The sequence below is a fragment of the Eretmochelys imbricata genome, chromosome 21 (assembly GCF_965152235.1).
Source record: "Eretmochelys imbricata isolate rEreImb1 chromosome 21, rEreImb1.hap1, whole genome shotgun sequence".
NCBI classification, from domain to species: domain Eukaryota; kingdom Metazoa; phylum Chordata; order Testudines; family Cheloniidae; genus Eretmochelys; species Eretmochelys imbricata.
Genome location: NC_135592.1, coordinates 14,027,356 through 14,169,611, shown reverse-complemented (window position 1 = coordinate 14,169,611; position 142,256 = coordinate 14,027,356). Strand labels below are relative to the sequence as shown.

The window sequence follows — 142,256 nt, the reverse complement described above, 5'->3', positions numbered from 1 at the left end:
AGCCCTCACCCTTCAGATCCCCTGGCTTATCAGACACAAGAGGGTCCCAATGGCCAAGCGTGAAAGCTAGCTAAGGCTACACGGCCCCCACCCAGATGTGCTCTCCTAGGCGACGTCTCCATTTATGGCAGCGTGTAGAGAACAAGCACTCCCTGGGGAGCTAGACGCCGCGGCAAAAGGCTCGAGCAACAGGGAGGCAGCAAGACACGACGCTGCAAAGAATAGCAGAGTAGACATGGGGGGCACTGCTTGGGCGTGTCGAGAGCTGGGTAGGGCCCATGCCTGGGGGTTCACTCTGCTCCCCTAAACTGTGCCTCACCGTCTACACGGCTATTTATCCCCATGCTAGCTGGGCGTGCAGTGTTTGTACTCTACATACCGCCGCAGGTGAAGACGTACCCCTGATGTGTTACCGCGACAGCTGAGCGAATAATAGACATTTCAGGTCAGGAGCCAAACAACATGAAAGGCTGAAAAGTTTTGGGTCACACAAAATATTTTGTTCAAGCCAAAATGAATAGTTCTGGTGGTGGTGTTTTTTGTTTTGTTTCTGGTTGTTTTCCACCCGTGTGTGTGTCTGTGTGCGTGTGCGTAGCTAGATTTCTAATGGAAACACGGTTTCAAAACAACAACAAAAAATCAAAACTTTGTTTCAAAATTTCTGAAACAAGCCATTTTGATTTGAAAAAAAGTTTCCCCACGATCACACAGCTCTTTTCCCTACACGTTGTAGACAGGGGTTTAAGGAACGAAAAGTTGTCCTGTTCTCTAGCATGGCTGGTGGTCTGCAGCAGACGCCAACTAGTTCCCGATCTTGTGCTTTATTTGTTTGAACATTGATCTATAAAGTATAAAAATAATTTGCTTCAGGACTTAGAAACAGGTAATGCCCTTTTGCACAAAGTGTCCTTCACATTTGCCAACTTGACCTGTCCTAAAGGGGTTCTACCTTGATTTTAACATTCCAGTCACGTGAATCCCATCGAGTTTCAGTAATAGCAGCTAGGATGAACTGATGTTCATAAATCAGCAATTCCAATTGCTCTTGTTTATTACCTAGGCTCCTAGCATTGGTGTATAGGCAACTAAAGGATTTCTTCTCTCCGTGTCCTTTTGTTCTTCTATTAATTTTGTTCCCAACATCTCAACTTTGTGCTGAGTTCCCATATCTTCCCTTTTCACCCTCCCCTTTTGTAATTAGTTAAAGCTCCCCCTGACTACTCTAGCCAGCCTGTCCCCTTGGAGATTGGTTCCCCTTCTCCTGGGATGGAGGTCATCCAAACTATACAGCTCCCTCTCCCCATTGAAAGTGGACCTGTGTTGCACAAAACCAAACCCCTCTACCTTACACTACTAGCCAGTGGTTCATTTCCAGAATCTTCTGCCCTCTATTTTCCTTTGCTCCTGGAACTGGAATGATCTCCAAGAAGATCACTTCTCCCTCAGCTTCTTTCCAAGTTCCCCAAAGTAAACTATCATCTGAGCGATAGCCCATGACACAATGTCATTAGTGCTGATATACATAATCACCAGTGGATCTTTGTTGACTTCAGAAGCCTATCCAAGCATAGAGTGACATCTTCTGTCTCGGCCCTGGGAAGGCAGCACACTGTCCAATTGTCCACCTATCACTTGCAGAATGTTCTTTCTATTCTTCATAGTATTGAATCTCCAACGAGGATCATCTGTCTTCCTTGGATGGTTGAAAATCTCTTTAAGGGTAAGCTTGATTTTCTGATAGGTCAGGCAGAAAGGCTGCCCACAGGTGTGTCCCCATGCACCTCTCCATTTCATTCGACCAACTGGATCTTCAGAGAGATCTTCTGCAGTTTCCATACTGAGAACCTGGTACCAACTGGAAACCTCTAGCTGTGTGGAATGCACACTGGTCCTCTTCTCTCTAGTGGTCACAGCCTGCCCATCTTCACCTGCCTCCAGCTGTGTAGAACGCCTCCTTATCCTCTTGCCTCTGGTCATTATGAACCACCAGGCTGTGACAGGGTTCACGACCCGCCCCTCTTCCTGGAGCCCGCTTGCTGCCCCCAGTAAGGCTCAGAGAGGCTTCAGTGTTGTGCAACACCCATGTCTTTATTTACTTAAGGTTATCCCACCACTAGTGTCTAACTATATATAAACTTTACAGGATTAGTCACCTCTTTCATGGGCAGAGTCAGCCTTCAGCTAGGAGTCCCCTCCCTGACTTCTCCCAGGCTGCCCCCCACCCCTGCCTTCTGGCTCCCTCCCAGCCTTTATAGCCCTTGGCTTGTCAGGCCAGCAGGTGTTGCCAATCCTCAGGCCAGCATCAGGCCCTTTCCCTCAGCCCCAATCTGTTTCCCCTGATTGGAGCTGACTGGGCAGGGGCTAATTAGGTGCTTTTGCACCAGTACCCTGCTACACAGGCCTCCTCTCTGATCTCATCAACAGTCAGATGAAAAAGTGTCCCTTTCAATTACATCATGTAATGGCAGACAGCTAAGAAGTGACAAGTTTTTAAAGTGCTTATATACAAATGCTAAAAGTCTAAATAATAAGATGGGTGAACTAGAGTGCCTCGTATTACATGAGGATATTGATATAAGAGGCAACACAGAAACTTGGTGGAATGAGGATAATCAATGGGACACAGTAATACCAGGGTATAAAATATATCGGAAGGACAGAACAGGTCATGCTGGTGGGGGAGTGGGACTCTATGTGAAAGAAAGCCTAGAGTCAAATGAAGTAAAAATCTTAAATGAAGCAAACTGTAGCACAGAATCTCTACGGATAGTAATTCCATGCTCTAATAATAAGAATATAGCGGTAGGGATATATTACTGACCGCCTGGCCAGGATGGTGATAGTGATTGTGAAATGCTCAGGGAGATTAGAGGCTATAAAAATTAAAAAACTCAATAATAATGGGGAGATTTCAACTATCCCCATATTGACTGGGTACATGTCACCTCAGGACAGGATGCAGAAATAAAGCTTCTTGACACCTTAAATGACTGCTTCTTGGAGCAGTTAGTCCTGCAACCCATGAGACGAGAGGCAATTCTTAATTTAGTCCTAAGTGCAGTAAAGGATCTGGTCCAAGAGGTGAATATAGCGGGACCACTTGGTAATAGTGACAATCATATAATTAAATTTAACATCCCTGTGATGGGGAAAACACCACAGCAACCCAACACTGTACCATTTAATTTCAGAAAGGGGAACTACACAAAAATGAGGACGTTAGCTAAACAGAAATTAAAAGGTACAGTGCCAAAAGTGAAATCCCTGCAAGCTGCATGGAAACTTTTTAAAGACACCATAATAGAGGCTCAATGTATAGCCCACTTAAAAAACATAGTAAGAGAACCAAAAAAGTGCCACTGTGGCTAAACAACAAAGTAAAAGAAGCAGTGAGAGACAAAAAGGCATCCTTTAAAAAGTGGAAGTTAAATCCTAGTGAGGAAAATAGAAAGGAGCAAAAACACTGGCAAATGAAGTGTAAAAATATAATTAGGAAGGCCAAAAAAGAATTTGAAGAACAATTAGCCAAAAAGACTCAAAAAGTAATAGCGATTTTTTTTTAAGTACATCAGAAGCAGGAAGCCGGCTAAACAACCTGTGGGGCCACTGGATGATCGAGATGCTAAAGGAGCACTCAAGGATGATAAGGTCATTGCGGAGAAACTAAATGAATTGTTTGCATTGGTCTTCACAGCTGAGAATGTGAGAGAAATTCCCAAACCATTCTTTTTAGATGACAAATCTGGGAACTGTCCCAGACTGAGATGTCTTTAGAGGAGGTTTTGGAACAAATTGATAAACTAAACAGTAATAAATCACCAGGACCAGATGATATTCACCCAAGAGTTCTGAAAGAACTCAAATGTGAAATTGCAAAACTACTAACTGTAGTTTGTAACCTATCATTTAAATAAGCTTCTGTGCCAAATGACTGGAGGACAGCTAATGTGACACCAATTTTTTAAAAGGGCTCCAGAGATGATCCCAGCAATTACAGGCCAGTAAGTCTGACTTCAGTATCAGGCAAACTGATTGAAACTATAGTAAAGAACAAAATTGTCAGACACATAGATGAATATAATTTGTTGGGGAAGAGTCAACATGGTTTTTGTAAAGGGAAATCATGCCTCACCAATGCCAACTACCTGAAAGGGGGTTCCAAAGAGGATGGCTCTAGACTGTTCTCTGTGGTAGCAGATAACAGAACAAGGAGTAATGGTCTCAAGTTGCAGTGGGGGAGGTTTAGGTTGGATATTAGGAAACACTTTTTCACTAGGAGGGTGGTGAAACACTGGAATGGGTTCCCTAGGGAGGTGGTAGAATCTCCATCCTTAGAGGTTTTTAAGGCCTGGCTTGACAAAGCCCTGCGTGGGATGATTTAGTTGGGGATTGGTCCTGCTTTGAGCAGGGGGTTGGACTAGATGACCTCCTGAGGTCCCTTCCAACCCTGATATTCTATGATTCTATGATTCAATCTACTAGAATTCTTTGAGGGGGTCAACAAGCATGTGGACAAGGGGAATCCAGTGGATACAGTGTACTTAGATTTTCAGAAAGCCTTTGACAAGGTCTCTCAACAAAGGCTCTTAAGCAAAGTAAGCTGTCATGGGATAAGGGGAAAGTTCCTCTTATGGATTGGTAACTGGTTAAAATATAGGAAACAAAGGGTATGAATAAATGGATAGTTTTCAGAATGGTAAATAGTGGTGTCCCCCAGGGGTCTGTAATGGGATCAGTCCTGTTCAACATATTCATAAACGATCTGAAAAAAGGGATAAACAGTGAGGTGGCCAAATTTTCAGATGATACAAAACTACTCAAGCTAGTTAAGTCCCAAACTGGGTGACTGGACAACAAAATGGTAGATGAAATTCAATGTTGATAAATGCAAAGTAATGAACTTTGGAAAACATAATCCCAACTATACATATAAAATGATGGGGTCTAAATTAGCTGTTACCACTCAAGAAAGAGATCTTGGAGTCATTGTGGGTAGTTCTCTGAAAACATCCACTCAATGTGCGACGGCAATCAAAAAAGCAAACAGAATGTTGGGAATCATTAAGAAAGGAATAGATAGTAAGACAGAAAATATCATGTTGCCTCTATATAAATCCATGGTACGCCCACATCTTTAATATTGCATGCAGATGTGGTCACCCCATCTCAAAAAAGATATATTGGATTTGGAAAAGGTTCAGAAAAGGGCAACAAAAATGATTTGGGGTATGGAATGGCTGCCGTATGAGGAGCAATTAATAAGACTGGGACTTTTCAGCTTGGAAAATAGATGACTATGAGGGGATATGATAGAGGTCTATAAAATCATGACTGGTATGGAGAAAGTAAATAAGGAAGTGTTATTTACTCCTCATAACACAAGAACTAGGGAGTGACCAAATGAAATTAATAGGCAGCAGGTTTAAAACAAACAAAAGGAAGCATTTTCTCACACAACACACAGTCAACCTCTGGAATGCCTTGCCAAAGGATGTTGTGAAGGCCAAGACTATAACAAAGTTCAAAAAAAAAAAAAACTAGATAAGTTCATGGAGGATAGGTCCATCAATGGCTATTAGGATGGTGTCCCTAGCCTCTGTTTGTCAGAAGCTGGGAATGAGCGACAGGGAATGGATCACTTGATGATTACCTATTCTGTTCATTACCTCTGGGGCACCTGGCATTGGCCACTGTCGGAAGACAGGATACTGGGCTAGATGGACCATTGTTCTGACCCAGTATGGCCGTTCTTATGTCTCTCAGATTCCTTGGTGGCCAGTTCATGTCTTACTTGAATCCGGGATAGTATGCTTCCCAAATCTGGTTGTCCAAGAAGTCTTCAGCTTCTCTATTTTGTTATTGTCTGCTCAATTAAAGAGACCTCTGGAAATCTTCTCCCCATGTAGGATCTTATAGAGCACGATCATATCACCTCTTAACCTTCCCTTTGAGTAAGTAAATAAATTGAGCTTCTTTAGTCTCTTGCTACAAGACCTTGAATCATTCTTGTAAATCTTTTCTGAAGCCTCTCCAATTTTTCAATACCCTTTTAAAAAATGTGGACACCAGAACTGAACACAGTAGACTAGTAATGGTCTCTTCAATACTATATATAGTTAATACCATTTCCTTAATCCTCTTTGATATTCATCTGCTTATATATCCAAGGGTCATATTAGCTCTAGTAACCACAGCATTGCACCGCGAGCTCATGTTCAATTGGTTTCCACCATGCCCTCTTAAGTTCTTCTCAGTTCCCCATTCTGTAAGTGTGATCTACAGAGACAAGGCTATTCCTAGATGCATGACTTTGCATTTGGCAATATTAGGATTCATACTGTTCAGATGAGCCCAGTTTACCAAATAATCCAAATTTGGTCTGTATTACTGAAAGGTCCTTGTCATTATTTACGATGCCATCAGTTTACCAATGTTTTTATATTTTCTTCCAGACCATTGGTAGTGAACAGCACTGGACCATGAACAACTCCTTATGAGATCTATCAGTTAGCCAGGTTTTAGTCAATTTAATATGTGCTACACTGATTTTGTATCGTGCTCATTTTTTAAAATCAGGATATTGGTAGAATGCTATGTGGAACAGTCACATTCTTTATAGAAGTTCAAGTATATTGTGTCAAAGCAAATATTCTTTATCAACCAAACTTTTAATCGCATCTAAAACAATATCAAGCTAGTCTGACAAGACCTATTTTCCATAAAACCCCATTGACTGACATTAATTATGCTGCCATCCATTAATTCTTTTAATGATTGCATCTCATATTAGCCATTCCATGATTTTGGCTGGGATCAATGTCAGACTAACTTGGATCCAAATCCCCTGCAATTTTCCCAGTATTCCAAGATTCGTTAGAAATACACATCAATGGTCCAAAGAGCTCTTTTCAGCAACAATATCAATGGCTTGGAGAACTCCAAGACTAATTCTTCTATTGCATTCTTCTTAGAACATAAGAACGTAAGAACGGCCATACTGGGTCAGACCAAAGGTCCATCCAGCCCAGTATCCTGTCTACTGACAGTGGCCAATGCCAGGTGCCCCAGAGGGAGTGAACCTAACAGGTAATGACCAAGTGATCTCTCTCCTGCCATCCATCTCCACCTTCTGACAGAGTATAGGGACACCATTCCTTACCCATCCTGGCTAATAGCCATTAATGGACTTAACCTCCATGAATTTATCCAGTTCTCTTTTAAACCATGTTATAGTCCTAGCCTTCACAACCTCCTCAGGCAAGGACTTCCACAGGTTGACTGTGCGCTGAGTGAAGAAGAACTTCCTTTTATTTGTTTTAAACCTGCTGCCCATTAATTTCATTTGGCGGCCCCTAGTTCTTATATTCTGGGAACAAGTAAATCACTTTTCTTTTTTCACTTTCTCCACACCACTCATGATTTTATAGACCTCTATCATATCCCCCCTTAGTCTCCTCTTTTCCAAGCTGAGAAGTCCCAGCCTCTTTAGTCTCTCCTCATATGGGACCCGTTCCAAACCCCTAATTATTTTAGTTGCCCTTTTCTGAACCATTTCTAATGCCAGTATGTGTTTGAGATGAGGGGACCACATCTGTATGCAGTATTCAAGATGTGGGCATACCATGGATTTATATAAGGGCAATAAGATATTCTCCATCTTATTCTCTATCCCTTTTTTAATGATTCCTAATATCCCGTTTGCTTTTTTGACTGCCGCTGCACACTGCATGGACATCTTCAGAGAACTATCCACGATGACTCCAAGATCTTTCTCCTGATTAGTTGTAGCTAAATTAGCCCCCATCATATTGTGTGTATAATTGGGGTTATTTTTTCTAATGTGCATTACTTTACATTTATCCACATTACATTTCATTTGCCATTTTTGTTGCCCAATCACTTAGTTTCGAAAGATCTTTTTGAAGTTCTTCACACTCTGCTTTGGTCTTAACTATCTTGAGCAGTTTAGTATCGTCTGCAAACTTTGCCACCTCACTGTTTACCCCTTTCTCCAGATCATTTATGAATAAGTTGAAGAGGATGGGTCCTAGGACTGACCCTTGGGGAACACCACTAGTTACCCCACTCCATTCTGAAAATTTACCATTTATTCCTACCCTTTGTTCCCTGTTTTTTAACCAGTTCTCAATCCATGAAAGGATCTTCCTCTTATCCCATGACAACTTAATTTACGTAACAGCCTTTGGTGAGGGACCTTGTCAATGGCTTTCTGGAAATCTAAGTACACTATGTCCACTGGATCCCCCTTGTCCACATGTTTGTTGACCCCCTCAAAGAACTCTAATAGATTAGTAAGACGCGATCTCCCTTTACAGAAACCATGTTGACTTTTGCACAACAATTTATGTTCTTCTATATGTCTGACAATTTTATTCTTCACTATTGCTTCAACTAATTTGCCCGGTACTGATGTTAGACTTACTGGTCTGTAATTGCCAGGATCACCTCTAGAGCCCTTCTTAAATATTGGCGTTACATTAGCTATCTTCCAGTCATTGGGTACAGTAGCTAATTTAAAGGACAGGTTACAAACCATAGTTAATAGTTCCGCAATTTCACATTTGAATTCTTTCAGAACTCTTGGGTGAATGCCATCTGGTCCCAGTGACTTGTTACTGTTGTTTCTCAATTAATTCCAAATCCTCCTCTAGAGACACTTTAATCTGTGACAATTCCTCAGATCTGTCACCTACAAAAGATGGCTCAGGTTTAGGAATCTCCATAACATCCTCAGCCATGAAGACTGAAGCAAACAATTCATTTAGTTTCTCTGCGATGACTTTATCATCTTTAAGTGCTCCTTTGTATCTAGATTGTCCAGGGGCCCCACTGGTTTTTTAGCAGGCTTCCTGCTTCTGATGTACTTTAAAAACATTTTGTTATTACCATTTGAGTTTTGGGCTAGCTGTTCTTCAAACTCCTTTTTGGCTTTTCTTATTATATTTTTACATTTAATTTGGCAGTGTTTATGCTCCTTTCTATTTACTTCACTAGGATTTGACTTCCCCTTTTTAAAAGATGCCTTTTTATCTCTCACTGCTTCTTTTACAAGGTTGTTAAGCCACGGTGGCTCTTTTATAGTTCTTTTACTGTGTTTTTTAATTTGGGGTGTACATTTAAGTTGAGCCTCTATTATGGTGTCTTTGAAAAGTGTCCATGCAGCTTGCAGGGATTTCACTCTAGTTACTGGACCTTTTAATTTCTGTTTAACTAACCTCCTCATTTTTGCGTAGTTCCCCTTTCTGAAATTAAATGCCACATCGTTGGGCTGTTGAGGTGTTCTTCCCACCACAGAAATGTTAAATGTTATTATATTATGCCCTGGTAGGTCTATCCATGCTACAAAGGTGTCGGACTATCCAGTCCAGGGAGGGGGATTGCTCTCCTAGGGGAAAGAGCACTCATCCTTCTCCTTAGAGGTTGAAGGCTAGCTAAGCTTGAGGAGGTACGCAAGCCTGCCCGCCTAGCCAGTGGGGTGGCTTGAAGTTAACTGCTAAAACAACACGAGTAAATGGGTCTTAGTTCTCTGCGTGTCATCAAACTGTCCTACGGTGGCAGAGCGGAAGTTGAGTGACAAGAGGTTGCTAAAAATATCAGGTGCTAGGCCAACCCTCGCTGCGTGGTACTTACAAGTGTAGGTCGCTGGCGAGGGAGGAAACGTTAAACCATCTGATGGAGGAGAAGAAAAGGGTAAGATGCGATATCCTCAGTGCCTGCGAAACCCGATCAAAGAAGGAGTTGGAAGTCAGCTGAAAAGATGGAAGCTCTGTGAGGCTCAGAAAGGCAGATGGCTCTAGAAATGTTGGAGGAGTCGGATTTATCTTCAGTAAGGATTGGTCTTCGAAAGTCATATCATGCCAACTAATATCATCACGTATTGGTGTGCTGCATCTTCAGATGGAGTCAAAATCTACCCTCAAGGTCATCCAGGCCTACACTCCCACAAGTTTATGGAGGAGATGGTATGATGGGATAAGATGGTTTTGGTAATTAAATATTCATGATAAATAGACCTAATGGCCTGTGATGGGGTGTTAGATGGGGTGGGATCTGAGTTACCCAGGAAAGAATTTTCTGTAATTTCTGGCTGGTGAATCTTGCCCATATGCTCAGGGTTTAGCTGATCGCCATATTTGGGATCGGGAAGGAATTTTCCTCCAGGGCAGATTGGAAGAGGCCCTGCAGGTTTTTCGCCTTCCTCTGTAGCATGGGGCATGGGTCACTTGCCGGAGGATTTTCTGCTCCTTGAAGTCTTTAAATCATGATTTGAGGACTTCAATAGCTCAGACATAGGTGAGAGGTTTTTTGCAGGAGTGGGTGGGTGAAATTCTGTGGCCTGCGTTGTGCAGGAGGTCAGACTAGATGATCGTAATGGTTCCTTCTGACCTTAGTATCTATGAATCTAAGTGCAAGTGAGGATGAAGAAGTGAAAGAATTCTACTGAGAGCTCGAAAGAGCCCTCGCACAAAAGTCCTCTTACACTGTCACGATGGGAGATTTCAACGCCAAGGTTGGGTGAGGGAAAGCTGGTGAAAAGTTCATAGGGAGATATGGCAGTGGCGAAAGGAACGAAAGAGGAGAAAGGTTGGTAGCAATGGCAGAAACAAAAGAACTGTACGTGGCAAACACCTGGTACAAAAAGAAGACTGCAAGAAGGTGGACGTGGATTGTGCCAAATGCGAAGAGCAAGAATGAAATAGACTATATTTTAGTCAATAAAAGGCGCATTGTTCAAGACGTCTCTGTGGTGCAGCCTTTCTAACACCGGCAGTGACCATCGCCTGCTTAGAGTGAAGTTGATTTTCTACTAAGTGGTGGAAAAGAAGGCGTTACAGATGGCAAACAGGAAACAGCGGCCAAAGACATTTAATGAAGCAAAGCTGAAGAAAGTGATTTCTGGGTTTGACTGGAGCCAGATGGAAAAGTGTGATGAGGACTATACTATCTTTGTTGACAAGCTGAGACATTGCATAAAAGCAGCTAAATTTGAAAAGCTGAAGAAGGCGAAGGGAAGAATCTCGAATGAAACAAAAAGCTTGTTGGAGAAGCGGAGAAACATGAAAAGGAGTTCGGATAACAACCTTGAGTACTCTATTCTGTGCAAGCTTATACAGTGAAAACTGAAGTACGACTTGGAGAACTTCCAGAAAGAAAAGCTCCTCAAAACAGCTGAATCACACAAGAGCCTCAGGACATGCAAGCAGGAATTGACACAGTATAGACTGAGCGTAACAGCACTGAAGAACAAGGACGGAGAGACAGTAATCAATGGAGCAGGGATGGAGGACGTCTGCAAGGGCTTCTATACAGAACTGTTCAAATCAAGAATCAACGTCCCTCTCCCAACGCTCCAAGAGTCAGAAGAACGCATCCCACCAATAATCGTCAGTGAAGTCCAAAGCACACTACACCAGATGAAGAAGGGAAAAGCTCCAGGCAAAGATGGAATAATGTCAGAAATTATTTCTGCAGGAGGCGAAAAACTTTGGAAGGCCCTAGCTTTAAGATTTAGTCGACATCTTGAAGAAGGAAAAATACCATCAAGCTGGAAGGAGTCGAATACCATCTTACTGCACAAGAAGGGCAATTGAGAAAATCTTAAGAACTACTTCCCTATACACCTGCTCTCTCACATCTACAATCTCTTTACAAAGATGATAATGAACCGACTCTCGCAGAGTCTGGATGAACAACAGCTGAGAGAGCAGGCAGGGTTTTGAAGAAATTTCAACGCGATTGACCATATATTTACCTTTAGCCAGCTCCTAGAAAGAACAAGGGAATACAAACTCCCGCTGTGCATTGCTTTCGTCGACTATTAAAAGGACTTTGATAGCGTCGAGTTTAACACAATATTAAAGGCGCTCGCAGAGCAGGGCATTAACATGCAGTACATCAGTTTGTTGAAGGATGCGAATACTGGATGTACAACAGACATTACTCTCCTCAAAACTCCCCTCCACATCCAAATCTAGAAAGGCGTAAATCAAAGAGACACGATTTCACCGAAACTATTCACCGCCTGCCTGGAAATGGTTATGAACAAGATCAATTGGAGGAGTGGTGTCAACATAAATGGAGTACGATTATCCCATCTCAGATTCACGGACAACATCGTACTAATTGCCAAAAGCACCAACCAACTGCAGAGCATGCTACGAAGACTTGACAAGAAAAGCAGTCAGGTCAGCCTGAAAATGAACAGCTGCAAAACGAAATACATGTGATCAGATGTCTTACGAAAAGCCTGAATAATGGTAACAGGAGAAGAAATCAAAAAAGTGGAACAGTACATATATTTGGGCCAAGAAGTTAATATGCACCAAGACCTGAATGGAGAACTCTCGCAAAGGATTCGGGCAGAATGGTGTGCATTTAATTCCATCAAGGACGTCCTCAAAGGAAAAATTGACAAGACCACATATGCAAATATCTTCAATTCAACAGTGCTGCCAGCCATGCTGTATGGCAGTGAAATGTGGACACTGACAAAGAGAGAAGAACAGCGGCTGTCAGTAGCTAAAAGGGCAATGGAATGAGCCATGTTGGGAATTTCCCTTCTGGATCGCATCCCAAATGAAATGATCAGAGAATGCAGTGGTGTGAAAGATATTGTCATGGAAAGCAGACATAACAAGATGCGATGGGCAGGCCACACAGCATGGCTCATGGACAATAGGTTATATTCTTATTAGAGCCTGGAATTACTATCCACAGGGATTCTATGAAACATGTGGATTCATTTAAGATTTTTATTTCATTTGATTCTACATTTTCTTTCACATATAGTGCCACTCCCCCCACCGCACGACTGTTCTGTCCTTCCGATACATTTTGTACCCCGGAATGATTGTGTCCCGTTGATTGTCCTCACTCCACCAGGTTTCTGTGATGCCTATTACATCAATATCCTCCTTTAACACGAGGCACTCTAGTTCACCCATCTTATTATTTAGACTTCTAGCATTTGTGTATAAGCACTTTAAAAACTTGTCACTGTTTATTTGTTTGCCCTTTTCTGATGTGTCAGATTCTTTATGTGAATGTTTCTCGTCTGATCTGGCCCATACTTTATCCTCTTCCATCCCCTCCTCCTGACTAAAACCTAGAGAATCTCTGTCGATAGACTCTCCCCTAAGAGACGTCTCTGTCCGATCCACGTGCACCTCTGCAGCCATTGGCTTTCCCCATCTCTTGGTTTAAAACCTGCTCTTCAAATTTTTTTAATGTTTAGTGCCAGCCGTCTGGATCCACTTTGGTTTAGGTGGAGCCCATCCTTCCTGTATAGGCTCCCCGATCCCAAAAGTTTCCCCAGTTCCTAACAAATCTAATACCCTCCTCTCTACACCATCGTCTCGTCCACGCATTGCGACTCTGACGCTCTGCCTGCCCACCTGGCCCTGCGCCTGGAACTGGAAGCATTTCTGAGAATGCCACCCTAGGGATCCTGCATTTCAGTCTCTTTCCTAGCAGCCTAAATTCTTGCTAATTCTTCTTGCATTTGAGTGCAAATTATCTGGCCCTGCAGATTAAAAATGTTTAATGTCAGTAGAGATTGCTTAGCATCTCCCCCAGTTAGTGTTGGACTGGAGAGTATTTCATTATCACTGGAAGCTGCGAATACACCATCAGCTTCTTTCCAAACACAGCACAGAAGCATTTGCAGAACACGTCTGCCTTTTCGTAGTCATTCCTGTCCATTTTAATCGCTTCTATCTCGTAATGGACCTACACCGCGGCTGGGATTGCTTTTGTTCCTGATATATTTAAAGAATTCTCATCCTTAACCTGACCAGGCCAGAAATGACGCCAGAGCTACGAGGAGTGTGATGCCCATGCTTTGTGTCACTATTGTTCTGCCAACAGTTTTATAGTTTGTATAACTATTTGCTATGAAACCTCAGATGCTCTGACACTTCCACGCTTCCTTGGCAGATGGAGGTTTAGCCCTCAGAGCAAGGGGGATTAGATTACGAATCGTCCAGACAGTTTTCAGCACCTTATCTAAAGGCCTTTGTGTTTCTGTCAGTTCCCCATACTGCTGTGAGCAAAGTTTTAAAGGCTCCCACCCACAGCGATCACCATCGGGGGTCATGCTGGCAGAGGGCTTGTTCTGGGTCAGACTCAGACAAGACTCAAATGGACTGCAGCCGCCGGGGCAGTGAGCCTGGAAGGGATCAGACCAAATTGTCCTAAATCCCATAGGGTTCTCCAATCCTACGAAGGGGATGGCCCAGTGGAGAACACACTTGGGGTCGGGTTGGGTAGTGGGTAAGTACACTTCAGGGCTCAAAAGAACACACTCATGGAGTTGGGGAGGGGCGGACCTTACAGCCTATGGGTGCCTTCTGTGGCCTTTGTGACTATCTGGTAATGGAAAATCTCACATGCTGATGGGGAGTATCTGAACTGGGAAAGGCCACAATCCCATCCCCCAGCTCATGACACTCTGCCTCCTTTTAGAAGTTGAATGGGTGCCACTTTTCCAGTGGTCGCAGATCAGTGGGGGACACCAGAAAGAAGCCAGTCCTTAGAGACAAACTGCTGGCAGCTTTGATTTCTGCCTGTACCAGCAGCAGATTCTAAATATGCTTGAGGTCAGCCTGAAGTCACTGAGAGTTTAAGCATGGGGGTTAAGAAGTGAATGTTAAACTGCAAGTTCCTCCCACCGCGGGTGGGGATTTGGGGAAGGAAAATATTATCACATTTTGCCCTTCCCTTCGCTGACATTCTTTCCACTGACCAATCCCGCTGCTGGTATTTGGCCTGGAGCAGGAGAAAGGCTCTCCCCGAATGGGAGGAGGTGGTTGGAAGTTTCTTACGTTCCTAATGCAAAAATAATCAACACTAAACTAAACTAAAGACAAAGATGGAGGGATGTGGCTTTGTGGCCAGAGCAGGTGGCTAGGAGCTAGGATGCGGGTTAAAATCCTGGCACTGCCATTTGCACAGTGACTCCGTTTCCCAGTTTGCAAATTGGGGACACACAGGGGAGCGGAGAAGCTCCCTTAGTTAATGGCTGCCCAGTTGTTTGAGATGGTAGAGGAGGGGGAAGTGTTAGTATCAATAAGATGCTCATCTCTGTTGGAGGGGACGGGTTACCACCGTAAACATCCAGTGCAAAATCTCTACCCTCCTTGGAACAACTGTCTGCTTTGCCTTTCATCCTTCCCAGGGGATACACTGATCATTGTGCCCTGATGTGGGGCCAGATTCCCAAAAGAGCTCTGTACCCAGCCAGCTGAGCTCTTTGGAAAATCTAGCCTTAAAGCTGGACTCCTGGCTGCTCTGCATGGACGCTGACTGGGGCATGGTCCATTGTTTATTATATGTTTGTACAGCGCCTAGCACAGAGAGGCCCAACTTGGTTGTGGACTTTAGGTGCTACCAAAATACAAATTGTTTAATAATAAAGCATAGGACACTGGCTAATCTCCAGCACCTTGGGGACTGGCCTGTTTCCTAAGGTTTCTGCTGGGAGCAATATAATGGGGAGGATGGAGAATTTGGGGACCACTGGAGGAAGGGCTGGGCAATTATGGGGATGGACGAGTGTGAAGGGGATGAATGGATGTGTAGGGGGCTGGCTGGATAAGCATATGGAGGGATGGATGAATATTGGCAGGGATGGATGGATAGATGTGTATGGAGGTGGATAGATGGATGAGTATGGGGAGGGATGGATGGGTGTGTAGTGGGATGGATGGACTGATGGATGGATGAGTGTGAGGAGGGATGGGTGTGTAGGGGGGTCAATGGATGCATGAGTGTGGAAGGGGATGGATGGATGGATGGATGAGGATTGGCAAGGATGGATGGATAGATGGATGGATGGGTGAGTGTGAGGAGGGAGGGATGGATAGATGGGTGAGTGTGAGGAGGGATGGATGGATGGATGGGTGTGTAGGGGGATGGATGGATGGATGGATGGATGGATGGATGGATGAATGTGAGGAGGGAGGGATGGGTGTGTAGGGGGGTCGATGGATGGATGAGTGTGGAAGGGGATGGATGGATGAGGATTGGCAAGGATGGATGGATAGATGGGTGAGTGTGAGGAGGGAGGGAGGGAGGGATGGATGGGTGTGTAGGGGGATGGATGGATGGATGGATGGATGACTGTGAGGAGGGAGGGATGGGCGTGTAGGGGGCTGGCTGGATAGGTGTGTAGGGATAGATGGATGGATGGACTGATGATGGGTGAGTATGAGGAGGGAGGGGTGGATGGATGGGTGTGTAGGGGGCTGCCTGGATGAGTGTGAGGAGGGAGGGATGGGTGTGTAGGGGGCTGGCTGGATAAGTGTGTATGGGGATGGAGGGATAGATGGGTGAGTGTGAGGAGGGAGGGATGGATGGATGGGTGTGTAGGGGGATGGATGGATGGATGGATGACTGTGAGGAGGGAGGGATGGGTGTGTAGGGGGCTGGCTGGATAGGTGTGTAGGGATAGATGGATGGATGGACTGATGATGGGTGAGTATGAGGAGGGAGGGGTGGATGGATGGGTGTGTAGGGGGCTGCCTGGATGAGTGTGAGGAGGGAGGGATGGGTGTGTAGGGGGCTGGCTGGATAAGTGTGTATGGGGATGGAGGGATAGATGGGTGAGTGTGAGGAGGGAGGGATGGATGGATGGGTGTGTAGGGGGATGGATGGATGGATGGATGACTGTGAGGAGGGAGGGATGGGTGTGTTGGGGGCTGGCTGGATAGGTGTGTAGGGATAGATGGATGGATGGACTGATGATGGGTGAGTATGAGGAGGGAGGGGTGGATGGATGGGTGTGCAGGGGGCTGCCTGGATGAGTGTGAGGAGGGAGGGATGGGTGTGTAGGGGGCTGGCTGGATAAGTGTGTATGGGGATGGAGGGATAGATGGGTGAGTGTGAGGAGGGAGGGATGGATGGATGGGTGTGTAGGGGGATGGATGGATGGATGGATGACTGTGAGGAGGGAGGGATGGGTGTGTAGGGGGCTGGCTGGACAGGTGTGTGGGGATGGAGGGATGGATGAAGATTGGCAGGGATGGATGGATAGATGGGTATGTAGCAGGGTGGATGGGTAGCAGTGACACAGAGGGAAGGAGAAGAGTACGAGCACCAGAGAGGGTACCAGCCTGGCACCATGAGAGGTGATACTCCGAGAAGGAGCGGGGACGCGGAGAGATCAGAGCACGTGCAGTGTTTGGTACAAACCAAAGGCTCGATCCCCCACGTACGTTCCTGCCACACCTTCTGGCTGCATTGGGAGTTCTGGGTGTGGGCGGAACTGCAGGACGAGGCCCAAAGTCAAGAGACCAGCCAGGCTGGTGAGATGGTGGGCTGGAGTGAATAGCTGGAGTGTCAGACCCAGCAGTGAGTCAGAGAAAGTGCAGGTGGAAAGGTGGGGGACCAGGGGGCAGAGACAGAGAGGTGGGCCAGGCTGAGGGGCACGTGACAGGCAGAGACTGGTGGGACGAGGGGCACAGTGACCAATGTGTCAGAGTGGGCAATCCAATAGGCAAGTGGGCGAGGGGATGGGCAGAGTGCATGAGGGGAGAAGAGGAGGAGCAGAGCAGTGGGGAGGTGGTGAGTAGAGCAGGATGGGAGAGGTATGGTGGGGAGGGGCTGAGCAAGGTGGGGTGTGAGGGGCAGGGCAGAGTGTGAGGCTCAAGGCAGAGTGAGGTTTGAAATGAGGGGCAGGCTGGGGCATATCCAGAGGGGCAGAGTGGGGTGTGAGGGGAGGAGGAGAGTGGGGTATGACCAGAGGGGTGGAGTGGGGCAGGGTGTGAAGGGAGGGGCAGAGCTTGTGAGGCTCCAGGCAGAGCAGGCCTGCAGTTCGGGGCAGAGCAGGGTGTGAGGGGAAGGGAAGAGTGGGGCAGGGCATGAGGGGAGGGGCGGCGTGGGGCAGGCAGTGAGGGGAGGGGCAGAGCATGGGCAGCTCCAGGCAGAGTGGGGCAGGGTGTGAAGGGAGGGGCAGAGCTTGTGAGGCTCCAGGCAGAGCAGGCCTGCAGTTCGGGGCAGAGCAGGGTGTGAGGGGAGGGGTAGCGCAAGCCTGTGGTGTGGGGCAGTGCGGGCAGGGCTTGGTGTGTGGGGGGCACCCCAAGGGCCTGCCCCTGTCGGAGCCGGGAACTGAGCTGGCCTTTCTCCTCAGTGCAGGCCGTGCTGTGAGGCCCTGGCCCTGGCCCTGGCCCTGGCCGGGAGCAGTAACTGAAGGCAGCAGATGATGCAGGAATGCAGCGTGGAGCTGCCAGCCCCGGGAGCAGCCTGATCATCAACAGCGCTGGAAAGAGAAGAAATGAGAAGGACTCAAACAAGGCCGTTGTTTGCGAGGTGGCCGAGCCGCTGTCCAACACATGCCAGCTCCCCCGTCCCCCCGCCCCCCAGATGCAGCGCAGCCCCGGGCAGCCTAATCCCCACAGGGAGAGCACATGAAATCAGATGGACAAGTTTTGATGTGAGGCAGCAGCTTAGGGCAGGCTCAGGTTTCCTTTAGGTTTTTCTATATTTATCTCTGTGATTTAATGCCAGCGCCAGGGTTTAAATGCCACCAAACAGTTGGTGTTAGGAGACAGAGCAGCCGCACACTCTGAGCAGGCTGCTCCCCGCCAGCCGCTTGCCCATGGAGCTCTTTGAGACCAACCCTTACTTCTTTCCAGACCAGAGATTTTACGATGGCGAAAACTATTTGAGCTCCCGTTTGCAGGGCTACGAGCAGGGGGCGTACCAGGAGCGGCCGGGCCTGGGGCTGTGTCCTGAGGGCAGGACGGGGCTGGAGGAGAAGGGCTCGCCCCTGCCTGAGCACTGCCCCGGCCAGTGTCTGCCCTGGGCGTGCAAGATCTGCAAGAGGAAAACGGTCTCCATCGACCGGCGCCGTGCCGCCACCCTGCGGGAGAAGCGGAGGTTAAAAAAGGTGAACGAGGCCTTTGAGGCCCTGAAGCGGAGCACGCTACTGAACCCCAACCAGCGGCTGCCCAAGGTGGAGATCCTGCGAAGCGCCATCCAGTACATCGAGCGCCTGCAGACCCTGCTCGGCACCCTCAACCAGCAGGAGCGGGAGCAGAGGGACCTGCGTTACCGCAGCAACGCCTCCCAGCCAGGGGTAAGTGCCCAGCGCCCCGCCCAGGGAGACCGCAGCTTCCACAGCCGGCCCCCGCCCAGAGAGAGACCGCAGCTTCCACAGCCGGCCCCCGTCCAGAGAGAGACCCCAGCTTCCATAGCCGGCCCCCGTCCATAGAGAGACCCCAGCTTCCATAGCCGGCCCCCGCCCAGGGAGAGACCCCAGCTTCCACAGCCGGCCCCCGCCCAGAGAGAGACCGCAGCTTCCATAGCCGGCCCCCATCCATAGAGAGAGACCGCAGCTTCCACAGCCGGCCCCCGCCCAGGGAGACCCCAGCTTCCACAGCCGGCCTCACCCAGGGAGACCCCAGCTTCCACAGCCGGCCCCCGTCCAGAGAGAGACCCCAGCTTCCATAGCCGGCCCCCGTCCATAGAGAGACCCCAGCTTCCATAGCCGGCCCCCGCCCAGGGAGAGACCGCAGCTTCCATAGCCGGCCCCCGCCCAGGGAGAGACCGCAGCTTCCATAGCCGGCCCTCGCCCAGAGAGAGACCCCAGCTTCCATAGCCGGCCCCCATCCATAGAGAGACCCCAGCTTCCATAGCCGGCCCCCGTCCATAGAGAGACCGCAGCTTCCATAGCCGGCCCCCGCCCAGGGAGAGACCGCAGCTTCCATAGCCGGCCCCCGCCCAGGGAGAGACCGCAGCTTCCATAGCCGGCCCTCGCCCAGAGAGAGACCCCAGCTTCCATAGCCGGCCCCCGTCCATAGAGAGACCGCAGCTTCCATAGCCGGCCCCGCCCAGGGAGACCACAGCTTCCACAGCCGGCCCCCGTCCATAGAGAGACCCCAGCTTCCACAGCCGGCCCCGCCCAGGGAGAGACCCCAGCTTCCACAGCCGGCCCCCGTCCATAGAGAGACCCCAGCTTCCATAGCCGGCCCCCGTCCATAGAGAGACCGCAGCTTCCATAGCCGGCCTCACCCAGGGAGACCGCAGCTTCCATAGCCGGCCCCCGCCCAGGGAGACCGCAGCTTCCATAGCCGGCCCCCGCCCAGGGAGACCCCAGCTTCCATAGCCGGCCCCCGTCCATAGAGAGACCGCAGCTTCCATAGCCGGCCTCACCCAGGGAGAGACCGCAGCTTCCATAGCCGGCCCCCGCCCAGAGAGAGACCCCAGCTTCCATAGCCGGCCCCCGTCCAGAGAGAGACCGCAGCTTCCACAGCCGGCCTCACCCAGAGAGAGACCCCAGCTTCCATAGCCGGCCCCCGTCCAGAGAGAGACCCCAGCTTCCATAGCCGGCCCCGCCCAGGGAGACCGCAGCTTCCACAGCCGGCCTCACCCAGGGAGAGACCGCAGCTTCCATGGCCGGCCCCCGTCCAGAGAGAGACCCCAGTTTTCATAGCCGGCCCCCGCCCAGGGAGACCGCAGCTTCCATAGCCGGCCCCCGCCCAGGGAGACCGCAGCTTCCATAGCCGGCCCCCGTCCATAGAGAGACCGCAGCTTCCATAGCCGGCCCCCGTCCAGAGAGACCCCAGCTTCCATAGCCGGCCCCCGCCCAGAGAGAGACCACAGCTTCCATAGCCGGCCTCACCCAGGGAGACCGCAGCTTCCACAGCCGGCCCCCGCCCAGGGAGAGACCCCAGCTTCCATAGCCGGCCCCCGTCCATAGAGAGACCGCAGCTTCCATAGCCGGCCTCACCCAGGGAGACCGCAGCTTCCATAGCCGGCCCCCGCCCAGGGAGAGACCCCAGCTTCCATAGCCGGCCCCCGTCCATAGAGAGACCGCAGCTTCCATAGCCGGCCTCACCCAGGGAGACCGCAGCTTCCATAGCCGGCCCCCGCCCAGGGAGACCGCAGCTTCCATAGCCGGTCCCCGTCCATAGAGAGACCCCAGCTTCCATAGCCGGCCCCCGTCCATAGAGAGACCCCAGCTTCCATAGCCGGCCCTCGTCCATAGAGAGACCCCAGCTTCCATAGCCGGCCCCCGTCCAGAGAGACCACAGCTTCCATAGCCGGCCCCCGCCCAGAGAGACCGCAGCTTCCATAGCCGGCCCCCGCCCAGGGAGACCGCAGCTTCCATAGCCGGCCCCCGTCCATAGAGAGACCGCAGCTTCCATAGCCGGCCCCCGTCCAGAGAGACCACAGCTTCCATAGCCGGCCCCCGCCCAGAGAGACCGCAGCTTCCATAGCCGGCCTCACCCAGGGAGACCGCAGCTTCCACAGCCGGCCCCCGCCCAGGGAGAGACCCCAGCTTCCATAGCCGGCCCCCGTCCATAGAGAGACCCCAGCTTCCATAGCCGGCCCCCGCCCAGGGAGACCGCAGCTTCCATAGCCGGCCCCCGCCCAGGGAGAGACCCCAGCTTCCATAGCCGGCCCCCGTCCATAGAGAGACCGCAGCTTCCATAGCCGGCCTCACCCAGGGAGACCGCAGCTTCCATAGCCGGCCCCCGCCCAGGGAGACCACAGCTTCCATAGCCGGTCCCCGTCCATAGAGAGACCCCAGCTTCCATAGCCGGCCCCCGTCCATAGAGAGACCCCAGCTTCCATAGCCGGCCCTCGTCCATAGAGAGACCCCAGCTTCCATAGCCGGCCCCCGTCCAGAGAGACCACAGCTTCCATAGCCGGCCCCCGCCCAGAGAGACCGCAGCTTCCATAGCCGGCCTCACCCAGGGAGACCGCAGCTTCCACAGCCGGCCCCCGCCCAGGGAGAGACCCCAGCTTCCATAGCCGGCCCCCGTCCATAGAGAGACCGCAGCTTCCATAGCCGGCCTCACCCAGGGAGACCGCAGCTTCCATAGCCGGCCCCCGCCCAGGGAGACCCCAGCTTCCATAGCCGGCCCCCGCCCAGGGAGACCCCAGCTTCCATAGCCGGCCCTCGTCCATAGAGAGACCGCAGCTTCCATAGCCGGCCTCACCCAGGGAGAGACCCCAGCTTCCATAGCCGGCCCCCGCCCAGGGAGACCGCAGCTTCCATAGCCGGCCCCCGCCCAGAGAGAGACCGCAGCTTCCATAGCCGGCCCCCGTCCATAGAGAGACCGCAGCTTCCACAGCCGGCCCCCGTCCAGAGAGACCGCAGCTTCCATAGCCGGCCTCACCCAGGGAGACCGCAGCTTCCATAGCCGGCCCCCGCCCAGGGAGACCGCAGCTTCCACAGCCGGTCCCCGTCCAGGGAGAGACCGCAGCTTCCATAGCCGGCCCCCGCCCAGGGAGACCGCAGCTTCTATAGCCGGCCCCCGCCCAGGGAGACCGCAGCTTCCATAGCCGGCCTCACCCAGGGAGACCGCAGCTTCCACAGCCGGCCTCACCCAGGGAGACCGCAGCTTCCATAGCCGGCCCCTGTCCAGAGAGAGACCGCAGCTTCCATAGCCGGCCCCCGTCCAGAGAGAGACCGCAGCTTCCATAGCCAGTCCCCGCCCAGAGAGAGACCCCAGCTTCCATAGCCGGCCCCCGTCCAGAGAGAGACCGCAGCTTCCATAGCCGGCCCTCGTCCAGAGAGAGACCGCAGCTTCCATAGCCGGCCCTCGTCCAGAGAGAGACCGCAGCTTCCATAGCCGGCCCCCATCCATAGAGAGACCCCAGCTTCCATAGCCGGCCCCCATCCATAGAGAGACCCCAGTTTTCATAGCCGGCCCCCGCCCAGGGAGACCACAGCTTCCATAGCCGGTCCCCGTCCAGGGAGACCGCAGCTTCCATAGCCGGCCCCCGCCCAGGGAGACCACAGCTTCCATAGCCGGTCCCCGTCCAGGGAGACCGCAGCTTCCATAGCCGGCCCCCGCCCAGGGAGACCGCAGCTTCCATAGCCGGCCCCCGTCCATAGAGAGACCACAGCTTCCATAGCCGGCCCCCGCCCAGGGAGACCGCAGCTTCCATAGCCGGCCCCCGTCCATAGAGAGACCGCAGCTTCCATAGCCGGCCTCACCCAGGGAGACCGCAGCTTCCATAGCCGGCCCCCGTCCATAGAGAGACCCCAGCTTCCATAGCCGGCCTCACCCAGGGAGACCGCAGCTTCCATAGCCGGCCCCCGCCCAGAGAGAGACCGCAGCTTCCACAGCCGGCCCCCGCCCAGAGAGACCGCAGCTTCCATAGCCGGCCCCCGCCCAGGGAGAGACCGCAGCTTCCATAGCCGGCCCCCGCCCAGAGAGAGACCCCAGCTTCCATAGCCGGCCCCCGTCCATAGAGAGACCGCAGCTTCCACAGCCGGCCCCCGTCCAGAGAGACCGCAGCTTCCATAGCCGGCCCCCGCCCAGAGAGAGACCCCAGCTTCCATAGCCGGCCCCCATCTATAGAGAGACCCCAGCTTCCATAGCCGGCCCCCATCCATAGAGAGACCCCAGTTTTCATAGCCGGCCCCCGCCCAGGGAGACCACAGCTTCCATAGCCGGTCCCCGTCCAGGGAGACCGCAGCTTCCATAGCCGGCCCCCGCCCAGGGAGACCACAGCTTCCATAGCCGGTCCCCGTCCAGGGAGACCGCAGCTTCCATAGCCGGCCCCCGCCCAGGGAGACCGCAGCTTCCATAGCCGGCCCCCGTCCATAGAGAGACCACAGCTTCCATAGCCGGCCCCCGCCCAGGGAGACCGCAGCTTCCATAGCCGGCCCCCGTCCATAGAGAGACCGCAGCTTCCATAGCCGGCCTCACCCAGGGAGACCGCAGCTTCCATAGCCGGCCCCCGCCCAGAGAGAGACCGCAGCTTCCATAGCCGGCCCCCGTCCATAGAGAGACCGCAGCTTCCACAGCCGGCCCCCGTCCAGAGAGACCGCAGCTTCCATAGCCGGCCTCACCCAGGGAGACCGCAGCTTCCATAGCCGGCCCCCGTCCATAGAGAGACCCCAGCTTCCATAGCCGGCCCCCGGCCAGGGAGACCGCAGCTTCCACAGCCGGCCCCCATCCATAGAGAGAGACCGCAGCTTCCATAGCCGGCCCCCACCCAGGGAGACCGCAGCTTCCATAGCCGGCCCCCGTCCATAGAGAGACCCCAGCTTCCATAGCCGGCCTCACCCAGGGAGACCGCAGCTTCCATAGCCGGCCCCCGCCCAGGGAGAGACCGCAGCTTCCATAGCCGGCCTCACCCAGGGAGACCGCAGCTTCCATAGCCGGCCCCCGCCCAGGGAGACCGCAGCTTCCATAGCCGGCCTCACCCAGGGAGACCGCAGCTTCCATAGCCGGCCCCCGCCCAGGGAGAGACCGCAGCTTCCATAGCCGGCCTCACCCAGGGAGACCGCAGCTTCCATAGCCGGCCCCCGCCCAGGGAGACCGCAGCTTCCATAGCCGGCCCCCATCCATAGAGAGACCACAGCTTCCATAGCTGGCCCCCGCCCATAGAGAGACCGCAGCTTCCATAGCCGGCCCCCGCCCAGGGAGACTGCAGCTTCCATAGCCGGCCTCACCCAGGGAGACCGCAGCTTCCATAGCCGTCCCCCACCCAGGGAGACCGCAGCTTCCACAGCCGGCCCCCGCCCAGGGAGACCGCAGCTTCCATAGCCGGCCTCACCCAGGGAGACCGCAGCTTCCATAGCCGTCCCCCACCCAGGGAGACCGCAGCTTCCATAGCCGTCCCCCACCCAGGGAGACCGCAGCTTCCATAGCCGTCCCCCACCCAGGGAGACCGCAGCTTCCATAGCCGGCCCCCGCCCAGGGAGACCGCAGCTTCCATAGCCGGCCTCACCCAGGGAGACCGTAGCTTCCATAGCCGGCCCCCGCCCAGGGAGACTGCAGCTTCCATAGCCGGCCTCACCCAGGGAGACCGCAGCTTCCATAGCCGTCCCCCACCCAGGGAGAGACCCCAGCTTCCATAGCCGGCCTCACCCAGGGAGACCGCAGCTTCCACAGCCGGCCCCCGCCCAGGGAGACCGCAGCTTCCATAGCCGGCCTCACCCAGGGAGACCGCAGCTTCCATAGCCGTCCCCCACCCAGGGAGACCGCAGCTTCCATAGCCGTCCCCCACCCAGGGAGACCGCAGCTTCCATAGCCGGCCCCCGCCCAGGGAGACCGCAGCTTCCATAGCCGGCCTCACCCAGGGAGACCGCAGCTTCCATAGCCGTCCCCCACCCAGAGAGAGACCGCAGCTTCCATAGCCAGTCCCCGTCCAGGGAGACCGCAGCTTCCACAGCTGGCCCCCGCCCAGGGAGACCGCAGCTTCCATAGCCGGCCTCACCCAGGGAGACCGCAGCTTCCATAGCCGGCCCCCGTCCATAGAGAGACCGCAGCTTTCATAGCCGGCCCCCGCCCAGGGAGAGACCGCAGCTTCCATAGCCGGCCCCCATCCATAGAGAGACCCCAGCTTCCATAGCCGGCCCTCGTCCATAGAGAGACCCCAGTTTCCATAGCCGGCCCCCGCCCAGGGAGACCGCAGCTTCCACAGCCGGCCCCCGCCCAGAGAGAGACCGCAGCTTCCATAGCCGGCCTCACCCAGGGAGACCGCAGCTTCCATAGCCGGCCCCTGCCCAGGGAGACCGCAGCTTCCACAGCTGGCCCCCGCCCAGGGAGACCACAGCTTCCATAGCTGGCCCCCGCCCAGGGAGACCGCAGCTTCCACAGCTGGCCTCACCCAGGGAGACCGTAGCTTTCATAGCCGGCCCCCGCCCAGGGAGACCGCAGCTTCCACAGCTGGCCTCACCCAGGGAGACCGTAGCTTTCATAGCCGGCCCCCGCCCAGGGAGACCGCAGCTTCCATAGCCGGCCCCCGCCCAGGGAGAGACCGCAGCTTCCACAGCCGGCCTCACCCAGGGAGACCGTAGCTTCCACAGCTGGCCCCCGCCCAGGGAGACCGCAGCTTCCACAGCTGGCCCCCGCCCAGGGAGACCACAGCTTCCACAGCCGGCCTCACCCAGGGAGACCGTAGCTTCCATAGCCGGCCCCCGCCCAGGGAGACCGCAGCTTCCATAACCGGCCTCACCCAGGGAGACCGCAGCTTCCACAGCTGGCCCCCGCCCAGGGAGACCGCAGCTTCCACAGCTGGCCCCCGCCCAGGGAGACCACAGCTTCCACAGCCGGCCTCACCCAGGGAGACCGTAGCTTTCATAGCCGGCCTCACCCAGGGAGACTGCAGCTTCCATAGCCGGCCCCCGCCCAGGGAGACCGCAGCTTCCATAGCTGGCCCCCGCCCAGGGAGAGACCGCAGCTTCCACAGCCGGCCTCACCCAGGGAGACCGTAGCTTTCATAGCCGGCCCCTGCCCAGAGAGAGACCGCAGCTTCCATAGCCGGCCTCACCCAGGGAGACCGTAGCTTCCATAGCCGGCCCCCGCCCAGGGAGACCGCAGCTTCCATAGCCGGCCCCCGCCCAGGGAGAGACCCCAGCTTCCACAGCCGGCCTCACCCAGGGAGACCGTAGCTTTCATAGCCGGCCCCCGCCCAGGGAGACCGCAGCTTCCATAACCGGCCTCACCCAGGGGGACCGTAGCTTCCATAGCCGGCCCCCGTCCAGGGAGACCGCAGCTTCCACAGCCGGCCCCCGCCCAGGGAGACCGCAGCTTCCACAGCCGGCCCCCCCCAGGGAGAGAGGGAGCACAGCGACCACCACTTCCCAGCCATGGAGAGAGCATGTGCACCCCCTGCCTCCCAGCCCAGGGGAAGGTGGCCTAGAAGGGCTGAGAGTCGAGGCTGGTGACATCTGAAAATGGGCTGACAAAAGTGACCCAGAAAGGGGCACATGGAGCCCAGTCAAGAAAGCAGGTGATGATCCCCTGGTCAGTGTGAGCAGCCACAGGGGCACAGGTTGCAAAGCGGTTTTGATCGTCAGCATTAAATGCCTGATATGCCCTATAACCCCTTCCACAATAACCCCCCAGTCTCCTCCTTAGGCCAAGCTCAGGTACAACTCGTGGCTGCTGATAACGCCAACAAGCAAACCAAGAGGGTTCTTGAAATTCTCCTCTCTGCGTGGGCAAGCGCTGTCCTTTCTCCTTTCACAAAGGCTTAGAATGTAACAAGACACAGTCCCTGCAAGGTGGCATTGCCCAGGAAAGAGTCAATATTTTGTGCCTAGGATGCGTTCCTGCAGGGGGATGCGTCAGGGCAGATTTGCCAATATGTTCTCACTGCTCTGCTCTGCTCTGGCAAAACAGCCTTGTGCCTGGATTCAGTGTTGCTAGAACAACTGCCGTGTAGTGGAGAATCTGGTACATGCTGTATATACTGGATCATAATATTTGGGCAGTAAATGCTCTAGGCAATAAAAAAAAAGTTAACTTCCTGAGCTAGTCTCATAGAAAGGCCCCTGAGCCAGGCACGCTAAGAGCAAATGTCTGCACATCCTTACAGCAAATGCGACTGGCACCTGGAACGGTCTTTGCAGCAGATGGCACTTGAGTGGCAAGCCCCCGCGCATGTGCAGAGGAGAGGGCAAGAGGGTGTGGGTGTGGCTGGGAACAAGGCCACCTGTTTAGCACATTTGTTTTATTCAGTGTGCCCATCCAAGTGCCACACAAGGGCATCGGGGCCCCACCCAGAGTCTCAGAACCAGAACTGCCAACCATACGCATTCAAAACTCGTGAGTCAGGGCTAGAGCTGGGTCCATTTTTTGGTTTCACGTTGAATTTTTTTTTGTACTTTTCAATTCTCCTAAAAAAAAAAAAATTAAAAATTTGTTTTCAGTTTGACCGAAGACAGTTTTATATTTTAAATGTTTTGGAATTGCCAGTGAGCTGAAAAATCCATTCTTTGCCCAGTTCTGGTCAGTACTCACCACCACCACCACAAGACTGTCTTAAAAATTATGAGATTTTTAAAAGATAATACACATTGGGTTCTTTTTATTTGCCCCCTGGTTTCTCAACCACTAGAGTTACACTCCGGTCAAGCTTTTCTCTAAAACCCCTGGGGCTAGAAACTTACTTTAAAACAACAACAAAAAAAGACAGCTGATATAGCCAGTAGTCACTTGACTTCAGGAGCTGGAGATTTAAGAAAAATCTCTGACTATTATAAGACTCCTGAGAAAAATATAAGAGTTGTCAATACCACAAAACTTCCATAACATTTTTGCACATTTTAAGAAACGTGAAAGACTGCAATGCATTCTGGGCTCAATCCTGTGGGGTGCTCAGCACACTGCACATTCCTATTGTGGTCAACAGGAGTTGAAAGTGTTCAGGACCTCACCGGAGGAGCTCTTTGTTTGCAATATCTCGCTGCCCATCCTCTATGGATCACAGTTCCCGAGGCGCAGATCTGGCTGTGAAATGTTTTTTTCTTTCTTGTTTCATTACTTTTCATTCATTTTCTTTCATGATAATGATCAGAATTAAGAAAAATCTCCACAAGCTAACAACCAGATGAGGCAAATCTATAGGAACAAAGGTGTGAAAACTAGAAAGTATGCTCAATTGGAATTGATTTATATGGATTTCTCCTGCAGTATGGAAATAAATCAATGCAAACTGCTTACCAAAACAACCCAAACCAGGCAAGTGCTATGTTAAACTGTCAGGGCTAACAACTTTTCTTCAACCCATTTTAGCCTCCTTACCTCTTCTCCTCCTCCCAACTCCTAGGTAGGACTGATCAAAGGTGTTTACTTTAAGTGTATAATGTAAAATCTAACCTTTTTGTGAAACAAATTCATTTCCATTACATTTTTCTATTTTTGGACAAAAGTCAAAATGAAAAATGCACATTGTTTTGTTATGAACTGACATTTTAAATTGTGTTCTGGGTTTTTTAGTTTTTTCTCCATATTTTTCATTTCTCTCCCTTTTCCATGGGGATAAAACAAACAAAAACCAAGGAAATGAAAAGCCAAACAAAATGGACATATTCAATAAAACATGAAGAACTGAAGAAGAGCTGTGTGTGGCTCGAAAGCTTGCCTCTTTCACCAGCTGAAGTTGGGCCAATAAAATCTGTTATGTCACCCACCTTTTCTCTCTGAAACAAAACAAACATTGTACATTTCAATTCACTTAGCTGGAAAGTGATTTTAAAAATCCATGGAAAAATTGGAATTTTTTTCCTGGAAAATACTTACCGTTTTTCAACCAGATCACGCTTGTGGGTTAACTTACTGGATAATTGGAACAATGTAAATCACCACAAAAAAACAAAATACAAGAGAAGATGAATTCTGATTCACTAATGCCTTTGATTCTGTTAAACAATAACTTTTTTCCAAATGCAGTCATACCCTGCAAAGATACCTTCACTGCAAAGAATTGGTGCATTTTTATTTCAAGATGGTTACACTGATGTGAAAACATTATGGAGACAAGGCAAAAGTAGCTCCATAGAGCTAGATGAGATCAATCCTATAGCCTTTCTCCCCTTCCTGGGGTTTACCACGACTTGCTTCATCAAAGTGAAAACTACAATGTCCTACGTACACCAGGATTTTACATCAAGATCACTCTCTCAAGTTAGTTATCTTGACAGAAAAACATACCTCTTTTTGCAGTGAAGACAGCATCTCACAACGCAAGGGAGCAGATCAGTCTGTATAAATCCCAGTGATTTTGCGCACTGGTTCCCTGTTTAATGTGTGAGAAGAGACAAGGCGTATATGTCTTCACTAGACTTTTTACCTGGAGTTAAAGAATTGCCAGGTAACTCAAGATACATAACATAACACCGTCCCCACCGCCACATTTGGGCCAGGCTACATTTGATCTTCACCCTAGGCCAGCGTTTCTCAACCTGGTCAGGTTGGTGATCCGTTCTTTGAAGTGAAATATTTCCGACCCCCTTACGTTTGCAACGCGAGAGTAAATAATGTGGTCAATGCTATGCCTATAGAATGTATTTGTGTGGGACCCTTGAGAGGATGGCAGACAGTACTCGACCTTGAAACATCAGCAGTGAGGGAGCAAGATTTTCTTTGCTTAGAGATTGTAATAACATTTTTAGTACCCCCCTGGGCCCCTGACTGCCTTTTCTGACTTGCCCCCCACCATCCCAGGGGTCATGATCTACCGGGTGGAGAAACAAACCTAGGCTAATCCCTGTAGTGTTTGTAGGTTTGATCAAACATGTATTTGGTCCATACCAGCCTTTACAACTGTGTTAAGTACTACAAGTCAATTAGCACCCAGTTAATTCCAGGTAAAAAACTCTAGTGAAGACCGGCCCAACAGGGGCTAAGGAGTGGGGATTGCTGTTGCATGACCTCCGACTGCAGTGTAGCCCTACCCAATGGCATCTTCTGTTAAACCCCCGTTCCCCCTCCGATAGCATCTAGGCATGTAGGTGACAGGACTGTTTATATGCAAGGACTGTTTACCAGGAGCAGGTATAACGACTCCAAACTAGAACTCTCATTGGAGCAGTTGTCCCCAGTATAGCCCCATTTTGATCTCAGCACCGTTGCTGTGCACTGTGGTTTCAGAGAGGAGCTGAGAAGCCACCTGGCGGGGTGCGGGTGTGACCAGGGAAAGGTTGGAGAACAGACACCGCTGTGTGCTTCCCAGCTCCAGTGAGGGTGGCCAGTCCCTCCCCTCTCCCTTCATTTGCTCTTGCTTCCATTCCAGTTTCTGCTATGTTCAATATCTCACTGAACGTGATTTTTAAAAGAGGTTTGCTTTTCTCACTGGGATTGAGGGAGAGGAGAGCTAGGGCCATCTGGGCCAACTGAGTGGAGCATTTCAGAGCACACCTGGGAGATGACCCAGTGTGAGGGTAGAGCTCTTGGCATGAGTAACCCTAACAGTGATTATCTCCTCCTAATTACAGGTGGCCAGTGAGTGTGGGTCCAACAGCGCCTCCTGCAGCCCAGAGTGGAGCTCCCAGCTGGAATTCAGCAGTAACCCTGGGGGTAAGCAGAGCACATACCCCAGACTGGTCTCTTTGTCCCAGTGCTTCTGGGATGAAGGACAAAAAACTGGACAGTTCAGCTCAGAGAACTGGGTGTTTATCCAAATTCTCTGAGCTTTGGGGACATTGCTCCCTCCAAAAGGCCTCCCTAATTCCCTTCTCACATAACGTCCCCTCCTCCCTACAGGCCCAGTCTCCCCTTTGCCTTGTCTTTTTGGTAGGCCCAGAGACCATCATCCCCAATCCACTGTTTTCAAGGGGTGTCCAGATGGTCCTTCCAGATATCCAGGAGACAGGTGGCTGTTCAGCTAGTCCTCAGATCCCCATGGCAGCATCTTCTGAGCCAAGGGCAGTTACTGACCATCCACCCATGGCGGGACCCAGACTGTCCCTTTAGCCACCGATAGGTTGTGTACCCAACAGCTCATCTCCCCAGAGCCTCCTCAAATTTCGGCAAGCCCTGCCCACCTGGCCAGAGCGTGAGAATGGCCCAGGTGGCAGCATTTCAAGTCCTGGCTGCCACCTCCCAGAACTTGTTGCTACGGCGATTGAGGGAGGGAGTGGGCCTGGTGCTGGACCACCTCCTCCAGAAGCCAAAGCAGATAGGGTGGGAGGAACTGAGGAGTGGGGGGGGATGTTCCCAGGTGGAAGGAGGGCACCCAGGGGTGGTTTTCATAGAAATTTTTCATAGAATATCAGGGTTGGAAAGGACCTCAGGAGGTCATCTAGTCCAACCCCCTGCTCAAAGCAGGACCAATCCCCATTTTTTGCTTTTTCCAGACCCCAGAGGAATTTTTCTCTAGGAAAGGGAAAAGGGTTGCTTGGTTCCTATTTTCTCGTCCTTCAGGCTTTTTTTATTCTGAGAGATGAGACTCCAGATGCTCCTAAACCGATGAGCTCTTTTCTCCCTCTGAGTTCAGGAGAATCCAGGATTTACTTCTGTTCTGAAGGGATATTACCTCTGGAGCTAGCCTGCCCCTTTGCTGCCTTTTCAGCGACTTGAGAATCAGGAGCAGAAGCCTCTGCACATGCCTAGAATAACACTAGCCTTTCTTCTACACCGCAAAAGGATCCAGACATTGCAAACTCATGTCAGTCTTGATGTCCCCTCGCCCCACTAAGGATATGTCTCCACAGCACAATGCCCCCGCCCCCTCCCCACCGTGGCAGTGAATCTCAGAGCCAGGTCAACTAGCTCAAGCTGGGCTCTGAGTCCTTCCCCCTTCACTAGCTCTCAAAGCCAGGCTCCAGCCTGAGCCCGAATGGCTACACGGCTATTTTTAGCCCTGCAGCACGAGCCCAAGCCAACGGACCCTGAGACGCCCTGCCACGGGTCTTTTTTTGCTGTGAGACGTACCCTAAGCCTTGTTCACCATCACTGTGTTGCAGGTTTCCCCTTTTGGACACAGCAGGCTATTTTCACCCCAGCTGATACTCATCCTTTCCGAAGGGCATGCCCTAGACTGAGCTTCTGCATAACGCCGGCCAGCACATTTCTCCCAGATACCCTTGTACTGAGACTGCATTCAGACTAAAGCATTTCAGGCCTCAGGAGGCTAACCTGTGTCCTACAGGCAGCCAACAGGAGAGATGGGGCTACCCTCCACACTTGAGGCCCCAGCCGTGGCACGGAATTGATTAGGTGGGAGATGGCTGGAGGATCCCTGTTCTTTTCTGCCTGGTTCCTGTCTGTCAGGCCATCACGGTGGATGATTCTGGCTGCACTGATTCAGGGTAGACGCAACATAGCTTTAAGGCGCAGGCTGTAGGAGACCCACTTGCAGCTGGCAATGGAGAAAGCAGCTGCTCAGCTGGTTTTGGTTCCTCCTTAGTTCCAGCTGCTAACTCACATCATCTCGAAATACATTCAGGACTGGGGCTGACTGGAAAAATGCATGCTTTATTCCAGGGGTAATTTGGACTTTTGGTTTGGGGGGAAAAAAAAAAAAAACAACCAAAACAAAAATGCTGAAAACTGAAGAATGTCCAGCTAAAAAACATTTTCTGCTGCAAATCTTCAGTTTGGGTTTTTTTTGTTTGTTTGTTTTCCAACAAAAAATGGTAAATTTCCCACAGAAAGCAGACACTTTCCCCAAACATTTTTCATTTAATCAAAAACCCAATTTACTGTTGGAAAGAAGATTTAAGGGAAAATTTTCAACCAGACATATTCCTTGCTTCCTGAAAGGCCTTTCCCATGTCAGCAAGTGCTGATATTCCCACAGTGTTGAGTGGGAAGAGAGAGTGGGGGTGGAGTAATTGCTAACAAGAGAGGAGGTGTCCATGAGACAATAGGAAATTAGGAATTGCCAGACTGATCAGACCAAGGGTCCAGCTACTCCAGTATCTTGTTTCCAACAGTGGCCAGTGCCAGCTGCTTCAGAGGGAGAAACCTGCACTAGCAGTTCTGGGATAACCTGCCCTCATGGACAGCTTCCTCCTGACCCCAGAGTTACAGGTCAGCTTATGCTAACCTTGTTATAAATGTCTCACTCTTTTCTGAATCCTGCCACTCTTTTGGAATCAAAGAATCATAGAATATCGGGGTTGGAAGGGACCTCAGGAGGTCATCTAGTCCAAGCCCCTGTTCAAAGCAGGACCAATCCCCAACTAAATCATCCCACGCAGGGCTTTGTCAAGCCTGACCTTAAAAACTTCTAAGGAAGGAGATTCCACCACCTCCCTAGGGAACCCATTCCAGTGCTTCATCACCCTCCTGGTGAAAAAGTTTTTCCTAATATCCAACCTAAACGTCCCCCACTGCAACTTGAGACCATTGCTCCTTGTTCTGTCATCTGCCACCACTGAGAACAGTCTAGATCCATCCTCTTTGGAACCCCCTTTCAGGTAGTTGAAAGCAGCTATCAAACCCCCCTCATTCTTCTCTTCTGCAGACTAAACGATCCCAGTTCCCCCAGCCTCTCCTCGTAAGTCATGTGCCCCAGCCCATGAATCAGTGAGCTCTTGTGGCAGTGAGTTCTACCGGGCACTCATGGAGTGTGAGAAGGATTTCCCTTTAGCAGTTTTGAATCTGCTGCCTTTCAGTTTCATTGAACATCCCCCTGCTCTCATGTAACTTTTTGTGAATAGACGTTATCTCCCTTTACTACGTCATCAATTATTTTGTACACTTTACCTCTGAGAGGCGATGAATAAGAGGGGACATGAGGAAACAGTCCTAATCTTTTCAGTGTTTTCCAGTCTCTGATTGTTCTCATGACTCAGCTCTGTTAAGACGTGGTGCACATGACCCAATGAGTGCGTTTTCCCATCTCTGACATTTCATCACTTACCCTAGAAGGGCCCTTACATTTGGGAACAGAAACTGCTTAAGGTGTCCACCACAGCTTGGCATTTCTCTCACCCCTCGTTCAGGGCTGCAGACAGGGCATCACAGCAGGGAACAATTGTCACCTTTCCTAGCAGGTCAGTGAAGCTGGGCAAGTTTCACTCCCTGTAACACCCACGTATCTGAAGGAATGATGGGAGAGCCACACCCTAAGTGCTGATCTTCCATGGCCTGGCAGAGCTAGAAACACTTTGGTGATCAAGGCAAACACTTTCTGGACAGCGCAACGGCCCTGAACAGATTAGTTCCTTCCCTTTCAGCTGCAGGGACCCTGGTCATTCCTCTTAGGTCTCCCTCAGTCACCTTCATTGGCAGTTTGGTCCCCAAAATCACCTTCATATGGTTTCCTCTCTTGCTCTCTGTAGATCACTTGTTAAATGACGAATCCTCTGAAGACCACAACCTTCACTCCCTGTCCTCAATTGTTGAAAGCATCGCGGTGGAGGATGTGGCTGTCACGTTCCAAGAAGAGAGGGTTCAAAACTGAGGCGGGCAGAAGCCTCTGGGGCTTTTTAGAGTCTTCCCCGGCTGGTAATGAGGTGGTAATTTGGCACCAGAATTCTTCAGACACTGGAAAATATATTTACCTGTCCAAAGTCATAGACTGTAACTGGTGAAGCCCCTTATCCAATTCCCTAATCATAGCAGAGTGTTTCCACTTGGTCAGCTAAGAGACAAAGGATAAACCGGCTGTTTAAAATGAAGCCTACATTAATACACAAGCTAGTGACCTGATTTTCAGGGGTGCTGAGTCCCCACTTCAATAGGAGTTATGGGTTCTTGGCCTCTCTGAAAAAACTGATCAAAGCATTTTGACATGATTTATTGTAACTGGTACTCAAGGGAGGGGGGCAGAAGCGACACAACTTCCGTGTGAGAAGGAAGGATTCCAGCGTGGGCTTTGTGTTTCGTTCCCTGTTTGTGGAAGTTTGTTTCTTTGGGGGCCAATGTTTGTGTGTGGGTTTTTTTTTTTTTGTTTTTTGTTTTGTTTTTAAAAGATGCTGTTTGACCAACTTCCTTTGCCAGCTGGTGTTTTGCAGGCGCGGGAGCCGTGTAAATGCTGCCGTCGGGGTCTTTTCTACTGAGCGCTGTGTGGAGTTGCCGGGGTGGGGTTTTTTATTGTTATTTTTGCTAACTTATTTGGACTTTTTTTTAAATAAAGGCAGTCTCGTTTGAAATGGCTTCTGGGTCTCTGTGTTGCCTGAGGGTCACTGTCCCTCTCTCAGGCATGGCTCGCTGTGGGAGACTGGCTGCTTCTTGCCAGCCTTGTGGATCTGCTTCCATTAGGAGTCCGGGAAGCAAACACAGAGGAGAGGAGGATGCAAGAGCTCAACCCAATTGAAGTCACTGGGAGTTTCAGTGCTAATTTCAACAGGAGCTGGCTGGGGCACTAATTTAGATCAGTGCTACACAGGAGAACGTTCCCCTTCTAGTCACTCATGTAATTCCCAGCGTTTTCGTACCAGGAGCTCCCTTACAACTGATAGTCACAACAGATCTTAAACATGCTTTTTGTGCTGTGTTTGTACAACCCCTAGCTCGCAATGGGGGTGAGGTCCATGGCTGGGGCTGATAGCTGCTACCTCAGTACAAAAAGTAACAATAAAGTAACACCCCTGTGAACTAGGTAAGGCACCTGTCAGAACTTAGTTCTGGAGACTGTATGCAGAAGTCCCTGGATCTTAGCCCCATGCTCAGAGAATTGGACCACACCTCTCCTTTGATCTGCCTGTCCTCATCCACCTTAGCTCCAAGAATGCCAGGTTCCCTGTGGTGGAAGGGGGATGAATGCCCCTTCTACCTGCAGAGGAACAGGAGAGAATGTCCTGCCTCCCTAGCCGTGCAAGCCCCCCTGTCCCTTTAAATGGGGATCTCCCACTCCGCAGCACCTTGTGCTAGACACTGGCCGGCGCAGGAAGCTCCAGATGCATCATGTGCTCCAATTAAAAGATTCATAGATTTTTAAGGTCAGAACAGATCTTTGTGATCCTCTGGTCTGACCCCCTGCATAACACAGGCCAGGGCATTTCATCCGGCGATTCCTGCTTGGAGACCAATAGTTAGTGTCTGAGCAAGAGCAAATCATTTGCACAGTGGGAAACCCCCCAGAAGTTGTTCCAACAGTTAATTACCCTCAATGCTAAAAAGTTGCACCTTATTTCTATCCTGAATTTATCTAGCTTCAACTTCCAACCACAGAGCCGTGGCATAAACAAGCTTTGTCTGCTATTTTAAAGAGTTGTCTAGTATCAGAAATCTTCTCCCCCCATAGGTACTTTTGGAACATGATCAAATCACCTCTTAACAGTCTCTCGGATAAACGCGTTCCTGGCTAGGAATCGGTCTTGTCGCACTCTTCTGAACCCTCTCATTCTTTCCCTTGGGGCTCAACAGCATGAGAACCTGACAACTTGGAAATGAAGCGTTAAGATGCTACTTCGCACACAACACAACCTCAGCTTTGCCCCCGGAGGGACACCACAGGAACTTCGGGCCTTTCCCTAACAAAAATGTCCTTTTTCTTGGTTTCTCTACAATACCAAATCAAGACTCCTGCTCATCCAGTCCTTCACTGTGGCCTCTGAGCTGCATGAATAGGAGGAGTAATTGCTGCTGGTTGACATGTCACACTGTGCTGCCTTTCTGGTTCGTTTCCAGTTGTACAATCACAAGTAAAGAAGCTAACAATGCATTGGGGGTGTTCCTACAATTAGGTTCCTGCAGGTCAGTCAAATATTGTTCACTCCCAAAGAGGCTATACAGAAAGGTTTTGGCACCCTAAAGGGGGCACAGTTGAGGATGAATTGTGTGTGAAGCTGTACTGACCACAGCCCTGTGAAATTTCCAAGTTTATGGGTTGTTTGTTCTTGCCACCCTAATATTCTTTGCAGGGATTTGTGGGTAGGCTTAACTCCGCATTTCTCGGTTTGCTAACGTTTGAGTCTGGTGCTTTGAAGTGCCAAGTCCCATGGGGGAGCAGAGAGCCCTGTTATGCAGCAAAGACCAATCATTTTGGGGAGTAGATTCCCAAGAGTGGCATCAGCATGGCAGAGATTCAAGAGCAGGCATTGGTGGGAAGGCATCCTGCAAAATCATAGAATATCAGGGTTGGAAGGGACCTCAGGAGGTCACCTAGTCCAACCCCCTGCTCAAAGCAGGACCAACCCCAACTAAATCATCCCAGCCAGGGCTTTGTCAAGCCTGACCTTAAAAACCTCTAAGGCTGGAGATTCCACCACCTCCCTAGGGAACCCATTCCAGTGCTTCACCACCCTCCTAGTGAAAAAGTTTTTCCTAATATCCAACCTAGACTTTCCCCACTGCAACTTGAGACCATTGCTCCTTCCCTGGCGTAGTAGGGGCAAGGGAGCTCTTCATGTGCATGCACGGCAGATTTTCTCGACCGGACCTGCCCAAGAGCCCAGCCGGGATGTTTTCATTCCAGGACACGCTCATCGGCCTCCCGTTGGCAGAAGACAGCTACTGATGGCGGTAGAGCCATCACCTTTATCTAGGTTTCAGAGGGGCAGCCGTGTTAGTCTGTATCCGCAAAAAGAACAGGAGGACTTGTGGCACCTGATTGATGAACCCATTTATTTGAGCATCAGCTTTCGTGGGCTACAGCCCACTTCATCTAGTGGCTCTTCTCAGTGACCCCCAGTGAAGTTAAGGCTGAGCTGTGGTGGTCTTCCAATGGGCATGGGGGATACAGAGGAGAATAAAGCACAAGCCACGTGTTGCTTTAAAATCCTGTTTATTGGAACACACACACATCCTTCCCCACCCCTTTTCAGGGCTTGGAATCCATGCAGTACCAATAATATGACAAAGAAACAGGGTATTGATATAAAGGGGCCACTTACTCTTCAAATTAAAAAAATATTTAATACTGTATTAGGCAAGTAATACACCAAAAGACATTGCAACTGTACAGTTGCTCTGATATTGCACTTCCAAACACACATGATGAGTATAGGTCATTCCAGCCATCTATAAATATCACACTAGAAACAGGGGCCACACAAGGCAAAAGTGGCATGAGGAGACAAAGAGATCCTACCCTACAGGGAAGAAATGGAAAGAGTCAAGAGTCTCCTGCACCAGTTGCTACCTAACCTCAGAGGGGCGGGTGGCGGGAGCTCCCGCTGCACCCACGGCTGGGGCAGGTGTGGTCATTTCCTGGGTGACCAAGCGGGAAAGGGAGGGGTGGGGAGATCATCTGCTGTTTGAACGTCTAATGTGTCATGTGCACTTCTAGAGCCTATGTGGCTGGAGAGGGAGGCGTGGGGGCAGCTCCCGGCCTCCCCCTCACTGCCCACTGCAGATCGGTTTGGTGCCTCGAATCCTCAGAGTGCTCTCAGCATCAGCTCAGTTCACACACACACAGATACTGCTCAGTGTACACACGGCACGCGAAAATACTGCGTAACCCGGCCTAGTCACTAAGCTCACCTCTCCGTGAGGGGCAGCCCCCTCCCTGCACCAGCACAGACCCCTCTCACCCCGCCCCCGAGGGCAGCCCCCTCCCTGCACCAGCACAGACCCCTCTCACCCCGCCCCCGAGGGCAGCCCCCTCCCTGCACCGGCACAGACCCCTCTCACCCCGCCCCCGAGGGCAGCCCCCTCCCTGCACCGGCACAGACCCCTCTCACCCCGCCCCCGAGGGCAGCCCGCTCCCTGCACCAGCACAGACCCCTCTCACCCCACCCCCGAGGGCAGCCCGCTCCCTGCACCAGCACAGACCCCTCTCACCCCACCCCCGAGGGCAGCCCGCTCCCTGCACCAGCACAGACCCCTCTCACCCCACCCCCGAGGGCAGCCCCCTCCCTGCACCGGCACAGACCCCTCTCACCCCACCCCCGAGGGCAGCCCCCTCTCTGCAGCAGCCCATAAGCCCTGTGGCTTGGTGCTGAAGCCTGGTGTCTTCCCCAGCCCGCGGGCTGTCCTGGCAGAAGCTCCTAGCCGTGAGGCCTGGCACCACGGCTCGTGTATTATAGAGAAGGGGGATTCCCTCTTGTTCTCTTGGCAGAGGGCTCCTTGGCTCCCTGGTGCCCGCGGTGAGGAGACGCCAGCGCGGCTGCCCTCAGCTATATCGGCAAAACGAAACAGACACAGAAACAAAGTGGACAAATCTTGCAGGCCGGCCTCAAGGCGTCTCCGCCCCGCACATGGGGCCGGACCTTTCTGATGGAAACACAGCGCGGCCAGCTGACCACGCCTGCAGCAGAGAGGTGCCCCGTGCCGCTCTCGGAGGAGCCTGTATCCGTGAGGCAGGTGAGGAGGGAGGATGGCTGCAAAGCCACAGAGGTTACCGGGACCTAGGGGGACCCAAGAGGAGACCGGGAGGGGGTGGGGTTGTGTACAAGCGGGAGGCGGCGAGCGTCCTTTTCGGTCCACGTGGCCTGTAGCGTCTGGTCTTTGGAGCAGAGGCGCAGACGTGGTCTGGGATTCCAGCCTAGTCCCGGAAGGCAGCCAGCAGGTAGCCATACAGGTAGTGGGAATGTGCTGCAAGACAAAGTGCGAGAGGCCCTGTGAGCATGAGGGGACGTGACACTGAGCTGCAGCAGCTTCCACTTGCCTTCCTCCAGGGGCTCGAGCAGCTGGGGCTTGCCGTGGAGCAGGGCAGGGGGTTAGCAACCCCCCTGGCTTATCTATCTCAGGGACTTCCATAGCCCCCATTGCCATAGGGTCTAAGCGTTCCTTGCAATCTTTACAAGGGTAGTACAATCTTTACCCTCACATTCTTCTGGGAGGTAGGGCCGGGCTTTTGCTCCATTGCACAGATGGGGACTGAGGCCCAGAGAGGCTAGGTAACTTGCCCAAGGTCACACAGGGAATCTGTGGCAGAGCCAGGAATTGAACCTGGGTCTCTGGCTAACACCCTCACCACTAGGCTGCACTTTTTCCATTCCAGTGGGGCCCTCCCAAATCAGGAGGTGGAGGCAACTCCAGGACAGAGACCAGGCCGGCTGTTTGCGCAACACCAGAAGGTTGGGCTTGTCAGGGACAGTCCCCTGGGGGCAGGGACCAGATCTGCCTAGGTCTCTGGACAGCCCCTAGCACAGAAGGACCCTGGTCTGTAGGTACCACTGCAGTACAGATAGTAACAACTAATAACAACCAGCTGGGAGGGCAATGGGAGCATCCTCTCAGGGGGCGCAGTGTTTCCATCAGCCAGAGCTGCCCCTGCTGTACAATGCATTGATCAGCACCTGGAGCAGGAGTAGGGAGAGTCCGACGTCCTCACAGGGTGTGATGCAGGCAAATGCAAGAGCCCTGTGATCCATTCCCTTCGTGACTGGCAGCACATCTCCATGAGCCCCAAGAGGAGAGCTCTGGGCCTGCCCTTGCCCCCTGCTCAGCCCCTCCCCAGTCACCAGCTCTCAGTGAAGATCACCTGGACCAATCCAGCAAGCAAGTGAGCAGAGGGGAGCAGCGACCTGGGAGTTAATGGGAATGGGGTGCACTCTAGACATGCAGGTTTGAGTAATTGCCTCAGGGGCAGACAGGTCCCCGAGGCCAATGCACCCGATGCAGGCCCAACGCTGGCTTAGTTGCTCTGTGCCACCCTCAATGGTCCTCCATAGTCTCACACTGAACATCCTCCTCCCCAGGCTCCAGGCTGCATGTCCTTCACGTCAGCTGTGTCGGCCCCCCTCTGTACTCGTCCCCCTGCTGCAGGCCCGCCAGACCCCTGTGCTCCAGTTCCACGTACCATGCCCGTTCGAGCGCCTTCTGGCCAGCACTGCAAAGCACGGTCACCCGCTCATTAATGAACTCGCATGCAGCAGGGGAGTGTCTTACTGAGGCTAACGTGCTCTGGAGCAGGGACGTGCTGACGAACAGAACTGCTCCACGGTGGGTTGATGCCAGTGCTCCGTGCAAGCGGGCGAAGTGACCGGCCCCGAGTCACACAGCAAAGACATTGCCAGGGACAGAGCCCGACAGTCCTGACTCTAAGTTCAAGCTCCAACCACTGGGACGTACCCTGAGCGTTACTCTGTCAAATCCCCATGAAGACGAGGGTGGAAAGTGACCTCCTTTGATGTCCAGGGCCGTACACTTGGCTGGGGTAAACCAGCACAGACCATTGATTGCCATGGAGCTGATTTACATCAGCAGATGATAGGCCGTAGAGGGTTATGAAACATCTTTCCTGCAATTACATTGGCGTGTCTCTGCAAGCATTGTGGGGCTGTATCTCTACGTCCATCCACAGCACATCAGAAGAGAATCCTTTAGTTAGAATTAAATGTTCAGAAAGCAGCATCCCATTAAAACCGACTGCAGAGGTACTGGTCCCTCCTCTTAGCCAGCGCCCTCCCCACTTGTCTCATCATTCCCTGCTGCATACTGTCCAAACACTAGACTGGGACAAGGAGGGTGAGGGAATATTTTCTCTTGGACCAACTTCTGTGGGTAGAAGGGACACGCTTCACTGAGATCTTCCTCAGGTCTGGAGTTAGCTAGGTAGGAGTGTCAAAGGGAGGCCAAGTCAGGACACTAACCTGCCACATGCAAACTCACTAATGAGCAGGAGACAGCGCTTGCTGACGCTGTGACAGTTTGTACTCTTACAGTCACCCTTTTTACAAGTCTAGGATAAATTCTGTACAAAGTATGCCTGTAGGGCATCATTTGAAAACTCATAATCTGCTGAACATTATTGTCCTGGTAAAATATATGCAGCAACATTGTATGTAAAGTTATAAAACTCTACTGTATAAGGCATGTGCTAAATCTGGGGAAACAGCCTCAGACCAGTTCCCCAGAGACAAAAGGATAGCCTGCACTTCTGCTAGGTGCCAATATAATCAAATGGACTATCAGCTGGTTAAATGGCCACTCCCTGGCAGGAAAAAGGGTGTGAGTGAAAAATTTACAAAAATTGGCAAAGGAACAGACTTGTTGTTGTCTGATCCCCAGCTGGAGAGGATTCTCAGAGCAGAGGAAAAGATATAAAAATGAGGAACAGAGGCCCCAAATTACCTCTTTCCCCTCATGGCATCAACAACGTTTGAAAGGCAAAGGACACATCACTGAACTGGGGAACTAGTGCTGGCTGAAAGATCCAGCCAGACTGGTGTAAGCAAATGGTGAGAAAAACCTTTTGCTTTGAATTCACTAAGTTTGTCAAGGTAGGTATTAGTTTGTGGTTTACCTTTTATTTCTTTGTAACCAACTCTGACTAATATACCTCATTACTTGTAATCACTTAAAATCCATCTTTCTGTACTTGATAAGCTTGTTTTATTGTTTTATCTAAACCAGCATGTGTTTGGATTGAAGTGTTTGGGAACCTCCATTGGAGACAAAAGGATTTTTGCATATCATTTTCTATTAATGAAATGACGGCCTTTCTATGTGTTTGTATTGTCCAGAAGGAAAGAGCTGGGCAGTACAAGACACACATTTCTGGGGACAAGTCTGGGTCTAAGAATTTGCTGGTGTCACTCTGCAATACAATTCAGGAGTGGCTAGCCACACTCACATAATTCAGCTGGAAGTGATTTTGCATGCTGGAGGCTATTTGAGAGCAGGCCAGGAGCGGTGGTTCTCACAGGGAAGCCGTGTAAAAGCCACCCCAGGTTGGAGAGTTAAGGGGACACAGCTGTTCAACAGCCCAGATCGTACCCTGGGGAAGGTCACAGTGATGGTCTCCAAAAGGTGCTAGCAACAGAAGCAACAGTTGAAGACGAGCTCTGTGTCACTCAAAAGCTTGTCCCTTCCACCAACAGAAGCTGGTCCAATGAAAGATATTTCCTCACCCACCTTGTCTTCACTCTTATCCTCTGTGAATATCAGACTACGAGCTCTCTGGGCCATGGGCTGCCTTTGCAGCATTTGTATCTATGGGGCCTAGTGCAGCAAGGGATCCCCAACGGGGTCTTTAAGCCCTGCAATAACAAAGAGAAGCTGTTTACTTCTGAAGCTCCAAAGGAAAGTGCTGGGGAAATCAGAAAACCCCGCTGATATGCTAATGACCTCATCCCCTCTGGAACCTCTCTAGGTGAGCTGGCTCAGAGCTCCTTCCCAGGGAGAGAGGCGGAGAGGAGGACAGAGGCATAGCCATGCCAGCGAGAGGAATCCAGCAGTAGAAGGCTGTACTGGGTCTTTCCTTGGGCTCGACGAGTAGACCCCCTGGCGGCTGCTTGGATTATTGCCATTTCAGCTACTGTACCTTGGTCTTCCTTAAACTTACCCACAGTCTGGGCTGATTCCCCTTAGAGAATGACCCTCAGCAGGAATACGTTCGAACTGTGGAGGTCTCCAATCTTTGCGGCCCAGATGCACCAACTGCAAGCCGGTCAGAGTAAAACACAAAGCATGCGATTAGGGGTGCCCGGGCCTAGCTCAGAATTAACTCTCAGCTGCCCACGGACATGGCTCCAGCTGGGCTGTTATTCGGAAGGGACAGGAGTTAGTTGTTTGGACTTGAAAGGACTGCATTATTTCAGTTAATAAGCCGAAATGAGTGGCTGGTTTTGTACAGTAGGGTGCGTGTATTGCTGTCACACAACGAGAGCGAGTTCCCCGGCGATGTCACCGGGAGGCCAGAAGCAGACTGATTTGGTGTAACTCCTACTTGGAGGGGGGAAGGAGTACGTTACACCAGCTCAGATTCCCTTCAGCCTTCCCTGTGCTTGTGTAGACTCTTCTCTGAATCTGACCCAGGATGTTTGAACTATTCCACCTCTTGGGACATCATCTCATTTTCTCCTTTGTGAAGCCTGCCCTGAGGAATGCTTCTCTTGGGCTTTATTCCCCCTGCAGGGTGCATTCCTGTATCACCAACTCTCACAATCTTATCCGGAGTCTACCACTACTAGGTGGTTTTCTGAAAGCCCCAACTCCTGGAGACCCGTGATTAGGTAAGAGGCTCTGCGACTCCTAAGTAAGTTTCTAGCCCACGTGGTTGAGGAGAAATGCTTGGATGTATAGGCACCGGGGCTGGAGCACCCATGGGGAAAAAAAATGGTGGATACTGAGCACTCACTGGCAGCCCCCTATCAACGCCTCTCCCACTGGCATCCACTGGCAGCCGCCGATCAGTGCCTCCCGCTCCCTCCCAGCGCCTCCTGCCTGCCACAGGCAGCTGTTTCGAGGCATCAGGAGGTGCTGGGGGGAGGAGCGAGGGTGCAGCATGTTCAGGGGAGGGGGCGGCACTGGGTGTGGAAGAAGCGGGGTGGGGGCGGGAACAGGTGGGGCCGGGGTGGGAAGAAGCAGGGCGGGGCATTGGGGAGTGGAGCAGGGGTGGGGCCGGCGGGCAGAACACCCCTCCCGCCCCCAGCAGATTACAAACTTGGCGCCTCTGCTCTGGTGTGTGAGCGCAGCCCAAAGGCTCAGAAAGCAGACGTCAAAGGCAACGAGCCCAATGGCCTTTTCTTTTTCTTTTCTTTTTTTTTTTTTAATTCAACCTTGTGACTTTTTAGGCCAATCTCCTGCTTTTCGGGGCGGGGGGGGGGGGGGACTCATGATTTTGGAATAGCTGGGATTGGCAACAGGGGCACTCTGCCTGGGAGGCGGGGCTCAGCGTACGTCCAGGCTTCAGTCCCAGGACACGACGGCAGCTCGAGCAGACACGCCCGAGCTAGCTTTGATGGAGTGCTGCAGCATGGGCCAGCCGCTCCGTGGCGCCAGCCAGGCTGGGAAGGTCCCCACCGAAGTGCTCGCTGCCACGGCTTTGCTGCTTCCGGTTCTGGAGCTAGCTAGGTCAATGCTCGCACATCTAGGTCCGTCGGAGCCGCAGTGGCAGTCCGCGATTGCAGTCTAGCCATCCCCAAAGAGTAACCAGGGGAGAGTGGATCATTGCTCGCCTGCTCTAAGCTTCCGGCTGACCACAGCTTCGCAATCCAGAGGAGAGAACAGAGTTAGGATGGGCCCCGGGGATTGGGGGCCATCTCTCCCAGTTCTGTCACCTGAAATGGACGGGCTGGATGCTGGAATCCCTGGGGGAAGCTCTCTGGCCTGTGTGATGCGGGAGCTCAGAGTGGATGCTCAGAATGGTCCTTTCTGACCTTCGTGTCTACGAATCAATGAAACGCTGCTGATGCTGTGGGACCTGCTACTGCCCTACGGCAAATAGCCCTTGATGCCACCCGGGACCTGGGCATCAGCAGCAGGGACGTCGACGCTGAACTGAAAACTAGAAATAGCAGCAACGTGGAGTGAACAGAAAATGGGATACAGAGAGGTGCCGCACTATCCCCCTCTGTCTCTCTCGGACAGCAGCCGGGCTAATGGATACGTCAGAGCTTTGATTGTAGCTCTGTGGCTCAGCCAGGCTTCCTGGGGATGTCTGGCCCTGGTGACTTATGTTTTGATGTTATGGTGACAGACCTGTGACAGACAGACAGCTAGGGAGCTTGGTGTTTCACCTCCACATTACCCTTTCATTAAGGTGCTCAGGGAAGAGACTGCACGGCCTCCCATTCGCTGCCTAGGAGGTGTTCCCCCAGCACCCTCCATGGTGGGTGCAGATGTGCAATCATCATTTCGCTTCTCTGCAATCTCCTCATCCTCCTTGATTGCCCCCTTTTCCCCCGGACGTGGCCCCAGGGCCTCCTACTTCTCATGGATCTGAAGGATTTATTCTCTCTGTATCTCAGCCTAGTCTCCAAGTTTAGCCCAACTATGACTAGCTCCCCTCTCAGACTCCCTTGGGTTGGATTTCCATTTTGGAGGCCAGCTTTCACCCTGGAGAATCACTGGGGCAATGACTTTTAGCTCACCAGGCACTAGAGCATGATGCTAACTGCTCGCCCAGGACAGCAGATGCTGGTTTGAGAGGCGTCTGCTCTGCAAAGAAGCCCCTGGGGAGCTGGGGCTGGAGGGCCCATGTCCTACCTTCTGGTGGCATTTTCTTCAGCGGGGCTGAGGGGGGTGGCAAGGGCACCAAGGCGGTGGCTCGGAATCCGGCGGGGAGCGTTTCGGCCGAGCCGCTGAGCATGTCGATGCTGTGAACGTCTCGAGGGCGAAAGCGCTTTCTCCAGGACGGGGTTCGCCGGAAGGCCTTGTCCTCACCCTGCAAGGGAACGGCTGGTTACGCCTTTCACAGCCAGATGCGCAGCACCGGGAACAGCGGGCTCTCACACCAGTCGGGGCGGGGGGGGGGGGCGGTGTGTGAACGGGGTGACACATGCCGGTGGCACAGTGTGTGTGTGTGTGTGGGGGGGAGGATCAGACACTGCCTGCAGCACCAGAGATGGACTCAGACACCCCTGCGGCACGGCGGGGGGGTAGGACCAGATGACGGGGAGGGCTCAGCCATGCAGCTCAGGTAACGCCACCGCCCTTCCGTCAGTGGCACCCGCTTCCCCCGCATCCTCCATTCACAGCCCCCTGGGAGGTTCTCCGGCCGGCTGGCCCTTCCCTGTCACTAGCCCAAACTGAATGGCCCCCTCATGGGGCAGGTGAACGACCATCCCCGTGGGCTCAGCCACGCGGAACGAAAGGGCCACAAACTGCCACGTGGTGGCGTGTGACACCAACCCGGCCCAGCCATGACTCCTGGACAACAAAGGGTTTGTCTACAAGGAAAATTATTCCAGATTAATTAAATATGTGAATTTAAACATGATCAAGCCCGTGTGGACACTCCCACGCAGAATAAAAGTGGCTTTAGGGATTGCCTACACAAACAGGGACACTCAGGAAAGTGAATCCTAATTAACTTTTAAAAGTACATTAGTTAATGGCATTAAACCTCTCTGTGGGCACTCTCATTCAGAAGTAAAGTGGCCTTGGAACTGAATTAAATGAAAGAGAATTAAGGTCACTTTAATTCTGAATGAGAGCATCCACATAGGGGTTAGTGTGATTGAACTAATCCACTTTAAAAATTAATTTTCCACGTAGGCAAGCCCTTAATTCAGTTTAATTTAATGTACTTCCATAGTGGAGTAATTATCCTGGAATAAAATCCCTTTTATTCCAAAACAGAGAATCCACATGTGGCGCTATTCCAGAATACCTCTTCTAGCCAGCCAATTTCCTCATGTAGACATGTCCTAACGCTATAAGCTCATGAGGGTTTGACTTTCCCAAGCCGCTACCGCCATGGACAAGAGAGAGACAACTGAACCAGGTCTGGAAGTCAGCGGCTTATCTCCCAGTGATCATTCCCTCACATCCCCTCGCATGTATCTCCCTCCATCAGGGAGTACAGATGTGCTTGTACAATGATGGGTGTCACAGAATTCACACGCTCTCATGCGGCACTGGGCACAAAGAACGTGCAAGGGCAAAGGTCTATGCAGCTGGCATCCACGCCAACAAGGCCCTTTCTGTCCAAAGAACCTACCCAGATACCGGGGCTTCTTTTCTCTCAGGTCTTGTTGCCCTAGGAGGTTTGTCCATCCTGCACTGGGATTGCCACTAAGAGTTAATTAACTTGAAATAGCACAGATGTAGGCCTGGTCAAAAATTTGACGTCAAAACCGTTTTTTGATGAAAAACTGGGTGATTGGTTTTTTTGCAACAAGTGTCTGCTCTCCGTGGAAACATCTGAATTTCAGCTGAAAAATTCAACGCCTCAAAACTGAAACAATTCCTCTGAAAACGGAAACATTTTTATTTGGCTCTGGTGCCACAGTGCCTCATGGGAATTGCAGTGGAGTTGCCTCATGTCTCCATTCTGCTCTATGGGCCAGGCTCCCTGGCAGACTATGTCTCCCATGATGCATCACAGATGGGGCTCCCATGATGCACCACTTCTTGCTCTGAGAAGACACCGTGGTGCACCATGACAGATGTGGTACAAGCCAAGCCGTTACAGGAGGACGGATGCATGAGGCACCCAAGCGACAACTCCCATGGGGCACCGCAGCATTTCCAAATCCAAATATTTCGGTATTCAAATTTTCACAGAAAAACCAAAATTTTCCACAGGGGCTGGCTCTAATTTAATTTTTGTAACCACCTGTTGACTTGTTTATGTCACGTTGGTCCCTTCCACGCTTCTGATTCACTCTCCCATTGGCGGTCGCTGGTGCACGAAAGGCTTGTCCAAAGCTAAGCAATGACTTCATACTGTAGCTACTCAGTAAAGAGACTGGCCTTGGCAGTGAGGGACCTGCACTTATTATCCGGTTTTTGTATAAAGGGCTCTGGGAAAGGGGATGGCAGGAGGCAAAAGTAGGTGGCTTTAGGATGCTGTGTGGGGAAAGCTGAGGAACCCGGTTCCAGAGGGGCTGCTCAGGCCCCTGACACCACAGAAACTGTTTGAGGGCTTCCTGGCATACGGGTAAGGCTTGTCCTTCCCAGCTTAATGAGGTAGAACATGGGACCTGACTGTCTTAAATCAGACCCAGCTCTGGTCTGTCAGGGTAGTGGAGGCCCAAAGCCCAGACAGGCCCATGCCCATTTCTAAGGCAGGGCTGGCCAGGCGAGTTCCCTGAAGGGACCAAGTCCCCTGAGTGTGGGCTCCCATCCCGGCCTGCATGTCTTGGTGCTAACTGTAATCTCGGCTTCAGGGACGGAGCGTGCCGAAGCGTGCGCCTTTTCCTGAGCATGTGAAATGGAGGGGCCAGTGCGGCGGCGAGTTGCTGGAGAGAGAGGCTTGTTCCAGCTCTCGGCGTGCCTGGTCGCTGGCTAGAACGGTGGATGTTCGTTTATAATGGCGTGGGCTTTTCATATTGGGGTTTTAAGTTACATCCTGGTCACCGAAGGGCTGATTTTCAAAAGCACAGATTGCATTTAGACACGTAACTCCCCTTGACTTTGAGAGTTAAGCACCCGACGGCCATCTGTGCCTCCAGAAATCTTCCCGGAGCGGAGGGATGGCTGCTTTTTTTATTCCATATCAATCTACATAAATACATAGACGATTTCCCATTGTCCCTGGGCTGCCGCTAAGCCTGGTCACCTTGGAAGTCATCTGTCAAACAGGTGCAGTGCCAAATGGCTGTGACTGACTTAGACTGTCAGCTCTGTGGGGCAGGAGCTATCTTTTTGTTGGGTGTCTGTACAGTGCCTAGCACAGTGGGGTTCTGGTCCATGGCTGGGGCTCCTCGGTGCTACCATAATACAAATAATAAATGAGGATAATCACTGAGGGTGCCTGCGGTGGAGGTGCTGGGGCTACTACTATGGCTATCCTATCTCAAGTCTGCCGCCCAGTCCTTGCTGTGCCGTATCCTTCCTGCCACGGCCATGGCATGGCTCACTTTCTGTGGAGGAAGACTTCCAGCTGACCCATCCCTAGCAGGATACCCCATATATTCCAGCTGTTTCTTGGGAACAAGCAGCCACTTTGTGTAATTTACTAGGAACCTTGTAACTCCACCACCCTGCTGGTGGGAAGGACAGACCCGCCTAGATCCCTTCCAAAGCCAGTGGGGACATATATTGTTCTCATGGGGGAATATGCCCAATTCACATAACTGCACTGCTCCAAATACAAGTGTTTGCTACAAGGAGATGGTACCAACTCTTGCCCAAAGGGCAGCACTTTGCCACGGCAGGGCTGCTCCCTCAGTAAGAGCCTGAGAAACGTCTGGCAATTGGTGTGTACCAAGAGATCGGCATTTTCAGGCTGTTCCGTAAGGGGTGGAGGTCACCTCTTTGAGGAGACAGTCTCACGGCCACCTCCCTCCCATTTGCAATTGCCTGTTCCCATCCCCGCTGCCGTTCGGGATTCCGTAACATCTCTGCAGTGAATGCTGGCTCGATGAGCCGTGCTGGCAAAGAACTCCTGCGCTTTCAATTGTCTTCACTGCAATGCAGGGCACACACCCTGATGGAAGCAGCGAGATGCAAGGATGAGCCAACCCCACAGGACCAGCCAGCTCTCGCAGACTGTGAGATCTTCTTAAATAGACTCCGCATCCAGCTATATCCTCACCTGCCCTGAGGCAGCAGATAGGCTGATCAGGCCAGTCCATACTGAATGTCTCTGGGTTACACCTGAGCCACTGCTTGAAAGCTGCTGCTTTGCTTTTTCATCACTGATTAAAGCAGAGGAGGCCGAGACCAAAATTTTTAGGACAGTCTCTCTCCCATTGAGGCACCTGAATAAGCAGTCAGATTTTCAGAAGGGCTCAGCAAGGGGTGGGAGGGGGAGGGGGGCATGTTAGGTGCTGAGATCTTTGGAAAATCTGGCCCTCACTGCCAAGAACAGAAAGAGAAACTGCAAAGAGACCCAGAGGCTGCATGCCTGTGATAACGACAGTGACCCACCTGCCTCTCTCAAATGTTATGAGCAGTAATTACCGTCCTGAAAATCGAACACGTTGGCGGACGTGCAAAGCGTTACGATGCACCACCCTAGCCTACCGGCGGATAGAAAGAGACACCGTGCAGGCAGTGAGTGGCTGACAGACTTGGTGGGATTTCGTCACGCGCCACGAGGCTTGATGGCTCAAACTTCTGAACTCGGAAAGTGCCCCACTCGGTCACCAGCCTCCGGTCCCATCCCGAGCACGGAGAATTCAGGCAGCACTGATAGCGCGGTGACACCCTGTGCCCGAGTACAACGCTCAGCCTGGCCTGGAGAGCAGCTGGTGCTGCATGACGCCGGGCACAGGATGGAAACAAAATCCCCAGCACTGTGTCGCTGACGTCCAACTAGTTCTTGGTCCCCTCCCACCCCCAGTAGAAATGTGTGTCAGTTTTTGCCTTGCATGTTAGAGAGATCTTCAGAGCGACTGCCGCTGCCCCAGAACGTCACCAGACCTGCAGCATTTAAAGAGACCTTGCACATTCTTTGAACACAAGTTTGTATTTATTGACAGAATCATACACTGATCACGGTACATGAACCAGCTGGGACAGTGACTCACACTAGGTACAAAGTTACACGTCAGGGAGCGAACGGGCAGACTCAGCGTGGAAACCTCTTCAAATTACAGAACATCAGAAACACACTTACAGCTGAGCCCCTTGTTAGCCAGCTTCTGCAGCCACCTGGCTCCTACCAGCCTTAGATGGCCAGGAAAAGATAACACTAAAGCTAATTCTGCTCTAAAACCAGAGGAGAGCCAGCGTAGTCAGCCTCTTGGGATTTGGCCCACAGAAAATGAAGGCTGAAAAGACCCATTAGATTCCATCAAGTCTATTCCTGAATGCCAGACCGTCCCCAACAGCGCAGGGCTATGGCTAGTACAGGCTAAAATTATTCAAGTCTTACTGCTCCCCCCCCTTTCCCTAGAGGGCTGACCCCACAACCTGTACACTTGCTAATTGGTGAGCCTGTTCCCTTTAACAAAGCGAAGAGCCAAGGTGCGGCTGGTGCTGACACCTGCGCCTACAGAAATAACGCCAGAGCCTTGGTACCTTACAAAACATGCCGGTTTTCCTAGGGCAGAAATGGATCCTCCCCGCTGCTTGTGAGCAGCCATCCATGCCCATGGCTCTGTATATCCATTTCCTCGACCAGCACACCCCCCCAGAGTGTAACCAAGGTCGTTCAGGCCGTGCAGGGGTTTGAGCATTGAAGTCCTCTCCCGTAGGGGGTGACAAAATCAATTCTTACAAGGGCAACCTAGCTGTCGTCTCCCCTCCAACCCGCTGCCGTGTTGTCTATTTCTCATCCTACAGCAGGGACCCTCATCTTTTCAAATACCCAGCACGACTCAGTCACAAGATAGTACTTTGTACTCACATCGTCCAGCCTTCTGTCCGTGCCCAAGGCAAGCAGATTGTTGAATTCTCTCTCCATCACCTGCCGTGCCTGAAAATAAGATCAAATGAGTAACAGTAACGCCCTGTCCCTGGGGAATGACTGACACTAACATAGGATCGCCATGCGCTCGGACAGATCCAAGTGTCCAACTACCAGTGCAGCAGCTGTGAGGAAAGGACAGGTCCCTCCAAACGCTGCTGGGCTGCCATGTGACACACAGAGCTGAAGCTGGCTGGCTGGATCTTGCTACTCTAAAACAGATCCTTGACACGGTGAGAACAATATCAAATCCTCCAGTATCAATGGGAATGGCAGAGTCCAGTCAGGAGGAAAACCATTGCATTTTCAAGGCAGAGTCATTTGGATGACTCATGCACAAAGCCTTGGAAACAAGCAGGGAGAACTGGAGGTCCTGGTGATGTCAAGGAACTATGATGTGATTGGAATCACAGAGACTTGGTGGGATAACTCACATGACTGGAGTACTGTCATGGATGGTTATAAACTGTTCAGGAAGGACAGGCAGGGCAGAAAAGGTGGGGGAGTAGCACTGTATGTAAGGGAGCAGTATGACTGCTCAGAGCTCCGGTACGAAACTGTAGAAAAACCTGAGTGTCTCTGGATTAAGTTTAGAAGTGTGTGCAACAAGAGTGATGTAGTGGTGGGAGTCTGCTATAGACCACCGGACCAGGGGGATGAGGTAGATGAGGCTTTCTTCCGGCAGCTCACGGAAGCTACTAGATCGCATGCCCTGATTCTCATGGGTGACTTTAATTTTCCTGATATCTGCTGGGAGAGCAATACAGCGGTGCATAGACAATCCAGGAAGTTTTTGGAAAGCGTAGGGGACAATTTCCTGGCGCAAGTGCTAGAGGAGCCAACTAGGGGGGCGCTTTTCTTGACCTGCTGCTCACAAACCGGGTAGAATTAGCGGGGGAAGCAAAAGTGGATGGGAATCTGGGAGGCAGTGACCATGAGTTGGTTGAGTTCAGGATCCTGACGCAGGGAAGAAAGGTAAGCAGCAGGATACGGACCCTGGACTTCAGGAAAGCAGACTTCGACTCCCTCAGGGAACGGATGGCCAGGATCCCCTGGGGGACTAACTTGAAGGGGAAAGGAGTCCAGGAGAGCTGGTTGTATTTCAAGGAATCCCTGTTGAGGTTACAGGGACAAACCATCCCAATGAGTCGAAAGAATAGTAAATATGGCAGGCGACCAGCTTGGCTTAACGGTGAAATCCTAGCGGATCTTAAACATAAAAAAGAAGCTTACAAGAAGTGGAAGGTTGGACATATGACCAGGGAAGAGTATAAAAATATTGCTCGGGCATGTAGGAATGAAATCAGGAGGGCCAAATCGCACCTGGAGCTGCAGCTAGCGAGAGATGTCAAGAGTAACAAGAAGGGTTTCTTCAGGTATGTTGGCAACAAGAAGAAAGCCAAGGAAAGTGTGGGCCCCTTACTGAATGAGGGAGGCAACCTAGTGACAGAGGATGTGGAAAAAGCTAATGTACTCAATGCTTTTTTTGCCTCTGTTTTCACTAACAAGGTCAGCTCCCAGACTGCTGCGCTGGGCATCACAAAATGGGGAAGAGATGGCCAGCCCTCTGTGGAGATAGAGGTGGTTAGGGACTATTTAGAAAAGCTGGACGTGCACAAGTCCATGGGGCCGGACGAGTTGCATCCGAGAGTGCTGAAGGAATTGGCGGCTGTGATTGCAGAGCCATTGGCCATTATCTTTGAAAACTCGTGGCGAACCGGGGAAGTCCCGGATGACTGGAAAAAGGCTAATGTAGTGCCAATCTTTAAAAAAGGGAAGGAGGATGATCCTGGGAACTACAGGCCAGTCAGCCTCACCTCAGTCCCTGGAAAAATCATGGAGCAGGTCCTCAAAGAATCAATCTTGAAGTACTTGCATGAGAGGAAAGTGATCAGGAACAGCCAGCATGGATTCACCAAGGGAAGGTCATGCCTGACTAATCTAATCGCCTTTTATCATGAGATTACTGGTTCTGTGGATGAAGGGAAAGCAGTGGATGTATTGTTTCTTGACTTTAGCAAAGCTTTTGACACGGTCTCCCACAGTATTCTTGTCAGCAAGTTAAGGAAGTATGGGCTGGATGAATGCACTATAAGGTGGGTAGAAAGCTGGCTAGATTGTCGGGCTCAACGGGTAGTGATCAATGGCTCCATGTCTAGTTGGCAGCAGGTGTCAAGTGGAGTGCCCCAGGGGTCGGTCCTGGGGCCGGTTTTGTTCAATATCTTCATAAATGATCTGGAGGATGGTGTGGATTGCACTCTCAGCAAATTTGCGGATGATACTAAACTGGGAGGAGTAGTAGATACGCTGGAGGGGAGGGATAGGATACAGAGGGACCTAGACAAATTGGAGGATTGGGCCAAAAGAAATCTGATGAGGTTCAATAAGGATAAGTGCGGGGTCCTGCACTTAGGACGGAAGAATCCAATGCACCGCTACAGACTAGGGACCGAATGGCTAGGCAGCAGTTCTGCGGAAAAGGACCTAGGGGTGACAGTGGACGAGAAGCTGGATATGAGTCAGCAGTGTGCCCTTGTTGCCAAGAAGGCCAATGGCATTTTGGGATGTATAAGTAGGGGCATAGCGAGCAGATCGAGGGACGTGATCGTCCCCCTCTATTCGACATTGGTGAGGCCTCATCTGGAGTACTGTGTCCAGTTTTGGGCCCCACACTACAAGAAGGATGTGGATAAATTGGAGAGAGTCCAGTGAAGGGCAACAAAAATGATTAGGGGTCTAGAACACATGAATTATGAGGAGAGGCTGAGGGAGCTGGGATTGTTTAGCCTGCAGAAGAGAAGAATGAGGGGGGATTTGATAGCTGCTTTCAACTACCTGAAAGGGGGTTCCAAAGAGGATGACTCTAGACTGTTCTCAATGGTAGCAGATGACAGAACGAGGAGTAATGGTCTCAAGTTGCAGTGGGGGAGGTTTAGATTGGATATTAGGAAAAACTTTTTCACTAAGAGGGTGGTGAAACACTGGAATGCGTTGCCTAGGGAGGTGGTGGAATCTCCTTCCTTAGAAGTTTTTAAGGTCAGGCTTGACAAAGCCCTGGCTGGGATGATTTAACTGGGAATTGGTCCTGCTTTGAGCAGGGGGTTGGACTAGATGACCTTCAGGGGTCCCTTCCAACCCTGATATTCTATGATTCTATGATTCTATGGATGACTCTCTCTTCATGTTCTGTGAAACCCCAAGAAGTACACACCACCACCTCGATACCAAGGAGATGGATGCCTTAGAAATACTTAAGCGGATGAGAGAATGGAGACAGATAGACAGACGGATAATATGCAATAATCTCTGGCAAGCCCATGGTGGAAATGTTCTCCTTACCTGGGTATTCTGAGTGGGTATTTGTAGGACAAGTGCCAGACTATTATGGTCAAAATTTTCATCCAAAGCTAGGAGTGCTCCATGGACTCCACTCTCGATGAGGTTATTTGCATACTCCCTAAGCCCAATGGACTGGATCCAGTGAATAACCTGATCATTGGTCCAGACCAAAACATCTGGAAGACAGCAGGGTCAGACAGTCAGTACATACCAAACCTTGAGTTAGATCAATTTTCAGGAATCTCTTGATCCCTGCTGAGCCTTGATCCCTGCCTGTCCCCGTGGCAGGGTGACAATATGACAGAACACAGTGTGTTGCCGGTATATATATTTCCTCACAGCTTATTGGAGTAGCCACATTGCCAGGAGCTACAGAGGAAGCTGATCACCTGTCTTCTCAGACGAAACGAAGGGGTTTGGCTAGGCCTGGCCCTGGGGCCACTATCCCTCCTGCCCATCGACCAGTAGCAGCTCAGGTGCTGTGATCGTATTCTCACTGACGTTTACAAAAAAAACCCAAACTAGGAAGGAAATTGAGTGGATTACTCCTGGGACCTTTACTGTTGTTATCCCGATAAGGGAGGATAGATAAAGAGAGAACCTAAGCAATAGACACTTATACTAGGAGGGTGCACACCCTGTAGGTTCTGCTGGCCAATCCTATTGCACATACCACAGGCTCCTTGCATCCCTCCATCTCCCCCCACAAGATCCTGGTCCCCGAAGGAGCTGCCCTGACGCTGTCTCTCTGCATCTTGCCCATTTAATTACCCCTCTCTACTCCCCATCTACTCTGCTAGAGACACGATCAACACATTGTATATGTCTTTGGGTCTCGCATCACGAGGCAGCGGTGAGACCGTCTACTATCACCAAGAGGCTGCAGTGACCAGATTTCTCTCCCTCTGACATTGCCATGTGACATGGTGAAGTATTGGAATGGGTTAACTCGGGAGGTGGTGGAATCTCCAGCCTTAGAGGTTTGTAAGGTCAGGCTTGACAAAGCCCTGGCTGGGTTGATTTAGTTGGGGTTGGTCCTGCTTTGAGCAGGGGGTTGGACTAGGTGACCTTCTGAGGTCTCTTCCAACCCTAATCTTCTGTGATTCTCTGCACATGGTGTACTGTGACCTCCCTGTACAATTCCAGCCCGCCGTCTTTAGCAGTGAAAGCAGAGAGGTGCAGATGCTTGGGGAGGAGTTGGAAACCCCACTCAGATTAGAAACAATGCTACTCAGAGAGTCAAGTTCTCTGGCTGAAAACCTGGCAACTTCCCCGTCCCAACCCCGACTTCAACAGGGTCAGGATTTCACCCTTTGTTTGTTTAAATGATATATTTACCTTGCCAAGCAAAGATAGCTATCTATAAGCCTGGGTAGATCCGCTGATGCAAGCAGGAATATTGGTGCATATTATATGACCTACTTGAGATCTCTCAGTGGTGATCACAATAGTTTAATTTTCCCAGTTCTGTTCAAGAGAGTTGAAAATACCGACCCACTTGACACAGAAACCTCCAATTCCCTGTGGAAACTAAATTCACTTTCGGGGCAAACAGTCTTTAAGCCAAATGCTGTCATCAAGTGGGCTCTCCAGTTAAGTTCAACCAATTCTTCATTTGAGTCCAATTGCAATAGAGCTGCTAGTGGGGGCTCTTTAGATCCTCAGGGCTTCTCTGCTCTTGCCATTCATCTCCCGCCTGCCGTCAGAATCCCGTGTTGGTTCAAACGAACGTGATCTGACAAACAGGATCAGGACTTCAAAGGGGACCGAGAAGGAGCCCGTAGAAATGACTTTGCTTCCAAGCAAGTATTCTGTAGCGAGCAGAACTTATTAATAAGTCACAATTTGCCTGCAGCTACTCCATGAATATGTGAAAAGCCAATTTCCTCTATATTTAGAGGGGGGAAGGGTAAGTGATTGTATGACATTGGTTGGGAAGTGTTGCCTTTTGTATTAAAAACCGAAGGAATGGAAATAGAAGGCGGTGGGGTCTCTTCTGCTGTCATTTCCCCTGAGACGCAAACAGCTCTTTTAAATGGTTACTGACCTTTGATTTCGTGCTGGCTTTCCTCTCGCCTCCTCTGAAGCTCCTTGCGGTCATAATTTAACCTCTTCAGGCACATGATGCCATACTGTAGGCTGGTGCTGGGAAAACACAACACATCACTCAACGCTCAGGATAGGATACACTAAGACAAGAGAGGGAGGCGTTTGCTTCTCAGCAAGGTTCACAACCCGGCGGAGGGATGCTCTTAGAAACGGTTGAGTCTTATTATCGACACTCCCTAGAGGGAAACTCTCAACCCAAGAACACCATAGTGGAGAAGGTCAAAGACATCAGCACTGAGAGAAACCCTTCCAGCTAGCTCACCTGCCAGGGTCCCTGGTACTCGACAGGGCCAGCTCTAGAGCCCAGATCCTCAAAGGTATGTAGGCACCTAACAGCCATTGATTTTAATGGCACTCAGGAACCTAAATACTTTGGATCTGGGCCTAGGGGTTTGCTGTCCCTAGGCTGGGATGTGTCTGTGCCATTCAGTCCTGTATTCATATGCACTATCAGCTGTACTGGGGCATTCAGCCTCCACCCGTTCTACCTGCACAGGAGGGCATGGATCCAAACTCACCGACCCACAGCCCCTTTGACAGGTCAGAACTCTCTTGCCCGGGAATTCGATAGCCTCGGGCTTCCGGGTTGCTAGCTGGAGCGGGGGTTCTGGAAGTGCCAGGGAGCTCTGCGATCAGTCCTGATGCTGCACAGGGCCCAGGAACCTGCATTCCAGTCACTGGCAAGGATCGAGAGATGTCGTACTGTCCTTGCTGAGGAAGTTGCGGTGGGACTTTCTGAAGACCCACCATGCACCCAACTTCCATTCCTGGGAGCAGGGGATGCGACCCAGCTCTCAGTCAGCGCACTGCAGAGCTGCACCCCAGGGGGCCGACCAGGGGGAACGCAGCCCCAGAGAGCAAGAATTCCTCCCACAGTGCCTCAATGGGTTGGGGAGCACGCCCCTTGTGACACATCGTCAGGGGCTGCAGCACACTGTCCTGCCCCCACACGCCATAACAGGCTGGCGTTAGGGAGGGGAGGTCATGGCCTTGCCTCCTCCTCACCCTCAGCGGTGCACGAAGGGAGCCAGGCCGGCACTGTGACAGCCCCCACGTGGGGGAGGGGTGATGTGCCCTGTGCGTCCTGCTCCCAACACACTTGTGGTTAAGCTCCTGCCAGGGCACCCCAGCTGCAGGTCCCCAGTGAAGCCTTTGGGACCCATATGCAACCTCTTATGCCCAGGTGCAAGGCCCTGGAGCTCTTCTCCGGCTCCCCGGGCACCGGTGCTCTGCCCGCGGTAGCAACCCCCTGGTGACGTGCTCGGGGAGGGCAGAGGGAGGAATGACACAGGAAGGTCTGGCAGCTGCCGATCCACGCAGAGTGGAGTGCGGCTTGCAAAGCAAAGCAGGGCGCACCGCACAGACCAGGGGATAGATCTGGGAAGCCATTCCAGGCTGGGAGTCCCCCTGCTTCCCTCAGTGAAATCACTGACCTCCTGGGCTGAAGGAACAGCTGCAGCGGGATGCAGTCCCCCCTTGAGCTGAACAGAGGCTTCATTTCAGCGGTGTCTTTGTAAAGGAAACGGGCTGCATTCTTCGCGATGCGCTGGCCGTCACGCTCTGTCTGACTTTGTGAGGCAGGGAGGGATGCTGGAACGGGGCGGGGGACTCAGAAGCGTGATTGGGTAGGAGTCGGAAGATCATCTCCCAGGAGCTAGGATTTTCTGCAGCTCCAAACAGGAGGAGGGACCAGCATTGGCTGGTGAGCTACAGAGCAGCTGCAAGTCGTCTATACATGTGTGTATTGCATAGGGATCAGAGCGGTCCAAACCCCAGGTCTGAAAGGCTCCCTGCCTCACTGAGATCTCTGCGAAGGCTCCAACGAGAGGGAGGGAGGGGTCATGTGGATGTAAAGCCAAAAGATTCAGGAATCTCTTCTGTGTCTGGAGAAACCCCCTGCAGATCGCCGCCCGAAGAAGCAATCTCCAGGGGGACGTCAAGGAGCACAAACCAAACAGAAATATGGAGACGGCCCTCTGGGAGCTGGCCGGGTTCCAGAATCGAGAGAAGCATGTCCAGCTCACACTTGCTAGGGACAGACACTGGCAGCTGTTCCCAGGGGACAACGAGCAGTCAGTCCTTTTGGCACTGGGACTCCGGCTCCGGCGCTGTTCCGAGGTGCCCCTTGGTACTGGCTTGCTGTCCAATGGCCTCACAGTCAGCCCCCTTCAACCCTCCTCCCAGACTGTGCCAGGCATCACCTGGCTGAGCCCAGGGACCTGGACCTGCATTTAACCTCAAGGGTTCACAGTGCAAGTGTGACCATCCCTTAAATAGTGCTTCACTAAGAGATGGGAGCAGAGGAAGGAAGCTGTCTGGGTTTGTGCCCGACCTGGATCCCCTCCTGGGGAGCAGAGACCAGCTCTGCCTGTCTAGTCCTGGCTCTTTGCCTCAGCTCCACTCAAGAGCCTGCTTTGCTTTTACTGTTTCCCCACAGCTGGCTGAGGCCTTGACACCTCGTGGTGCTAGACTCTACACCTCCGGGACGGAGTCATCTGCTGATGGATCCATGGGCTGCAGATTCAGATTCAAGTTAGCTTCTCATGACTCAGGGGCTTTGGGGAGGTGGATCCCCTGAGGGGATTGCCTGGCTCTGCAAAGGGCTGTGGGTTGGGAGAAGGGAGCCAATTTGAGGGCACCACATTCACTTGTTACCCGGAGAGCAAAAGATGCACCAGCCACCAGAAGAGAGGCCCTCACCGAGGCCCCTTGAGCACTGGATGCAACGATCCGTTATGGACAACTGGCTGTCTCACAAAGCCTCTCAACCCTCCAGGGCTTCAGGATCTCCTCTCATGTGGCCTGCAAGCTGATCCCATTGCAGCAGTGATAGCAAACTCTAGTTCACTCGACAGCTGACACTAACAACCCCAACCACGACCCCAGTGTTCTTACACCCCCCCACCCCCCGCCCCTCCAATGCAATGTCAGAGAAATGGATGAGCTGCTTCCATGACTGCTCCAGAAGGTGAACAAAGGGAGGGACAGACAGATGAGCGGGGCGGCGGGGGGGCGCCTTTTACCTTTGTGCTTTGGGATGTTCTACTCCTGGGTCAGAAATTGCTCCACCCCTTGTGGTTGACCTGGATTGAATGGTTCTGTGCCACGCAACCACCTACACTGGGGATCTGCACAGGGAATTTCATGAAGGAGAACATCAGCCTTTCTAAGTTGTTCCAGACCATCCAGTTTGAACCTGAATAACTCTTCCTCCAAAGCTGGTGTCTGAGCATGGTCAGCCACACCAGCTGGGTCTGGCTAAAATCTGTGGAGAATCCCACTTAGGAACCCTTGAAATCACAAGACCGACCACAGGCCTTCTCCTTTACTGCTCAGGAAGGGACTTAATACTCTTGACACCTTCCAAGGAAGCCCAGCTCACCGATGGAAGCTGTCGACCATCTTTAGGTGCACTCTGAGATCTTTCTTAGTCAGGTGGTCCAGCATCCGAGCATCAACGAGACACTCCATGAAGTAGCTGCGATACTGCGGGAGCCCCAGACTAGGCAGCCATTCATTCCCAATCCATTCATGGTTCATGTCCCCATAGGCCAGCGTCTGTGAAAGCAAAGGGAAAAGCGTGCATACATGCCGGCTCTCAGCAGCCCTGCAGACACAACTTTCCAGGGGACTCGTTGGTGGCACTTTAGGACATGTTGGTACAAGATGTTTTTTCCAAAGCTCTTGCATTTAGAAGAAGTTGGGTCATTTTCAGCTGAATTGGTTTTACTGGGAATTTTGCTTTGGCAAATGTCTGTCCAATTACTAATAAATTGTGTTTTGATAAGTTAATAACTTGAGTCAGTGCTTCTCTGTCTGAGCAGACATGTCACAGATTAGAGAAATACAGATGAAAAGCCAGTATAAAATGCCCCAACCCTGGATGGATTGATGGAAGAAGGGACCCTTGGATCCCAAAGCATGACCCTCCCTTGTCTGAGCTAAGGGACCCAGCTCTGTTAGCCAAGGCTAAAGCTAGCGTTGGGCAGGAAATGGCTTTCCCATGAGACTCTGAAAATTCTCTCTCTCAAACTGGGACAAAAAATTTAAAGTCTTGAAAACTTCCACAAACTGAAAAATCCAAAAATATTTTCAGATCGAGTCTATTGAACGCTTTGTTCTGATAATCTCAAAACATTTTGTTTCAATTTTGACCTCTTTAATTTTTTTTTTTACTTTTTAAACCTTAAATTCACTTAAATTTCAAAACAAAAATGGCACTTGTGCCTCTCTAAAAAGTCAAAACGAGACGTTCCAGCAATTTCAAAACTTTTTTTTTCCAATTAATTTTTCAGAACAGGAAATTCAGTAACATCCACCCTTTCCTGCAAACAGTTATGTTTTGATAAAGTGGCATTTTCAGATTAAAAAAATATTTTGTCGAAAAATTCCCAACTAATTCTAGCTGCAGCAAACTCTTCAACCTCTATATAATGCCCCAGCCACCATTAAAGGGTGACAGAGCGCCATGTTGCGTGGGCATGGGCTACATTGTTCTTATTAAGTGTAACCAGTTGGATACTTGCCTACAGTATCTCACACAGACGTTGTGAGGCTTAATTAACTTTTGCAAGGCATTTTGCAATGGTTGGATGAATGATGTTCTATAAATCAAAATTAAAACCAGGGGCCAAAAATTTTCCCCTCTCAATATTTTGCTACTTAAATTTCATAATGTAAATGTTATGCTGGTAACAGGGCAACTTATAGAACATTTGCTGAGAAAAGCTCAGCGGCTCAGCATTCTCCGATGCCCGGGGACTGCTCAGCACTTCTCCGGTTTAAGCCCCACTTCTGGAAGTAAGGCAGAAATGTAGACAGTTAAATGTAAATCAGGAAGGAGGAGAGAAAGGGCCTCCTGCTCCACTGCCCTGCCCCCTGGTGCGGTTACTGACGCCAGTCTCAAGTCAGTTTAAAATGCCACCCCATCCACACAGCAGTTCAGCACCCACTTTGCACCAGGCGCAGGGCAATCAAGGATCAAGCCCAAATGATACTATCATTAACTCCGACCACATCAGCAAGTGAGCAGGACTCACATGGGTGGGTATGCCCTGGAGGGCTACACGTGGTTTATCAACCCCTGTTTTTTAATCCTTGGCAGGAAGCACTCTCCCACCTCTACGTATCCCTAAAACAGACCCTGTTCCAATACCGGGAGGGGGGCAGTGTTGTCTTCCTACCAGGAAAGGCAATTTGCTTGGCATCACTTCAGTATTTCTTCATTCCCTGCCCCCACCCCTCTATAAATGGATATTTCCTTCCCTCCCGGGGGAATGAGGGGGTTAGCCAATGCTGCCAGATGTGCAGCACTGCAGCTGTTCTCAGGATCTTTATTACTGTTGCTAATGGAGGGCTTTCCTCTTTTCTCCTGCAAAGGACAGTCACGTGCCGAACAGAACAGAGATGTCTTGTCTTTAGCTACAAAGCCAGTGATGCATTTGACAGGCATGGCTGATCAAACAGAACAGGCGAGGGGCTAGGTTACTAAGGGTGGTGGGGAGAGAGGAGGGATTGCATCACTGCTGGAACACTGCTACACTGCCTGCCCTATGGTTTTTACCAAGTCCCGGGAAGGAAAGTCCTGGCTAACATGCTCTAGAGGTGCCCAGATGATCAGAACTGGAATCCAGATCTGGTCTCAAAATCAGAACTCCCCAGAAGCTGGGATTGGGGGAATGGTTTGGGCCCAACCAGCTCATTCATTCATCCAGCCATTTGCCAGCTTTACTAACAGACTATGGAGTGGATGGACAATGACCAGTGACCACAGGGCATGCCATGTATGGGGAGATGAGATCACAAGCATTTTTACTAGACATGGGTCCCCAATTTTAGAAAACCATTTCCAGGCAGCAGGGAACCCAGGGCTGAGAGTTAACACAGTCACACAGCGCTTTTAGCCATGTATTTTTCATGCCTTGGAAATGGCGAAGGCCCCTGCCCTGACACGCCAAATCTCAGCCTAGTCTGTCACCTGCAGTACACAAACCCAGAAATGGTGTGCTGTGTTAGTTCCTGGGACAGCTAAAATGGGAGTCAAAAGAAACATGGCATTCCACCGCAACCAGCAATGAAAGGGCCATGTTCCTGGTGCGGGAGCATACGGGCTAATACATGTTATTGGTTGGTGAGAGCTAAGAGATGAAGCTCCAGCTCCGGGAACACTATCCCCGCTATACAATGACACAAAGGAAGAGTCAACAAACCACAAGAGAAAAGAAGAAGTGTTTTTCCCCTGCCTTTGAGCATTCTCTGTGCTGCCTTCACCGACCTTCCAGTGACGTCCCTTTGGGGGCAGGGTTTAAGGGGCAAAAGGGCGGGGCTAAATCTGAATAATTGTCCGAGGGAGTGGAAACGGAGTGATGTGATTGGACACACACAGTGTCACTAGGGCGTTCAATTCGCAAGAGGGTTGTGTGAGATTCTCTGGGCGACGGCCCTGCTCCTGACCCCGGTTCGCCTAGCTAACAGACATGGAAAGAGATGACATGGAAGTCTCACCTGTGCCCAGCTGCCCTCCTCTGTGTCCTAATTGTAACAAATGTAGCATGTCAACAAAAACAACAGGTAAAGTCAGTACCTCTGCCCCGGGGGGATCACGCCCTTCGAACATGAATAGAACAGAACACAGATCTGAAAGGTGATACATTGCGGTCAGAGGAAAGGTACCAGAGAGACTCAGGGTCCTTTGCGAGAGTCCTGACCTGAGTCAGCCAGACAGGAAATGGGAATGCTCACTTCATATGCAACTCAGGAACATGTGTCTCTCAGCTAGACTGCAAATGAGCCCTGGTGCAATCCTGATCCTGCGTGAATCAAAGGGAGTTTTGCCACTGGCTTCGATGGGGCTAGGTGTTCACCCTGGAGACCATCGACAGTGCTGCTATGCTCCAGGAGTCCTGTTCTCCCCAGCGTTTACTTCGGGCACAGATGCCTCTAGAGCACACGCTCGTTGTGACAAGCGGGTGTAGCACTGGGCAGAGATGCCAGGCTGACAGCCTCCATTTCCCAAAGTACAGACACAAGTCAGACAGCGGCAGTGCAAACTTCCACCGCATCGCCCGGCCAGCTTGCGCCATCCCTGACCTGGACACTATGCCAGTGACCCATACTCAACACCTGCAGGGCCAACGCAGGCCGATTAACATCCCTTGTGACGGCAGGTTTTGTGATGCGGACACCTGGCCACTAGGAAAGAGACTGAGACCCCTAAAGTCCTGGCCCCATTGAAATAAATGGAAGTTTGGCCCATGACTTTGGGGACAGGGGTGGGGGAGGGTGTCAGGATTTCACATTCTGGTCTGGTTTCTCTGAACCTTCTTGAGTTCAGTGGGTCTTTTTCTTTTTTACTACAGGTGAACAGAGAGACACAGTCATCATGGTCTCAGCAAAACCAACAGGACCTTGAAAAAGGAGAAAATATTTCTTATTTGGGGGAATAAAAAAGCAGCTGTAGAAACTGCCAAGTTATTAAAAGCTGAAAAGCAGCTTCTAAGCATGCACAAACCATTTTCCAAAAGGCACCTTGCTATGACTGCATGAGATACAGATCCCTTTCCATTCAACTGGACTGAGATTTCAGCACAAACATGCCTTCAGCTTGGTAACTGACATGCTGTTCAGATGGGAGACGGGATTAGACAAGAAACTAACCGTTTTGGTGGAAGTTGCCATGTTCTCCATCTCCTCGTGTGTGAGCCAGACATTTCCCGAGGACTAGAGGGAAAAGGTCAGAAAGGTCAATCAGAGAAAGATCAACAGCATGTTACAACAGGAGCACAGTGGTCTGCTCAAAATTCTTAAAAAGAAAAGGAGGACTTGTGGCACCTTAGAGACTAACCAATTTATTTGAGCATAAGCTTTTGTGAGCTACAGCAGCTTATGCTCAAATAAATTGGTTAGTCTCTAAGGTGCCACAAGTCCTCCTTTTCTTTTTGCGAATACAGACGAACACGGCTGCTACTCTGAAACCTGTCAAAATTCTTAGTGAAGCAAGTTCAACTAGAAACGGTATTTCAGGTTCTACAGTGGATTACAATGACACACATACAGGCTTTATGGTTGGATTCTTCTCTCCCACTGGTTTCACACCAGGAATTACTGCTCATTTACACCAGATTGAGATCAGAATCTGGTTCTGTTTATCTAAATCGAAAGGACACTGGTGGATTCCTCGCATTCTTGTCAAGAAACACACTTTCAGCTTCCATGAAATTTACCTAGGACTCCTTACCTTAGTAAAAGAGACAAGACGTGTGACAGGACAGAACAATGAGCCGTGCTGAGAAGGGTGTGCCCAGCCACCCCATTCCAAGAACAAAGAACACATTTAAAATGGATAAAATGCAGTAGTATTTCACACAGTGCGTATTTAATTAGTGGAATTTGTTGCTCCGGAATACCAGTGGGAGGAAAAGATGGTTACCTACTTGTAACTGGTTACAGAGTAGCAGCTGGGTTAGTCTGTATTCGCAAAAAGAAAAGGAGGACTTGTGGCACCTTAGAGACTAACCAATTTATTTGAGCATAAGCTTGCATCCGATGAAGTGAGCCGTAGCTCACGAAAGCTGATGCGGCAAATAAATTTGTTAGTCTCTACTCGTAACTGTTGTTCTTTGAGACGTGATGCAGATGTGTCTGCTACTTAGATGTGTGCGTTCCCAGAGCACTCGAGTCGGAGAACTTTGCCTCGCAGTACCCACGGGGCAGCACTCAGCCCCTCCCCTGGCCACAGAAGGCCAGCACCACCCTGACCCTCTCAGTTCCTTTGCACCAAATGTCATAAGCACAGACTCCGATGCAGAGGGGACGGAGGGTGGGCCGTGGAATACACGTCCGCATCACACCTCGAAGAACAACAGGTACAGGTAGGTGAGTATTTTTACTTCTTCGAATAGATGACATTTCTAAGTGACATCCCGATATTGGACATTGGCAGGGCTGCCACTTGGTCCTCTGGGCATGCATCTACCAATCACTGCTGCGCCCAAATCAGATGCAAACTTGGGGAAGGCAATCCTGCAGCCCTTGTTTAAATAGACTCCGAGCTCTACCTCCCATGCACACCGCTCGGGAGTCACCTAAGTAGAAGACATGGCTGCTGCAGCTACTGACCGCCACAGTAGCATCTCTTCATGGCCGGGGTGTATACTCCCAAAGAACGTAAAGTAGCTCGGGGAGCGGGGGGGTCTTTAAAAGAGTACAGAGTTTCGTCTTCTTTTCTGAAAATAAAACCTGGCCATCAGACAGCAGCTTATGCGTATTCTCCTGAGGGAAGCCTGCCCGAGGTGGCACCCATCTACCTCCGGAGGTCCTGATACACCTGAAAGTCCTTGGGTCCCGAGGGAGTGGAAGATTCCAGCAGGGGAGAGTCGACCAAGGCAGTTCACTGCATCAGCAACAGGTCCTGTTCTGGCGCCGTAAGATCTGGTTGGAATAACCCGAGTCCAGGAGGATGGGCTCAGCAGTCACCGTCCGCTGAGATCGTTTGACCGAGGGAGCCACCATCGGGACTGGTGATCTCACTCTGGAGCGCGTCAAAGAGCGGGACCTTAGGGACCGAGGAACGTCCCAAGGAGTCTAAAGAGGCCACTGGGCGTCTGGATAAAGCATTGGTGGCCAGTAGGCACTAGGCCAAGAGCCCCGTCTTGACTGCGGTACAGATGCCAATCTCGGTACCAATGGTGATCCGCAGGCAATCTCTGGTGCCTGTTTGATGACGAGGGAGATGACGACCCTGACCTGGATATTGGGGAGTCCCAGAGGGTCACTAGTGACAACAGGGGAGCCAGCGTTGACAGGGAAAACAAATAGTCAGACATCTGAAGCCCCATACGGGGGCAGCATCAGTGCTGAAGAGGAACGGGGGATTGGTACCAGTGGCCCTGAGTGAGGCACACTCCCACATGGTACCAGAAGAGGTGCTGGTACCTAGGCTAAGGGCGTACCAAAGATGCTCCACAATCTGAGGCCTGGGTGGTATGAGCTCTGGTGCTGATGAACCTGGCGGCTCTGTGACATGCCAAGGGCAGAGTTGGGATGAGGCGGTAGAAACCATGGCATCAGAGAACTCCGGAACAAGTGGAGAATCCAGGACTGAGAGGCAAAGCAGGTCAGATGCCACCAGGTAGCTGTTGGCATGGAGACAGTCAGTGCTGGTGCTGACGTTAATTGGTACCGGACTCAATGGATGCCTCATGAGTGGAGTGGAGGAACTGGAATTGATGGTAGGGGCTCTCGGCATGGTACTGGGGAGCAGTTAGACAGACCTGCTCCATCCTGTGTGCCAGAGGGAGTACGGTGCCGGTCAGCGCTCCTCTTGGAAGAAGAAGAGGAGTCTTCCTGAGCCCTGGAATGGTCCCAGCTCATTTTACAGGACCTTTTCCTCACCGTACCAAAGGAGGGAGAACGACCCCTCTTCCTCTTGTGGGAAACATCAATGCCCGAGTGCGGAGCGGCATCGCTTGCTGGCTCCGAATGCGACTGCCGATCAGGCGAGGCCGCGATGCCGAAGCGAGCCTCATGGCCTGCTCCAACAGGGTGACTATTTGACTGGGTGGTTGTTGGTTTGAAAAGTGTGAATTGGGAGTGCTTCGTTCCAGGTGGGCCTTGAGTGGTTGACTGGAAGGAGTTAGCCTGGGAGTTCGCCTGAGGGGAGTTCCCACAGAGTTTTTGCCTTTCAGGCTTCTGTGAGCAGTAAATACAACATCTGAAGACGCTCTTAGAAGGAAGACAATAGGGATAGTGACCCATCAGCTGTTGTGACCTGCACAGGATGTGCCACGTTGGTCTTTCTCCCAGAGGGTAGAAGTGACTTCGTCTGTACGAAGCGCAAGCTGGTCTCTGTATTGGAAGAGAAGGTTAAAGGACTAGAGACCCAAGTGTCAACTCTGCGTTGCATCAGAGAAAATGAAGACTTTCTGGATGGAAGTCAGCATTTGGTACTGCAGGCACAGCATGCTGAAGAATCAGAGAGGGAAGTGCAGAACGGGGAAGAAAATTGGCAGCATGTGCGGTGGAGAATGGTTTGGAAGAGTTATCTGAGGGAAGGGATCAGAAGGAGACTCCATTGACCAGAAGGCATGGGATGCATTGTCCTAGGGATGGGGGTTCCATGACCACCACTCCCAAGAGGAGGAGACGGGTGGTGGTGGTCGGGGACTCCCTCCTAAGTGGGACGGAGTCATCCATCTGCAGTCCAGATTGGGAAACTCGAGAAGTGTGCTGCTTGCCTGGAGCTAGAATTCAGGATGTGATGGAGCATTTGCCGAGACTGATCAAGCCCTCAGACCGCTAGCCCTTCCTACTTCTCCACATGGGCCTTCAGTGGGTCACTGCAGACTATGTGGCTCTGGGAAGAAGGATAAAGGAGTTTGAGGCAAAAGTCGTGTTCTCGTCCATCCTCCCTGTTGAAGGAAAAGGCCCAGGTAGGGACCATCGAATTGTGGAGGTAAATGCATGGTTACGCAGGTGGTGTCGGAGAGAGGGCTTTGGATTCTTCGACCATGGGATGTTGTTCCAGGAAGGAGGATTGCTAGGAAGAGATGGGATCCACCTAACGAAGAGAGGGAAGAGCATCTTTGGAAGCGGCCTTGCTAACCTAGTGAGGAGGGCTTTAAACTAGGTTCACTGGAGGATGGAGACCTAAGCCCTGAGGTAAGTGGGGAAGTGGGATACCGGGAGGAGGGTGCAACAGGGGAGGCCTCCTGATTCATACTGAGAAAGCAGGGCAATTGGCTCGTTATCTTAGGTGCCTGTACACGAACAAAAGAAGCCAGGGAAAGAAGCAGGAAGAATTGGAAGTCCTGGCACAGTCAAGGAACTATAATGTGATTGGAACAACAGAGACTTGGTGGGGTAACTCAGATGACTGGAGCATTCTCATGGATGGGTGTCAACTGTTCATGAAGGACAGGCGGGGGAGAAAAGGTGGGGGAGTTGCACTGTATGTAAGGGAGAGTAGGATTGCTCAGAGCTCCAGGAAGAAACTGGAGAAAAGCCTGTTGAGAGTCTTTGGGTTAAGTTTAGAGGCGAGAGCAACAAGGGTGATGTCGTGGTGGGCATCTGCTACAGACCACCAGACCAGGGGGATGAGGTAGACGAGGCTTTCTTTGGACAACTAACAGAAGTTTCCAGAGCACAGTCCTTGGTTCTCATGGGGGACTTCAATCGCCCTGACATCTGCTGGGAGAGCAATACAACAGTGCACTGACAATCCAGGAAGTTTTTGGAGAGAGTTGGGGACAACTTCCTGGAGCAAGTGCTGGAGGAACCAACTAGGGGCCGTCATCCTCTTGACCTGCTGCTCACTAACAGGGAAGAATTGGTAGTGGAAGTAGAAGTGGGTGACAACCTGGGCAGCAGTGACCATGAGATGGTCGAGTTCAGGACCCTGACAAAATGAAGAAAGGAGAGCAGTAGGATACGGATCCTGGACTTCAGAAAACCAGACTTTGATTCCTTCAGGGAACTGATGGGCAGGATCCCCTGGGAGGCTAATATAAAGGGAAAAGGAGTCCAGGAGAGCTGGCTGTATTTTAAAGAATCCTTACTGAGGGCGCAGGAACAAACCATCCTGACATGCAGAAAGAATAGCAAATATAGCAGGCGACCAGCTTGGCTTAACGGAGAAATCTTCGGTGACCTTACAAGAAGCGGAAACTTGGACAGATGACTAGGGAGGACTATAAAAATATTGCTTGAGCATGCAGCAGTGAAATCAGGAAGACCAAAGCAAAATTGGAGCTGCAGCTAGCAAGGGATGTGAAGGGTAACAAGAAGGGTTTCTACAGGTATGTTAGCAACAAGAAAGTGGTCAAGGAAAGTGTGGTCCCCTTACTGAATTAGGGAGGCAACCTAGTGACAGAGGATGTGGAAAAAGCTGAAGTACTCAATGCTTTTTTTGCCTCGGTCTTCACAGACAAGGTCAGCTCCCAGAGTATGGGGAGGAGGTGAGCAGCCCTCAGTGGTGAAAGAACAGGTTAAGGACGATTTAGAAAAGCTGGACATGCACAAGTCCATGGGCTGGATGCAGTGCATCCGAGGGTGCTGAGGGAGTTGGCGGATGTGATTGCAGAGCCATTGGCCATTATCTCTGAGAACTCATGGTGATCAGAGGAGGTCCCAGAAGATTGGAAAAAAGGAAAATATAGTGCCCATCTTTTAAAAAAGGAAAAAGGAGAACTACAGACCGGCCAGCTTCACCTCAGTCCCTGGAAAAATCATGGAGCAGGTCCTCAAGGAATCCATTTTGAAGCACCTGGAGGAGGGGAAAGTGATCAGGAACAGTCAACATGGATTCACCAAGGGCAAGTCATGCCTGACCAACCTGATTGCTTTCTATGAGGAGATAACTGGCTCTCTGGATATGGGGAAAGCGGTGGACGTGATATACCTTGACCTTAGCAAAGCTTTTGGTACGGTCTCCCACAGTACTCTATCCAGCAAGTTAAAAAAGTGTGGATTGGTTGAATGGACTATAAGGTGGACAGAAAGCTGGCTATATTGTCAGATTCAATGGGTAGTGATCAATGGCCCAATTTCTAGCTGGCAGCCGTTATCAAGTGGAGTGCCCCAGAGGGTTGGTCCTGGGACCGGTTTTATTCAACATCTTCATTAATGATCTGGAGGATGGTGTGGATTGCACCCTCAGCAAATTCACGGATTACACTAAGATGGGGAGAGAGGTAGATATGCTGGAGGGTAGGGATATGATACAGAGGGACCTAGACAAGTTAGAGGATTGGGCCAAAAGAAATCTGATGAGCTTCAGCAAGGAAAAGTGCAGAGTCCTGCACTTAGGACGGAAGAATCCCACGCACCGCTACGGACTAGGGACCGACTGGCTAAGTGGCAGTTCTGTTGAAAAGGACCTGGGGATTACAACGGATGAGAAGCTGGATATGAGTCAACCATATGCCTGTGTTGCCAAGAAGGCTCACGGCATATTGGGCTGCATTAGTAGGAGCATTGCCAGCAGATCGAGGGAAGTGATTCTTCCCCTCTATTCGGCACTGGCGAGGCCACATCTGGAGTACTGCATCCAGTTTTCGGCCCCCCACTACCGAAAGGATGTGGACAAATTGGAGAGTCTAGGAGAGGGCAACGAAAATGATTAGGGGGCTGGGGCACATGACTTACGAGGAGAGGCTGAAGGAACTGGGCTTCTTCAGTCTGCAGAAGAAAAGAGTGAAGGGGGATTTGATAGCAGCCTTCAACTACCTGAAGGGGGGTTCCAAAGAGGATGGAGCTCGGCTGTTCTCAGTGGTGGCAGATGACAGAACAAGGAGTAATGGTCTCAAGTGGCAGTGGGGGAGGTCTAGTTTGGATATTAGGAAACACTATTTCACTACAAGGGTGGTGAAGCACTGGAATGGGTTCCCTAGGGAGGTGGTGGAATCTCCATCCTTAGAGGTTTTTAAGGTCAGGCTTGACAAAGCCCTGGCTGGGATGATTTAGTTGGGGATTGGTCCTGCTTTGAGCAGGGGGTTGGACTAGATGACCTCCTGAGGTCCCTTCCAACCCTGATATTCTATGATTCTATGAGTCTCATCGCCCAAGTTCTCTTTGTGAATGACTTGCAGATGGCGCACCTCTCACCTCGTGTGGGGGTCACTGCTGGGGGTGGCCGCCCCACAGGACAGACAGCGCTTGAACCCCGGTGAGAGAGTAGACAGCCAGTATAACTAAACTAACATAAACTTACCCAGAGGTACTACGAACGGCTGTATGTAAGAAAAAAATTCTCAAAAACAGACCAATGAGCAGGGGGTGAAACATCGCATGGAGCTCTGACTGTAGCCACACCCGGTGAGAAGGAACTGAGGGGGCGGGGGTGGTGCTGCCCTGCCCGGGGCACGAAGCGTGAGTGCCACCCCTTTGGGCACTGCTGGGCAAAGTTCTCCGGCTCTGGTGCGCTGGGCATGCACACACCTAAGTAGCACAAAACAAAGTCAACAAAGGAGCAAGAATAGCACCACCCGTTACACGACGTAGGCTGAAGCATATATCATTCCTCATATTCCAGAGGTCAGGAGGCCTGGATCAGGAAGGAATTTCACCCTTATGGAAAGTATCGGCAATTGGCCAGGTACATCATGAGGGTTTTAGGTCTTCCTCTGAAGCTTCTGACATTGACCGGTGATGGAGACAGGATACTGGATGGACCAGACAGTTTGTTGCAACATGGCAAGTCATATATGTTCCTTACAAAGCAATAATTCATCCTGGAACATGAGCACCGCTTGAACGTAGATTCCCAGACTTCTAGTACTTCAGCTTTTCAGAGGCTGAATGAAATCCAAACAGCAGATCCAGTGAGAAAATGACATTCACTAGGAGGGTGGTGAAGCACTGGCATGGGTTTCCTAGGGAGGTGGTGGAACCTGTGAGGTTTTTAAGGTCAGGCTTGACAAAGCCCTGGCTGGGATGATTTAGTTGGGGATTGGTCCTGCTTTGAGCAGGGGGTAACCTCCTGAGGTCCCTTCCAACACCGATAGTCTACGTTTCTATGATTAGCACAAACCATTTTATCTTTCACTGGGAGGAAGCAGTCTGTTATAGCTCCCACTCCCGTCGTCAGGCTGTTTCAAGCTGAAGCAATGGTCTTGTGAATTCCTGCTCACCTGCAAGTGAGCAAGAAAAATGAAACTCTGCTCCCTTTACAGCCGGCTCCACTGGATAATCTCTGGTATCAAGTATGGCAGAAAAACTGCTTTTTCCTTTGGAAAAGCTGGCAGGGTACACTGTCCTCCATATTGTCTTTCTCTGACAGGGGGATGGATGGCACCCCATAAACAGGGTCAGGGTCTCCGCCATGTTATATACAAGAATCTCTGCAGCCGTGAAGCACTTACCGTCCTCGAGGTGGGCGGAGCCGAAGGACTTGTTAGCGACACCATTTCCTGAATGGCCAGACGCAATTTCAGCCGGTGAAGGGGGTTGCTGATGCCGATCTCTCTCTGGATCTCTGTATCGGACAAGGCAGACATGATGGCACCGCTCTTCACGTTGGCTCTGCAGGCTGCAACATACCAGGCGGGCATGCCCACCCACAGCTGGCAATACAGAGGAAAGCAGAGGGTTTCATGTCAAGGTCAGGCTTGACAAAGCCCTGGCTGGGATGATTTAGTTGGGATTGGTCCTGCTCTGGGCAGGGAGTTGGACTAGATGGCCTCCAGAGGTCCCTTCCAATCCTGATATTCTATGTGCCCATCTCCACCTAGACACACACGTGCTAACAAGGGACACAACCGCCGAGACTGAGGGTTCAGCTCAGTGGTTTGAGCACTGGCCTGCTAAACCCAGGTTGTGAGTTCAATCCTTGAGGGGGCCATTTAGGGATCTGGGGCAAAAATTGGGGATTGGTCCTGCTTTGAGCAGGGGGTTGGACCAGATAACCTCCTGAGGTCCCTTCCAACACTGATATTCTATGATTGATCTTTTTGAATCATTTCGTTAAAGCTATGTCCACATATCCCCAGACGATTCCCATTGCAATGACAGGCTAAGGAGCCTGGCTCCATCAGCATAGAGCTGGAGTCGTTCTATGCTCCTGATACTCTAGGACAGTGGTTCTCAACTGGGGTAAGCATACCCCTGGGGGTACTCAGAGGTCTTCCGGGGGCACATCAACTCATCTAGAGATTTGCCTAGTTTTACAACAGGCGACATAAACAGCACTAGCGAAGTCAGTACAAACTAAAATTTCATACAGAGAATGACTTCTTTATACTGGGCCATATACTATACACGGAAATGTAAGTACAATATTTATTTTCCAACTGCTTTATTTTATAATCCTATGATAAAAATGAGAAAGTCGGCCATGTTTCAGTACTGTAGTGCCCAGGGGCTGTACCCAAGTGCCCCCCATCCCCGGCTGCGGTCCCGAGACCAGTGGCTCTCAACCTTTCCAGAATACTGTCCCCCTTTCAGGAGTTTGATTTGTCCTGCGTACCCCCAAGTTTCACCTCGCTTTAAAAAGTAGTGTGATGTGCCACTTTTGTATTTTTAGGTCCGATTTATGTACCGCAGAAGAGGGGAGAGGAACAGCACGAACACAAGGTCTATCGTGAGTCGCACAATGGATATGTTCCTGTCTCGAGCTGAGCGAATAAACCATTTCCCAGTTTGGTGGATGAACCAAAAAAAAACCAAAAAAACCAAAAATCCGTTTCAGGTTGAAATGAAAAACAAAACAACAAACAAAAAATTAAAGTTGGGTAAAACTTTACTTTTGTTTTTAACTTTTGTTCAACCTGGAATTAATTTGGGGTGTTTTTTTTTGTTTCGTTTTCAGGGTTGGGTTTGTTTTTTTACCCCTTTTTATGTTCATTTTCACAAATCTAGCTCAACAAAATGAAGCTGTTCAATTAGACAATGTCAAAATGAAAGGTTACAGCTTCTTCCTCCTGCCAAAAGTATCCACTGAATTCAACCCAAATCCGCAAATCATTTCGGTTGACCAAAACCTGCACTTTTCAGCAAATAAACTATCCGTCCAAAATTTTTCGCCCAGCTCTATTTGCGTCAGCGTCAACCTCTCCACTAAAATGCCCAGCCTCACCTCCAGCCAAGAGACCACCGTCGGTCCATCCCACTGAGCAAAGGGCATGCCTTTCCTTCGAGCATCTTCCAAAAGCTCATGCCTGGAAGGAAACGGTGAGGGAAGAGTTAGGCACCGAGGGCCAGGTTCTCCACGCACACACACACTGCCTCTACCAAGTGCTGCAGGCTCACTACCTCCCACACCTTCAGTCAACGTGGTGGGAGCTAAGAAGAGGATGCTGAAGACAGTTATCTGCAAGACACAGGTACATATGGACACACCCAGCAGGAGTACAATGGGCACAGAAGCAATCACTACAGGCAGTAGGACACTGTACTTAGCAACACAATAATAGAGGTACGGCTGACTCAGGAAAGGGAGCGGGGACCAGATGTCTCCGCTCAGCAGGACCTGGGTGGAGAGAGAGAGACTCAGGATTCAGGATTCCCAGATCGGCCAAGCCTTGCTGCTAGCTTGCAGGACTCCCCCTCCCTGCCTCACACAGGAGCAGAGAAACAGGCATGCTTACTTCTTCCTCAGCCGCCGGTCCCTCTCTGCTTGGGCTCCCAGCTTGCCAAGTCCCAGCGAATCTTGTATGCTGAGCTCAGGATCGGACATCAGAACTAGGAAAGGAGTCAAACCGTTTCGAAGATTAGACTAGCCATCGTCTAGTCCCCAGCTCCTGCCCCCAAGCAGTCACGGCCACCTGCCTAGTGCTGTGCCACGTGGGCACGCATGGCTCCAGCACAGGGTGACCCATGACAGAGAGGGCGACACACCCACTCCGACCCATTTACAGTACAACAGATGCTACCCACCCCACAGTCTCTGGACCCTTTGGTGAGGCCAACCAAGGGTTTTTTTTTTCCATCCAGTTCTTCCAGATGTCCCATTCCCTTTGACGTCAAGAGCTTTATAATTACAATAATACCGTACTTAGCACTTCCGACATGCTCTGCATTTCAGAGGGCTTTGCAGAATGTATCTAGCCCGGCAGCAGGGTAAGATTTCAGGAAAGCAAATTTGAGGGAATTAAGGCATCGAATGAGCGAGGAGCAATAGGAGGCAGCGTTAAGCTCTGACCTACACCCAACCGTTGGGCCCCGTCAATTCGGCGGGTATGGTTCTAGCCGGACAGCTCCACTCGTGTGGCTGCAGTTATCCTGCAATGAATGTGCGTGCGGCTACGTCTACGCTCTAGCATGGAAAGGGGAATAAGCAATGCACCTTTATATCAGTATAACTGTACCCACACTAGGGGTTATACCGGTCCTGCTAGAACACTAAAGAATCACCCACCCTGACAGACGTCGCTGCCCCGCGTAGAGGCCAAGCCGAAGTCAGCAGCTGTAGCATGGCCGTGCATGCCCAGAGACTGTAAGGACACAGTCCTTCAGAGCAGGGCTAACTGTTTAACAGAGACCTAACCCTGCCTAGAACAAGGCTTGGTTCCCCACTCTGCACCTGCCGCGCAGACAGCAGCCCCCCTCTCCCCCCAGTCTCTCATGCTGAATCCCAAGCAAGAGAGACAGCCACTCGGAAGGTGCTTCCCAGGGCCTGTCACCCCACATCACACCCCGCCCTTCTTTACAGGGGAAGGAAGAGACTCAGACCGTGGCCGGTGGCTCCGTCTCGGCTCAGCTGAATCAGACGGCCTTTCTCTTTCTTGCCGAACAAGCGCCCAATGGAAGATTTGATTCCTTTTCTCTTGGAGCCTTTGTGCAGGGAGTCCTGGCTGCTGGTACTGCTGCTCAGGTTGCTTGTCTGCTCCTCCAAAGAGCTAAGAAAGGGGGCAGGGGGGAAGAGAGAACAGGCAAAACCTTCAGATTGTTCTTTATTTGGAGCAGCACCAAGTAGCAGCACCCGGAGCAATGAGCAGGGAAACCCAGACGCCCCCCCCCCCCCCCGAGCCTGCTACTCCCCCAAGGGATCAGTAAACCTTCTTTGTGTTTACACACCACACACTCCAGACTGCACACACAGGAACTGAGCAGTAGCCAGGCACGGCCAGCCTCTGGCACTGCCGAGCAGTGGGGGAAAAGGGATGCTGGCCAAGGACGCACACAGCAAACCGCCCGGGGCCCACGGGTATGCGCCGTGGGAAGACAAAGAGCCTTTGGTTCCAGAGGGGGTAGGTCCCTCACACCTAGCGCTTGGCCACCTTTACCATCCGCCCTGGCTAGAAGAGAACATATCCTCGCTGTTCACCTCCGTTCCGGGCTAACTCAACGGAGGCGGTGAACCGAGCCTCATCTGACACGGTTTTTCCGGCGATCTGGGTTCGGCCGGAGGGATACAAGTTGGGAGCCATCGTCCGTCTTCTCATTCCCAACCACCCTCGCCTCGGAACGTGAGGCCTGGCGAACCCCGGGTTCCAAGCAGAGTGGATGAGGTCAAGTCGCTGAACCCTACTACTTGGGAATTATCATAGGGTACGCACCACTCCCAGCATCTCTAGGCTGTGAGGGAGAGCCCTGAGTCACCAGTATGGGCCCAGTCGTCTAGCCCAGAAGCCCAAAGGCCACCAGCCACAGCCTTAGTCCTGCCAGATCCCTGCTCACCTATGACATCAGGTCTGGTGTTTAAAGCATCTGGTGCCTTTATTATTTCCATCCCCATGGCTTGTAGGAGGGTTTCCCTGCTCCACCACACACCATGAGAGGTGGCGCTGGCAGAGTGCATCCGCTTGCCAGGCCCCCTCCTGCCCCCCGTACCTTTTGCCATCCTCCTGACTGAGGGCAGGATGCCCCAGCTTCTCCAGCCGCAGTGTCCTGGGTGAGGAAGGAGGGGAAGTCTCACATTTTATGGTGGTTTTATCTTCTCGGTTCTCATCCCGAGCGGCTGGCGACTAAACAAACAGTGGAGCGGTGAGGTTAAACAGCAAAGATCCCTGCCTCCAGAGCTAACCCGCCTCTAACAGACATGCCCAGCCCCAGGAGCAGCTAGCCAGCCAGTGCCTTTAAAAGTGAAGTGAGAACAGGGCCTCAGTGGTTTTTGTGCGCCACGACAGCCTCTTCTCACAGCATGCCCCGAACCAGAGCCCAGGTGAGGGCCTGTTCCCAGACCAGCAGGGGGCGACGTGCCCATAAAGGGCAGAGAGAGAACCTGATAAGAGTGGGGCGTGGCAGAGAAAGGAGGTGCCCTTTTGGGTCCCACAATGCTGTGCAGGAATGAGCAGTCTCCCTAAATTCCAAAGGAAACATGCCCATGTCCTAGCCTTGGATTCAGCCTGCACCCAGCCCCCGGAGGCCCCGTGGGCTAAAGGAGCAGACGTCCGCTGCAGGGATCCTACAAGCGGTGGGCACCAGTTAGATGAGTCGGCCCGACATCTTTGCAGCTCCCCACTGGACCCAGGCAATAACCTCGCACTGGCCCGGACACCCTCCCACCCCATGGCACGACGGCCCAAACCCACAAAGGTGTTTGGGCTCCTAACTTCCACTGACATCAATGGAAATTCGGAGCCCGAGTCCCTTCGTGGATCTGGGCGAAACTGCCCCAGTTTTGGTTGGGTGCCTGTCCTCCATGGTGAGGTCGGGGTGTTGAGGGGGAAGGGAGGTCGTTCCCTCCTTGACTAATGCAGCGATGGCTTTTCTGGCTGGCCGATCTGTATGCAGGCCCCTGGCCCCACATGCTCCGGGGCTAGAGGGACTGCATGAGTGGGCATCAAATGGGAAAGAAGCTACACGTGGGAGCGGAGCGTGTGGACAAGTGACACCGTTGGTGCCGGGGATGTGGGTTGGGGCCACGGTCGAGGCAGAGCAGCAACATCCGCAGCTGGCACATTTGAAATCCTCCTGTGGCTGCTTCCTAGGAGGCATTAGCAAGGACTCCACCCTGCTTGCATAGAGCTCTTGGTGTGAGTCGAGAGGAAAACACAGCTCCTGAGTCTGCCCCCGTATCCATGCCAGGTGGAATGCTCTCCCCTCGGCACAGATCCCTGCTGGCACTGAGCCTGACACTGGGGCACCTGAAGGACCACGGCAGAGATGGCAAACGTGCTTCCCTGCACCATACAAAAGACTTGGCTCTGGAGCAGGGAGATGGCCACGGATGCTGGCAGACTTCATAGAATCATAGAATATCAGGGTTGGAAGGGACCTCAGGAGGTCATCTAGTCCAACCCCCTGCTCAAAGCAGGACCAATCCCCAACTAAATCATCCCAGCCAGGGCTTTGTCAAGCATGACCTTAAAAACTTCAAAGGAAGGAGATTCCACCACTTCCCTAGGTAACGCACTCCAGTGCTTCACCACCCTCCTAGTGAAAAAGTTTTTCCTAATATCCAACCTAAACCTCCCCCACTGCAACTTGAGACCATTACTCCTCGTTCTGTCATCTGCTACCACTGAGAACAGTCTAGATCCATCCTCTTTGGAACCCCCTGTCAGGTAGTTGAAAGCACCTATCAAACCCCCCTCATTCTTCTCTTCCAGAGATTAAACAATCCCAGTTCCCTCAGCCTCTCCTCATAAATCATGTGTTCCAGTCCCTTAATCATTTTTGTTGCCCTCCGCGGGACACTTTCCAATTTTTCCACATCCTTCTTGTAGTGTGGGGCCCAAAACTGGACCCAGTAATCCAGATGAGGCCTCATCAATGTCGAATAGAGGGGAACAATCACGTCCCTCGATCTGCTGGCAATGCCCCTACTTATACATCCCAAAATGCCATTGGCCTTCTTGGCAACAAGGGCACACTGTTGACTCATATCCAGCTTCTCGCCCACTGTAACCCCTAGGTCCTTTTCTGCAGAACTGCTGCCTAGCCATTCGGTCCCTAGTCTGTAGCGGTGCATGGGATTCTTCCATCCTAAGTGCAGGACTCTGCCCTTGTCCTTGCTGAACCTCATCAGATTTCTTTTGGCCCAATCCTCTAATTTGTCCAGGGCCCTCTGTATCCTATCCCTACCCTCCAGCGTATCTACCTCTCCTCGCAGGTTAGTGTCATTTGCAAACTTGCTGAGGGTGCAATCCACACCATCCTCCAGATCATTAATGAAGATATTGAACAAAACCGGCCCCAGGACCGACCCTTGGGGCACTCCACTTGATACCGGTTGCCAACTAGACATGGAGCCATTGATCACTACCCGTTGAGCCTGATGATCTAACCAGCTTTCTATCCACCTTATCGTCCATTCATCCAGCCCATACTTCTTTAACTTGCTGGCAAGAATACTGTGGGAGACCATGTCAAAAGCTTTGCTAAAGTCAAGGAATAACACGTCCACCGTTTTCCCCTCATCCACAGAGCCAGTTATCTCATCATAGAAGGCAATTAGATTAGTCAGGCATGACTTGCCCTTGGTGAATCCATGCTGACTGTTCCTGATCATTTTCCTCTTCTCTAAGTGCTTCAGAATTGATTCCTTGAGGACCTGCTCCATGATTTTTCCAGGGACTGAGGTGAGGCTGACTGGCCTGTAGTTCCCTGGATCCTCCTCCTTCCTTTTTTTAAAGATGGGCACTACATTAGCTTTTTTCCAGTCATCCGGGACGTCCCCCAATCACCATGAGTTTTCAAAGATAATGGCCAATGGCTCTGCAATCACATCCACCAACTCCTTTAGCACTCTCGGATGCAGTGCGTCTTGCCCCATGGACTTGTGCTCGTCCAGCTTTTCTAAATAGTCCCGAAACACTTCTTTCTCCATGAGTGCTGGTCACCTCCTCCCCATGCTGTGCTGCCCAGTGCAGCAGTCTGGGAGCTGACCTTGTTCATGAAGACAGAGGCAAAAAAAGCATTGAGTACATTAGCTTTTCCCTCATCCTCTGTCACTAGGTTGCCTCCCTCATTCAGTAAGGGGCCCACACTTTCCTTGACTTTCTTCTTGTTGCTAACATACCTGAAGAAACCCTTCTTGTTACTTTTAACATCTCTTGCTAGCTGCAACTCCAGGTGTGATTTGGCCTTCCTGATTTCACTCCTACATGCCCGAGCAATATTTTTATACTCTTCCCTGGTCATTTGTCCAATCTTCCACTTCTCGTAAGCTTCTTTTTTGTGTTTAAGATCAGCAAGGATGTCACTGTTAAGCCAAGCTGGTCGCCTGCCATATTGACTATTCTTTCTACACATCTTTGCTCAGACGGCAAAGTCCGGGGCAGGCCGCACAATGGAACACAGAGGCACAGGTGGCTGCAGCCTGTGGGCCGATGCATGCAGGTGTGACGGGCATGCCAGCACGCTGCCTGCACAACCAGCAGCAGGAGGGGACGCGCAGGCAGGCATGGCAGCTGCACTAATGAATGCAGGAGCGGCAGCAGGACCATAGATGCCAGGGTTGGGAGAGAGCTCCTGTGTCCTCCCGCCCATTCCCTGCCCCAGTGCAGGACAGTTCTCTCACACTGAAGGGCTTTTTCCTGTCTCCTCGCTGATGACCCTAGTCCGGGGGGCTTGACTTCCCTCAGCAAGACGATGAACTGTCCAGGTGCTCTGGTTGTGAGACGTGTCTGTCAGAGCTACAGGCTGCTCTCCTGGAATCTTTGTATCTAATGGTGCTTCCTCTCTTGTGCGATAGCCTCTGGCAGCGGAGACCCCGGTATCATCCCCTCATGGTTCCTGTTGCCCGCACGCTCGGCTAGTCTCTCTCCACAGGTCAGGCCCTCAGGCTCCTCTCGCTGTTGCTGCCTTTCCTTGGATTCTCTGCAAACACAAACTGAGATTTTTCTGGAAGTTATTCTAGAATCTGTGCGTGGGGCAGGATGTCAGAGCATCCCTGGAAGGAGAGCCTCAGTAGTTGAATCACACAATCGTAGGACTGGAAGGGACCGCGAGAGGTCATAAGTCCTGTCTTCTGCACTCATGGCAGGACTAGTCTTGTCTAGACCATCCCTGACGGGTTTGTCTAACCTGCTCTTAATAAAAACAGGAAGAAGGCAGGCGGTGCATAGTTCCCAGAGGAAGGCTGGTCTGGTGGGCAATGCATTAGCCCAGCACCTGGGAGACCTGGGTTCAAATCCCTGCTCTGCCACAGACCCTCTCTGTGACTTTGGGCTAGTCACTCAGATTCTCTCCCCATCTGTGACTGCAGGATCCCACTGTCCCAGAATGGCAGTGGACACGGGGTCTGGATGCGGAGTGAGTAAGCCCAGAACAGTGACCAGTCTCCTCCCAGAGCCAGGGAGCTTCGCAACATGTGGGGGTCCAGCAGTTATGCCCATGCACAACATCTGGCTATCCATCCAGAGAGCAGGACTGGGGCTAGCCTGTGACAGAGGGCAAATATGGGCTAGCAGATGGAACAGGCAAGCCAGTGTGATTCTGCACTGCACCTAGACAAGGGCAGAATAGCCCTCTCTGTCCAGGAGCCTAAGCTCTGCCTTGCTGCCTGCCCCGGACAGGAGTTTGCTACTGTTTATATCAGCACCTCCGGGCCTCACCTCTGCCATCCGTGCTCCTGACTTGTACGTGGCCCCGCTACACTGTTTCTTGGGGCAGGGGACCTTGTCTCTCGGGGTGTGTCTACACTGCAATCACAGGGTGTCACTGCAGCTCGCCTGGGCTAGCTTTGATGGAGCCAGCTCTGGTACGGGAGCAGCACCAGGGGCTAGCCCTGTGAGTAATTACCCAGGGCTGCAGGCAGGCGTGTGCACACCAGCTGCAGGGCAGAGACACCCTGGGCCTGTCCATCAAATGCCTGGGACACTGTTGTTCAAATACCCGGGCAGGGCAGTAATAAGGGCTAATGCTCTAGCCAGGCTGTGCTCACGCTCCAGCTGGCTCCTTGACTCGGGATCTTCCTCTGAAAGTCACCGGCGTTGCTCTGGCCCGTTGCTTATTATCTCTTCCTTCTTCCCGCCATGTCCGTTTTAACTTTTGGGCCCGACCACCTCTCACCGGCCATCGCTCAGGGTTTTCCCTTCAAAACCCATCCCGGCCTCGAGCTGGTTCCATCCACGCACTCGGAGGTCTCCCGAGCTGTCGGCACCTAGACTGGGATAAAGTGCCCTCCTCCTCCACACTGCCCTCTGGGGAACCCCATGCACCAGCTGCTGCAGCAGGAATGGCTCGTGGGACGAGGCCCACAGGCAAAGCCAACCAGGAAGGGTCTGAGAGACGGGCAAGCACCCCCATCCGTGTCCGAGGGAGGGGAGTTTGAACATAGCACCAGGCTGGGCTGTGCAGGACATTTTCTCCACAGCAATGAAGATCTGTTCGCAGATCAACCACACTGCTGTGCTCTGTCCAGCAGGCCCTACCCTACGGAAGAGCTGGGAATGAAGGCTGATTTCTACGCTGCTGTCCTTGAGCTGGCCCTAAAACAACACCGCCCAGCCACAGTCCCACAGACGCCAGCGGGCTCCCAAGGCCACTCCCCGCCACCGAATGCCCCCACGGGCTGCGTCCATCGACAGGCGCTGCTCGTTATCCTAGTCCTGGCCGTCACTGACCTGTCGAGCAGCATTCAAAGCATGCCAAGACCCCACGGGCCCAGGCGTCTGCCCGGAGAGTCCTGGGGGTGGCTCCAAGCGAGCCCAGGGAGACAGCCAGCTCCTCGGCGTAGCGTAGGAGCTGTGCACATGCGATGAAAGTTGGCGTACACACGTATCCGAGGCCATGAACTGCCCAGGACAGCAATCCAGAACCCCGGTCCCCAGGGATTTCTCCCGGGTAAGCGGTACTGCACAGTGCCTCTCTTCACACAGAGGGGACGGCAGGGGCCCTGTCTGCGTACGTGTTACGTGACACAGCTCTTGGCTCGCATCCCAGGCAGCACCTGGCCCCCGTTTCTCCCCACACACCTGGGCTGCCCGCAGGACACTCGTTTCTGTGCCGCAGTGATGTGTGGAGTGAAAGGGGCAGCTCTGGACAGCGGTGATCGGAGCTGCAGGCGAGTCATTCTGCTGTCTCCTGCGGACGTGTCTGAGAATGGCTGAGGGTCACTCCTGTGTCCCACGGACAGACCCTGGGCCCAGCCTGACGGGATTTGGCCTTTCCGTTAGGAGCTCCATGCTGGAAAACGTGGAGAGGCAGAGTGGGTTCCGACCACTTTCAGCACACCCCTCTGTCTGACCGTGTACAGATATTGCAGCAGCACCCGTCAGGATCAGAGCCTACTGTTCCAGGTGCCGTACAAACGTATGTACATGCCAGGGCACAGCCCCAGCCCCATATTGCTCACAATCCTTCCCCCTGACCAGTTTTCATTCCTCAGCATACAAACACACAGGAGCAGCTCCCGCGTGCAGTTCAACAAGTCGACAGGCACCGCAGCGGGGCCTGGGACGGGAGCAAGAGAGAGAGTCCAAGAGCCAGAGGAATTAGAGAGTGACTCACAAGCAGCTTCCTCCGGTGCTTCCGTAAGTCACTGGGCTGGTTGCAAGAGGCAAACAGAAAGAGACACAGAAAGGGAGGCAGTTAGCTGAGAATTCCCCTGCGGGCAGAGCAAAGCGACAGAGGTGCTGACTGCAAAACGCCCACCCCAGACAGCCCACAGAGCCAGGTGCGGGCCCTGGTGAGAACCCCGCTATGCACGGCTTTCCCTAGGGCTGGGCAAATCAACGCAAGGAAACGGCAACAAACACACTGGGCTTTCAACACCCCCCGCACTCACACACCCGGCTACCCTCCCATACGCCCCCGACAGCTCTCACACCCCCACACCGCCCTCATACACCCAGCCCCTGCCCAGTTCTACACACAGCGCCATCCTCACACCCAACCCAACTACACCCCCCCTCAGGTCCCTGTCCACCTGCCCAGCCAACACTACACCTCCATCCACACCCCTCACACACATCCCTGCCTGGGTACACCTCCCCCGCACCCGCCACGTACACTCCCACGCTTGGTACACCCACCTTTCCATCCAGCCCCCCACCCGCCCCACCTTCATTCACACATCACCCTTGTGCCCTCGTAACTGACCCTGCATTCGCCCCCCGCATCAGCCCCCGCCTCCCCCAGGCCTCCTCGTGCCCCCCTTTCCACTGGGAACAGCACAGCAGAGTTGCGCCGGCCAGGAGCAGGCGTGCGAATGAACACACAACGGGCCATGAAGTTCTAGTGAGCAGCATCCAGAGATGCCACCTGCGGGCTCAGAGACACCCTGCTGTGCCCCCCCCCCCAGGCAGGCAGGCAGGCGCTATGTGGGGAGATCCCAGAGCGGCGCCCGCGGGCCCCTGTGGGTTCAGCGGCCTTGGCTGGCACCAGCGCACCCCGCCCGGCTCACCAGCGTCATGATCCCCATGCGGTCCAGGTCCTGAGCGGCGCTGCGAGAGGACAGCTTCGGGGTGGAGCGCCCGCTGACCGGGGGCGAGGAGCTGGCCAGGGACAGGGCTGTCAGGGAGGTGGGGATGGAAGCCCGTTTGCGGAGCTGCATCAGGTTCAGGCCCTCCATGCTGCCACTCGTGACGCGGGTCTCCAGCTCCTCAGCGCGCAGCTCCGTGGATTCCTTCTCCTCTTGAATCATCCTGAGGAATTGCAGACGGGGTGAGGCGTGGCAGAATACCCACTTCCCCACCGACGGCCCGGTCGCCATTCCTGGGGGTCCCCCGGCCCGCCTCCTGCCTCCGCGGCTGCCAGATTCCAGCGGCCAAACGGGATGGCACCACAGGGCTCTGCCCCCCAACTACAGTGCCAGGAGGCCCCTGTCCCCTCTCAGGGAGGCTGCATGAGGCCCCCTTCTCCACTCCAGCAGCGGCAGCCGGGCCCTGTCCCTCAGGAGCAAAAGGGATGGCCCTGGGGCCCCCCCAAAGACCAGGCGGAAGGAAGGTTGTTCAGGAGCCCCTGCAGTGTATTTTGATATGAACCCTTCCCTATAACTCCAGCACAGCGGGGCTTCGTCTGCGGGCTCCCAGGGCTTTTCTAAGTTAAAAATGTCACACGTGAACACGCCCCAAGGAGCCCCTAGAGGATGCTGCCCCACGATGCTTCGTCTCTCCAAATCATTCCGGATCTCAGCCTTCCATCCTTCCCGCCCGCTGGAATGCCCACGCCATGGTCCTGAGGAAGCTCCAGCTGCTTTCGTCCACTCTGGGCCGCACAAGTACCCTGAGCTGAGTGACGCGGTCTGCTGGGTTTGCAGTGGATCTCGGTCACCAGAGCAGGGCAAAGCAGCCAGAGGGTACAGCTAAATTCCCACCCCGTCCTCCAGAATCCCCCTCCCAACATTCCCCTGCACGCCCCCAAATTCCCCCTTCCCTCCTGCCCCTCCCGACATTCCTCTGCACGCCCCCAAATTCCCCCTTCCCTCCTGCCCCTTCCCGTATTCCCCTGCATGCCCCCAAATTCCCCCTTCCCTCCTGCCCCTCCCCACATTCCCCTGCAGGCTCCCAAATTCCCCCTTCCCTCCTGCCCCTCCCCACATTCCCCTGCACGCCTCCAAATTCCCCTTTCCCTCCTGCCCCTCCCCAAATTCCTCCTCCCCTCCTGCCCCTGCACCCATATCCCCGGCCCTCCTGCCCCTCATGGCTGCACTCAGAACCAGACACTCCGCAGATTCTACCTGATCTCCTCGTTGATGGCGTCCAGCTGCTCCTGCAGCATGATGGCCAGGGTCTGGGCGTCGGAGTGCCCGCTGGGGGACAGCACGTCCATGGAGCTGAAGAGCGCCTCGCGATCATCCTCCTCCACGTCCGAGATTTCCAGGTCGCTGTCGAAGGTGTGAGACACGGTGGCCAGGACGCCGCCTGGCTGGGCCTGCTCCCAGTCCTGAGAGACGGCAGACCCCACACAGGTCACTACTTCCCCACCAAGCAGCAGAGGCCAGGGCCCAACCCATGGGAGTTAGGCTCCTAACTTTGAGCAGCTGGGCCAAGCCATCAAGGTGAAGCAGCCAGCAACGGCTCCCCTTGAGTAGGGGCAGGGTCTGCTCCCTGGCGAGGCGTCGCCGAGTGCCCCTCATTCCTGTGTGGGCCCCCCTCTCACAACTGTGCCAGGAGACTCTTGTACACAAAGGCACCAACACACTGCCCTGCAGCAATCTCAGAGCTGGGCCCCGGGGAGACGGCCCCCCCATATGACCCCCAGACCCAGACCCTGGAGAGAGCCTTCCCTCTCAACCTGGTTCCTGGGAAGAGGGGCCCCCAGATTTGGGTCCCAGGGCAAGGGGCCCCCACACGCACCCTAGAGCTGGGCCCCGGGGAGACCCTTCCCTCTCAACTTAGGTCCCAGGGAGAGGGGACGCCCCCTTAAGCCAAGCTGAAGGGAAAGCCCCGCCCCTCAGTGCTAAGTCCCATGGAACAGGGCCCCCAGGTGCCCCAAAGCCTGAATCTGGTGAGAGGATCCAGGCCCTCCCCATTCCCCAGGGAAATGCAGGAACAGAGACACTCTGCTCAGGGCAGTGCTCTCTATTCACCAAGGGCCGTAAGTGCACACCGGCCGGCTCCGCTGACCCTCGACCCCCCATGCCAGCCCTGTGCCACGTGCGTGTGCCGTAGTGTAATGGCACTGTGCACCCACTTCACCCTGCACTTTAAACCAGGGAGTAAGTGCTGGCCTGGCCACGGTCCAGTCACTTCCCCACACAATAAGGAACCTCTTGGCTAAGAAGGGGGTTTAGGGCAGTAGCCCTGCAGCTGTCCCTGCCTAATGACCCCAGCAAAGCCCCCCTCATTCGAAAGGACACAGGCAGCTGCCACAGCTGTTTCAGTTGCAAAAGATCCGTAACACACTCCAAGCCGCCGGCGTAACTGGAGCCTGCATGCAGGCCGGCCACTGCCCTCAGAGCCGCTGGCTGGAGATCAGCCACGAGCCGCACTCGGAGCAAGGCCGACCCTGGGGAATTTTACCTTGGGGGCTTCTTCCCGCAGAGCTGCAAACCGACCCTTCTGTGGCCGGTGCAGTCCAGGAGGCGTCCCGAAGGTCTCGGCGGGGGCATGAACCCCAGTGCTCAGGGGGTACCTGAGGTCCGTGGCGCTGCCCACATGGGACCTACGAGAACGAGAGAGAAGAGCCACGGTGTGAAATGCTGCGGTTAGGACAGCACAGGCGCATCCCGACCTGCCCAGGACGAGCTGGCTCATGCGGCAGGCTGCTAAACCCGTCCCCCACCCCACAGGCCGAGCCGGTGCGCTCCGTGTCCGGCCGGGTTTGCACTGAAGGGAAGAAGAGATGGAGACGAGGAAGTCTGAGCTCCCGGGGCTGTGACCACCTGATCTGAACTGACAGTGCCTGCTCAGGGCTCTGGAAGAAAGTGAAGCCCCTACCTCACCGTCTCTAGATCCCAGGGAAATTTCTCCCCACCCCTGACTCTGGAGAGGCAGTTCCACCCGGTGGGTGTGAGCAAGAACTAGTGCAGGTAACCAGCCAACCTGTGATGCAACTGGTACCCAAGGCCCCGCTCCTCAAAGATATTTAGGAATCTAACTCCCACACAGATCAGGATCTGGACCCAAGTAATGGCCCATGTTTTCTTGCACCTCCGTGTGCTAGGCAGTACAGGTACCAACCACCTGGCTAAGAGAACCGAGCCACTAAGAAAAAGCCCTGCAGTGTGTTTACTCATTCCCCTGTGAGCCCCTGAGTTCACACAGTTCTCATCTGAACTCTTGTGATCCTCCCGACAGGACTCAAGCCCCCCAAGATCCTCCTGCAGCCTTCTCTTCTCCATAGTTCACTTCAGCCCATCCCCGTGGTGAAGATCTGCCACTAGAGCTGGCCGGGAAGTCATCCGCCCACCCAACCCCCAGCACCACCACCAAAAATTTCAACAAAACCAAAACTGTTTCCTTTTTGTCAATTTTTTTTCCTTCAGCCTTTTTGTGGGGTTCATCGAAAAGCTGAAAAATTTCAGTTTAAAACCAACCATTCGGGGCAGGGAGGTTCCCACAAATGGACAGGTTTTATTCATTTCATTGGAAAAACCCTTTTGGATAGCATATGTTTGAGCCACTCTCCCCACCACGTCTCTGCGCAGTACAGGAGCTCAGACCTGGGTATCCCGGTGAGGTAGCCAGCGCACAAGCCAACACAGTTTGAGATGTGGCCTCACCCCGCCTTTGCCCAGTGACGGAATTGTTTCCCTGGTCTTCTTTACGACAGCACTTGTCATGCAGCCTGGAATCATGCTGGCCTTTTGTGCCACAGGTGGCCACGGCCTTCCCCACTTCACTTTGGTCCTAGCCTGGGTCTCTTAGGGCCAGATCTACAAAGGTATTTAGGCACCAAAAGGTGCAGACAGGCCGCAGCTCGGACTCCGTGTGTGGAAGCAGAAACAGGCGCCGTTCCATGGGACCCCAGCGGGACTTCAGCCCTACGCATTTTCATTTTGGAAACGCCTGACACCCCATTCAAGCTACCGCCACGGAAAGGGAATCCAAATGCCGTTGGGTCTGACTCAGCAAACTTCAGGGCTTCCCCTCCCACTCCCGCAGCCCAGCACTAGTCTCAGCTCAATCTGCAGCTCGATTCTGCCAGCCCCAAAGACACCGGCGCCTCTCCTAAATCACCGCTCACGGTGCAGGGAGAGAATCCGAGAGAGCAGGAACCTGAGCACGCCCACGGTTCAGGTCTATGGCCCAGTGTGGCAGGTGGGGCTGCTCTGCAGCGCCCCCTAAGGGACCTTGTGCGGGACTACAGGTGTTCGCTTCCTTACTCTGTAAATTGTGGCCACCGGCTTGGAGCAGGGTGACCCGTGACCTAAGCGCTGCGGGTCTCTCTCAACATTTGAACAGCATCATGAACTCAGGATTCGGCTGTCTGCATTTTTAAGTATGGGGGGAAAAATCCCTCAAATGCAAGCACTTAATTGTAGTACTTGAGGGTAAAGGCCTGACCTGTCCCTGAGATTCTGGGCTAGCACTGAGGAACTCCTTCTCTTCCCAGTTCCCCCAGCTCTGCCACTGAGAAGAAGCAGGCCAGCCTTGCTGGCCAGTCTGCTGGCTGTCTCGCTGGTAGCCTGGTCTGAGCGGATTTTCCTGGAGCCAGGGAGGAAACCGATGGCTCCTGCAGGGGGGCAGAGAAGGCCTGATAGATCCCGTCACACCCAGAAAGCTGGCATGCAGTGCACACGGGGCAGCAAGACAGTCTGTGGCCAAGCCCGAGGTCCTTACCTCGTATGTACGCTGTCCGCAAATGTCCCGCTTCTTGTCTTTAGCTGGTCAACCTCCGACCTCAGTTTATCAATTTCATCTGACAACCTTCTCTGTTCAGAGAGAGACGGGACGGGAGGTTAGTTTGTACTGAGCAGCTCATCTTTTGGGGAATCTAGTTTCTCTTCAGTTAAACCTGTTTTAAAATATCACACCTGTCCCAGGCTCTGGGCGGTCTTAACGTGTCTGGAAAGCCACGGGGAATGCAGGCAACGGTGATGCTGCTGCTAGGGCCTCTGCAGGGCCAGCTAGGTGTGTTCCAGGGGGAACAGACAGATGCGTACACAGGGAAATGATGGGAGTCTGTTGTTGGTTTGTTACACGAAGGAGAACTGACCCCACTTGGATTTCCAGCTTTCGCTCCACGCCTTGCCGTGTGAAGGTTTGCACTTATCCCAGCGAAAGGGCTGACAGCAAGGAATCCACCCTGGCAGCCAAATCTGCCTCTAGCCCAGCTCCTCCCACTGCCAGCTAGCCAGCAGCTCTCTCCTAATCAGAAACTTGCATCTGCACTAAGTGGCCCCGTTACAAATTAATAGCTGCCAATGGAGAGGCCATAGCTAGGCAAGGAGGCATCACAGACTGGACTGGAGCCAGGAAACCATTATCGCCGCCTGGCAAACTCCTGCCTTCCCAGAAGGCGGCAGCCACATCCCATCAAGTCACTGCTCATGAGACTAGATGCATCAGCAATGACTTGACGGGGGGCTAGTGTAAATGGACGAGGATGAGGTGACACCATCGCACCAGGCTCCAGTCCCGTGTGCAAACGGATCAAAACTTGGGTTTCTCCAAATGCTCCTTCCGCCAAGCACAGAGCACCATGTCAGTTCCCAAACATCTGGTTCCCTGCACCGCCCTGAGCAGCCATAGCCCTGCTAGCGGGAGATGCCGACAGCTAAGGCCATGCTCACACATCCCGAGGGGTCAGGGGGCAGCAGACAGCATAAAAGAGGAAGGGCTAGCTGAGAGCAGCCCAAGGATAGTTATGAGCGAGGCCCGGGGATGAAAGCAGGGCTGCTTAGACCCCGCACTGGCTTCTCAGCAAGGTGCAAGGGAGAGGCAAAGTCCTGCTCCTCATCTTCAAGGCCTTCTGCAGGCCGGGCTGAGATCAATTGTCACTCCAAGATGGAGCGAGCTCCTAGGGACCAGGCGAGCTGCTTCACTGGCAGGCAGCCCTGAGTGTGGAACCACCTTCAGCAAGCGCCAAGATAGTCCAGGAGACTCACTCTATGGAAACTTCACCTGCTTAGCAGGGCTTTCCCCAGAGCCCGCGAGTTATTCTGCAAATCCCCCTCATATAAACTAGGAGGAAGGAGCAGGGAGCAAGAATCAGCTGGCCAACTTTATTCTCCCTTTAGAAGGGGCGTGGTTACGCTGGGGACGAGCGCAGGATAAATCTTGAGACAGCTCAGACTGGAGAGAATGTGCCTGTTAAATAATACCAGGGGCTGGTGGGACTCGCAGCTTTCACCCATGCCACGCCATGGCATTATTTATGGGACTCGTGCTGCTGGGCGTTTTGGGATCCTGGCTCTTGAACCCATAACCAGGGTGTTTTTAATAGATGTGGCTGCCACGGGCACGGGACTGGGAGTGAGGCAGCCCCCCGGAGCGGCACGTACCTTGTCATGCTGCTGTGCCTCGATCTGCTTTTGGGTGCTTTCCAGCTCTTGCAACAATGTATTCTTAAACATAAAAAGAGAGAGAGAGAGAGAGAGAGAGTCCGTTTAGCTCAATCAGTGGGCATGTGCCCACATGGTCGATGAGCCTCAGAGGGGGCCAGGCTGATGGACACCCGTCAGAACAGAAGGTGACGTTTTCCAGACTCTCAGCTGGCAGTGATTGGCAGTGGGAGCGATCGCACGGACAGATCCACCTTGGCAATAACTAGCTGTGGCATCAACCATCTGCTTTAAAATCCCTTCCTCGGGTACCCGCAGCTGCCGCAAAATGGAATGTGAATAAACAATATCTGCAAACTTCGCAGCCCTGCCCAAGGCCTGCACTGGGCCTGCCCCAAGCCATGAGAAGAACATCCGATGGGAAGGGACCTCTGAGGCCATCGAGTCCAGGCCCCACTATCACAGACCTGTCATATCATCCCCTTCATAAATTTACCAAGCTCCATCTTCACACCAGTGAGGTTCCCTCCCCCACTGCTCCTACAGGAGAAATATCCCCCAGTCCTGAAGCGAAGGGCGAGCAATCCGGCATGCGCCACAGACCACCCCCCACATACACACACACGCACACCACGTGCCTCATCCCTGCTCCCCACAGTGTGGGAGTCTCGCCTAGGTAGCCTGTAAGCTCTTTGGGGCAGGGACCTTCTGCTCCCTGGCAGCGTCCTGTACAGTGGCCTGCAGATGTTACCGCAATATGGATAATAGCGAGTAACACTGAATCGGGACTGCTTGTGACCAGCCTGGGAGGCAGCAGGTGAGATTTGCAGAGATTTGCAGCACTGCCCAATTCCCAGTAGAAAGGGACGACCAATCCCACAGTGGGGTTGGAAATCCGAGTCCTGGTTTTTCCAGCCCTTCCGCCCATTTCTCCCCTGTGCAGAGGCTGCAAAGCTGTGCTCTCCACAGAGCCGTCATGGTCTCCTCTTGCCCCTCACCCTGCAGCCTGGTACCTTTTCCTCCAAGGCTGCCATCCGCTCCTTCAAGTGAAGCTGCAGCCGCTCATTGGACTCGCTCAGCAGCCGATCCACCGTGTCAGACAGCCGCTTGTTATGCTCCTCGTTCATCTTCTCTCGCTGCCGGGCCTGCAACGGCAAATGGCAATCAGCAGTCTGAGCCCCTGGAGCTGGGAGTGCTGGTAGGATGCTTTTCAAATAGTTCTTTATCCGAGTTGGGAAAGGCCTAGCCCATCTCCTGGCCACCACAGGCCCCTACCCAGCACTGGGACTGCTTCCAGGCCATCATTTGGTGCCTGTAGGATTTAGCGAAAAGAACCTATTCAATGTGAACCTGGTTGAAACTGCTGCCATGTGGTCTCCCTGAGCCTGCAGAGAGCATGACCAGGCATTACCTGTCCCACTGATTTCAATGGGGGCTGACTCTGAACCCTAATGATGACATGTCACACAACATGCCAACACTGTTAGCTATTTCACTGCTGGTGAATTAAGCACAAGCGCCTGGCTTCCCCACGGGTGTTGGATGCAGTGGTGGATATTGGGGGAGCTGGTTGCTGTCAAGGGGTGCGGACCTAGGAGTTCAAGAGACCCCCCCAAAATTTCTAATGACTTCCAGCCTTACACACCACGGGGAATGAAAGAGGAAATGCACCCATGTACACCTGGTCCAAAGCCTCTCAGTTCCTGGCTCTCGAAATGCCCCTGCTGCCTTCTCCCCAAATTGCCAGCCTCCCCTGAGCACTCAAGTAAGCAAACCTGCCTGGGTGCCAGTGACCCTCCTGAACAGTGCTGTGGGCACGGCTCAGCTAGGGGGGCACATTCACATGGTCATTCCAAGCCCCTGTTTTCAGACTCTCACTAACCGTCGGAAATAGGTGAAGATTCAGGTTGAAATTCTTCCAGGCCCAAGAGCAGGATTCACACAGGACTCTGCTGGGCTGGAGTCAGCCAGTTTTGAGTTACCAGAGCAGAGAATTTATTTATTTATTAGTATGCTTTAGCTCTTGCTCTTGGGGCGTGCAGAAGTGCCTGCGTTTCCAGGCTTTCAAACATGCGAGAGCTGACTGGGTTCTTCGAAAATAACAAGGGGCAGAGCCGAGGCGCACCAGGAGATTATCACCAACATCAGAGGACCACGAGGACAACCCAAGGAGAGCAGCTCACCACTCCACATGCTTTAGAAAGGCGGGGCGGGGTCCTGATCCCCACCTGGGGCCCAGAGGAGGGAGGCTCATTGGGTCTGAGGCCATAAACAAGTGTCTCAGGCCGTTCATTCCTGGAGAAGTGGACTCTTTGTAAGTCGGTGTAGAGGGTCACCTGGCCAGGGGCAGCTGGAGCTGGTGAGCTCCCAGCCGAGAGCTCTGCCTGCCATCCTCGGGGCTTCTCCACACAGCTACCTTATCCTCCTGCAGCTCCTGCCATGCCTGGGAGCCCTGGCGAGCTCTCTGCACAGCTCTCCCATGATCCTGGCCCCACCCTGTCTCTCCATACAGTTCACCCGGCATATTGCTGGAACATGTGCTTGGCTGGCTGGTTTGACAGCGGCTGGAGGTTCTAACCACGTAACACACATCTGGCAGGAAATCTAGAACATGGTTTCCCAAGGCTTCTTGTTCTAGTTTTGCCCATGACCCAGAGCCAGTCAGGGGTGCGGAAAAGCAGCCGTATCCAGTCCCCGTTTCTCTGACACTCATTGCTTCTGCCAGGTAAGGGAGCCCCTCTGCTTAGACCAGCCACGCACTGCTGAGCTGGGTTAAGATGGTTTGGGAGTGACCCCACCAGCCAGCCTGAGATCACTGTGTGCACAGCACAAGTCTACTTCTGGGGCTGGACCCCAGTAAACTGGGTACAAGATACTAGCTTAGGGCCTGACCCTTTACAGTCAATTCAAGCTCCCTGCGGGGACGAAGCAGGCCAGTGAGAGGGAGGGGAGTTCGGCTCTGCTGATGCAGAGAAGATGCTCAGCAATTTAACCAGTGCTTCCTGCAAGTGAACAGCCGCCCCACTCCACAGCCTCTGGGCCTCTTCTCCTCTCTTCTGGACCAGTGTCACTGCCCTGACTCCAAGAGCGTTACAGCTGTGAGAGCGGAGAAGCAGGCCCAGGACTCTAAGGTGGTACATCGCTGGATCAAACAGATGGAGCGAGATTACCATGCAACTAGCATGATGGGGCCAAGCCCTAAAGACTAGATGGTGAGCAACCCAGGAGCAGGAGAGCAGCCCTCTGTTTACACCTCACGGCTTCAGAGACGGAGATTATCAGGGCTTTCCCCCCGGTATGGGAGGCAGCATTCTCTGGGTGTTCAAGCACACGACTGGGAGTCAGGAGATGTGGGTCATATTCCCAGCTGTGCTAGTGACTCAGTGCTGGGGCTCTGGAAAGCCATTTCCTCTTGCTGGGCCTCGGTTTTCTCATCTGTAAACCGGGGATGATCATTCCTTCCAACCTCACAGGGCTGCGGCGGGGGTGACATGTCCACACGGGAAGGACTTTGAGAACCTCAGATGGAAGGTGCTAGCTAGAGCCGTGCAAAGGATGTGGCGAATACAGCAGTACCCACCATCTTTCAGTCCCCCAGGGGCATGGATCGGCATTCATGTTGTGCTCCCAGCCAGTGCCGTTAATGATCCCACCAGAGGACCAAATTCAGTGATGAACCCTGGTCACGCGGCGCCTGAGAGATGTTGCGCATATGCTAAGTAGAATTCAGTCCTCCCAGAGACAGGCCTTGTTTAGACTAGGGAAAAATGGGTGTGTGTGGTGGGAGAGGAGTTATAAATGAAGGGAGCTCAGCGCCTTTGACATTCTTCTTAGCACCAGGAGTAGGTGCAGTTTAACACCTGTACATCTGAGTAACCTTAATGGGTAGCCTAGATAAAGCCACAGAGATAAAGCAAACATGGCATGGGAGATTCCCCATCCCCTCACCCAGAGCTCCTCCCAGAACGCCCCACAAGCACCTCCTTCCCCAGCCCCACACAGAGCCACCCGCGTCTCTTCCGCCGCTTCGCATTCCCATGCAGAGATGCCACAAATGGGAGTGGAGGAGCAGCAGCCCAGCTCGTGTCCACAGCAGGCATGTGACTCCTGCATTGGTGGACCTTACCCTCGCCAGCTCCTGGTTCTTCTCCTCCAGCTGACTCTCCAGCTGCCGCAGATGCTCCTCTATGCTCCCGTGCCTCTCCTCCGCCTAGGAAAATCCAAGGAAGCTTCTAGGAGAAGCCAGCATGTGAGGCTCCAGAGAGCAGCCGTCCTGCCTGGGAACCGCATTGACCCACCAGAGAGGGCAAAGGGACTTCAGTGCACTCCAGCACTGGACTCGACGGGACCCCCGTGGTGTCCCCAGGCACATCAGCTGGCCTCGCTCACTGAGTGGGCAGTGACAGCTCTCCATGGGGGGCTTGGGGACTGGGTGGCCCTGGCAGAGGGCTCAGCTGGGCCTTGCACACTGGCTCTCGGGCCTGGCATTCGGGTGCTGAGAGAACCCTTGTTCAAACACAACATGACAGATGTTCGTGGCTCACTGTGCTGCTCTGCACCAAGCAATGATGAGACCAGGCAGGTAACTCCTGCCTCTCGGGGACTTGGGGTTCCCCCTGCCCTCCATCAGTCCCTGTCCCACACATTTCCAGTAAACTGCTCTGCAACAGGTAGGGGAACCCTTCTCCCCGCTTGGCACGGGCTCCCTCTCTCCCCAGCTCCTGGGTGCCCCATACTCCCCCAGGCACGGAGGCTGGGGACAGCCGACTGAGCACCCTCAACAAAGGCACAGAGTCTGGCAGCGTGTGCTGGCGAGGATCCGGCAGCCGGGCAGGAGCAGGGACACAGAGGAGGCTGATGATGAGGCACAAAGGAGGTTGTAAAGACAAAGGCCACAGTGGCTGCTGCACCCCTCCCATCCCCAGGGCAGCCCCAGCTCTGCCTATCGTGGGCGTCTCAGACACACTTCTGCCCCGTTAAGGGTTGCTAGAGGCCGAGTGCCCCGGCGGTGCCCGCTGGGTGTCTGGGCTGGTGCACACCCTGGCAGGCAGCAGGTGCCAGAATTAAACTGAAACGTGGCAGATGGACTGGAGGCACCGGGCGAAGGGACCTGGACACCCACACGTCCCAAAGCCTCAGGAGCTCAGGTAGCGGGAAGGGTGGGCGTGGCCCTGGCCGCCTAAGTCACGCCTCTTCTCTGCCCGCACTCCCCACACCTCATCCCCAGCACCACCCACGTTAGTTCAGGCCACAGCCCCGCAAGCAACACCCAGCTCCCCACCACCGCCATGGGGTTATTTGGCCCCACCCTTCGCCGAGCCCCTCAGTGGAGCCCATCCTCCAGCAACTTCGCACGGCACAGCCCCTGGAGGAGCCTCTCTGCTCCTCTCTCTAGCAGAGTAACACAAGCGGCTCCGCTCTGGCACGCACATCCAGAATGCCCCTTCACTTAATGCTGTCAAAGGCCTTGGGGTTCGGCATCAGTGACAACCATGCACCGTCCAGGCAACCCCTGCGCGGGCAGGGGCTCCTCTCGGCTCAGTGCTAGGGCTGAATGGCCTGGGTTAGACAGGCGGTCAGAGAGGGGATTAACAGGTCCTTCTGGCCTGAGAATCTATGAATAATGGGGGGCGGGGGATGTTCTCTGGGGAGGGTCCTAGCTACTCCCACTGCCCACTTACCTTGGTAAGGGCTGCTATCCTCTGGGCAAGCTCTGCTTCTACCTCCGGCAGCGTCTCTGCCTTCCTCATCGTTTGCTGCAGTTTCTGCTCGGCCAGCTCCAGCAGCTCCTGGAGGTGCCGAGCCTTCTCCTCGCACTGCAGGACAACGCAGAGGAGACACACTTAACCCGGAGCCCTCTATACCCCGCATCATCCCAGCTGGCACACACACAAGCAAACAGGAAGGACCAGGGGAATCTGCCCTCCTTGGCTGGGTGAATTTCAGAGACTGGGGGTTCAAGAAAAGCACCAAACTCGGCTAGTCTCCCCCCGACAGATATTGCCAGCCTGGGTCACACCCATCGACCAGTCTCCTGGCTCCACCGCACCTGCTGCAGAAGAAAGTGCAAGGATCCCCCTAGTGGGCAACTGTGGAATTACCTGCCCATGTGGGAAGTTTCTTCCTGACCTCTGGTAGTTGTGATTGCCTCATGCCCTGAAGCAGGAGGGTTTTATTACTTATTAATTTTTTTACCCTCCTTAACATAGCTGTGGATGTTTTCACTATCCATAGAAAGGGATAACTCCATCCTGAATCCTGCAGAGTTCTTGACTCTAATAATCTCTTGGGGTGGTTAGTTCCCCCGGTTAATTATGCAGGATGGAAAAACTACCCCTCACACAATACATTTTGGCTAGCTCTAGGTATCAGCTGGGCTGGCAGTTGAGTCTAAACCTAGGACCTCTGCAGTGACAACCCTGCTGAGATTTCCCTGACCTCAGTCCCTTTCTGAGCAGTAGCAATGGCTGCGTCTAATTAACTGGAGCAGGCCAAGACTGGCACAGCACCTGACCCTGCAGAGGGAGGGCGTGAAGGATGGGATCCTCTGTCCCATCTGTTTGGCCTGTATTGTTTAAGATCTGGTTACAAGGGGTTAATTCAAGCAGAGGTTACTTGCAAGAAAGAGGACAATAGGTTCAGACAGCCCCATTTACCAGTACTTAAAAAGATAATGCAGGTGTCATTTGCTTTTGATGTTTTAACTCTGACCACGGGAGGGCTGGTAACCACAGTTTCCAGGCAGGAAAAATTGGAGCAAAGAACTTTGAAGGATACAAGGGAAGTTCATGGAGGATTGGGCAGACACTGAGGCAAACACTGCTGGAAGGCAGGCTGCACTCCAGTCCCCAGAGGCTGAGGCGTCTGGGACAAAGTTAGCCCCTGCCTCAGCCGAGCTGAGCGACCCTGGCGAGTACCCAAGGTGTTATGGAGCAGGGACCTGGTCGGAAGGTGGGAGAACTGTGGGGTTGCACCCTGCGAGAGTGTAAGGTGCAGCTAGCTCTGGAGCCCTGACAAAGGGCTTCCAGGGAAGACCGACGGCTGATCAGCAGGCGGGGTTCACTCCCGACGGGGCAGGCAGGCATCTCCAGACAGGATGCTCAGCTGAGGGGACAGAGGGGGGCTTCCAGGCAGCTACTGAGTCTGCAACCCCCCAAGCTGTTTCCTGTACGTACACTGCTCCTGCAATGCCGGGGAGGGCCCAGTACCTGGCGATGCAGAGACTCCTTGTTGGCCAGCTCATTCTCCAGCTTGTCGTTGAGGTCGTGGATGGAGGTGGCTTCTCTCTGGGCTGCCAGGTAGCGCTTCTCCAGCGTGGTGATCCTCTCCTCCATGTCGTCCTTCTGAGCCAGAGCCTGCGGGGACAGGGCACCATTAGAGTCACAGCGATCCACAAGCCCACAGGCCACTACCCCCAAGCCTGAGCATGGAAGGGGGAGCCCTGGCACATGCCAGAGAGGGGCTTAGAGCAGTAGGAGCTAATAGGACAGGGCTTGACAGCAATCAGGAGTCACTGTCATGGCAACAGACCCTCCTGTGCAGAGTAAGCTGAAAACCCCTATCCAAGTGTAAAGCCCTGGAGAAGCCACAGCTGCCGGCACCAACATGTCTTGCTGCCATGGGTCAGCAGCATGTTTGGGGACTGAGCAGGCAAAGGGGCAGAGATCCCACAAAACAGGCCTCCAGAAGCGATGGCCTCGTTTGGGGAAAAAAATTAAAAATGTGGCCCTTTCACCTCTCTGCCTTTGTTTCCTCCGGTCTAAAACAGGAGCAAGGTCCATGGGCAGAGCGGGAAGCTTCCCCTGGGGGAGGCTAGCACCCTGTCCCGCCTCTTCTGCGCATGGCCCCCTCCATATTCCATCCCTGCTCGGCCCCGGGCCCCACCGCCACTCAGCCCCCTCCCTGCTTGGCCCCACACCACGTTCCTCCTCTCCTGCGCCCCCGCGAGGCCGTGTCCCTGCTCTCCTCCACACACCCCGTCCCCTGAGGCCCCCACCACTCGTGCTCTCCCCGTCCCTCCTCTCCCCCCGCCCCACCACGTGAGGGCCCACTGCTCGCAGGGATGCGGGGAGCAGCGGGGGAGAGGGGTAGAGGAGGGAGGGGAAGAGGTGGAGTGCAGGCTAGGACACCACGGCCACCCCTGGCCTGTTTACACCCGCCGCCTACACGGCAAAGATCCTGCCTGCAGCAGAGCGCCTGGAAGCCGAATTGGTCAATATCTGCCCGGCGCTTTGACGCTGCCCCGTGCTGTTAAGAGCACAGGGATTGTTAGCACGGCTGGAGCACAAGCATCTGACCTCTCGCAGATCCCTTTGGTACTTGCTGCTTAGCTCTTCTGATTTTATAAGATCCTTCCTGGCGGTGCCTAGATCCTCTTCCAGCTCAGCAACACTGGCCACCAGCCCCGCCAGCCGCTCTTTAGCTTGCGCAAGCTCGAAGTTCTGCTTCTCCAGGAGCTCCTGCAGCTCTACCACCCGACTCGCCTCGTCGTTGGGGTGGACGGAACCGTTGGGAAGTCTCTGCAGAACCGCAGGACACAAAGCTTTAGCGCTGGGGTGGAGCAGCGTCTTACAGAGGGCCCAGAGAATTGCCTGCAGGGCAGCCGGCCAAGCTGGCTAGTGGAGAGCTGCTGGAGGGTGCAGAGGAGGGATGTGGAGCCTTCTGTCTGGGGTGGGGACTGTTTGAAGCAGATGGTTTCCACTTAAGCAGGCGGATTTGGGCTCACAGTACATTTTATCTGCTCCCTGTTTAATCATGGGCCCAGTGAAGAGCTCGATGCCCTGGTTAGGAGTGCCCCACAGGTGCCTCTCTTGGAAAGCACGGCCCACAACATCCTCCAGCCCAGTCCCCAAACCTCAGGGCCCAGTCCTCTCCTCTCACCACGGCCTCACACCACTTCCCTCTCCCAGAAGGGGGGAAACCCGATTTGCCTGGCATGTCCCGAGATCACAAGGCAAGGAAAAGGATCAGGAAACGTCAGGGAACCAGCTCTGTGCTCGGGCACTGGGGGAAAGAGGATGACAAAGCCACCCCAGAAAGCTCCGAGGTCACCTGCAGCTACGCACAGCTGCCACTCAGACGGCAGGCATGGAATAGCACAGTCCCTCTCTGCCCCTCGGAAAGAGCTCTCACCTTCCAGAGAATCTTTTGCCCTGGTTCCTTGCCCTCCACCCTTTTCTCATCTTCTCCGACTGAGGCTTCCCTCTGTGCAGGGCCCTGCTGCAAAACAGTTACCTGTAAAATGCAACCACATTTAGGCATAAGCTCCCAGCCCTACTTTTAGTGCCCCAGGCCCTTCGCTCCCTGCCAGGGCTGCGGGCCCCTGCACTGCAATAACTGAGATCTTTGTTCACAGAGTCAGAGATTTAAAGGAACCATTGAGATCATCTAGCCTGACCTGCACCGCACAGGCCAGAGAACCTTCCGAGGGACTTCTGCATCCAGCCCATCACTTCTGGCCGAGCTAGAGCAAATCTGTGCCCAAAGGAGGGCCTGGAAAGCCCAGCTGATCGGTAGCATTAGCCCAGATACAAGGGAGGGGTGAGAATGGACTGTGTACGTGTAGATAGGTAACAAGAGGTAGATCCTGAGATAGTGTAAGCTGTCCTTGCCCGTCGAGCTATGGGTCTCATGACAGCAACGGAGTGATAACAATTCGCACCAGCTGAGGATCTGCCCCTTGATCCCCACCTACCAACACTCTAACGTGCGGACCCACGGGTGGGAGGAATTGGGCTGGCACATGGGTGTCGGGCTCGGAGAAACGGGATAGACCCGAGACAGGAAAATCAGGCTGAAGAGGAGGAAAACTCCTAAAGAGCAAGATCCGCCATGCCCCCTGCTCTCTGCCCAGCTGCTGACATGCACCCCCACCTGCACCCTGCACTGGCATGGGGTCCCCATCACACCCCCTGGCAGTGCTAGGGCGCTGCATTCATGTGGCTGGGCTGGTTCATTTCTGAAGGGAGGGAGGGAACTGGGATGAAAGGCCAGAGAGAGGAAGATCATAATCAACCCACCCCATCGCCCAGCTCCCCATACTTTCTGCTCTCCCCCATTTCCCCACACTCCACCTGTCAGCAAGCAGGGACTGCAGCAGAGTCAGGCTCCAGGCAACCTAATGAGCACAGCTGCCTTGTAGAAGGCTTCCCGATGAGTGGGAACAGCCAGCAGCCCAGCCGTTGCTCACAACATTCGCCCCTGGCTACGATAGCTCCTGCCTGGCCTCCCTCCAGTAACCCGGCTCTGACCCTCAGCTACTCCGGCTCTGATCACGGGGCACGATCACCCACGTCCCGGTTGCATCCCCCGGGCACCGCCTTTAGGAAGACACCCCTGACACTCTCCGATTTTGTGCCAGCACCTTCCTTTGCACAAGCCTCAGGAGCCCAGGCCGGCGCTGCCCGTGCACACTCTATTGTGCAATGCACGAGAAGGGGGCGCAGAGGCACACGTGGTTCTAGTGAGAGCCCAAACCGGTGCCACACAGCACAAGCCCACGCGCATGAGTCACACAGGGCAGAGGCCTCATCCTGCCTCTGTTGGGGCGGGATGGTGGCCCCGGGTGGCCAAGTCCCGGGAATGGGTCTCTCCCCGCAGGAGAGAGAGGGCCAAAGGTGGGCGGCTGTCCATTGGGGCGAACGAGGGAAAGAGCCGCAAGTCCGGAGGAGGCGAGAAAGCCCCATTCTCCGCTCTCAGATGTGGCCTAAGATCCCATCTCGAGCCCTGGATTCATTGCCCGGGGATGCCCCCACTGCAGTCAGAGACGTGACGAAAGCACACGCAGACAGAGCCGGCTAGCTCGGACCCAGCTAGTGCCAATCCCGATAGCAGCGATGCTGCGGCAGCACAGACTCGTCCCTCACGTACGTACCCAGAGCCCAGGCTGCGCTTTTACAGCCCGTACGGAAGCCCGGGCTGCCGGGGCTTCGCTGCCGTTGGTTCCCGAGCTAGCTAGGCCACAGCTGGCTTGGGCAGGTCGACCGGTGCTGCCGTTACAGCTCGGGGCGCAGTGTAGACACACAGGCCAAAGGACCAGGAGCGTCTTCCTTCAAGGGGATGAGGGCTGGTCTCTCTCCTGGAGTTCACAGATCAAATGGGGTTAAGGCAGGAGTCGAGCCTCTGCCACCGGGCGGACGGGTTCACTGCCGGATTAGGCACCTGCTGCTCCGGGCCGGACCAAGGAGGCCTGGGGGAGCGTCAGTGTTTTTTTCGGCCGCAGCCCCCCAGGAAGCACACGGCGGCCCAGCACGATGTCCGTAGCAGATGAGGCCCCACGGGAGGATCCCAAAGCCCCCTCTTACCTGCTGATGGGCACTCGCCAGCTGCTCTTCTAAGGTTGCCACTCGCTCTAACGCCGCTCGCAAGCGCTCTCTGACCTGCGGGCATCCCAGACAACGGAAAAGGCAGTTACTTAGCTGCTGGGTGGGCACTGCTGACTCCTCGACTTGGCCCGACTCCTTGCCCGGACCCAGCACGTGCTGGGACCCAGGATCACACCCGAGCAGCATGGTACTGCCCGATCATCAGCCAGGGGCCAGAGCCGGGAGGGGCTGCAGGAGGAAAGCCCGGGGGTCACTGAGAGATTCGAGTTTGTGCTACTCCCACGATGCCTTTCCACTGAGGGCTGAGCATGGGCATCAGATCGGACCCCCCACCCCTGCACCGTGCAAGCTGCATACAAGGCGTCTCACCACCAGGCTGCCCTGGAGCCCCAGCTGCTGAGACAGGGCCCAGGATTTTGCTCCCCTGTCTATATAAGTGGGCTACTCCCGTCACACTTGGCTCCAGCCCTCCCCCTCTGCTAACTCCAGGCTCCCAGGGGTGGCTTTCCGGAGAGAGCCGCACGGCCAGCCCCAGCACCCCCAGCCGTCCGTCCGCAGCATGCAGCAGTGTGGGGCCAGGGCGGGCCGAGCAGAGAGGGGCCTGAGGCCAGGTATCACTGGGGGAGGGGTCAGCATCCCACCACCAGCGACAGGCACCCCAGCCTAATCCCATCTACCTCCCAACAGCCATGCGCTCCGCCAGGGCAGCCAGCCAGCAGCGTGTCCCAGGGATGTTTACACGCGAGTCTGGACGGTGACTACGCCATGGAGCTGTGCCCTGAAGAACCTGAACCAGGCCTGTGGCTACAGAGTAATAGGGTCACTGTCTCCCTGCCAGCTCCCCTGGGCTCTGGGGGGAGCCAGGAGTGCCTGGGGCCTGCTGCATCATCGCTCAAACGGCTCCTTTGCCTGCTTCCCTGCTGGGCCAGGGGAGCCCCTGGGAGAGCAGGAGGGGTGCTGGCGCTCCAGGCCAGAAGAGGAGAAGCCAAGAACCAGCCACCAATTATGTCTCTGAGTCTCTGCCCCAGGCCAGGTTAGAGCAGCCTGGGGGCTGTTCCACCTTATCCCAGCTGGCAGAGATCCCCAGTGGGTGCGGCACAAGGCAGAGGATCTGCCCCCGAGCACTGATGAAGGCCCCTTGACTTTCAGCCTACAGGGACAGGACACCAGGGCTCGCATATGAGCCAGCTCCTTCCAGATGACTGATCCCCCCTCACTGCCAAGCCCTGCCATGCCTCTGAGCCCCCGTAACTATCTGAACCCTCCCAACTCCTCTGCCCCAGGGGCCAAACTGCTCCTCTGCTTCCCCACAGCCGCTGACAATGCTGAGACAGGCCCGCCGTCCCTCGCGCAAGCCGCATGCCGGGAAGCACTGTGTTCAGCAAGCCAACGCCTGCAGGTCTCTGGCTGACCCACTTCTGCCAGGAGAGCTCCGGATAAAAATCCAGGGGGAGGGTGATCTCGCTGCCATAATGCCCCAGAGGACTGCAGAGAGCCCTGCGGTCCCGCTCAGGGAAAGACGTCCTGCTGCTTAGAGACAAGGAGATTCTGCTTTGCACAGGAGAAAAAAGGAGGTGGAGAAAGGAATGGCTTGAGGGTTATTTCTGGGAGCTGCCTTCCCATGGGTCTCACGTCCAGCCTTCTCCATCCATGAACACAGAGAGGGAGGGGGCTGGATGCTAGCCAGGCAGGGCCAGTGAGAGCGCTGGATACAGAGTGTCCCAGGTGCGGGGCAGCTGGCAATGGTAAGGGGGCAGGGCCCCAGCTGGCTCCAGGCCCCTCTGCAGGCAGCTCACCTTTTCATCCAGCGCTTTGTGATGTTCGAACAATGACTTCAGCGCTTTGAGGACTTCCACTTCGCTGGAGACGCCGGACGGGGACTGAGCCTGCCGCTTCACCACCGTCATCCTCAGCGAGCGCTCGTGTCTCGAGACCAGGCACTCCAGGTGCTCCAGCAAGAGCTGCAAGAGAGGGAGGGAGAAGCCTTCACCGCCTCCCATGGCCCTGCTCTCCGGTCTCAGCCCGGGGGCTGAACAGGGCACTTCTCTCCTCCCCAGTTCCAGAGCAAAGGCCACGGTGGCACAACGCACGGCAGCCCCCATCCGGGCGACCAACCCAGCTCCACAGCCCAGACCTGGGCACATGCTTTACCGCCTGCCCAGCGCACAGAGGGGGCTACAAATGTGAAACCTCTTATTACTGGGGAGGGAGATCTGGAGACCCCTCCTCACCTAGCTGCAAAGACCAGGAAGCCTTTGGAGATCTCTCCCACGAAGCATGGAGAACCCACCCTGCCTTATGCTCAGACCTGGGGAAAACGTATGATGAACGGCCAGCAAACACAGCCACAAAATCTCCATCGCACGCTCACCTCGCCCTGGCCATTGAAAATAAACACCGTGCGGCTAAAGGCCACACTACGCAGATCCCCGCTGCACGGCATCTTTGCTCCCCCAAGCTCAGGCCCCGGCACACTGCAGCGGATTGGCCGTGTTGAGAGGGGAAGCGTAGTTTGAGCTGAGGGGCTGCTGCAGTTTGAACTTCCTTAGCAAAGCTTAGGGCCTGGGGCAGGGCTGGACCAGCATGGATTTCTATAGTGTAGGACTGAGGTTCCTCTTTAGTGCTGTGTGGGGATCCAGGACAGTCAGAACAGCCCGTATGACAGTCCATACACTGCAGTGTAGTAAGTATGAATTCAACGGGGTTGTAGAGAAATGTTGGGGGGTTCTGTTCCCAAGCCGTACAGAACTCAGTACAGAATGAGATCCCGCCGAGGCAGGTCCCTAGGGGACAAACTCCAGAGACTCTATCGCCAGCTTGCCCAGAACGCGACAAACCAGAGTGTCCATGCAAGGGGGAAGACAGCACAGGGTTTGTATAGCAATTGCTCCCACTCTGCCCAGCTCTAGCCGGTATCGTTAGTCCCAGAGTTGGGAACCACTGGGGTTTTTAATAAGCACCTCTGCTCACAGAGCCTTAGAAGCAGCCAGGTATCAGGGCTAGGAACAGACATTATTCCCCATGACTTACCCTGGTGTTATTCCGCTCGGCTTTCAGCTCCGAAATCTCCTCTTCCCGCTCCAGCAGCTGCTCTCGACAGGCATTGAGTTCTCTCGTCAGCGTGGCAAACTCCTGCAAAAGGTCACAACGCTACAGCGAGCGGAGATCGCAGAGAGGCCGCACGCTGTCCTGCGTGCTGGGAGGCTTTACAAGCCCCCGAGAGGAAATGGACTGTCCTGGTGCATATCTGTTCAGACTGATGTCTGATGAGGACACAAGCGAGGTCCCGATCTGCTACTTCAGGAGCCTCTGGCACTGTTTAAAACCACGATACAGCCAGAATGATGCCAAACACCATCCTCAGCTCAACCGGACAGACAGCCTCTTCCCAAGCAAAACTTTGCCTCCTCCAGAAACGACTGCCTCTGACGGATTCCACCGCCTTTAGACTCCCAGGGGGGAAATGGGCCTTGCTGGGTACCCTGGCTGCTAAGCCTGGTGGTTTCAGAGGGACGCCCTGCCACCACCACCCCCCCATTACACCACGGGGGCTCCTAGATCTCCACCCCACTCATCGTGACTGCAGCAGTGTTGCTCAGGGAGAGAGGCCAGCTATCCATCTCCAACCAGGTAGCACTTTTTAGGCTAAAACCACCACCTTAAATTTGACCCACTAACCAACCAGCAGCTAAGACAGCCCCAGAGCACATGCTCCCTGTAAGGCGAGCCCCTGCCGTCTGGATCAGCCTGAGTTCCAGGGCTCGTTGTACGTGCTCTGGCCAGAATTTACAACTGAGCTGGCCTGCGGGCTCAGGTGATCCAGAGGGTGACGTTGCACTCCATATTCCTTATGAAAATATGCTTATGATATGAATGACATAACTGAGAGATACTTTATGCCAGATGGCTCATGTGACATATCATTGGAAAGGGTGTGATTTACTGAAGGTGATTATACAGTCTGTGTGCCCGTATCATTTCCGTATCTGAAGTTAGGAATATTGACTATGAATCTGTATTTCAACTATGCTACTTTGAGTGATGCCTACTGCTAACACTTCAGGTACAACCACGGAAAAGCCAGACAGGGGATGGCCCATCCACGAGGACGAGAGACTGTGAAAAGCTTGGCCTTCCTGTGGACCCTCCATACTGCTCCTGACTCATGGACGCCGTTAGCCTACAGAGTCAGCTGGTCTTGTCACCTGATACTAAAACATTACCTGGGACTTCTTGTAACTTTCCACTGTAAGGGAAGCGGGGGGTCAAGTTTGGGAAACAAAAGATTCCCATCTTATGTAAATCCTATTTAAGGGTGGGGAGGAAGGCAAACAGGACTCCTCCTCTCCCTGGCCTGTCTGCCCAAGAAGAAAGACTGCAAAAGGGAAGGCAAGGGGGGAGTCCAGACTGAGACGGGTCCAGTCTGAAAAGGAATATAGCTGGAACTCTGAACCACAGAAACTTTGCAAACTGCCTGCAACGATATCAAGGGTGAGAAATATTATTTGTAACCAATTGCTTTAGTGAAACTAGCTTAGTTTGCGTGTTTGATTTCATTTGCTTAGTAATCTGCTTTGTTCTGTTTGCTACCCATTTTACCACTTAAAATCTGTCTTTTGTAGTTAATAAAATTTGTTTTATTTCTAGTATAACCCAGTTTCTGTAATTTCTAACTTAGGGGCGGGGGAGGAGGGGGGGGAGAAGGTGTGCATACCTTCCTCCACATTGAGGGAGGAGGTGGATTTCATAATATACCTTTGGGTCTGCACTCCAAGGGAGGTGGACATCTGAGTGCTGGAGCAAGTCCCTTAAGCTGAGTCTTCCCAGAGTTGATCTGCAACTGGCTGTGGCCCTACCTGTGTGTGTGTTCGAGGCGGTTTTCAGAGCCTGGCTCAGCAAGACAGGTTAAAGGGGGTCCATGCTGGCAGAACAGGTAGACTCACTGGTATCTCAGCACATCCGGTAGCTTCCCAAGGGGTCCAACCCGTCACACAGAGAAAGAGTTAATGGGGGATTCCCCTGCCCTGTCCAGCCTCCCTCTCCTACCAACAGTGGAGGATAATTCTCTGGAGCTAATGGAACCACCACAAGCTCCTCTTGGTTCAGATTCCAACATCTCCAGTTTCTTCATCTGTCTCCCTGGCTCCCCTGAAGGAACTGCCCTCTCCTGGCAGGACCCAATCGGTGCTCACATTGCTCACCCCGAGAGACATGCAGGCAGCCCCATTTGCTGTCTAGACAGGAAGCAGCTCCAGAGCTCCTAGGGCATCCGGTGCTGGAGCATGTTGTTCACAGCAGCCCCACTCAACCCAGCCCACCAGCCTCCTACACCTGTCTGTGCCATGCAGGATGTCTGGTCTAAGGTACTTCTATGGCCTCCATCACTGTAGTATCCGAGCCCCTTGCAACCTTTACCCCATGTGGCAGGGCAGTGCTGTATCCCCATTATACAGATGGGAAACTGAGGCCCAGAGAGGGGAAGTGACTCACCCAAGGTCACACAGGGAGGCTGTGGCACAGTAGAGATCTGAACCTGGGTCTCCCAAGTCCCAGATTCCCACACTGACCTCTGAGCCACCCCTGCTCCCTATGTTGCATTTGACAATCTGGGCGTCTGCCCCTAGAGCAGCAGCATTTTGGAGAGACCAGGGAGAAATGACCACGTCCGGTCTAAGGGCTGGAAGCAGCGGATCAAAAGCGCAAGAAAGTCCGAACTGCGCTGAGCGCCCATCAGAACATCACAGTAAATCAGGCGTCCTCAGACAGGGCAGAGTCTGGGGGGTTTTACCGGGGGTCTAAACACTAGCCGAGCATTTAGAAACAGCTTGGAACGCACTGAGCAGGGGCTGTCTCCATAGTTCCTTAGCTGCAGGATGCACCCAGGAAAACAGCATTTGCCCAGGCAGCTCTCAGTGGGTCTGCTTGGCAGCTTTGCACAAGAACCGAACCAGGGGAGAGAAATACTAACCTGAGCAGCACGCCCCGTCGTGAGCACATTGCCCCCGGGCCCCAGGCTCTGCGCTGGCTGCCGAGGGCTCTCTGGGTGCAGTTTGAGATGTGGACTTGGAGCTACGGAGCCCTAACCAGCCCGGCACCTGCTCCAGAGACCGTCTCTCTCCCCACTCCACCGACTTCAGTCACCATAGGCACTCCAGCTCGAGCCCTCGCGGTTTGCAAGAGGGGTCTGACTTCGGCCCTTGAGCCCCAGCTTGGTCCAAAGTAGCCCAGATGAGTTGCCCTTTAGAACATCCTGCAAAGACCATCCATTCACTCGGGCTTCTGGGGTGTGTGTTTGATGGGGGAGGGGTATTTCTCTTGGTTACTGGCGGGGGTGGGGAGTGTATTATTAACAAGGAGTGTTTCTCAAAAGTACGTAGAAAAGGCACTTTTTCTCCTCTGTATAATACAAAATTAGTCCGTGTGTTCCTACGGCAGCTTCTTTGCTAACAGTGCAATCGTACGTATGATCTTGCTGGACAGGAAGGGAAAAGACACATCTGTTTTTAACCTCGCAGGGGCTTGGGTGAGAAGATTTTCTCCTTGGAAATAAAGATCAGCTATCCACAGCTTAGCCCAGACGAACGCTGCCCATTGCTCCTCTCTCTGGAGTTTCTATTCCACTCTATACAGAATTTATAACACTCCCGGGGTACTGACCGCTCTGATCACAGGCCCAGAGGATCCCATCACGCCACTGCTCCTCTTCGTGTGTTGCACTTGTCGACAGGCTAAAGGAGACACATGGAATTGGGAGCTCCTTGGAACAGGGACCCTGGCTTTGCACAGCACCTGGCCAGTGGTACTCTGCTCTGGACTGGGGCACTACAGTCCTAGCAATACTGATTACTAAAAGGCAGGCAGAGCGAGGACCGGTGCCCATCAGCAGGTACGCAGGAGAGCACAGGGTGGAGGGAGTCTGCAGAAGACAGCCCCTTTGAGATGGTGCAGTGCACAGACACAGGACAATGCAGAGGGGACATAACAGCGCAGGTGACCATTCGAGATGGCCCAGCCCGAGGGCTCCCTTCCAACAAGGTGTGAATCCTTCCAGCCATCAGGCAAATTGTCAAAACAGGAAGCACGTTGGCCTCCCTGATGTGCAGGGCATGACTAGATGGGATTATGTTTTTATCTCTCCGCTGATGCCCCAACCCCTGACCCTGGAGAAGGCGACTTTCCCCACGTGGATACTATTCCCATAGGGACTTTTTAATCTTGTTTTTTTCCTCTGCTCAGAATCTGATTAAGGCTCGAGTCCCTTTTAAACTAAGAACAGTTGATGAGGTGGAATGTAAATCAGGTGATTGGATCCCTCTGTCTGTGTCTTGTTTAATGTTTCAGATGCTTTTTTGGTATCACTCAAGCTCGGGAGGGAAATCTGTAGGAAATCTCAATCTCATGGATTGAGAACTGGTTAAAAGACAGGGAGCAAAGGGTAGGAATAAATGGTAAATTTTCAGAATGGAGAGGGGTAACTAGTGGTGTTCCCCAAGGGTCAGTCCTAGGACCCATCCTCTTCAACTTATTCATAAATGATCTGGAGAAAGGGGTAAACAGTGAGGTGACAAAATTTGCAGATGATACTAAACTGCTCAAGATCGTTAAGACCAAAGCAGACTGTGAAGAACTTCAGAAAGAGCTCTCAAAATTAAGTGATTAGGCAACAAAATGGCAAATGAAATGTAATGTGGATAAATGTAAAGCACATTGGAAAAAAATAACCCCAATTATACATACAATATGATGGGGGCTAATTTAGCTACAACGAATCAGGAGAAAGAGCTTGGAGTCATTGTGGATAGTTCTCTGAAGACGTCCATGCAGTGTGCAGCGGCAGTCAAAAAAGCAAACAGGGATGTTAGGAATCATTAAAAAAGGGATAGAGAATAAGATGGAGAATATCTTATTGCCCTTATTTAAATCCATGGTACGCCCACATCTTGAATGCTGCATACAGATGTGGTCCCCTCATCTCAAAAAAGATATACTGGCATTAGAAAAGGTTCAGAAAAGGGCAACTAAAATAATTAGGGGTTTGGAACGGGCCCCATACGAGGAGAGATTAAAGAGGCTAGGATTTTTCAGCTTGGAAAAGAGAAGACTAAGGGGGGATATGATTGAGGTCTATAAAATCATGAGTGGTGTGGAGAAAGTGAATAAGGAAAAGTTTTGGTTGTTTTTCAAAGATACGAAGGTCAGAAGGGACCATTATGATCAAATAACTATAAAAAGTTATTTACTTGTTCCCAGAATATAAGAACTGGGGGTCACCAAATGAAATTAATGGGTAGCAGGTTTAAAACAAATGAAAGGAAGTTCTTCACTCAGCACACAGTCAACCTGTGGAACTCCTTGCCTGAGGAGGTTGTGAAGGCTAGGACTATATCAGGGTTTAAAAGAGAAATGGATAAATTCATGGAGGTTAAGTTCATTAATGGCTATTAGCCAGGAAGGGTAAGGAATGGTGTCCCTAGCTTCTGTCTGTTAGAAGGTGGAGATCGATGGCAGGAGAGAGATCCCTAGATCATTACCTGTTAGGTTCATTCCCTTTGGGGCACCTGGCATTGGCCACTGTCGGTAGACAGGATACAGGGCTGGATGGCCTTTCTTATGTTCTTATGAAGGCTGAACACACATAATGAGTCCAATTTGTGGGCACCTGTTGGTGCCTGTCAAGTCCTGTCTAAATCTTTATTTTGCATCCACCTGTTGATATCGGGAGTTCTGTGGCACACCAATCTCAGTATAAAACTTGACTGTTTATGCAACAGATTTTCTGCTTTTCCTACCTCTTCTTCCTGTCAAGGACTCTGTGCTAATTGGGTGTTTTACTGCAACAGGTTCCAAGCCAGTCTCAGTTGCTTCCTGGGGTATCCTATATGGCTTTTATATAACCGATAATGCCATTGGTTTTTTTAAACCAAGTGCCATAGGGATGGTGAACTCTGACTCCCTGGTATCGTACATGCCATTTGGGACACGTCAGTGTTTTGGAGAAAGAAGTCCAATCAACGAGAACGCAAGTACTCCCTGGACCTGCCTGCTTTTCAACATGAAGCCGAACTGGGCGAATTCATCAACAATCCCCATTTACTAGCAGACCCAAAAAATTAGCCAGTCTCTCTCTGGGAGCTGAGCCAGAGCCCATATCCATCCAACCTAGAGCCCCTCCCGGCAGACGCTTCCCCAGCCTCTCACTCTGTATATCCCCTATGGATTAAGTGAGACACCGCAAAGGCTGACAGCACGTGTGTGTGTCTCTATCTCTGTGTTATGCAAGAGCTCAGAGAGCCAACAGCACGTGTGTTACTCCCTAGGGATTACGCAGGGGCTCTGTGAAAGCCAACAAGCAGAAAGCATGGCTGTGAGACACGTCAAGTATGTTCCGAGGTTCCTAAGCATCCAGATGAGGTTGGCACATTGATGGCTATTTCATATTTAGGGATATGTTTACAAAGTCCCTTCACAGGCTGGAACGCATCTTGAGAAGAGTTTAGATGCAAACCACAAGCATCACTATAGACAGCCCACAGCACCCCGGATTTTGGGAGCCCTAGCAAAAAACATCAGGGTGACTCTGCATCGCTGGCCTTCCCAAAAATGTCAAGGCCAACGCTGGGCACAGCGACCTGAACACGACGCACAGCAATCGCTGAAGCATGAAGAGGCCTGAAAAATTGTTCTGTGAGCCGACGCAAAAGGCTACGGTTGGCCCTGTCCAAGTGAGAGTCCCGCGAATGGCAAATAGAACTGCGCACCTTTGGCAATTCCCGGAATGGCTAATTGGGCAGGGAAGAGTCACCTGCTGCAGATTTCACTGGGGAAATTTGCAAAGGGAGATGCGCAAATTTTCCCCCAAACCATCCCCAGCTGATGAACCCGTTGGAAATATGGCAAATGTGGTGGCACATTTCCAATTACTATTATTATTTGCATGACGGTGGTGCCTAGAAGTCCTCGTCATACACCAGGGCCTTGTTGTGCTCGGTGCTGTACAAACTCCAAACATTGCATACCCGAGCCACACCCTTGTCAGGCAGAATGACTTTGCCCATCACCATTACAGCTCCTCATGCTGGATACGGGCCGTAACCATGCAGAAAGTGATGCTAGCTGCAGTTGAACCGGGGCACCTGGCTGACCCCCAAGCAGAACAGAAGTTGTCACATGCTGTCTATTGAGTGATCCGCACAGAGAAGGCTCCAGGTATCCTGGTCTGTGCTGTTGCAAGCAGGGGAAGGGAGGATGCCGCTTACAGAGCAGTCCTAGGCTACGTGATGCTGACAGCCTGAAGAGACTGGACTGCTTGCTCTAGCAAACCAATCCTTCATCCCAAACAGCAAAGAGATTAAAAAAAATTCAGTGTGACACCCAGACAGCTCCTGCCCCCAGTAAAATTAACATGCGCCACTCACAGCAGGACCCATTAGGGGTGCTCCGAAAACAGGGCTCACACTCGATCACACAGGAGGAAAGCAAGTCCCCTACCCGGAACACAGCCGAGGCTGCAGGAGCCTTCATCCAAGTCTTACTCCTCATTTGCGCCGGCCAATCACTCCCTGTCACAGCGTGGCTGAAAATGCAAACGTTGCCACCGTGCTCTGCAGAGCGGGAGGGTGGGACAATGCTTTCGGAGATCTAGAGACAGCATCTCTCCCCGGAACTGCCCCACAGGGCCCGGGAAGGTACGAGCACCCCTTGCAGAGGTATAATCAGTGCCTGTCGTGGCACTCGCTGGCTCCAAACTTGGGGCACTGCTTCTCCCCAGAGCGGGCCTAGGACACAGCTGGGGCAGGGCCCGGCTGCAGCCCTAGCGCCAGCTGGGAATCCTGCGAGGCTGGAGACGGGCTGGCTGGAAAAAGTCCGTTCTGTTCTTGGCGTCTCCTCGACCATCCCCATCCCGTTCCCGCCTCCGAGGGAGAAGCTCAGTCAGTTCCTATCCCTCCCTGGCCAGCATGCTCACCCTAGTTCTCCCCTCTACCCCCCACCGGTAGAGAGAGGCTGACCCACGCCTGCTGGATCGGATGCCTACCACTGTCTCTCCTCTAGCATCCCTCCCTAGTGTAGAGCCTGGAGGCTGAGGGAAAGGAACTTGGCAGTACAGCAGTGTATCTCCCTAGGGATAGGTGCATCTACTCAAGGCCCTGGGCCAAACTCAGGGGTGAGTCTAAGCTGGTGCAACTCACAGCTTCTTCCAGCTCCTCCAGGTGTAAGTGACACCAGTTAGACTCCTGTCGACTCTGGCGCAGGGACTGCCTCTGAGTGGCTGGCGAACACATTGGAGTCCCTTGCTAACGTAGGCGCCCTTTACTAGAGGGGCCTCTGGATTTAACTGGGAGAGTTCCGGCGTGGAAGACCCTGAGCGCTGCGATCCAGCCTTGGAGACGACAACTCCCGGGAGGCCTTGGGGAAGAGAGACTTCCAGGGCACGTGAGGAGAGCATGCAGCGGGGCTCCATTTTGGGAGAGGAGCGGAGACGGCTTGATGGAGCTCTGTCCAAGCCAAGACCTGCGGCCACACCGCTGCGAGGAAGCCAGAAGCTGCCGCTGCGAGCCTGCTGGGGCTTTGACCAAACAGGGAGCCTCAGAGGCTGTTGCTGTGCCCGGAGCTGACTGAGGTGGGCCTGCACCTTGGCTTGGGAAAGACCACGCCGCCTCTTCTCCAAAGTGGTTGTTGACCTCTGGTTCAAACAACTCCAGTCTAACCCTAATTCCGAATGAGAGTTGTTACTGCCCCTTGTTGCCCTGGCTAGACGGATTCACTGGACCAACAAAGGGCCCACACGAGCACTGAAAACCCAGAAGCGTGCACACACTCAGGGGTGGGGCAAATGGGGGCCGTGTAAATGCAAGTTCGAGAAGTTTCATTGACTACTGTAAACTGCATTTGTTAACTGATTTATCGAACTGCCCCCTGCTGATTTAAATGAGCGGTGACATTTAATCGCAGTCTGGCGTAGCGTTTTCTTAAATGGTTAAGGAAAGATGTGCTCACGCCGGTATAAGAGCAGATTGTTCGGAGTTGGGGGTTTTGATTTAGACCCATTGCAAAGAGGAGCTCAGGTTCATTCCTGGAGGCTCCCCAGGCACGCCCTTGAGAGTGAACAGGGTCCAGCCAGGTGGAGGCACGGCTGGTTTTAATTTCCTTTGCAAGTCAGAGGACTGCAGCAGAGGCGTGGAGAAAGGATTCCCATCCAGCCAACGTCATCCCAGGGTACTCCAGATTTCCTTTACTGTTGACATCATCAGGCGCCCGGGCATCCAGGTAAGCGTCGCCTGCCCCCAGTAACCCAGGGAGGAAAGGGCAGGTTATATTAACGTGTATCATCCTCATATACAGATCACCTCCAAATCTGACCCACTGAGGATGTGAGAAGGTGGAAATCAGAATAAGGTGGGGGCTACTTTAGCATGCACCGATTTACACCTTCCAGTTAGTCCCTTTATTTGCCGCACTCCTCTTCTGGCCCCTCGGCAGGCAAGTTACACCCATCGAGACTCCCCGGGGCTGAGATTCAGGGGGCCGAATTCAGAGGGGGCAGGTAAGGTGATCGCAAGGGGATGCAAGGCTAGGGGTGTCTACATTAGCATAACGTACATGTCTTCATTGGAGCCAGATTCGGCGGTGAACTTGGCCCTTTACGCCCATCCCGCGACTGACTCTTGGGAATAGCGATAAGGTGGTCAAGTTGCAGCATAGATTTTCCTGGGGGCCTCATATAAAAAGATCTTTCCTTTCTTTTCCCCTTTGAAGGTAGAGTTAAGAGTAAGTGTCTCCTTCCCTCCGTCGCTGACCAAGAGCCCTTGCAGATGAGAGAACCGCGTGGCAGATCTTGCTCTGACTGTAGATCTCAGCACGTGCAGAGAAGGCTGGACTATCATAAGCTTTCCAGTCTAAGCAGGGATACCTATAAGTGGATTAGAAAGTGAAACAGGGAGGCCTAATAGTGGCTCAAATTAAGAATGATTTATAAACAGAGCTGGAAACTAACCAAAAGGGCCCAAGGAGGGGACCTCCCCGAAAAAGGCAGCTCCAGACATTCCAAATCTTCAGGGCTCGTATTAAAACCCAAAGTGTAGGTCAGTATAACTAGGCAGACAGAGCTGCGAGCCCGAAGGACCCCGTCCCATGGTTCATTGTTTCCCTCTCCGCCCAGTGAGGATAATGTGAAGTGCTTGGAGATCTACTGATGAAAAGTGCGATAGAAAAGCTAAGGATTATTCCTGTGCCTCACAGAACTGGTATTACCTCCATATATGACACTGGTGAGACCAGAACGGGAACTGTGCCCAGTTCTGGGGTCCACACTTGCAAAAAAGATGTTGAAAAAATGGAAAGCGTGCAAGAAAAGAGCTACAAGAATGATCCCAGGGCTGGAAAACCCGTGAGAGACCCACGACATTCAGTCTTTTAGACTAGCGGGGCTAAGAGGCAACTTAAGCACAAGATCATGGACAACGAAGCTAAACGAAGTAAGACGGGAAATAAAGGGCACAATTTTACTTCTGAGGATAACTAACTAGGGCTGTCGATTAATCACAGTTAACTCATGCGATTAACTCCAAAAAATTAATCATGATTAAAAAAATTAATTGCGATTAATCTCACTTTTAATCGTACAGTTAAACAATAGAATACCAACTGAAATTTATTAAATATTTGTGGATGTTTTTCTACATTTTCAAATATATTGATTTCAATTACAACACAGAATACAAAATATACACTGCTCACTTTATATTATTATTTTAGATCATTTTAACAGTGCAAATATATGTAAACAAAACAAAGTCATTTTCAATTCACCTCATACAAGTACTGTGGTGCAATCTTTTTAGCATGAAAGTGCAAATTACAAATGTAGATTTTTTTTTTGCTATATAACTGCGCTCAAAACAAAACAAAGTAAAACTTTAGAGCCTACAAGTCCACTCAGTCCTCCTCCTTGTTCAGCCAATCGCTCAGACGAACAAGTTTGTTTACATTTATGGGAGATAATGCTGTCCACTTCTTATTTACAGTGTCACCTGAAAGTGAGAACAGACATTCGCATAGCACTTTTGTAGCCGGCATTGCAAGGTATTTACGTGCGAGATATAAAAAATTTATTAAAGCAAATGTTAAAAAATTATATAATACACAGGTTGGGAAAAGAGTGACTGTACGTCTGGGTATAACGCTTAGATTATCCACAAATACAAAGTTTGTTTTTAAAGTCATATGATACGTAGAGTACAGAATCAGCAATAACCCAAATTTAGGTGAATAGATTTAACAATACACTTTAGATATTAGAATCTGAATACTCAGGTACTCATGAAAAGTTGTACAGAGATTTGGTTGTAGAAAGCAAATTATATCAATGAGTGGAGATTGCCCCTCAGTAATTGAGAATTAAGTTGGTTGTCCATTTAGAAAATACAATCTGTGAGGACAGTATTTGTTACTTTCCTGACTACACTTCTCATCGGTACTCCAACTCCTCCCTCTTGATATAGCCGATGTCCGGTGATGTGTTCTATGTAGATGTCCCTCGACCATCTGATGACATCCGACACCGTGAGTTGCTGCATCAGCTGAGCGTAGCGTTGACCAATTCCGCATTCTCTCAGCACTCGTTTGTTACTGGGATCCCATGTGCCTAAGGCACGTGTGCCTGGACCTGGTAACCCTTACTTCTCAAGGTTTTGGCCAGAGAGGCATATTTCTCTACCTTTTGAGCTCGGGCATCGTGGCAGGCCGGGGTCCTGTTCTCAAAGGGCACTGTGACATCCACCATGATGATCTTCTTCCAGTCCTCTTTGGTGATGACGATGTCCAGTCACAGTTGGCTGTCGGTTCCGGGGATAGCGGAGTTTACGGCAACCTTCCCCATGGGTGCGGGATGGCTCTGGCCAGGCGATCTTGGATGGCATTGTGTTGCAGCTGCCAGGCTCTGGAATGGGGCTTGCAGCTACACAGGACATGGGGTAGTGTCTTGTTGGCATAGCCGCACTTCCTGCATCGCTTGTCCCGATTCCCACGGCGGACGGCTCCGTTCAGTGGGACACAGTTGAGCCAGGCCCATGGATGAACCTCTTTTTCCATGCTGATGATGCTCATTAAAAAAACGTGCTAATTAAATTTGTGACTGAATTCCTTGGGGGGAAATTGCATGTCTCCTGCTGTTTTACCTGCATTCTGCCATATATTTCATGTGATAGCATTCTCAGATGATGACCCAGCACGTTGTTCATTTTAAGAGCACTTTCACTGCAGATTTGATAAAACACAAAGAAGGCACCAATGTGAGATTTCTAAAGATAGCTACAGCACTCGACCCAAGGTTTAAGAATCTGAAGTGCCTTTCAAAATCTGACAGGGAGGAGGTGTGGCACATGCTTTCAGAAGAGTTAAAAGAGCAACACTCTAATGCGGAAACTACAGAACCCGAACCACCAAAAAAGAAAAATCAACCTTCTGCTAGTGCCATCTGGCTCAGATAATGAAATTGAATGTGTATCGGTCCGCACCGCTTTGGATCGTTAATGAGGAGAACCCGTCATCGGCATGGATCACGTCCTCTGGGATGGTGGTTGAAGCATGAAGGGACATATGAACCTTTAGCGCATCTGGCATGTAAATATCTTGTGATGCCGGCTACAACAGTGCCAGGAGAATGCCTGTTCTCACTTTCAGGTGACATTTTAAATAAGAAGTAGGCAGCATTATCTCCTGCAAATGTAAACAAATTTGTTTAAGCAATTGGCTGAACAAGAAGTAGGACTGAGTGGACTTGTGGGCTCTAAAGTTTTACATTGTTTTATTTTTAAGTGGAGTTATTTTTTGTACATAATTCTACATTTGTAAGTTCAGCTTTCATGTTAGAGATTGCACTACAGTACTTGTATGAGGTGAATTGAAAAATACTATTTATTTTCTTTTTCACAGTGCAAATATTTGTCATCAAAAATAATAATAGAAAGTGAGCACTGTACACTTTGTATTCTGTGTTGTAAAATTGAAATCAATATATTTGAAAATGTAGAAAATATCCAAAACTATTTAAATACACAGTATTCTCTTATTGTTTAACAGTGCGATTAATTGCGATTAATTTTTTTAATCGCTTGGGAGCCCTGTAACTAACCCTTGAAAAACCTTACAAGAGATATGTTGGATTCATCGTGACTTGAAGTTTATAAATCAAGATTGAACATCTCTTTTCTACATCTCCAGCTTGACCACAAGCTCTAGGTTGGACGCAGGAATCCCAGGTGAAGTTCTCTGTCCAGTGAGCTGCAGGACGTGTGCATTACGCAGGCACAATGGTCCCTTCTGGCCTTAAAATCTATGACATTATGGAACTGGTGCAACCTGGGCTGCTACACTTAATTTGGTTTCCACCTGGTTCTCAGCACGGTACTTTAACTCGATTCCTTACTGAGTTACACTGTAGCACTATAAGGCCTGTTTAAATCTAATTAACAGTGTTCACAAAGGGGTTTTGCACAAGTTTAAATTGCTTTTTAAACCAATTTAAAGTCAAATTGGAGCAAGTACAGAGAAGGGCTGCTAGGGATGGAGAGCCTGTTTGATGACAGCAGATGGCAAGAGGAAGGCTGAGGGGGGACCCAGTTGCTCTCTATAAATACATTGGGGGTGGGGGGCAAACACCAGCAAGGCAGAAGCACGTCTGAAGCTAACGGAGATCATTGGCACCAGAACAAATGGGGATAAACTGGCCACAAATACATGTAAGCTGGAAATGAGAAGAGGGTTTCTAACCAGGGAGGTTCTGGAACCGCCTCCCAACACGAGTCGTGGGGGCAAACACATATCTGGGTATAAGATGGAGGATGATGCGTTGATGAACGGGCTGATAGGGTGGGATTGCCTGAAGGGTTCCTTACAGCCGTATGGTCTTAACTTTTAATCCAGACAAGAACATTAAGAAAGCAAAGTGAAAGTACTCCCAAATCAGGGAATGCCAAAGTTAAGGCTGCCCGCGTAACCCTGACTCTGCCCCTTTGGGCATATGCTTTCCAATATAGCTACATCTCGAGATGCTATAAATCGGTGTAGCTATGCTGAAGTCAATGCTGAGGCTCTGGCCCAACGGTCCTTAGCTACACAAGCATGTTCCATCTTTCCCCCAGGTCCCTTGCCTCAGTCAGTGGTTTGCAGTGGCTGAATTAGCCAGAGCTCTCATACATATGGGCCTTGTTTTAGGCTCAGCTCAGTCTCAAATTTGAGTCTGCAGTAAATCCAGATTTACACCAATGTAGCTAAGAGAGAATCCGGGCCCCCCGCAGACAGGCTGGGTGGTGTGTAACGAACTAAGTAGGCGCCCACTGAACACGGGTTAAGTCTCGGTTTACAGTGTATCAACTTATCTGCTTTTCTGTACTACACTTCCCCACCACTCGCCCAATCATCCTGGGACCAGAGTCCCAGGGGAGAGGGAAACGCTCCTTAGCTCCAACTGAACAATGGATGGATATGGGTGACGGATCTTCTCACGCCAGCCCATTTCTCTGTATTCCCTGTAATGCCGCACATCCTACAGTAACTCACGGTGATGCAAAGGCCCTGGGTCCAACAATTCCACACATTGTCTGTCACGGACACCCGGGCAAAGCAGGCCCATTCGGATTCCCACCCGCACTGCACAGGTGTCCGTAACGAGGTGCAGGGCAGGGTGAGCATCAGGCCCCGTGGCTCCAGTTCTCTAGCGAGCACATCAACCATTCCAGCACGGACCCTGTCTTAACAGAGAGATCATCTGGTGGACGCTTCCCACCCGCGATCCCGTTCTCCAGCTGGCCGCACCCCCGGGCAATCTCAGCACTTGATGGCTGAGGGAAGGGATATTAGGGAAGCCCCGGGGGGTTTGTTCAGTGCCTCCAAAGCAATATGTGTGTTGTCCTGTTTGAATAAAATTAATTTCATTCCCCCTTATCTGTGCTACTTTCTTTGTCCCCCCGGCTCCTGTGCATAAGCTTCTATGGTTCCCTTCCCCCTGCACATGCTGCCCTCCTGCCTGATCCTTCTCATCCCTTGCTCCAGCTGCCAGGTCTCCTTCTGTCCCAGATATTCCTCTCACTCGGCAGCCCAGCCCAGTGGTGGCAGGGGCAACTCCAGCCCCACTAGTGGTTCCATTCCTGTTACTTGTGATCTCCAATCTCGTCTCTTCTCCTCCCTCTCAAAGGGGGCAGCAGCCTCTAGTGGTCTGGCAGCTCTGTCTTATTCCAGCTGCTTTTACCGCTGTCCCAAGATCTTTCTTTGCAAGGAGCAGCAGCCTGAACCATGAGAGCTGGCAGCTCTCCATGGACCAGCAGTAAGGGCTCTGCATGTCACAGCTTGTCCTGTCCCTCTGCGATGGACTCGGACCTTAGTCGGTGTGGAAAGATGGGCTTACAGCTCCTCTGAGAGCGCTCTGGGCCCCTGGTCTGAGGGTCTGCTGACGTCAGGGGTGAATTTAAAGTGCCGAAACCCCTAGTCAGATTCCTGAGAACACAGGAGAGGCCCTCGGGAAAGGATACAACTTGCAGTTTTAAATTTAGGAAGGCGTCAATTAGACAAGAGCCATCCTCTCTGTCTCCAAGCGTCTCCTGCAGCAAGAAGGAGAACGTGGCACGGTGTTTCTGAAGCAAAGCTAATATCCGTCGTCCCTTCGTGGCAGGAGTGCTTTGACTTGACTACCGTAATGGAACTCAAGGAATAAATTGGATCCATCTGCGTGATTAATCTCATTTCAGGCCCCTAATTGGAATGATTGTTTCTGACAGGCCTGCGTTGTGAAGAGAAGGAGAGGCAGGAAGGCTGTTTATGCTGGGAAATCAGTGCTACTGACTTGGCATTATAGGGGGGAACAGAACGGTTAGAAAAGGAATCTGTCCAAAGCCATCTGTACCGTGGCTTTGACACTTCCATTCAGTTCTAAGCCTCAGACATTCTCTAAGGCATCCTCATTCTTCCACGGGAGCCCTGCGGGTCTGGGGCAGTCTATTCTCCCATCCCCTTATGAGGTTCAAGGAGGAGCCAATCTCGAACAAAAGAAAGACTCGGCTCCGGTGCTTTTCATCACTTAAATCTAACACCCAGGCCCAGTAACACAGCAGAATAAATGTTAAGAGAAAACTAAACACATCCAGGGGATAACACAACCCCGAGCAATACGAGGCATGGAATTATGAAGAGTGAATCTTGCCAGACAAACCAGGAGACCTGGGTTGTCTTCCTGGCTCTGCCACTGACCAGCTGGGTGACCATAGGCAGGTCATGGCCCTCTGCTGTGCCTCAGTTTCCCCTCCCACCCACTGTGTGCCTTGCGTAGACACACAGCTATATAAGGCAGGGACTGTCTTCTACCCTGCCTAGCACAATGGGGCCCTGATCTTACCTGGCACTGCGGTAATACAAGAGTAGTAATAACAGTGATGGAAGAAGGGAACGTGGTAGACGTGGTAAGAGGATACACTGCCAAAGGTCCTCTGTTCATGCCCAGAACACTCGCCTATGAGCCTGCTCTCTGCAGGGATACAGGACTTACTCCCTGACTCCCAGGCACTGACGCCCGTTCAGTACACGACAGGTGAGGGTTGTAACCCTCAAGTGAGCACTGGAGGACATGTGCCGGTCCATCTCCTGGGCTGGAAGGGGCCCTGGGCCTGTGCCATCCCGCAAGGCTGGATTTGCACCGCTGGGTCCTGCTGCCGCCTTGCTCAGAAGAGAGAACCACGCCCTGCAGCACCAGATCCCCACGTGGCTCCTCCCTGGGGGTGGATGGCATTGCGCTCTCTGGGAGCCCCTTCACTGCCGTGCGGGACCCAGGGTCCCGACCTCTGGGGAGCTGCTACTGACGGAGCAAGCCTTCCTCATGCCCCTATGTGGATCGTCGGCCGTGGGGCGTGAACCCAGGACCAACCTGTGGTTCTTAAAGCACAAGCCTCTCCTGCCTGAGCTGGGCCCAGCGCTGTCAGCCAAGGCTGCAGCAGGAGCCTCAGCCTCTGTACGTGGCCCAGCCACCGCTGGGATGGGGGCCAGAGGGGGCCAGATTACACTCACGTGGCTGAGCTGGCGGTACAGGGCACTGGGTAACTCCTCTCCCAAGCTGCTCCGCACAGACACTGTCCCTCAGGCCCCTCGCTGCCCAGAGACCTGGCTGCTGGCAGAGGGCGGAGGCAGGGCTGTGCTTGCTTTCCCCGCTGGCACGGGGCGTAGAACTGACCCTGGGAGCAGGGCTGCCCCCGTCCAGGTTTTCCCCAGAATCGAGCCTTTGTTGAGGTCGCTGTCCGGGGACGTCTGCCAGCTGGGCTCAGGAGCATCCTGGACAGCCCAGTTCCTTGTACCTCAGAGGTGGCAGTCCCACCTGGGAGAGAAGGTGGCCCACTGCGGGTAGGGTTGCCAACTTTCTAATTGCACAAAACCAAACATCCTAGCCCCACCCCTTCCCAGAGGCCATGCCCCTGCTCATTACATTCCCCCTCCCTCAGTGGCTCGCTCTTCCCCACCCTCACTCATTTTCACTGGGCTGAGGCAGGGGTGCGGGCTCTGGAGGGGCCAGAAATGAGGGGTGCAGGTGGAGGGGGAGCTCTGGGTTGGGGCATGGAGGTGAGGACTCTGTCTGGTGGTGTGGGCTGCAGTGTGGGGCTGGGGGTGCAGGAGGGGGCTCCAGGCTGTGGGGTGGGGCCAAGGGATTTGGAGTGCGGGAGGGGGCTGTGGGTTGAGGCAGGGGTTGGAGTGCAGGAGGGGGTGAGGGCTCCAGCTGGGGCCGGGATGAGGGGTTTGGGGTGCAAGACGGGGCTCCAGGTTTGGGTGGGGAACAGGGCTGGGGCAGGGGGTTGGGGCTCGGGGTTGGGGTGCAGGCTTACCTTGGGCAGTCCTGCTCAGTGGCGCAGTGGGTTTAAGGCAGGCTCTGTGCTGCGCCCCGAAGCAGCCACCAGGTCCAGCTCCTAAGCGGGGGGACCAGGAGGCTCCACGTACTGCTCTGGCCCGCAGGCACCGCCCCCGCAACTCCCACTGGCCGCAGTTCCCGACCAATGGGAGTGCAGAGCTGTTGCTCGGGGCACGGGCAGTGCACAGAGCCCCGTGGGCCCCCCTGCCTAGGAGCCGGACATGCTGGCTGCTTCGAGGCGCAGCGGGAGCCAGGAGTAGCCTGCCTTAGCACCACAGCACCGCCAACCGGACTTTTAACAGCCCGGTAAGCGGCGCTGACCGGAGACGCCAGGGTCCCTTTTCGACCGGGCATTCCAGTCGAAAATCGGACACCTGGCAACCCTAACTGGGGAGGGGGGACAGCTCTCTGTAAGCCATCAGTTCACTGGGGTCCCGGATAGCTGGCTTACCTGCCCTTGGGGATCCCCAGAGTCAGAGCTTCCCCACAATAATCGGCTGAGTGGGGCTCAGGCCTGCTATGGATTGTTCACTGAATGTGGGCCAAAGGGACTGGAGGCTCAGGCCCAAATCCCTGAAGGGATTTAGGTATCTAACACCCCTGTTAAAGGGATTTAGGCACCGGAGGACCTGGGCCTCAGTACTTTGCTTGCTTGTTCCTAATTCTAAGAGACCTAGATCCACGGGAGCTGTTGCAGACAGAACACCCTGCACTCTGAGAGCCAGCTTCAATCCTTTTGTACAGGAGACTTAGGCTGGCTCTTTCTGCTGGCTGGTAGGAGCTAAAAACCAGGGGGCTAGACTGAGAGACAAGGTCAAAGAGACGCGGCCGCCGGTGTAGCATTGCCTGTCTCTCACTATATAGGAGAACCTCGGAGTTACAAACACCAGAGTTACGAACTGACCGGTCAACGCACACCTCCTCTGGAGCCGGACGTACGCAATCAGGCAGCAGCAGAGACAAAAATACCGAAACAAATTCAGTGCAGTGCTGTGGCAAACGTCAACTACTAAAAATATACAAGTTTAAAAAACGGTTTGACAAGCTAAGGAAACGGTTTCTTTGCTTGTCTCATTTAAATTAAGATGGTTAAAAGCAGCATTTTTCTTCTGCCCAGTAAAGTTTCAAAGCTGGATGAAGCCAATGTTCAGTTGTAAACATTTGAAAGAACAACCGTAAGGTTTTGTTCAGAGTTTGGAACAACCCCCAGGCCCGAGGCATCCGTAACTCTGAGGTTCTACTGTTGTTGGTGTTTTTTCTTCAAACCCCAACTCCTGCAGGCCGGCGTTGACCCGAGTGTCTCATCTTGCGTTCTTCCTAGTCCTGGTTGCAGAGAAAAGCTTGAAAACATGACCTGAGCGCACCCTGAAGGCTCACAAACCAGATGGCAAAGAAAAAGATCAACAGTGATTTTCTTAAGCCAATCTCATGATTGGTGGGGCCTGACTCATGATTTTTTGAACGCTTGGGGTTGGTGATGCTGCTACGGATCAGCTACATGAAAACTAGAGAGGAAATGAGGAAGCGAGAAGAGTCTGGATATTGATTCAGGGCCTATAGGAATAGGGAGTATTTTAAACTTTCCAAAGTTCCCCTGCTCAGGTGTGATTCGGACACTGAAATAACACGCGCCTGTCCCATAGGCGCCGACTTCCACTGTTCCCGGTGGCTGTTCGACCCCAATCCCACTCCCACCCCTGCACAGCCCTCGCCCTGCCCCCATTCCACCCCTTCCCTGAAGTCCCCACCCCCTTCCCGCCCCCATTGCACACCCTTCCCCTAAGTCCCCGCCCCCTCCCCTGAGCACGCTGTGTCCCCGCTCCTCCCCCTCCCTCCTGGAAAGTCCTAAGCGCCGCCAAACAGCTGTTTGGCGGGCAGGAAGCGCTGGGAGGTAGGCGGAGGAGCGGGGACACTATGTGCTCGGGGGGAGGGGCAGGGGAGCTTGGCTGAGCACCCACTAATTTTTCCCCATGGGTGCTCCGGCCCCGGAGCACCCACAGAGTCAGTGCCTATGGCCTGTCCCCTTTGCTAAAACTCTCTCCTCATTTCTAGGAGTACAGAGGGAATCAAAGTTTCTGCTGAGCCTCTCCAGTGATGGGAGAAGCTCAGCCAGTCGCAGAAGCAGAGAAATACCACGCGACTTCAACCACGTAACGAAACCCTGCTTGAAATGACCCTGAGCGGCATCCCGGAAAGGCACACCAACGCCAGAACAAATTTCAGACCCAAATGCCATTTTTCAAAAACAAACAAGAAATGCTGCATTTTCACATGAGCCCACACACCTTACAAGAGGAGATTTCAAGCAACTTCAAGCACTTGCCCAGAATCATAGAAACGTGGGGCTGGATGGCACCTCGGGAGGTCATCAAGTCCAGCCCCCTGTGCTGAGGCAGGACCAAGTAAACCTAGACTGTCCCTGATAGGTGTGTATCCAACCTGCTCTTAAAAACCTCCAGTGACGGGGATTCCACAACCTCCCTTGGAGCCTGCTCCAGCACTTAATTCCCCTGAGAGTTAGACAGTTTTCCCTAATATCTAACCTCAATCTCCCTGGCTGCAATTTAAGCCCATTCCTTTTGTCCTACCTTCAGGAGACATGGAGAACAATTGATCCCTGTCCTCTTTCTAACAGCCCTTCACATATTTGGAGACTATCCGCTCCGTCTTCTTTTCTCAGCACTACGCGGTGTTTTTAACCTTTCCCTGTAGCCGTAAGACAGGTTTTCTAAACCTTTTGTCAATTTTGTTGCTCTCCCCTGGACTCTCTCCAACGTGTCCACATCTTCCCTAACGTGTGACACCCAGCACTGGACACAGGACTCCAGCTGAGGCCTCACCAGTGTCTTAAATACGACACTGTTTGCAACCAAGTTTTCACCCAGCCCTAGGACTAGGTGCACCAGTGGCCCCATCTGATCCTGAAAATCTACCGTAAAACAACTGCAGATTGGGACTTTTGGCCGATCAGGATTATTTATCATTTGGATTGCAGCAGCCCCTAGGAACCCAGTCATGGACCCGGGCCCCACTGTGCTAGGGGCACAGAACAAAACAACAGGCGATGCAGTCTTTTCAACTTGCCCTTTAATTCCCACACAAAGGCCTGACTCTGGGCTGTACGCGGGGTGCCTGCAGGAGCATAGGTCCACTTCCAGATGGCAGATCGGCCCCTGGGAATAAACTCTGGACCCAGGAACGAAGCACAAAGAGGGCCCAGGTGCAGCTAGCTGGGGGAGCAGGCTCAGCTCGGGCAGGACCTACAAGCCCATGCTGGGCCCAGATGTCACTGCTTGTGGGGAGAAGGCTCCGGCAGGAAGCTGAATGCCCCACTGCCCGTATATGCAGCAAATGGGCTCAACCAGGAGCCTGCTAGTACGTGAGGGACCCTGCTGCAGACACATCCAGAGAGCAAGTCTGACAGCCTGCAAGGGTCTGCAGACACAGGAAAGGGGAACCCAAGGGAATTGGGAGCAGACTGACACAGGGAGAGGGCCTCGCTACAAAAGCACGCAGAGAACGGACCCTGCCTGGAAGCCAGCGGTGCAGGCCGCAGGAGCAGAGAGGGGCGGCCATCAGCGCTCAGTCATTAGCCCCAGGAAGGCACGGCAAGGCAGGCCTGGCCAGAGCTTGGAACCCAGTGTTTTCAGCCTGATGAAGTCACACATGAATAAATAAATCACGTATGAAGCATTAAGGGAGCTTAGTCTCCCTGGGAAATCACACAGCAATTCGGCCTTTCGGGGGCCATGGCATGCCAGCGAGGATTAGGAGAATGACTCCAACGCTCTGGCGGCCCCTTGGTAGAGATCGCTTCCCGGGCTCCGACACGTGGCATCTGGGAGCTTCGTGCTGGTGCCGGCCCCGAAGCAAGGGGCAGCCACTCAGTTAGTGACAATCGCAGGCACCTCACAGCAGCGCAGGGAGACTAGATGTAAAGGGAACGCATCTCAGCCCCTGGGAGGGGCCAGGGGACACAGGGGGCTCCCCCCTACACAGTCCCCTTGCGCCCCATCCTGACCCTGTCTGCATGGGGTGCATCCTCCCGTCAACCCCAGCCCTGCCCCCTATGAACAGAAAACACACCCTGACCTTATACACACACAAACTCCTCGAAGAGGCCACCCCCAGCCCCAAACAAGAAATCCAGCCGCAGGGATGAATGCCAAGAGCCGTGAATTCCTGCGTGGGAAGGCAGGCTGCTCGTTCCTCGCAGAGCACACCTGGGAGTGGGCAGAAAACCCAGCTGCCCCGCTCTGGCTCAGGGCAGCAGCATGTCTCCTGCCAGCCCCACATGCCCTTGTTGTTGTAAGAGCAGCCAGGGCAGGGCACGGGCACGTAGGCATCTCTGACCCTCCTGCTGAAGCCGTGGCAATCTCCTGACATGATCTGCTAGTTGCCTGCAGCTCGGCCCCGGAGCCTCAGCCCTGCTGCTGGGGGGCAGCATGTCCCAGATCAATATTCCCTATCGGGGGGATTCCCCTTATTTCTTACTCCCAGCACAATCCTGGTGTATGGAACACAGGTAGCTCGGGCGCTGTGCCCAGCACGCCCACCCGCAGAGAGTGGCCGCTGTCACAGCCGGGAGGAGCAGCAGTGGGCCCCGGGGAGAGACAGGGCCATGCACACCCGCTGGCTAGGAAGGGCATATAGGGCCTTAGGGGTTTGCTCTACCTGGGAACCCCCAGCCTAACGTCCTGGCTGTGGCCTTCAATGAGCACCCACAAACGCAGACTCCCCCGGCCCTGCGGGTCAATTCAAGCAGCCAGCCTGCCCCCCCTCATCCTCACCTGACCACAGAGCAAGGCAGAGCCACCCCCATGACAAGCCATGGGCTACCCCCACCTGACCCCTCTGGGAGCCAAGGGCTCCCACTCCTCACCACAGCGCAGGACAAAGCCTCCCCTTCTCCTTACTGCACTGCGAGCCACAGGTGCCCCCCCCCCCATCTGAATGCAGCAAGAGCAAAGGGTCCCCCTGACCTGAATGCGGTGCCAGCCAAGGGTGCCACCCTCTGAACATGTCACCAGCCAAGGGCCACCATAAACCTGCCAAGAGCCGAGGCCTTCCCCAAAAACGTCACAAGCCAAGGGCCTCTCTAAATGTATCCGAAATGGCTTGGGGGCTGGTGCTCCCTGGCCAGCAGCAGCACCGAGGCTGCAAACACAGCCAGAGACCCTGGGATGGGGGCTCCAGCCATCCTGGCATTTGCGAAGGTGTCATCTGTGCCCAGGATGGTCCAAGAGGGGGGTTCTCTCGCAGCCTGTCTCCCCTCCAGACATGGAGCCTGGCAGAGAAGGAACTCTGAGCACCACGGGGGAAATCGGCGGGTTTACCCAGTAGAACTGATGCCCGTTGATGAGGCTGATGTCCCATTTGGGCCCTAAGAGCCCAGAATCCCCCTACTCCACCTTTCCCGGGTGGGGAGCCCCGCTTACCTGGTACATGTACATGCTGAAATGAGTCCCATTGGGCAGATGAATCGTTATGGATTTGTTCCCTGCATTCATGCCAGGGAATCATCTCCCGCTGGAGCTGTAAATCCACGGCTCTGCCAGCCTGGGGGGGAGCAGGCGTTAGCCCCGAGGCCGGGGGGGGTTCGGTTAGCGAGACCCAGGGTGCTGGAAGTCCAGGCACGAGGAACTGCTCCGAGCCGAAGGCAGCCGGGGAGCTGCTTCGCGTCGAGCCTGCCTCTCTGTGCAGGGGACGGAGCGCTGGGGCACTGGGGAAGGATCAGCGATGCACTCGGCAGGAGGAGGCATTTGGAGCTTGCAGAAATTCCCCATCTGCTGCGTGCGCTAATCGTTCCCCTTCCCAGGGTCGGAGGGAGCCAGCCCCATGGCTCGGACGGGGAGCCGCGAGCGGGCGCCCGCAGCGGGGGGACCCAGTGGACGAACCCGGAGGAGCGCACAGATGCACAGAGGCCCTTTGCAGTGACCTAGTTTGCTCTGCTTCGCTTGCATGTTCCCTGTGCGGAGACATGGAGGAGTCGGAATTGGAGCAAGAACTGTAAGTAAATCCGCACAGCCCCTTAATCCGGGAGTGGCTGCAGCAGCCTGTGGGGTGGGCAGCCCTCACCATCAGGGTGACCTGGGATGCTCTCGCTCCAGCTGCCCACCATGGATGGACGCAGTGGCCCCTTGCCCAGCTGGGGGAGAGGGCACGGAGCCCAGGAGGAGTGTGATGGGGCATCACCCCACTCGTGTTTGGGGGCAGGACTTTGTTCAGCAGAGGATGGGGGCACAGCCTAGTGGGCATCTGTCTGGGCTGGGTCCCACAGGCCAGCTGGAGGTTTGCCAGGGTGGGGAGACAAAGGACCATGGGGCGCCGAGCTCAGGCAGTCAGCTGGAGGCAATCAGAGGCTGTGGTCAGCTAGTCCAGCTCTCGCTCCCCAGCCTGGCATGAAGCTCCAGGCTCCTGCGGGATCCAGGACCAGTCCAGCACCATGGAGCAGGGCCCTTCCCCAGAGGCATTTTCCTGTGTTTCTTCCGGGCATGCAGTACCCACTGAAGGGTGAGAGGTCCCTGTCCCTGCAAACTGTGAGCCAGCTGCCAGCCTCCAGCCCCGGCCCAAGCCTGTGGGGCAGCGTGGCCCTGGCTTAATCACACCAGGTTCAGCCAAGTTGCCTCCCCAGGATCTAAAGTCTTTGCTGAGACGGAGCCAAATCCCTGGCGCTGGGACTTCGGGGGCAGGAGGGGGAGGAGCATGAGGGTCAGGCATCCCGATGCTGGAAGAGAGCCAGTGAGGGGCCAAAATGTCTCAAGCCTCCCGGGCTCCCTGGCTGATCGGTGAGCTCCAGCCATGCAGGGCCCTCTGGCCCCACTCTCCCTGCCCTACACCTTGCGGCCAATGGGTCGGTCCCCAAGCTCCGCTCTCCACTCTCCCCAACGCACTGAGCACTGGTGGAAGAGGACCCATGAGCCTTCACACAGGCGAGACTCAGAGCCAAAGCCTGCCCCTCCACCGGGGCCGCTGACAGCCCTGCTCCGTGTGCACGGGCCAGGATACCCAGGGGGTGTCAGCATCTCTCCCTGCAGGCAGGAGGTCAGAGCCAGGGCTCCTTTCCAGGGCTCCAGACCTTTAATAACTGGGAGTAGAACAGCCCCAGGTGCCCTGCAGAGAGAACAATCCCCCCTCACACGAGCTCTGCAGCAAGCCCTGTTCTCCGCTGGCACCCCCTCCCCTGACCCGCAGGCTGGGGCTGCTTCTAGGCATCCAGCCCAGTCCCTGCGTCTGCTCCAGGCCAGAGAACAGATGGGCCCATGACAACATCCTGCGCCCTGCTCTGCAACCCAGAGAGCCGAGCCTGCGAGGCAGGAGGGGACAGGAGCGTGGAGGCAAAGGGGACCCAAGCAGGCTCCCCCTGCCAGAGCTAGACTCTCTCCCTGGCCGAGATCTGAACACCAGAAAGCAAACTCCTTCCTGACCCCGGCATGGCTCTGCAAGGTCCAGCCAAACATCCCTGCAGGGGAGGGGCCGTCCCTCCAGCCAGTGCTAGTGACTCTGCAAAGCCCAGCAGTGTCCAGACAGCTGCGCAGAGACCTTGCTGCCCCTCCCTGGTGCTTTTACGGCCTGTGGCTTCATAGACAGGAAACCCCTCCTGTACCGCACCAGGTCCGGGCCGAACGCTGGGAGGCGCTGAGCACACACAGCCCCTGCTGACTGCAGCATCTCCCAGAGCCGGCCTGGCCAACGCTAGCAGCAGGCCCCCGGGGGTGCCGAGGGTCGCGTGCTTTGAGACCCGCCATGCGCATGGGTGGCTGGGCCCGTTGTTTGCGACTGGTTTGGACAGCACATCAAGCCGGCTGAATGAGGGACATGGCCCGGCGTTCACCTTCCCTGGGGCAGCTCAGTCCATTAACACCCATTGGACACACCTGAACTCAAACCCGGCCACGGTTAGAAAGTGACAAGGTCCCAGTTCGGCCCAGGCTCCCCACGGCCTGCGAGCTGTCTGCCCACTGTGCACCCAGCTGCTAGGCACATCCCAGGACCCCTTGCCAGCTGTGCCCTCCAGTCACACCCGAACAGCGCTTGTTTGTGGGGCTCCCCATCCCAATAACTCCCACCCATCCCTGGGATACAGGCATGTTCTATACAGCTCACCATGCTGCGTGGGCATGTTCCAATCCCACCTGCCTGCCGTGTCATCCAGATCAGGCTTACGATGTCCCACGATGCCCCCCAAGGCCCACGCACAGCCCACTATCGCCCTCACACCACGCTGGCAAAGCCTGCCCGTCACTGCCACGCTGCCCAGGACTCCGGCTATGCCAGAGCACAGGGTGAATCCCAGTGCGACCCGCCACTCTGTCCTCAACACATCCCGCAACAACCAACCCTTGGTGCTGCCCTTTGCCCGGACACCTCCCGGCAGAGCCGGCCTGCCACGCTGCCCAGGGTATCAGCTGATCTGGCGTACAGCTCAAAGCACGTGTAGATCAGCCACCGTGCTGCCAAGAGCTCTGGGCATGAGCTTTCTCGCCGTGAATTTTAATGAAATAACAACAAGCAACAGTAGCCCAGCTGGGACGTGGTCAGCGGGTGAGCGGAACCCAGCTCGGAAAGGGTTAAGCAGCCCCCCTCAGCAGGCAGCAAAGGAATCAGACAAACTGACTGAGCAGCTCAGACTCCAGCTGACTGCAGGCCAGTGCCCTTCACCAGTGGAGCAACGGTTCAACCCTTCACAGCACCTGCCAGCCGCCTCCGGGAACTTGACTAGCCTGGAGCACCACCTACCGGCATTAACCGCCTATTGCAATAGCCCAGGCCGCATCCAGAATGCAGCTACGTGGCTTTTCCGTGAGCATCATCACCCCACTGCTTTAGAGCAGCTGCCAGCCACGCCCGAGGGCGAACAGCCTCAGAGATGGAGTTTGGGCAGCGCTCAGCACCCACAAGAAGGGTGGAGCCCCCTGAGATCAGGAGTCAGAGCTGGATGTTTTTGAGGGGTGATCCCTGCTGAAGGCAAGGGTGGGGGGTTCAGTTTTCCAGGCTGTGAACTGGTCCTTGCTGCTTCCGGACCACCTGAGAACCTGCCATGCCCTCCTTCCCTCCCAAGTTTACATGGCCCGAGGGCGCGGTGAGGAGGGATTAACAGTGCGGTGCTGGCAGGCCAGACGCCAGCTCATGCCAAGGGCCCCATGCCTCAGTGGCCCACTGACAGACCCCTCAGGGGCAGTGCGGACCACCAGACAGGAGACAGCCATCAGCGAGTGTGAAGGGCTGGGCTCCAAAGAAGGTTGAGTTTCACCGCTCTGTATCCCGCGTGACAGAGGAACAGTCCTCGGTATCCGGAGAAGGCCAAGCCCAGGGCCCCTGCTCTGCTCTAGGATGGGAGGGGAGGCTACTCTCGTGTGTCTAGGCAGAGCCTAAGCCACCCCCGAAGGATGCAGAGCACGGCTCCCCCTCCCCCTGCAGCAGTGCCCTGGCCAGCCAAGGAGGAGATGCTCTGCTCCGCACTGGAGATCAGGGGAGGGTGAGGTGCAGCCGCCGAAGGACAGAGGCTCCCGCTGACAGGCTGGACAGAGAGAATCACGCGGAAACCCCGCAGCGGGCAGGGAACAGCCCTGAGACCAGCCAGGGAGCAGAGAGGCCGCAGGCCAGGATCCCCAGCACCCTGCAGCTGTGGCCCAATTAGGAGACAAGGGTGGTTAACACCCCCACACGCTTCGTAACAGCACCCCCATCCCAGCACCCGAACCAACCCTGAGCCCTGCCTACGAGTGCCCTAGAGAATCCCGGGCGGAGTCTCTCCCTCAGCCTCGGGGGTGCTGCAGAGGGCATGGCCAGGCCCCCTGGGCTGGACAGGCAGGAGCGGGAGCTGGCCTGGGCTCCGATAGTGCAGGTTGCCTCCCACGCACGGCAGCACAGTTCAGATTGCCCGGCTGCGCTGTGTGGGAAGCACCCCCCTAACGCCACTACGCCTGGCTTTCCAGCAATTTGAACTTCAACTCTCCCGGCACGAGGGGCCCAGGGCAGAGCTCAGCACCGGCAACTGAGAGAACAACCAGGGGGGCCTTCTCCCGCCCAACAGAACAGCCATAGATCCACGAACATCGCACGGCATCCCGTGCAAAGGGCGAAATCCGCAATGGGACAGCAGGACCTCATGGCATCCCCCCAGACCTCCATCTACACCAGAGCACAGGCAAGGCCTAGCAGGCCTGACGCACTGTCAAGGAGATGCTGCCACACAGATGCAGGTGCCGGAGGGACAGTGTCACGGTCTGTGTTTCTCAGTCACACCCAGGGTCTGATCGTGAGGGGTGCTCAGCACCTGTGCCTCCCACTGAGGTCACGTCTCAGGATCAGGCCCAAAATAAAGAAAAATAATCCACTTGTCCCCACTGCATGTGTTCAGGAGGTGGAGAGGTCAGGGGTGGGGGAGCAAGGTTTGTGTTCATTCACCCGCCCGGGTAACGCAGGGCCATGGAAGGAAGGCCTACTGGGTGACCTCAGGTCAGTCATTGCCCCTCTGTGCCTCAGTTTCCCCATCTGTACAACAGGGATAATAGTGCTGGCCTCCTTTGGAGAGCGCTTTGAGTTCTATTGGTGAAAAGGACGATAAGAAGAACCACGTCCCCATTTCCTCTTCCAGGGAGTGCAGAAGTGTGGGGGCCACTGGTGGGAAGCAGGTGAGCAGGAGCCCAAGAGGAGAAGCTGTTGGGGCCCTGTCATGGTGGACAGCCATAATCTGGAAACCAGGTACGGACTGACACCCACCTGGAACCCAGCAGAGCCAGGACAGCTGGGGGCAGGAACCCCCTAGTGTTCCCAAAAAATCACCCAGGACCTAAGCCCTAGTTGTGCTGTTAGGTGGAAGATACCATGACAGCGTTTCCCCAGGTGTGGAGCGGCGTTTCCAGCTGACAGAGCCCTGGGATGTTCTAACCTGGCTAACCATGGACCTAATGCCCCAAGCTCCAGAGGTGCTGCCTCTGAAGCCAGGGGGAACGGCAGACCCCGCAAAGATCCAGCCATTACGTCATTAGCTTGGCTCACCTTGGCTGTCCATTCTGGCACAGTGCCTGGGCTCCAGCAGAGACAGTGCCCTCCTGAGCCGATGGGGAGACGCCAAGGGGTCTAGTGGTTAGAGCAGGGGACTGGAGACAGGAAGTCTGACAATTCAGCCACTGACCACCGAGGGCAAACCACATTGTTCTCTGTGCCTCAGTTTCACCACGAGCTGCTACCTCCCTCCTAGGAGTGTAGGGGAAGGTTAGCCCATGGGCTTGGCTACACATACGCTTAGTTCGCAGCAAGCTGGGGTGCAAATCTACCCCCACACTAGCCTGCTGCGAGCTAAGTGTCCGTGTGGACCCTGCAGCCGCAGTTCCCTAGTGCGCTTTAAAACTACCCCGCTTTGCAATGGGCCATGCTTTGGAGTTATAACACGCTGGCCCAGAGGCCAGTCCTGCTCCCAGGGCAGGGAACGTGCTCCTGGGTTCCACCGGCGAAGCAGCGCTATTGCCCGTTCAAACTGCCCTCTTAGGATTATCCTAAACATCTTGAGGCGTCAGCCAGCATGTTAGATCCCCAGTCAGGGGTGACAAGTTCCTCATCCAGCCCCAAAGGTCCCTGTCCAGCCACCCCCAGAGCCCTGCCAAACACACCATCCGACATCAGGGGAGTCAAACACCAGCCAGACCACCAGGCTGCGTGAGGGACCACCAGCCAAGGACCAAGCTTCATTTTCTTCCTCCTCAGACCACGCATATTAACCACTGTTCTCTTCTGCCAACATTTTGCTTGATCTTCTCATTTCTATAACCCAGGATCTGCAGCCAGGACTCACTGCACCGCACACCTCATTATGCCCCAAGATTTAAAGTCATCTGGTGGCTGATGGCCAATTTCTTTTGCCTGGACCAGCAGCCCCCCTGGGTACTGTATGTGCGGTGTGCCCAGCAGAACAACTGCTATCGGGTCATAAGGAGCGGGCCACTGGACTGGCAATCCGGAGACCTGGGTTCTATTCCCAACTCGGTCACTGGCCTGCTGGTTGGCCTTGAGCAAGTCACGTCACCGCTCTGTGCCTCGGTTTCCCCACTTGCACAATGGAGATTAACGATACCAACCTGATTTGTAAAGTGCTTTGATAACTATGAACAGAAAGAGCAATAAAAGAGCTGGGTGTTGATATTAAATATATATTTGGGGCCTACAAAAATATCCACGAACCGTATTTATCTCCCTGACACGCCTGCGTTTTTGTGAGACTCTTGCCTTTTAACCAGCCATGTTAATGAACTGAGTGAGACCCCAGGGAGGACGTCTGATCAGTCCGCGGCTCAGGGAGAATTTGGTTAGAACGCTCTGAATTCGATGCTCAGGTCCCAACGCAATGGAGGCAGCGCGGCCTAGTGGACAGAGCACTGGGCTGGGACTCAGAAGACTCCGGTTCCATTCGTGGCTCTGCCCACTGACCAACTGGGTGACCACGGACACGTCACTTCCCCGCACGGTGCCTCAGTTTCCCCATCCGTACCAAGGGCATAATGATCCTGGCCTGCTTTGTAAGGCTCTTTCAGCTCTGCGGCTGGACAGGGACAGACACCAGTACCAGCAGCTCCAGCAATGTGCTGCAGACACAGCTCCCCTGCAGGCTGGCGGGGACAGCGGGTAGTGACGAAGCCCTGCACCACCGGGCTCCCGCCCGGCCATGCTCAGTTCCAGCCAGCCCACAGGCTTCACGCTCTTTGGGGCATTTGATTAAAACAGGGACACCTGCCAAGCGGCTAAATTCTCAGCTAGTGGCCGAGCTGGCCCAACGGCGAGGGCAAAGCTGGGGGTCACGGCAGCCAAGTCTCTGGGCTCGTGAGCACAGCTGGCCCCTCACGCCCCTCGCTGCCCTGTGCTGAGGGCGTGACGTGCCTCTGAGGCTCAGCACCAGCGCCCCGTCCCACCCCTCCCCCGTTCAGAGGAGCGATAAATGGCACTTCTGAGGCACCCGTGACCATAGTATCTGATCACCTCCCAATCTTTACCCTCACACTCCCGCTGTGGGAGGCAGGGCTATTATCCCCATTGTACAGATGGGAACTAAGGCCAGAGAGGCTAAGGGACTCACCCAAGGGCACACAGGGAGTCTGCGGCAGAGCAGGGGTTTGAACCCAGTTCTCCCAAGTCAGCGCCCTAACCACTGGGCCATCCTGCCTCAGGATGGGAAAGGCTGTGAGCAGGAGAACACGAACGTTTGCTCTCCAAACCTCAGTAGCTCCGGTTCAGGGATACACGACCCAAAGCTGGGACCCAGCTGTTGGGACTGGGACAGCAGAATCCGCCCTCCTCACCCGCAGAGTCTCCAGGAGGCCGTCAGCGGGAAGCCACCTGCGCTGGGGAACTTACAGGCCGGGCAGCGCGGGTCTGAGGAAGGGTTATAATGAACGTGAACGGCCCCACTGAGCGGGCAGCTGGCCTTCGCCTTCAGGGACATCTCTTTAGCCCCGTTGAGGCCAGTACGTCCAAAAGGGGCCTCGATTCCCAGATGCCCAACCTCACCCACCTAACACGTGATTTGCTGGGGTACTGAGCCACCGTCACTACAGCTGCAGCCAATGGGATCTGCGGGTGCTCAGCACTTTGGAAGTATCAGGCCCAAAGGGTCGGAAGTCAGACACTCGGAATGAGAGGCCGCTTCTGGCAGAGCTGCATTTCCTGGCTCCATCCTGGCTTTAAGCACCAGGCTCTCAGGTTTGCAGCAGCCCAAACCGGGCTAGCCCGGACGCTCGCTGTACAGCAGTGCTAGCAAGGAGCCTGGAGAAATCCCGAAGACATCTACCCTATTCCCACAGCCCTGCCAAGGTCCCCAGCCCTGGCCCTCCCTCGTCCCGGCAGAGCTCCGGAGCCGCTCTCCTTACCTGCGGGAGGGCAGAATTGAGTTGCCTCTGCAGCTGGTCTCGCTCATGCCCGGTCTCCTGTAACCGGCTTTGGGTCAAGGCCAGAGTGTCCCGGGTCTCCCGCAGCGTTTCCAGCAGCTTGTCTCGCTCGTCCAGCATGTTCACCATTAGCTGCTCGAAGTTGGCCTCCGAGTCGGGGCCCTGCTGGGACCCCAGGGGGTCGCCCTCGTTGATGGTGGGCATCACCTCGCACATCATGGTGGTGGTGGTGGCTCGTTTCAGCCACGCGCCAGTCTCCAGAGAGGCCAATTTGCCTCGCCTAGGGGTTTGCTTAGATGACCTCCTCGGGGTCTCTCTTGGGCTGTAGATCGGTCGGACAGCAGATCACATCGCTACAGCTGCCCGCGGCCCATTGCAGCGATCGTCAGAGACAGGCAGCTTGGGACAGGGTGCAGGCTCCCCCATGCCTGCTCTCACCTCGCAGCCCCGAGTCATTGGTTAAGCTGAAGCTTGCACTGCTGAGATCAGCGTCCCCTGCTCCATGGGCTACACGGTGTCCTTTAAACCAATAAGGCCCCCGAAGAGACGACCGCCTCTGGCTCTCTGCGGTTCATTCCAATCAGCCACCCAGACAGCTTCGTAGCCCACAGATGAGTGGATCCCATCTGACGCAGCGCATGGGTGCCAGAGCACAGCAAAGCCATGGGCTCAGAGAGGAACGCGGCGCCCTTCCAGCACGCACCCCTTCAGGGACCCCGCAAAGCCAGTAGTACTAGGAGGGGTTGGGGGACTTTTCACCTGCCTGGGCATGGTGAACGAGAATCAGTCTGTTGGAAGAAATGGAGGCTGAGCGATGCACTTTGCAGTGAGCGAGATACTCCCCAAGCCTCTGCCCCACGGAGCTGCGCTTGCGATCCAGGTCTGTGACCTACGGGAAAAGAGACACAGTGAAACACTTCCCACCTGCGTGCGACTGCTTCCCCAGGCTCCTACCCGCCCCATGGGCTGGGATCTGCCAGCACACTCCTTCACAAACATGCAGCCAGCACCGAGGCACGGCATCAGCCCCTCCAGACAGCAGGAGAGCCAGATTAGATTCTCGCTTATAGTACTGGAGCATGTAGGAGCCCCCGTCCCAGACCAGGAGCCCATTACGCCAGGCGCTGTACATTAAGCTTCTCCGCCTCCACAAACGGGTGCTAGTGAACCGCCCTCCCAGCAGCCTCCCTCCAAGGTCTCTAGCCTGCATCCTTATCGCCATGGGATCTAAGTGCAAGCCTTGTAGGGTAGGTCAGGATTCAGGAACCTGCTGGCCCACAGGAGGCCAGCGGCATGGCTCCGTGCTCTCCTGCGCTGGCCCAGGGAAGCATCATCTACCAGCTGCTCCCCCCCCGCGCTGCGGCTGTACTCACAAACATCCGGGGGGATGTAAACATTGCGTGAAACCAAATTTACGCACACAGGCATCATGGGACCATCCCACACACCAGCCCCACCTGCGTCCGAGTCCCTAAAGTACCAGGCTCTGGGAGAGGGGGAATCTCCCCAGAGAAACAGGCCACATTACCCCATTTCTCCCTCAGATGAAGTGCAGCAGAGGAAAATGGATCCCAGAGAGGAGCTGGAAGGCAGGGTGCTGCCGACCCCATCTTCAGGGTGCAGCATGTACCTTGTCGGTGTCTGTCTGCGTGCTGGCTGGACTATCCCAGCTCAGTGGGAGCTCTGGCCAGGGACCGCTGGCTCCCAGGGGCTGCAGAATTGGAGCTGCTCCAAGGCAGTTGTCTCTAGCTCCAGCGGTAGGCTGTGCTCATGCTCGGTGCCGTTGGGAAGCCAGGGCTCCGGGCCCAGTGATCAGCCAGATAATTTCCTCTGATTGTCAGGACTCTCTCCCTGTCGCCTGCCTGCCTCCCCCCGGCCTCTCCCAGCAGCTGTCAGGAGTGCACTGGCAGGGGCTTGCAGCCACGTGGCTGCCAGGCCAAATATAGCAATGAATCACAAAGGGCGATTTGGTGAGCAGCATCTCCAGCCCTGCTCGGGGCAGGTGCCTCCCCCGACCGTACAGCAGCTGGGAGAACTGGAGGTTGGCACCCACCTGGGGAATCTGAGACCCAACCCCTCCTTTCTCTGAAAACCCAGGTGCAGAGGGATCCCCTCTCGGATGCACCCCTTGTGCACTGCTCTGAAACCCTGGGGGTGGTTCCTGGCTCGCAGACAGCAATAAAGCCACAGCATTGCCCCTGGCTTCAGTGGGATTGCCAGGAGAGTGAGATCAGAGTCTGGCCCTGGGCACGCAAAGGGCTAAGAGAGAAGGCGAAGTTGCTCCTTCCGTAGCAACCCTTGTAGCCAGTGCCAGGAAATCGGCAGAGGAGAGAGAGCTGCATCTGCCAGCTGGTGGCAACATACGTCATCCCGGCTCAGACCAAAGGCCCATCCAGCCCAGGACCCTGCCGATGGGCTTCAGTGGTGCTGGGCAAGGCGAACACCCCTGCTCCCAAGGTGTTGGCATTTGCTCAATGTTCTGCGGAGCCAGGGGGGCTGTGGACTGGTCACTGTTAAGCAGCGGTCCTGTCCGGAGAGTTACTCGGGCTGCTTGGTCACAACGCCACTGAAATCTGAGCGGTTGCCCCTCTGTTCACGCCAAGCGACGGCCGGGCCATATTTCAGCGTGTGACATTGCAAGCTCACCCTGAGATCTGGCCCAGCCTCACCTCTGTCCTGCCAGAGGGGCAGTCAGGCCGAAAGGTACAAATCTGTTCCTGGCCCGTGGCACTCAGGCGTGTCACCAAGACCTTGATTCCTGGCAGCATGGGCCCGTGCGCTGAGTGGGTAAAAGAGGGGAGACTCTCGAAAGGGATGAGTGGAGACAGGATCCCTGCCAGGGTTTGGGGGTGGGGGGGAGGGCCAATTACCTATGATGTCGCCTAATGCAGCACATGGGGTAAATTCCCCTCTGGACCCCAAGACAGGCAGTTACAGCCCAAAGCCTGGATTTTCAGTCACTCCTGGTCCTGCACAGTGGGCCTCAGCTACTTTCATCCAACAGATCCCTTTGCACAAGAGAGATCAATGGGACACCAGAACTGCCTGGCAGGATGAGACCAGGGGTCCATCTAGTCTACAGCTTTGTTTCAGAGAAAGGTGCATGGAACCCCCTTGTAGAGAATTACGGAATAACCTGCCACGAACAAGAATTTCTTCCTAATCCTTGGCAGTTAACAGTTGGATTATGCCCTGAAGCAGGAGGATTGATATCTCTCCTGATTCTTGTATCCTGCCTAACATAGCTGGGGTGTTCTCATTATCCACAGAAACATCCAATCCCCGCTTTGAATCCTACTAAGCTCTTCGCTTCTAGTATATCTTATGGCAATGAGTTCCACAGGTTAGTGATGTGCTCAGTGAAAAAGTATTTCCATTCATCAGCGTCAAGTGCGCTGTTTTTCCAATTTCACAGAGAATTCCCTTGTTCTTGTAGGAGGAGAAGGTGCATGGCAGTGCACTCAGCCCCCTGCTGCATTGGGCCCTTTGCCAACCAAAGGCCATTTTGAGCTTTGACCTCAGCATGGCTATGTAGCTCTTTATATTGCTCACTGCTCTGCAATGGCTAATTTCCTTTCGGGTGCCCTTTTAAAGGGACAGTCAAAGAGACAGAGGTAGGGGCAGAGAAGCAGAGGCAGATGAGTAGTGGTGGAGGACAGAGACTGAGGGCCAAGGGTGGTTTTGGCGACTCCCTTTCTTCCCCCTGGCAGGCGGACATGCCCTGCTCTGCCCCTCCAGCTCTGATGACTCTGGGCACGGCTACAAATCTTCTTTTCAAAATACTAAATCAGCTGAACCAACATTAACTAAAAAGCAGCAAATTGATCCCAAGGGGGAAAAAAATGGTTGATAAAACATAGCCTAGCCTCACTCTCTCTGTAGAGGCCTGGGGCTTTAGTGGGGCAGAGAGCCTGAAACACCCCATGACGTCAGGTATCCGGCAGGTCTCTGCACTTAGCCCTGACTAAATAGCTTGTCTGTGCCCTGGAGCCTGAAATCAATAGCTCCTGCACCATTAGCCAAGACAGGAGGCAATTCGAGAGAGAAGACCCTGCCTCCTATGCCCGCCCGTTCCAATCTAACAGTCCTACACTGACGCTTCCCCGCCATCACCAATGCTCTGTCCTTCCTCCTGATGCTACTCTCGACACAGGCGAGGGAACTAAGGGTGCGGGGGTTTTGCGCGGTGTCCCGGCTGCTGGCCCCGTGCCCAGGACTCTGCTCCCGGCCTGCATGTGGGGTCCTGGCTGCTGGCCCCAGCCCGGGACTCCACACCCAGCCTCGGCCCCCTCACCCCATCCGTGTCCCCTCTCCCGAAACCACAGCCCTGCTCCCGGCCCCAGCTCTAGGGGTGGCGGAGGGCGCAGACAGAGGTAAGAGGGGGGAGGCGCAGCTCAGCCCCCCCCCCCCGACTCTAAAACCCATTCCAGCGCCACAGGCTCTCGGCCTCCTCCACCTATAGGGAACAGCCTCTCACCCCGTTCCAGCTCACTGGCCGCCTCCGCACTGCACCGACAAATGCATCACTCCCCCCTCTGCCAGCAGCACAGAGCAAGGCTGGGAGCAGGGGGGCTGGAACAATTTGTATAGTGGGGGTGCTGAGAGCCATTGATCAAACTGCAAACCCTGGGTATATGGAAAGCCCTTCAAGCCGGCAGCCCTTGAGCCAGCACCTATGGCCATGAGGGATATCAGGAGCAAAGACTCATAAG

The 142,256-nt window shown here is 53.4% G+C and overlaps 2 protein-coding genes across 7 annotated transcripts; one reads left to right on the top strand and one right to left on the bottom strand.

Moving 5' to 3' along the window:
• The first annotated feature begins 18,538 nt into the window (after positions 1–18,538).
• Positions 18,539–34,626, top strand: MYOG (myogenin). The gene is given in 3 exon segments (XM_077839361.1): positions 18,539–19,096; positions 30,710–30,791; positions 34,505–34,626. Coding segments are annotated over 3 exon segments (762 nt in total).
• Positions 34,627–39,066: 4,440 nt separating this feature from the next.
• Positions 39,067–137,763, bottom strand: PPFIA4 (PPFI scaffold protein A4). Of its 6 annotated transcripts, none has more exons than XM_077839127.1 (30): positions 137,527–137,763; positions 105,817–105,918; positions 104,583–104,747; positions 102,766–102,840; positions 100,595–100,696; positions 100,325–100,335; positions 99,760–99,940; positions 98,671–98,817; positions 97,144–97,278; positions 95,589–95,672; positions 92,476–92,607; positions 91,463–91,525; positions 89,799–89,890; positions 87,537–87,678; positions 86,252–86,457; positions 84,977–85,217; positions 84,082–84,117; positions 77,515–77,648; positions 76,414–76,580; positions 75,330–75,423; positions 74,819–74,900; positions 73,107–73,307; positions 64,906–64,968; positions 63,754–63,780; positions 60,632–60,807; positions 57,188–57,285; positions 55,141–55,316; positions 51,742–51,810; positions 45,987–46,164; positions 39,067–39,644 (listed from the first exon to the last, which is right to left on the bottom strand). In XM_077839127.1, the coding sequence occupies exons 1-30, from the start codon at positions 137,761–137,763 to the stop codon at positions 39,595–39,597; spliced, it is 3,666 nt and encodes a 1,221-aa protein (XP_077695253.1). In that variant the 3' UTR covers positions 39,067–39,594. The 6 variants fall into 6 exon arrangements, with proteins under 6 accessions (XP_077695253.1, XP_077695254.1, XP_077695255.1 ...); XM_077839128.1 differs by having other exon boundaries at positions 97,144–97,251; XM_077839129.1 differs by lacking the exon at positions 51,742–51,810.
• Positions 137,764–142,256: the final 4,493 nt, after the last annotated feature.

What these genes read in the sequence shown, in the direction of transcription:
- PPFIA4 (XM_077839127.1), bottom strand. Translation starts at nt 137,763, where the DNA reads ATGATGTGCGAGGTGATGCCCACCATCAACGAGGGCGACCCCCTGGGG. An exon ending in CCGAGCGGAATAACACCAGG is followed by an intron (nt 104,748 to 105,816) that starts GTAAGTCATGGG and finishes CCTCTCTTGCAG; the next exon opens with CTCTTGCTGGAGCACCTGGA. An exon ending in AGCACCGGAGGAAGCTGCTT is followed by an intron (nt 77,649 to 84,081) that starts GTGAGTCACTCT and finishes CTGTTTGTTTAG; the next exon opens with TCGCCAGCCGCTCGGGATGA.